The sequence below is a fragment of the Salvia splendens genome, chromosome 3 (assembly GCF_004379255.2).
Source record: "Salvia splendens isolate huo1 chromosome 3, SspV2, whole genome shotgun sequence".
NCBI lineage: Eukaryota > Viridiplantae > Streptophyta > Magnoliopsida > Lamiales > Lamiaceae > Salvia > Salvia splendens.
In genome coordinates, this window is record NC_056034.1 from 3,724,803 (window position 1) to 3,846,698 (window position 121,896).

Consider the following 121,896-nt stretch of genomic DNA (forward strand, 5'->3'; position numbering starts at 1 on the left):
GATGCCGAGCCAGCGGCCGAGGTGCCGAGCAGGCGGCCGAGGTGCCGAGCCAGCGGCCGAGGTGCCGAACAGGTGGCCGAGGTGCCGAGCCACCGGCCGAGACACCGAGCCATGTCGAGACGCCGATCCTTTTTCCGAGTTTTTCTGAACCTTTTCCGAGCCAAGTGAGCCGTTTGCACAGTAAGGGTATGCCAGGACTTGGAGTGCTGTGTTCGTGTGTCGTGTGCGCGTTTTGGGTACGTCGTTTGCATGCGGGGTGTGTTTCGAACGTGTGACTTTGTGTGTTTGTTTTGTAACATGTTGTTAAGTGTATGTACGTGTAACGTGCTAGATATTGAAGTCGTCCACGTAGGAATCATGCATTGTCGTTTAAAGTCTCGTCTCTTCTGACTCTAATCATGATACAATTTATCTTTCAAAAGGGTGATCTTTTACGAGGAAAGTGTGGTTGAAGGGAACCTTTTTAAAAGCTAAGCAATCGAGGTGGGCTTTTCTACCCTACTTTTACGTGGGTTGTTTTTAATACGGACTCTGTTCCGGAATTGTTTATGGAGGTGAACTGTTTGTCTTGCCAAATGTTTTGATTTGAAACCTATCTGAAGTGGTTTACCACATATGTTTAATCGAATTCGGGTCTGTTGGGCTGCGAACCCTCAGGCTAGTGTACACGAGACTGGGTGCCATCTGAGAGCAAGTTGGCCGGTCTAGTGACCTGGGGTGTGGCCACGCCCCTTGTCACCGTTGGGATCAGATAGTGTATGATTGAGGGAATAAGGGTGGCAATATCGGAAAATGACTGCGCAGTCGAATGTATGAAAATATATTTTTGTGTACTTGGGTTATTTTCTTACACTTAAAACCCCAAGGTTACACTGTTATGGCATGACAAACTATGATTTTGGCGTGTGTCCACTGAGTGCAATAAGTACTCAGCCCTGCATGTTGTTTTCTTAATGTGCAGGTTGAGCGGCGATGGGGATGACGGATGTTGAGCAGTGAAAGCCAAATGAGTGTTTTACTTGGTCTTTTGGATGGTGTCGTGTCGTCATACCCGGCATCATCTGTCTTTGGGTCTTTTCCGCTGCTTTGTAATCCGATACAATGTTTTATTTAACTCTGTTTACATTAACTCTAGAAATGTCGCTACAGTACCTGGTTTTAAAATGAATTTCCTTTTATCAAATGTCTTTGGGTCAAATATTCCTGTTTTTCCCCTTTCTTCCCCGCTTCTTTATTCCTCCCCTAGTCGCGGTCCACCGTACTTCCTATCCTTAGGAAATGCGGGCGTGACAGAGTGGTATCAGAGCCTAGGTTTTTTCTTTCTGCTCTGGACCTAAGAGTCTCTTCTGTCTTGATTTAGTTTGTATCCCTGTGTCAAAATAAATAATTGACTAAGTTTTCAAAAGTGTCATTGGCTCAACATCCGACTCATCGCACTCAACCTGAAATGAGGTAATGAAAATTTCGAAATTTTGGAAAGTATATGGAAGTGGAGGAAATTGTGATTTTGGTGTTGAAAATGTTTTATGTAAAGTTTAAGTAAATGTTGAGACATGTGGAAGGGTACAAAGTGATGTGGAAAAGTTGGAAATTATTTGAGTTATGAACTGTTATGGTGTTATGAACTGTTGATGTATGATGAATTTATATGAAAGCATGTGGCTGATGTGTGATGATATGATGACGTGAATGTAGATGTGAGCTTTTATGGGAGAATGTGTTGGCCTTTTGAATGTTTGAACTTAGACGTGATAGGATTTCACTAGTGCTTTTTGGACCTATAGTAGATAAGAACGTTTGGCCTTTGAACACCAGCAGGTTTGGAGTTAGAACATCGATACGTCTGTATACACTTATCTCCCTCTCTTCTTCGGTTATGTACTCTGTTTTTATACGCGAGGCGGTTGTTTCTGTTTTTCTATAGATGGCGCGTATGTTCCGAACCCCGCGACGGAGTGATCGCGATAGACTTAGGGCACAGAGGGTGCTCAGAGATTATAGAGTGTACCGGAAGAAGGATCACGTACCGCTGATCGAGTTCGTGGCACACTTCGACACCCTCTGGAGGGCAGCTCAGGAGTTCGGAGTGACAGAGCATGACGGCATTGAGAAGCTAATAGAATTGCTCCCCGACAGCTGGAAAGAGTGGGCCGAAAGAACGGCGAGGAGGTACACGTGGCATGAGCCCGCTACCGATGACATGGTGGGTGACATGGCTGGCTTTCGGAAGGCCGTGTATTGTGCACTGGTAGACTCTCGAGAGGAACAGCCCCCACAGGATGTGGAAGAGAGGGTCGTGTATCAGGACAAGTATGTGAGCATGTACGAGGGTGAGCAAGGGTTTGAAGATGACTACGGGGAAGAACCCGAGGAGGCTCAGCAAGAGAACCCCGAGGAGGACGATGACGAAGACCCAGAGGAAGGACCTATGGATGAGGATGATAGAGTCGTAGTCTAGAATTAGAATAGTTCGTTGTCTTTTCAGTTTTTGCTTTCAGTACGATCTACTCTCGGGAACAATGTTGGCCTTCTTTCTTTTAATGAGAATTTGATTTTGATTTATATCCTATGTGTTGCATCTTATACTACATGAAGATTTTATAAGAAAATTTTGAGAAAGTGGTAATTTTGGATGAGAATTGTAGTAACACTTTTGGATATTGAATCAGAATGCCGCCAAGACGTGCACGCCAACCACGACAAGGACCCAACGTGGAGGCACCACCTCCACCACCACCGCCACCACCACCTCCACCCCCGCCTCAGCAGGAAAGATTCATAGTTACGTTCTCCAGGCAGAATCCCCCAAAATTCGATGGACAAGGAGATCCATCAAAAGCCGAAGAGTGGATACGCAGCCTCGAACGTATTTTCAGGGTTATGGAGTGCACAGATCAGGAGCGCATTGCTTGCGCCACCTTTCAACTATCGGGTGATGCCGATTATTGGTGGGAGACTCGGCAAAGGACTATGAATCCTGCACGCCTGGAAGCGCTAACATGGGAGGAGTTTAAGGTGGAGATTGACAACAAGTATGTCCCAAAGACGTACAGACGGGCCAAGGTGGTAGAATTCCACACGCTAAGCCAAGGCCGAATGACTGTGACCGAGTATGACCGAGCCCTCGCGCAGATGGCACGATATGCGCCCGAGTTGATGGACACCGATGAGAAATGGGCGGTGAAGTTCCGGGCCGGGCTCAGGGATGAGATAAAGGCCGCGTTGGCCTGTCGAGGAGAACTCTCCTACTCGGAGATCTTGACTTGTGCACTGGACGTGGAAGATGCACTCCCTAAACCAAGAGTTGTGGCGACAACAAACGCGACACCTCTACAAGCTCAGCCAGGTCATCAAGAGAAGAGGAGGTGGGATGGTGATCAAACTCAGTATGGTGGCAAGAGGCCACAACACATGAGGAACGCACCCTACAATGGCGGAAGACAGAATACCTTTCAACCGAGGGCAAATTTCCCGCCGAGGAACCCTCAATGTGGGAGATGCTTCAAGTATCACACCGGGGAGTGTCGAGACCCTAGGTGCTTCAACTGTGGTGGGAGTGGCCACTACATCCGAAATTGCCCAAACAAGCACATGGGAACGGGAACGAGACAGAACCAGCTAGGTTTCCGTCCACAATCCCAGGCACTACCTGCACCTCCACCGCAACAACGCCGCCAAGGATTACCATCGCAAGCAAGGGCCTACGCCTTGAGGGGGAAGCAGCCGGCAAACGGGAAAGAAACCTTTGGGCAAGGAAACTTGGCAGGTATGGGCACACTTCTCAATATGCCTATAGTTGTCTTGTTTGATACGGGTGCGTCGCATTCCTTTATATCAACGTCTTGTGTGGATACTTTGGAATTACCTACTGTTAAGACCGAACCCACTATGAGTGTGACCTCACCGGTAGGCGGGACTATAGATATATCCCGATCTTGTGCATGTGTGAACTTTGGAATAGGTGAACTCAGTTTAGTGGCTTATAATTTGCAAGTAATGACGATGGGTAGCGTAGACATAATCTTGGGTATGGATTGGTTAGCGGAGAACCACGTTACCCTTCATTGTAGAGATAGGGAAATCTCGTTTGAAACCCCCGGAAAAGAGCCGACGAAGTTTCACGGAATCCCAATGAGCCGACGCAAGTCCATTATCTCTGCGCTGCAAGCCACTACAATGATTAGGAAGGGATGTCCAGCGTACCTTGTTTATTTGAATGGGGAGGAGAAGAAAGACAGGAAGATAGAAGATGTGGCGATAGTGAGTGAATATCCCGATGTCTTCCCCGATGCATTGCCGGGACCCCCACCCGACAGGCAGGTAGAATTCACGATCGATCTGGAGCCCGGATCGGCACCAATATCCAAAGCACCTTATAGAATGGCGCCAAAAGAGTTGGAGGAGCTTAAGGTGCAACTGCAAGAGCTACTGGAATTGGGATTCATTAGACCTAGCGTGTCACCATGGGGAGCACCAGTGTTGTTTGTAAAGAAGAAGGATGGAACGATGAGGATGTGCATCGACTATCGGGAGCTAAACAAACTAACGCTAAAGAACAAGTATCCACTACCAAGGATAGACGACTTGTTTGACCAACTTCGAGGGGCAGGAGTCTTCTCTAAGATGGATTTGAGGTCTGGGTACCATCAGTTGAGGGTTCGGCGAGAAGATGTACCCAAGACGGCGTTCCGAACAAGATATGGTCATTATGAGTTCGTTGTAATGCCTTTTGGACTGACGAACGCCCCGGCAGTGTTCATGGACCTTATGAACCGCGTGTTCCATCCATTTCTGGATCGGTTTGTCCTGGTTTTCATCGATGATGTGCTCATTTACTCGAAGAACGAAGAGGAGCACAAAGAGCACTTGAGAACCGTCCTAGCAACTCTAAGGGACGAGAAACTATATGCCAAGTTCAGTAAATGCGAGTTTTGGCTCAAGGAAGTGAATTTTCTGGGACATGTAGTAACTTCAGATGGAATTCGTGTGGACCCGGCCAAGGTGGAAGCGGTGCAGGAGTGGAAGTCACCTTCTACGCAAAACGAAATCCGAAGCTTTTTAGGACTGGCGGGCTATTATCGAAGATTCATCGAGGGATTCTCGAAGATAGCAAGGCCAATGACGCAACAACTGAAAAAGGGAGTCAAGATGATTTGGACGCCAGAATGTGAGGCGAGCTTTCAGTTGTTGAAGGAGAAATTGACCACCGCACCAATCCTAGCTGTGCCGGAGCCAGAGACTGACTATGCGGTATATACGGATGCGTCGAAGGTGGGACTAGGATGTGTGCTTATGCAGAAGGGGAAAGTGATTGCATATGCATCGAGACAATTGAAGCCCCATGAACTGAATTATCCGACGCATGACTTGGAACTGGCAGCTGTGGTGCATGCTTTGAAAATCTGGAGGCACCATCTCTATGGAGTCCGTTGTGAGATATACACGGACCATAAGAGTCTAAAGTACTTCTTTGAGCAAAAGGAGCTGAATATGCGCCAACGTAGGTGGCTCGAGTTGGTGAAGGACTACGATTGTGGTATAAATTACCATCCGGGAAAAGCAAACGTAGTGGCCGACGCTCTTAGTAGGAAGTCTCAATCTCAACTGGCCACCTTTCTTACTATCGAGGAGAGTATAATCCGAGAGTTCAGTAAGATGCGCTTGGAAGTGGTGAGAATGCCCGAGACTGTGGAAGGGATAGTAGCCACGTTGGTGATGGAACCCGACTTAAGAGCCAGAATTGTGGAAGCTCAACGGCGAGATACGCTACTAGAAATGTTTCGCTCAGAAGTGAGGACGGGTGAACCCGGAAGTTTCCGTGAGGCAGCGGATAACGGTCTCACCTACAAGGGAAGGTTGTGTGTGCCCAAGGATGAAGGCTTGAGGATGGAAATCATGAGAGAAGCACATGAAACCCCATACGCTGCCCATCCAGGGAGCACCAAAATGTATCAAGACTTGAAAAGACAGTTTTGGTGGAACGGTATGAAAAAACATGTTGCGGCATTTGTGGAGAGATGCCTGGCATGTCAACAAGTAAAGGCGCTACACCAACGGCCCTATGGGAAATTGCAACCCCTCGAGATTCCGGAATGGAAGTGGGAACATATTGCAATGGACTTTGTGATAGGACTGCCAAAATCCCAGCGAGGGAACACGGTGATTTGGGTGATTATAGATCGTCTCACCAAATCTGCCCATTTTGTGCCGGTTCGTGCCACTTATGGATCCGAGCAGTTGGCTAAGGTATATGTACGGGAAATTATACGCTTGCATGGAGTTCCAGCGACAATCACATCTGATCGTGATGCTAAATTCACTTCTAGATTTTGGACAAGCCTGCAGCGCGAGTTGGGGACTAAGTTGAATTTCAGTACAGCTTTCCACCCACAAACCGACGGGCAGTCGGAGAGAACAATTCAAGCCTTAGAGGATATGCTGCGAGCCGTGGTGCTAGATCGAGGCGTAGGTTGGGAAGAAGTGTTGCCCTTGGTAGAGTTCGCGTACAACAATAGTTACCAGGCGACTATCAAGATGGCCCCATATGAGGCATTGTATGGAAAGAAGTGTAGGTCGCCACTTTATTGGGATGAAGTGGGTGAGAGAAGAATTCTCGGACCAGACTCTGTAGAAGAGATGATAGAGATTGTCCGACAAATCCGTGGGAGGATCAAGGAGGCACAGGATCGACAGAAATCTTATGCGGATGTTCGAAGGACCGATTTACAATTCGAGGTCGGAGAAAAGGTCTTTCTGAAAGTTTCCCCTTCTAAGGGAATAACTCGTTTTGGAGTGAAAGGAAAGCTTAGACCCCGATTCATCGGTCCATACGAGATTTTGGATAGAGTCGGCATGGTGGCATACAGATTGGCCCTACCACCAAGCTTTGGAAATGTGCACAACGTCTTCCATGTGTCACAATTGAGGAAGTACGTGTTTGACCCCACACACATAGTTCACCAAGAAGAGATGATGGTCCTAAATCCCGATCTAAGCTATGAGGAGAAGCCCGAGGCCATTTTGGATCGAAGAGTGCAAGAATTGAGGAATAAGTCAATTGCTTCGGTGAAAGTACGGTGGAGGAATCATGGAACCGAAGAGGCAACATGGGAATCAGAAGATAAGATGAGAGAGAAGTTTCCAGAACTGTTTGAGTAATCTAACAAATTTCGGGACGAAATTTTTGTTAAGGTGGGAGGAATGTAATACCCGAAAATTTGTGGAATTTTATTCTTTTAATTAAGGATGAAATTTTCTTTATGTTTTTGTGTTTAAAATATGGTGTGGAAAATATTTTGTGTTTATTTGATTGTTGTGGATGTGGTATTTTCTACCTAGGCAAATTAAAATGTAATTAAATAATTAATTAAGCCATGTTTTTAAAAATCCTAATTAAAATTAAATCTCTCTCTCTCTCTCTCTCTCGGTTTCTCTCCCCCTCCCCACTACTTTCTCAACCTCCCCACTCCCTCTTAACCGATACATCATCCCCTTTCCAATCTCTCCCCACATCGGTTTTTCTCTTTTCTCTCTTGCAATTGCTCTCAACACCGGTAAGCTCCCTCTCTCCTTCTCCCTCTCGGTTCTCATCTTTTTCATTCACTCCCTCTCATCATCGTCTTGGATTCCTCAAGGTGATACCCCCCTTCGTCGTGAATCGGAGTCGTAAGAGGAAGTAAAGCTTTTTCACTACGTTGAACTATCCGGGAAAGGTAACACAAGGCCTCAACTCTCGTTTAATTCGAAAAACATGCATGTAGGACGTTTTTGGATGGGTTAGATGTTGAATAGGATTTGTGGCTATGTGCTTGTGTTGAACATGTTTTCGGTGATAACTGACAGTGGGTTCCGACCCCTTTTTGACTGAGCAAACGATCTCCTTTTGGTTCGAATTTTTTAGCTGTATAAACTTTGGTGTGTCTTCTGTGTGGTGTGTAAATTTCAGCTTCTTTGGAGGTCGTATGATTTTATTATGATTTCTGCAAGTAAACTGCGCAGTTCTGCGTGTTGTGTGTTTTTGGGAGATGTTTTCATGTGCAATGGTTGGGTTTCTGAGTGTTGTGCTTTTGTGATGTATGTGGGTGTGTTTGGCCAAGAGATGGCTCGGAAAATCAGTGTTTGGTTCGAGGGTTTCGTGTGTGTTGGCCGAGAGTTGTAGGGTTCAGCCTAGGGCAGATTTGTGGAGAGTCTGGAAGGGATGATCCCAGGTGTCTGGGTGTGTTTTGGGACCGAGAATGTGTGGTGTGAATGTTGTATAGGGTTTGAGAATCGGAAGTTGGAGGAAAGTGAGTGTGCACGGAACGAGCAGGCGGCCGAGGTGCCGAGCAGGCGGCCGAGATGCCGAGCCAGCGGCCGAGGTGCCGAGCAGGCGGCCGAGGTGCCGAGCCAGCGGCCGAGGTGCCGAACAGGTGGCCGAGGTGCCGAGCCACCGGCCGAGACACCGAGCCATGTCGAGACGCCGATCCTTTTTCCGAGTTTTTCCGAACCTTTTCCGAGCCAAGTGAGCCGTTTGCACAGTAAGGGTATGCCAGGACTTGGAGTGCTGTGTTCGTGTGTCGTGTGCGCGTTTTGGGTACGTCGTTTGCATGCGGGGTGTGTTTCGAACGTGTGACTTTGTGTGTTTGTTTTGTAACATGTTGTTAAGTGTATGTACGTGTAACGTGCTAGATATTGAAGTCGTCCACGTAGGAATCATGCATTGTCGTTTAAAGTCTCGTCTCTTCTGACTCTAATCATGATACAATTTATCTTTCAAAAGGGTGATCTTTTACGAGGAAAGTGTGGTTGAAGGGAACCTTTTTAAAAGCTAAGCAATCGAGGTGGGCTTTTCTACCCTACTTTTACGTGGGTTGTTTTTAATACGGACTCTGTTCCGGAATTGTTTATGGAGGTGAACTGTTTGTCTTGCCAAATGTTTTGATTTGAAACCTATCTGAAGTGGTTTACCACATATGTTTAATCGAATTCGGGTCTGTTGGGCTGCGAACCCTCAGGCTAGTGTACACGAGACTGGGTGCCATCTGAGAGCAAGTTGGCCGGTCTAGTGACCTGGGGTGTGGCCACGCCCCTTGTCACCGTTGGGATCAGATAGTGTATGATTGAGGGAATAAGGGTGGCAATATCGGAAAATGACTGCGCAGTCGAATGTATGAAAATATATTTTTGTGTACTTGGGTTATTTTCTTACACTTAAAACCCCAAGGTTACACTGTTATGGCATGACAAACTATGATTTTGGCGTGTGTCCACTGAGTGCAATAAGTACTCAGCCCTGCATGTTGTTTTCTTAATGTGCAGGTTGAGCGGCGATGGGGATGACGGATGTTGAGCAGTGAAAGCCAAATGAGTGTTTTACTTGGTCTTTTGGATGGTGTCGTGTCGTCATACCCGGCATCATCTGTCTTTGGGTCTTTTCCGCTGCTTTGTAATCCGATACAATGTTTTATTTAACTCTGTTTACATTAACTCTAGAAATGTCGCTACAGTACCTGGTTTTAAAATGAATTTCCTTTTATCAAATGTCTTTGGGTCAAATATTCCTGTTTTTCCCCTTTCTTCCCCGCTTCTTTATTCCTCCCCTAGTCGCGGTCCACCGTACTTCCTATCCTTAGGAAATGCGGGCGTGACAGAGTGGTATCAGAGCCTAGGTTTTTTCTTTCTGCTCTGGACCTAAGAGTCTCTTCTGTCTTGATTTAGTTTGTATCCCTGTGTCAAAATAAATAATTGACTAAGTTTTCAAAAGTGTCATTGGCTCAACATCCGACTCATCGCACTCAACCTGAAATGAGGTAATGAAAATTTCGAAATTTTGGAAAGTATATGGAAGTGGAGGAAATTGTGATTTTGGTGTTGAAAATGTTTTATGTAAAGTTTAAGTAAATGTTGAGACATGTGGAAGGGTACAAAGTGATGTGGAAAAGTTGGAAATTATTTGAGTTATGAACTGTTATGGTGTTATGAACTGTTGATGTATGATGAATTTATATGAAAGCATGTGGCTGATGTGTGATGATATGATGACGTGAATGTAGATGTGAGCTTTTATGGGAGAATGTGTTGGCCTTTTGAATGTTTGAACTTAGACGTGATAGGATTTCACTAGTGCTTTTTGGACCTATAGTAGATAAGAACGTTTGGCCTTTGAACACCAGCAGGTTTGGAGTTAGAACATCGATACGTCTGTATACACTTATCTCCCTCTCTTCTTCGGTTATGTACTCTGTTTTTATACGCGAGGCGGTTGTTTCTGTTTTTCTATAGATGGCGCGTATGTTCCGAACCCCGCGACGGAGTGATCGCGATAGACTTAGGGCACAGAGGGTGCTCAGAGATTATAGAGTGTACCGGAAGAAGGATCACGTACCGCTGATCGAGTTCGTGGCACACTTCGACACCCTCTGGAGGGCAGCTCAGGAGTTCGGAGTGACAGAGCATGACGGCATTGAGAAGCTAATAGAATTGCTCCCCGACAGCTGGAAAGAGTGGGCCGAAAGAACGGCGAGGAGGTACACGTGGCATGAGCCCGCTACCGATGACATGGTGGGTGACATGGCTGGCTTTCGGAAGGCCGTGTATTGTGCACTGGTAGACTCTCGAGAGGAACAGCCCCCACAGGATGTGGAAGAGAGGGTCGTGTATCAGGACAAGTATGTGAGCATGTACGAGGGTGAGCAAGGGTTTGAAGATGACTACGGGGAAGAACCCGAGGAGGCTCAGCAAGAGAACCCCGAGGAGGACGATGACGAAGACCCAGAGGAAGGACCTATGGATGAGGATGATAGAGTCGTAGTCTAGAATTAGAATAGTTCGTTGTCTTTTCAGTTTTTGCTTTCAGTACGATCTACTCTCGGGAACAATGTTGGCCTTCTTTCTTTTAATGAGAATTTGATTTTGATTTATATCCTATGTGTTGCATCTTATACTACATGAAGATTTTATAAGAAAATTTTGAGAAAGTGGTAATTTTGGATGAGAATTGTAGTAACACTTTTGGATATTGAATCAGAATGCCGCCAAGACGTGCACGCCAACCACGACAAGGACCCAACGTGGAGGCACCACCTCCACCACCACCGCCACCACCACCTCCACCCCCCGCCTCAGCAGGAAAGATTCATAGTTACGTTCTCCAGGCAGAATCCCCCAAAATTCGATGGACAAGGAGATCCATCAAAAGCCGAAGAGTGGATACGCAGCCTCGAACGTATTTTCAGGGTTATGGAGTGCACAGATCAGGAGCGCATTGCTTGCACCACCTTTCAACTATCGGGTGATGCCGATTATTGGTGGGAGACTCGGCAAAGGACTATGAATCCTGCACGCCTGGAAGCGCTAACATGGGAGGAGTTTAAGGTGGAGATTGACAACAAGTATGTCCCAAAGACGTACAGACGGGCCAAGGTGGTAGAATTCCACACGCTAAGCCAAGGCCGAATGACTGTGACCGAGTATGACCAAGCCCTCGCGCAGATGGCACGATATGCGCCCGAGTTGATGGACACCGATGAGAAATGGGCGGTGAAGTTCCGGGCCGGGCTCAGGGATGAGATAAAGGCCGCGTTGGCCTGTCGAGGAGAACTCTCCTACTCGGAGATCTTGACTTGTGCACTTGACGTGGAAGATGCACTCCCTAAACCAAGAGTTGTGGCGACAACAAACGCGACACCTCTACAAGCTCAGCCAGGTCATCAAGAGAAGAGGAGGTGGGATGGTGATCAAACTCAGTATGGTGGCAAGAGGCCACAACACATGAGGAACGCACCCTACAATGGCGGAAGACAGAATACCTTTCAACCGAGGGCAAATTTCCCGCCGAGGAACCCTCAATGTGGGAGATGCTTCAAGTATCACACCGGGGAGTGTCGAGACCCTAGGTGCTTCAACTGTGGTGGGAGTGGCCACTACATCCGAAATTGCCCAAACAAGCACATGGGAACGGGAACGAGACAGAACCAGCTAGGTTTCCGTCCACAATCCCAGGCACTACCTGCACCTCCACCGCAACAACGCCGCCAAGGATTACCATCGCAAGCAAGGGCCTACGCCTTGAGGGGGAAGCAGCCGGCAAACGGGAAAGAAACCTTTGGGCAAGGAAACTTGGCAGGTATGGGCACACTTCTCAATATGCCTATAGTTGTCTTGTTTGATACGGGTGCGTCGCATTCCTTTATATCAACGTCTTGTGTGGATACTTTGGAATTACCTACTGTTAAGACCGAACCCACTATGAGTGTGACCTCACCGGTAGGCGGGACTATAGATATATCCCGATCTTGTGCATGTGTGAACTTTGGAATAGGTGAACTCAGTTTAGTGGCTTATAATTTGCAAGTAATGACGATGGGTAGCGTAGACATAATCTTGGGTATGGATTGGTTAGCGGAGAACCACGTTACCCTTCATTGTAGAGATAGGGAAATCTCGTTTGAAACCCCCGGAAAAGAGCCGACGAAGTTTCACGGAATCCCAATGAGCCGACGCAAGTCCATTATCTCTGCGCTGCAAGCCACTACAATGATTAGGAAGGGATGTCCAGCGTACCTTGTTTATTTGAATGGGGAGGAGAAGAAAGACAGGAAGATAGAAGATGTGGCGATAGTGAGTGAATATCCCGATGTCTTCCCCGATGCATTGCCGGGACCCCCACCCGACAGGCAGGTAGAATTCACGATCGATCTGGAGCCCGGATCGGCACCAATATCCAAAGCACCTTATAGAATGGCGCCAAAAGAGTTGGAGGAGCTTAAGGTGCAACTGCAAGAGCTACTGGAATTGGGATTCATTAGACCTAGCGTGTCACCATGGGGAGCACCAGTGTTGTTTGTAAAGAAGAAGGATGGAACGATGAGGATGTGCATCGACTATCGGGAGCTAAACAAACTAACGCTAAAGAACAAGTATCCACTACCAAGGATAGACGACTTGTTTGACCAACTTCGAGGGGCAGGAGTCTTCTCTAAGATGGATTTGAGGTCTGGGTACCATCAGTTGAGGGTTCGGCGAGAAGATGTACCCAAGACGGCGTTCCGAACAAGATATGGTCATTATGAGTTCGTTGTAATGCCTTTTGGACTGACGAACGCCCCGGCAGTGTTCATGGACCTTATGAACCGCGTGTTCCATCCATTTCTGGATCGGTTTGTCCTGGTTTTCATCGATGATGTGCTCATTTACTCGAAGAACGAAGAGGAGCACAAAGAGCACTTGAGAACCGTCCTAGCAACTCTAAGGGACGAGAAACTATATGCCAAGTTCAGTAAATGCGAGTTTTGGCTCAAGGAAGTGAATTTTCTGGGACATGTAGTAACTTCAGATGGAATTCGTGTGGACCCGGCCAAGGTGGAAGCGGTGCAGGAGTGGAAGTCACCTTCTACGCAAAACGAAATCCGAAGCTTTTTAGGACTGGCGGGCTATTATCGAAGATTCATCGAGGGATTCTTGAAGATAGCAAGGCCAATGACGCAACAACTGAAAAAGGGAGTCAAGATGATTTGGACGCCAGAATGTGAGGCGAGCTTTCAGTTGTTGAAGGAGAAATTGACCACCGCACCAATCCTAGCTGTGCCGGAGCCAGAGACTGACTATGCGGTATATACGGATGCGTCGAAGGTGGGACTAGGATGTGTGCTTATGCAGAAGGGGAAAGTGATTGCATATGCATCGAGACAATTGAAGCCCCATGAACTGAATTATCCGACGCATGACTTGGAACTGGCAGCTGTGGTGCATGCTTTGAAAATCTGGAGGCACCATCTCTATGGAGTCCGTTGTGAGATATACACGGACCATAAGAGTCTAAAGTACTTCTTTGAGCAAAAGGAGCTGAATATGCGCCAACGTAGGTGGCTCGAGTTGGTGAAGGACTACGATTGTGGTATAAATTACCATCCGGGAAAAGCAAACGTAGTGGCCGACGCTCTTAGTAGGAAGTCTCAATCTCAGCTGGCCACCTTTCTTACTATCGAGGAGAGTATAATCCGAGAGTTCAGTAAGATGCGCTTGGAAGTGGTGAGAATGCCCGAGACTGTGGAAGGGATAGTAGCCACGTTGGTGATGGAACCCGACTTAAGAGCCAGAATTGTGGAAGCTCAACGGCGAGATACGCTACTAGAAATGTTTCGCTCAGAAGTGAGGACGGGTGAACCCGGAAGTTTCCGTGAGGCAGCGGATAACGGTCTCACCTACAAGGGAAGGTTGTGTGTGCCCAAGGATGAAGGCTTGAGGATGGAAATCATGAGAGAAGCACATGAAACCCCATACGCTGCCCATCCAGGGAGCACCAAAATGTATCAAGACTTGAAAAGACAGTTTTGGTGGAACGGTATGAAAAAACATGTTGCGGCATTTGTGGAGAGATGCCTGGCATGTCAACAAGTAAAGGCGCTACACCAACGGCCCTATGGGAAATTGCAACCCCTCGAGATTCCGGAATGGAAGTGGGAACATATTGCAATGGACTTTGTGATAGGACTGCCAAAATCCCAGCGAGGGAACACGGTGATTTGGGTGATTATAGATCGTCTCACCAAATCTGCCCATTTTGTGCCGGTTCGTGCCACTTATGGATCCGAGCAGTTGGCTAAGGTATATGTACGGGAAATTATACGCTTGCATGGAGTTCCAGCGACAATCACATCTGATCGTGATGCTAAATTCACTTCTAGATTTTGGACAAGCCTGCAGCGCGAGTTGGGGACTAAGTTGAATTTCAGTACAGCTTTCCACCCACAAACCGACGGGCAGTCGGAGAGAACAATTCAAGCCTTAGAGGATATGCTGCGAGCCGTGGTGCTAGATCGAGGCGTAGGTTGGGAAGAAGTGTTGCCCTTGGTAGAGTTCGCGTACAACAATAGTTACCAGGCGACTATCAAGATGGCCCCATATGAGGCATTGTATGGAAAGAAGTGTAGGTCGCCACTTTATTGGGATGAAGTGGGTGAGAGAAGAATTCTCGGACCAGACTCTGTAGAAGAGATGATAGAGATTGTCCGACAAATCCGTGGGAGGATCAAGGAGGCACAGGATCGACAGAAATCTTATGCGGATGTTCGAAGGACCGATTTACAATTCGAGGTCGGAGAAAAGGTCTTTCTGAAAGTTTCCCCTTCTAAGGGAATAACTCGTTTTGGAGTGAAAGGAAAGCTTAGACCCCGATTCATCGGTCCATACGAGATTTTGGATAGAGTCGGCATGGTGGCATACAGATTGGCCCTACCACCAAGCTTTGGAAATGTGCACAACGTCTTCCATGTGTCACAATTGAGGAAGTACGTGTTTGACCCCACACACATAGTTCACCAAGAAGAGATGATGGTCCTAAATCCCGATCTAAGCTATGAGGAGAAGCCCGAGGCCATTTTGGATCGAAGAGTGCAAGAATTGAGGAATAAGTCAATTGCTTCGGTGAAAGTACGGTGGAGGAATCATGGAACCGAAGAGGCAACATGGGAATCAGAAGATAAGATGAGAGAGAAGTTTCCAGAACTGTTTGAGTAATCTAACAAATTTCGGGACGAAATTTTTGTTAAGGTGGGAGGAATGTAATACCCGAAAATTTGTGGAATTTTATTCTTTTAATTAAGGATGAAATTTTCTTTATGTTTTTGTGTTTAAAATATGGTGTGGAAAATATTTTGTGTTTATTTGATTGTTGTGGATGTGGTATTTTCTACCTAGGCAAATTAAAATGTAATTAAATAATTAATTAAGCCATGTTTTTAAAAATCCTAATTAAAATTAAATCTCTCTCTCTCTCTCTCTCTCTCGGTTTCTCTCCCCCTCCCCACTACTTTCTCAACCTCCCCACTCCCTCTTAACCGATACATCATCCCCTTTCCAATCTCTCCCCACATCGGTTTTTCTCTTTTCTCTCTTGCAATTGCTCTCAACACCGGTAAGCTCCCTCTCTCCTTCTCCCTCTCGGTTCTCATCTTTTTCATTCACTCCCTCTCATCATCGTCTTGGATTCCTCAAGGTGATACCCCCCTTCGTCGTGAATCGGAGTCGTAAGAGGAAGTAAAGCTTTTTCACTACGTTGAACTATCCGGGAAAGGTAACACAAGGCCTCAACTCTCGTTTAATTCGAAAAACATGCATGTAGGACGTTTTTGGATGGGTTAGATGTTGAATAGGATTTGTGGCTATGTGCTTGTGTTGAACATGTTTTCGGTGATAACTGACAGTGGGTTCCGACCCCTTTTTGACTGATCAAACGATCTCCTTTTGGTTCGAATTTTTTAGCTGTATAAACTTTGGTGTGTCTTCTGTGTGGTGTGTAAATTTCAGCTTCTTTGGAGGTCGTATGATTTTATTATGATTTCTGCAAGTAAACTGCGCAGTTCTGCGTGTTGTGTGTTTTTGGGAGATGTTTTCATGTGCAATGGTTGGGTTTCTGAGTGTTGTGCTTTTGTGATGTATGTGGGTGTGTTTGGCCAAGAGATGGCTCGGAAAATCAGTGTTTGGTTCGAGGGTTTCGTGTGTGTTGGCCGAGAGTTGTAGGGTTCAGCCTAGGGCAGATTTGTGGAGAGTCTGGAAGGGATGATCCCAGGTGTCTGGGTGTGTTTTGGGACCGAGAATGTGTGGTGTGAATGTTGTATAGGGTTTGAGAATCGGAAGTTGGAGGAAAGTGAGTGTGCACGGAACGAGCAGGCGGCCGAGGTGCCGAGCAGGCGGCCGAGATGCCGAGCCAGCGGCCGAGGTGCCGAGCCAGCGGCCGAGGTGCCGAGCAGGCGGCCGAGATGCCGAGCCAGCGGCCGAGGTGCCGAGCAGGCGGCTGAGGTGCCGAGCCAGCGGCCGAGCAGGCGGCCGAGATGCCGAGCCAGCGGCCGAGGTGCCGAGCAGGCGGCCGAGGTGCCGAGCCAGCGGCCGAGGTGCCGAACAGGTGGCCGAGGTGCCGAGCCACCGGCCGAGACACCGAGCCATGTCGAGACGCCGATCCTTTTTCCGAGTTTTTCCGAACCTTTTCCGAGCCAAGTGAGCCGTTTGCACAGTAAGGGTATGCCAGGACTTGGAGTGCTGTGTTCGTGTGTCGTGTGCGCGTTTTGGGTACGTCGTTTGCATGCGGGGTGTGTTTCGAACGTGTGACTTTGTGTGTTTGTTTTGTAACATGTTGTTAAGTGTATGTACGTGTAACGTGCTAGATATTGAAGTCGTCCACGTAGGAATCATGCATTGTCGTTTAAAGTCTCGTCTCTTCTGACTCTAATCATGATACAATTTATCTTTCAAAAGGGTGATCTTTTACGAGGAAAGTGTGGTTGAAGGGAACCTTTTTAAAAGCTAAGCAATCGAGGTGGGCTTTTCTACCCTACTTTTACGTGGGTTGTTTTTAATACGGACTCTGTTCCGGAATTGTTTATGGAGGTGAACTGTTTGTCTTGCCAAATGTTTTGATTTGAAACCTATCTGAAGTGGTTTACCACATATGTTTAATCGAATTCGGGTCTGTTGGGCTGCGAACCCTCAGGCTAGTGTACACGAGACTGGGTGCCATCTGAGAGCAAGTTGGCCGGTCTAGTGACCTGGGGTGTGGCCACGCCCCTTGTCACCGTTGGGATCAGATAGTGTATGATTGAGGGAATAAGGGTGGCAATATCGGAAAATGACTGCGCAGTCGAATGTATGAAAATATATTTTTGTGTACTTGGGTTATTTTCTTACACTTAAAACCCCAAGGTTACACTGTTATGGCATGACAAACTATGATTTTGGCATGTGTCCACTGAGTGCAATAAGTACTCAGCCCTGCATGTTGTTTTCTTAATGTGCAGGTTGAGCGGCGATGGGGATGACGGATGTTGAGCAGTGAAAGCCAAATGAGTGTTTTACTTGGTCTTTTGGATGGTGTCGTGTCGTCATACCCGGCATCATCTGTCTTTGGGTCTTTTCCGCTGCTTTGTAATCCGATACAATGTTTTATTTAACTCTGTTTACATTAACTCTAGAAATGTCGCTACAGTACCTGGTTTTAAAATGAATTTCCTTTTATCAAATGTCTTTGGGTCAAATATTCCTGTTTTTCCCCTTTCTTCCCCGCTTCTTTATTCCTCCCCTAGTCGCGGTCCACCGTACTTCCTATCCTTAGGAAATGCGGGCGTGACATGGGATTTTTTAAAACAACTCGAATTATAATCACATAATTATATGGTTTTGTGGCGCATGTGAGAGAGGGACTACGGTGTGGTGTGGGAAAACATAAATTTTAAATTTGATTAAACCACATAGTATGGGGATAGCCTTTTGTGCATAAGTAACACCGAATAATTAAAAGATGAGGCTGAGCAAATCTAAAAGAAGTGGTTCTAATTCGATGGATGTAAGAGGAAAATGAGACATGGTCCCTCCCACTAATCGAACTAATGTACCACATAAACCTCAACTGAATATCTAAATCTGACCTTTTTTATCTTTTATTCTTTGTTCTTTTTAATCTCAGCCCCATGATATATATATAGCACATAAACCTGAACTGAATATCTAAATCTGAAAACCACTAGATTAGTTCCATGTGGTCTACCATCAAATGGTAGTATAGTATATACCATTAGATTCATAAGTTATAACGAATGAATTGTGGGCGACAGAGGGAATGATGAAAACCACTAGAAATTGACACACACACATGTATATAATATTTTTGTAATATATTATTCAATTGAACTTTCGTTTTCCCTCTAAACTCTTAAGTCAGGGTTTTTGCTAAAGGAAAGCTTTCAAATACACAATAGAAAAAAGAAATAGCCGAAATCGACCGTAAATAAGAAAATTATATCAGTGTCATGACTTGATGAAATAGAGATATAGATGCATGGAATTATTATTAATATAATAGGAGGATCATTTTGCCCTAGCAAGTATTTGGTATGGTTGACTATGATGCAATATACTTTATCACCGGCAACTGTTTATGCAACCACATACTTCCAAAAGGGGAAGACACGTTTCGAAATATTTCTAAATATACACTGTTCACTTTATGATTATAATCATATTCATTCAAATTTAATCCAATTTAAGTATCTCTGTATCGAAAAGTTTTAGCAAATGACCAAACCTGAGAAGTTATGCAATCAAGAATATCATCTGAATTGAGTTTTACCTTGATCAATTGAGTTGACATGTAGTATAACTCAATATGCAATTGCAAGTTTTTGCATCTTCACTAATCTTAAGTCATTATTTAATTTACATATTAACGAGGGCAAACAAAAGTAAGTGGTTTTTGTACTATATTTGAAAAGGAAATTAATTTAAGAGCACATGTCAATTTGTTCTGCTCCACAATTAAATGAGAAAATCGTCCAACTGAGATGATGGTAGTGATTCATGTTATCTCTTTTATGGAAATGATGTCTCCATTATTTATTAATATTTATAGCTATGATATAACACATCCAACAAGTCAATGTTTTTCTTTTACTTTTTCGAAATTCCGTAATTGCATAGTTATTACTTCTTCTTATTGTCAATTGAATATTGAAAATAATGTTCAATATGGCCATCAACGTCTTTAGTTTTTATTCCTAAAAATATAAAATAAATACTACCATCTTTATGTATTCTTATTGTTCGACCTCAAGTGTCTCCATCTCGACAACATGTATAATATATTAAAAATATTTCAGGAGTTTTGTCTTTATCAATAGGGTTAATTAATTAAGCCTTCTTTTGAATCGCATTACAATAGCAAACATTAATTTTCACTATAAATGGAATGCATATATAATCACATGGTCATAGATAAAGAGGGTTAATTAATTAAGCCTTTTTTTGAATCGCATTACAATAGCAAACATTAATTTTCACTATAAATGGAATGCATATATAATCACATTAGTATCTAATCCACAACTAACACTAATTCTACGCTATTAAATCATAAAATGAGTGGATGAGATCGAAGTTCATGGATTTCAATAAATAATACTTCCTCCGTCCTCCAAAGTTTGTCCCAATTTACCATTTTTGCCTGTCTCACAAAGTTTGTCCCAATTAGAATCTTTCCAAAAATAGACATTAAATACACCCCTCAATCTCCTAAATGTGAGACCCTTATTCCACTATACACTTGCATTTAATACAAAGTCAAACAATTTCTAAAACCCGTATCAGGTCAAATTGGGACACACTTTGGAGGACCGAGGGAGTAGATAAAATATCAACTAAAGAGTAAAATAGTCAATCTGTTATAACATACAATTTTCACGATTTTTTTATATCAACATAATGTAATACAAATATCAACACAACGACATGAGAATTTCAACACAAGTATGTGGAAATATCAAGAGTTAATGGATATTGTACATGCATTATATTGAGATTTTTTTATGCATTTATTGATATAAAATATGATTATCAACATATACGAAACTTGAAATAAAAATTATAAAATTTCATCATTCGATCATCGTCATAACATATGCAATTGAGATCTCGCTAGAATCCTTATCAAATTACCTTTAATTTGATATATTATTTTACGAATATAGTATAATTTAAATTGAAAGAGTTACGTAAATTTCAAGGTTTGAGATGATTTTGAGGAGAGAGAGTGTGGTTAGTTTTAACTATAAGAATTGACCAATATACTCTTTAAATTTATTTAGTAATTTTTAAAATTTTGAATATAATCCCATGTGACATTATTTCAACCACTAGATATCCTAATCCAATGGCTAAAATTTGGTCTCAATGGAGATTGCTAATTAGTTACCATTACAATAATGATATAACTAAAAGAAAACAAAATAAGGTAACATGAGGATGATAAATTAATGTCTACTATTCCCTCCATCCCAACTAAGTTGAGACAAAATTTTTGGGCACGAGATTAAGAAATTATGTTGACAAGTGGGAGAGAGGATTGAAGTGGAAAAGATAAAGATAAAGTAAAGTAGATAGTGGAATAAAATAAGGGTGATTGAATGTTTTGTTTTTTGTTAAAAAGGGAAATGACTCAACTTAATTGGGACATCCAAAAAAGAATACGACTCAACTTAGTTGAGACGGAGGGAGTACTATTTTTTCTATGAAAATCTAAACTTATCCAAACTCTCAACACTATAATTTACAATAGGAATATATCTATATCCGTTATACCCAAAAGGTTAATTGTGTGCAGATTTTTTCCATATATATTAATCAGGTTTTAAATAATACTCCATTTGTCTCGTAAGAATATGCACTCTTTCTTTTTAGTTCGCCCCACAAGAATATTCACTTTCTAGTTTTTGTAGCTCTTTTCTCTCTAATAAGGTGAGACTCATTCTCCACTAACAATATTTTTATCACTTTTTCTCTCTATCTCTCTTTTACTTTACGAATTTTGTTTTAAAACTCATACAAACCCAATGTGTATATTCTTTTAGGGACGGAGGAAGTATAATTAAACTATTTCAAACAGCACCATATCCAAACAAATAAAATAATTAATATTGCTCAAAACTGAGATTATTACCACCTACAATCTGCGCCACAGTGGACTCAAATTCGTGACCTTTAATCCGAGCATTAACCACTCTACCACTTGGTCAACACACACGCTAATGACTTCTTTTCTCTATAAGAATAAGGAAGACCTTCATTTCCAGTTATAAGGCAGATTTATCGTGACAGACTGACCGATACTGTTTATTTCAACAATTGGGCCTACAAAAAGAATGTTTATAGATAAACAGCCTATTAAGGATTATGTAGTTGGGCTTTAACCGTTAGCCTATAAGGCTATAAAATTAAATTATTGTTATTTTGATAATATAAGAAGAGAAACTCAAGCGGAATGCTACGACGAAGAACAAATTTCGCCTCTCCATGTGCGCAGCCATTAATTAAAGTGCTTACGATATTAATTAGAGTATTAATGACATTAATTACAGTGTTTAAATATTAAATATAATATTAATTTCCTTAGAGCATCCACAGTGGATGCCCGATCTCACGCCCGATCGCCCGAGATCGGGCTCGGGCGTCTTCAAGCATCCAGTGCAAGAGCCGTGCCCGAGCCGCGCAACCGAAAGATAAATCGTCCCGATCTCGAGCCCGATCGGGCCTCCATTGCAGCCTCGCACCTCAGCCCGATCTGTGCATTTTTTTTTGCATTTTTTATTTTTTTTTATTTTTATTTTTTAAATTCTTTAAACCCTAATTAAACACTATATAAATACCCAATCCTCATTCTTCTCAGGCTGCGCCTCCTCCATGGCCTCAGCGATCGAGGAGATCGGAGGTTTTCGCGAGGTGCTTGAGTATAGATTTATACTTGACGCCCAAAACAGCCTTCATCAGGAAATCGATCCGGAAAAACGACAGAGGACTAAAAAGATGATCAAGAATTTGAGCCAGGAGTTAAATTTAGATGACTAGTTTGGTTTATTTTTAATTTAGTTTAATGTAGTTTTTTTAGCTAAGTATGATGTTTTTTTTCTTATTTAAGTAATGTAGTTTTTTTTTTGCATTTGTGGTGTTTAACATAATATATTTTGGTATTGTAGTAATTAAAAACAAAATTAAAACATAATAATATTAAAATTGAAATGAAAATGAAAATGAATAAATAGATAAGGCACCACCTCCACCATTGCAGAAGAAAGGGGCATGCTGACGTGACAACCACTAGGGCTCTACCTAGGGGTGATGGATGCTCTTACTATCCTGTTTGCCCTCCTTTTGCATATAAAATAGAGAAGAGAGTTCTTTAACAAGAAAAAAGTAATCACAAATCTCCAGATCTCTTTATTACTATTTTCATTTCCCATCCAATATTAATGACAAGATTTGATGCTAATGCGACTTTACTTCATTCAAGAAGGTCAAACACTACACCAATCTTTCGTATTTCTGAATTAAAAAAAAAAAAAAAAACTTGACAAGTGCAAATTCACTTAACCAAAACCTAGTCAGGTCTGCAAAATAGAACATATAAATTTGAACAATTTTTTTTACCAGATAATCATATGAAATTGCTGAAAGACATTGAAGGGTAAATTGCATTTTTTCAGCAGTAGGTTAAAGAGAGAAAACTGTGAAGATATCAGCACAAAACTTGCATGGCATCACAGATTCGAACTACAAAAGCGGCACTAAATCAGCATGCCAGCAGCTTCAGCTTTTATGATAAATTGATTCAACCGGGTTTCAATACTGTACCATACTACACCAACGTAAATGATAGACGTGTAAACAAGAAATAAATGAAAAATAACATGTACCACCTTCTACGAATCTGCAGCTCTGAACACTGAGAGTAGAGATAGGAAGAGATTGATGACGTCTAGGTAAAGCGCAATAGAAGCCCAGATATACTCATCATACCCATATCGCTTGATTAGATTGTCGGTGTCATAGACTATGTATCCACAGAATATTATAGCTCCAAGCCCACCGTAGATCATTGTGCTTATTTTGCCCATTGGGAAAAATATCTGCAGCATAAAAGTGGCCAAAATTACATCCCATTGTTTATCCATATGTTAATTATTTTGTAAACAAGATAAGGAACATAATGACATCCACAAACCTGAATTATTCCAAACAGCATAAGTATGATGATAGCTCCGAACAGGAAGGGTCCAAGGAAATTAAAATCGTAACCTCTTCTGGCCGCCCAGAATGTGTAGAGAGTTAGACTGACGACCACGACTGCAGTCAAGACAAAAGCTTCCAGGATAACTTTCCCTGCAAGCATTGGAACGCGCCAAGTTTTCAACGAACAAGTTTATATTTAAAGAGAATACGTGAAAGAACTACATCAGCTAATATGTTCCAAGAACACAAATTTATTACAATCAAGCATTACATTGTTTGTAAAACAAAGCATTATGTTAAAATTTCCTTTACTGGGTACCGTATATTCCATCATTTCCATGTTCTAATTCCTACTTCCTGTAAGATCCCTATCAAAATTCACAGCTAGAGAGATATTATCCTTTCACACTATCATTTGACGAAATCATCAAAGAATCAGCATTTTGAAATCAGGTTCTATCTTATTACTCTACTATGAAATGAGAAAAACCAATGACATATCCTCTTATATAACAAATTAGTACCGTTTTCGGCCGAATTCCACGAATGGACCTCTTGGGAGGTAGTATCCGCCATTTGTACCCGCCAAAAAAAAGTTTCCAGAGAGGGGAAAGACGCGAGAAGCTCTCGCGTGTATTCATAGTAAACACGCGTTTGGCTCATGCGTGTTTCAACTAAACACGCGAGTTGCTCATGCGTGTTTGAATTTATACACGCGAGAGGCTCAAGCGTGTATTAATGTATACACGCGTTTTGCTCAAGCGTGTATACACAATTTTTACCATTTTCCATTTTCATTTTATTTTTACTTTTACTTTTTGCTCAAGCGTGTATAAAATTGCAGAATACTTTTTATTGGATTTCTCAATCAATAATGCAGTATGGTACTATTTATCGTTCAACAAATCTAGGAGGCTATGCCATGTGTAGGCACCACCACCATTAGTAGTAGTATTTTGAAGATATTAAGTAGAGAGCATTTAAGAGGGCCTGCAGCTTTTAATAGAAAATGGGTTGATTCACGGAGGGAGTAATACTTAATTATACTATACAAGTCTACAACTAGTCGTCTTCTTCAAGTTGCGATTTGCAGCAACCATTTTTTTTCTGCAACTCTCCGATTTACAGATTTTTCAGCCCCTTTCACTCATTAAAACTCGACAATATACTCTCCTACGGTAAAATCTTAGGAGGGCTATAGCTAAATTTTGGAAATTTTTAAAAATTTAGAAGAAGAAAAACATCAAAATAAAACATTTGGGAAGGGCTTAAGCTCCTCACTGCTCCTTACTGTGTCTGCCACTGGTGCTGATCTAAAGTGGGAAATAGGAAGAAATAAGTGGCACCATTGATGTTTGAATTAAATAGTTTGCGTCGATTGACAATGAGTTGTTGTTGGAGTTGTCTTCATTTGATTGCAGTAGTCATTCAATTTTGCTTTTCCTTTCTTTTAAATTATCATCATACAAAACCAATCACATTTTCCTTGTTCATGAGGGGATTTCCTTCCTTTCTTGCTGAAACCACTCATTTTCAATATTGTTCGTACTTGAGCAAGGCCCCATCTGGTGTGGAAAATGGCATAAAGTAAGAATAGAATCATTACTTGGATAGCAAGCACTTTTTCCTATATACTACTTATAATATATTGATACACGCTAGAGCAAAACGCGTGTATACATTAATTCACGCTTGACCCTCTCGCGTGTATAAATTCAAACACGCATGAGCAACTCGCGTGTTTAGTTGAAACGCGCATGAGCCAAACGCGTGTTTACTATGAATACACGCGAGAGCTTCTCGCGTCTTTCCCCTCTCTGGAAACTTTTTTTTGGCGGGTACAAATGGCGGATACTACCTCCCAGGAGGTCCATTCGTGGAATTCGCCCTACCGTTTTCCCACATGATCATACCATAACGATCAACTCAAAAGTAACATCAATGTCAATAAAAGCATGATTTGTCTAATCCAGCAATTTAGCAGCTCTTATTTACAGACAACTATAAGAAATCCTAGGATTTTAAAGGTTTCATCTAATCAAACACCAAAAGCATAATAGGTTTATATGGTTAGACTTAAAACAGTCACCCAAGCCTGTATCTGATATCAATCCCAACCTAAATCACATAAGCACGGACCAATAATGCACAAAAACACCTCAAAAAGCTGAATTACAATAACGCACAAACACACCCCAAAAACTGAATCATAATGCAAAACCACAATTAAAGCAATAAAACAAATTGCTCACCATTGGTGTAAGAACAAGAGAGTCCGACTGCGAATGCGAGTGACACCGTGAACAGGGCGAGCAGTATATAGTTCAACGGATGGCTCCGGTAATACGAATATAGCGGGCACAATACTAGGGGAAAAAAACCCCAAAAAAAGGTACCAAACAAAGTCAAAACCCCATCAGTGAAACCACAAGGGATTACCAATTCCACTGAACATACTTAAATTGTTAAATAGAGAAGACGAAATCCTACCAATGAAAGGTGTGATCACAAGCAAAATGTAGAGAACCAGCCCGGTCGTAGTGGTGGTAAAGAAATTCGAAATCGGGTGGACAGTGACGACAACGGCGGCGACGGCGATGGTGAGAAGCAGCTGAATACTGACAATCGAATAGATTTTGCGAATGAACGACCAGCGGAGCTCCGGGCTCTCCAGCATCATCGGGTAGAGAGGCTGGCGGCCTGATTCCACGTCATTCTTATCGTAGCCCCACATCTTCGCAACGAATTAGAGAAATTCTTGTTGATTCAAGAAATTTATCACTGAAATGACCGGGATTGAATTTTAGGTTTTCGAAAGTGTATAAATTCGGGAGAAAGGAAATTTCGTGATGCCTCTGGAGACGACGATTTGCCGCTCGCACGTGCTGCTTTTTTGGAACTTATTAATAGCCCAGCAATAACTCAAGACAAACTAAAAATCCTCCTGCAGATCATCAGGACAAGTAAATAGCCCAGTAATAACTTAGCCACATCACCCCTAATTATATAAAACAAATAATTGACAATCACACAAAATACGGAATTAAAAGTACGACACAGATACGAGAAAATTCAATAATATTATTTAAATTAAAAAAAGTACAATAAAAAAATACATTAATTTAAAAAAAATTACATTATTTAAAAAAAACACGACCTCCGCCTCACTCCTCGTCTCCGTCGCCCCCCTCGCCACCGTCACCGTAGCCGCCGCCTCCGTATCCGCCGGAACCCCTCGGTGCCCCCCGGATCTCAAATCGTCACGCATGCTCACGAGCATTGCGTGAAGAAAACTCTTCTTCTCGGGGTCCGTCGCCGTCCGCTAACGTCTTGGCCATCTGAGCGCGCGTTTGTTGACACGCGAAGAATTTGAGATCCTCTGTCGACTGGCCAAGGGGGGATGCCGACTGTACCTCCTGGGACCCGCCGGCGCCCCCCCTCGCCTCTCGTTGCGCCCGCCTTTGACCAGCCGGGCGAGTGCGGCGAGCAAACGCGGGAGGGGACGGGAACTCCTGTGCATCCTCGGGGAGGTCGTGGGAACCGCCGCTGCTGCCGCTGTAATCACCGGTATAGTTCAGTCGTTGCTTCTTCAGCCAGCCAGCGTCGACACCTGCCCGGAACTTCTCGGAATCGTTCAGCACCTCGTAGCAGTTCCAGTAGGTGAACTCCTTATACAACCCGGGCTGGGGGAAGGCCTTCTCAGCTATCCTACTGCAGTCATCCTCCGTTTGGCCATTGCGGAAGGCGTTGGCGTACAAGCCCGAAAATTGGGAGACCCCAGCCCTAATTCGGTCCCACCCCTTCCGGCACTCCTCCCCGGTGCGCGGCCTCCCCTCCGGGCAAAATCTCATGTTGGCTGCAGTAATTTTGGCCCACATGTTGACGATCCTCTCATTGTTCGAAGTCAGAGGATCATCACAGACACTCACCCACGCCAAAGCGCGACGTTCTCCGCGTCCGTCCACTTCCTCCGCAGCGAGGGGTCGTTCTCGACCGGCTGCGACGACTGGTCGACCCTCTTGTCCTTCCCCTTGCCCTTCTTCTTTGCGGGGCCCCGACCCCGCCCTACCCCCGTTTGAACGGGAGTTTCCGGAACACCGAGAAGATCAATCCCCAACTCCTCTAAGGAGAAAGTCTCATATTGCGTGAACTGTGGCTCCGTTGGGGTCGTTGTGTGCGAAGATTCAGTCGAAAAATAAAAAATGGGGCGATAGACGTTTTCCTCCCCCGGCGTCCACTGCGTCGCCGGTATCCCCCGCGGCGTCCCCTGCGTCGCCGATACCCCTCCCGGCATCATCTGCATCCCGGGACCCCCCGGCATACTCCCCCCGAGTGCCATCCTAGGCATCATCTGCTGCCACGGGTACATGTTGTAGTACCCGGGCATCGGACCTCATCCACCTCCCAAGGGTACCGGGGGGGTTGAGACCCGCTCGTCACTGGAGACTTTCGTTGTTGTTCTCCATTTCGCGTTATTGATCTTGTACAGAATTTAAGATAGAGAGAGTACTCGTTAAAACAAGTGGTGTGAATGAAAATGACGTGCAAATCGCGTATATATAGTGTTTCGAAAATTTAAAAAAAAAAAATAAATTCGCTCGCCAGTCCTGTGCCTGCAATGGCGGCGAGCGCATCGGCGAGCGCTCGCGAATCGGCCAGAGCTAGCCGATTTTTTCGCCGAAATGGCGCTCGCCGGTTCCAATGGTTCAGCGAACGGACCGGCGAGCCGGCCCGCTCGCCGCCATTAGAGATGCTCTTAGAGCATTAGTAGTGCGGAGTCCTAAAGGACGCCCTAAAGCCCGCCCTATGCACCGTCACGTCAGCATTTTATCCTTCTACCCTTCCACCTGCAGTGAAGCGCCCTATAAGCCGCCTTAAAGGCCGCCGTATAGGTTTCACTATTGTTTTGTTAATTAATTTAAATATTTTTAAATATGTCAATGCAAAATAATTTAAAAAATACCACGATTAATTAAAAACAGCAAATCCTACAATGATTAAAAAAAGTTTTACACGCGTTAGAAATGAAAAAAAAGTTGACTACTCTACAAAAGTCCCAACTTGCGGCGCAGCTCATCGATCATCCCCTGGAGGTATTCGGCTTTGGCCGGGTCCTGACATTGCATCAGGGCGTTGTGCGTGTCCAACAACGTCCTCCGGTTGGCGGCCGCTGCCAACTCCGTGTAGGCAAGTGCCGTCGGGGTCGGGGTCGGGATCGGCGATGGGGGGGCGGCCGCCGCTTGCGAGGAGGATGTCGCCTTCGCCTTCCCCTTGTTCTTCGCAGCCTTGACGCCAATGGGACGTCGGGAAGACACCGGTGTGCCGGAACTCTCCTCCTCCTCGTACATCGTTCGGTTGAGGTCCACTGGATATGCGCCGCTTTCATTGCTTGTGTAAGCACCGACTTCGGTGGTCCTCGTCCTCTTTGGAGCAGCCGATGACAGAATCCCGCCCTGGAACTTCTGCTTGTCCTTCAAGAGCGCCCAGATGTTGAAATGCTTGAAGTCGCCGTACATTGACTGGTACGACAACAACGCTCTATCGCGCACATCGCTCAAGCTCTCGCCGCTTCCTTGCTCCCTCGAGCACTTCTCGTACTTCGCCGAGAATAGGTTGACTTGCTTCTTCACCTGATCCCAGTGCTTGCGGAGCTGCTCCCTATTGCGCTTGTACGCGCTCGGCGGCTTCGCCTCATTGTAGCGCTCGGCGATGCGCTCCCAGTATGCAACCTGCTTTTGGTTGTTCGCGAATACTGGGTCCTCTGAAATATCCACCCAACACCTCGCCAAGACGAGGGTTTCATCCGGTTGGTAGTTCGTCCTCCCGGGGGCGTACTCTTCATCCGTTTCCGGAGGTGGTACCTGGTACGCCCGGTGCTGGTTCCGCTTCTTTCTGGCGGAGGCGGCTCGGCGGGAAGGGGTGGAGACGACTCCATGTCAGACAGACCGTACGAATTCGTACTGAATTCGGGATCGTACTGCGTGTTGGAGTCGAACGGCCGATATTCGTCAGGGTCTGTACCTGGCCAACGTGCACCAACCCCCAAACATCGGACTATTTGGAGTTGAGTATTCACCGGAATCTATTTTATAGTGTAATTTGAGTGTGGAAAAGTGAATGGAAAGGTTACAAATGAAGGTAGGGTAGGGGGTATTTATAGTATTCACCTGATCCCAGTGCTTGCGAAGCTGCTCCCTATTGCGCTTGTACGCGCTCGGCGGCTTCGCCTCATTGTAGCGCTCGGCGATGCGCTCCCAGTATGCAACCTGCTTTTGGTTGTTCGCGAATACTGGGTCCTCTGAAATATCCACCCAACACCTCGCCAAGACGAGGGTTTCATCCGGTTGGTAGTTCGTCCTCCCGGGGGCGTACTCTTCATCCGTTTCCGGAGGTGGTACCTGGTACGCCCGGTGCTGGTTCCGCTTCTTTCTGGCGGAGGCGGCTCGGCGGGAAGGGGTGGAGACGACTCCATGTCAGACAGACCGTACGAATTCGTACTGAATTCGGGATCGTACTGCGTGTTGGAGTCGAACGGCCGATATTCGTCAGGGTCTGTACCTGGCCAACGTGCACCAACCCCCAAACATCGGACTATTTGGAGTTGAGTATTCACCGGAATCTATTTTATAGTGTAATTTGAGTGTGAAAAAGTGAATGGAAAGGTTACAAATGAAGGTGGGGTAGGGGGTATTTATATAAATAAATTATTCAGAATTAAAAAAAATAAAAACGCGTTGCATCGTCCGCGCCATCGTCCGCGTCGCCCACAGTAGGCGGACGATGCTCTATCATCCGCAGATGATCTATAGGGTGCGGACGATGCATCGGGTATCGTCCGCGCACCCACAGTAGGCCGTCGATGGCGCGCCCGAGGCATCGGGCGGTGTATCGTTCGCCCCATTGCGGATGCTCTTAGAATTTTGAAAGTAAAACGTTTCCTTTTCTTTCTCAATAAGAAACACACTATAGATAGTTTGAGTCACGGTACTCTAATTTTTCATGATATTTTTATGGAGATTCTAATTATTTTGTTGTGCAAAGTGAATTAAAATATTAATTTTATTTGATTGAGATTAATTACATAATTCACTTGCAAAAGATGATTAGTTTTAAACAATGTGTAAAAATGTAATATTTGTGTAAATAAAAAATAGTCTCATTTTGCATTTTGGGATATCCATAAAATATAGTCTCATTTCTAAAAATTGAAAATTTCTATCTCATACTTTACTCACTTTTTCTCCTCTCTCTCATACTTACTTTTTTCGTATCTCTTACTTACCTATTTTTTCTCCCATCTCTCTTACTTTACCAATTTCTCATTAAAGCTCGTGCCGTCAAAATGAGATTATTTTTTATAGACGGAGGGAGTATTCATTTTGTCTAAACCCTAAACAAATGAGATTATTTTTTATGGACGGAGGGAGTATTCATTTTGTTATAAAAAATTATTTAGTTCCTTTTTATATATAATTAGTAAAATTAACCAAATTAACCTTTTGATACAAATTTATAATTTTGTTTAGTAATCTTTTTTGTTAGTTGTTGGGTGATTTCAACATTTAAATGGGAATTTAAAAGATTACAAGAACCCCTTTTTACAAAGGGTGAGTGGTTTTAATTTAGAGAAACAACTGACCCAATTTGGCCCAATGCTGTTGTGATGGGTCCTGGGCCCATAAGGTGTAATAAAAGTTGGTTTAAAACACAATACATCTTAGTTTTAATTCAGTCAACACATGACTATTGAATATTGATTTTGTTTTATGCAATGGTTGATATATCATACTACATGTTAGTTTTAATTACTTGGAAATTATGACTCGGATTACAAAGGAAATTTTAGGATTATTATCTAACATGTTAAAATTCATAATTCTTGTCTCACATCGACGTGGTAACGATCCTAGCTCACTTATATAAGTGTGGATAACCCTCCCCATTATAAGCCCTTTTAAGGGGTGAGTGACTCATTTCTAATATGGTATCAGAGCGGGCCCAAGTCGATGATGGATTATATCTCTTTATCTCTTCTTTTGCCTACCCACATGATGGAAGTCCGATGTGTCATTCCGGCCCACACGTGAGGGGGCGTGTTAAAATTAATAATTCTTGTCCCACATTGACTGGGTAACTATCCTAGATCACCTATATAAGTGTGGATAACCCTCTCCCTTATAAGGCCTTTTATGGGATGAGTGTCTCATTTCTAATATAACGAGTCTTTGTCATGTTCAATGAAGGATCAGATGGCATCGCAATACAAAAATTTATGGGTGAGTTTCATTTTGCGCATAAACTTGCAATATTCTCAATAAAATGCAGCTATTTTCCACCTCTGTACAACGTAATTAAGTAGAATAAATTGAAATGAATATATTTTATTAAACTTTAATTACATTTGATGTTAATAAACGTTGATTTAGTGAAGACATGAAATGGCGAAGATGTTGTGTTAATTTGAGAAAAAAATAAACGGTGATATTGTGTAGATGATCGTAAAACTAGACCAACCATAGAGAAATTTGAATAAATGTTGGTGTTATTTTGGATGGCGAACTGTTGTTTTTAGTAGCAAATTTGATTTCTTAATTACCCTATTTTAGTGTGCAGATTTGGGTTTTGATATATTATGAGTCACTATTGTAGCCAGCCGGCATTGAGAGATAAACTCATCTAGCATTCTGAGTTTTAGGTAAATTCCAGAACAAAAGCCCATAAACCTTATAGCCCATTTACATGAATGGGCCGCCCTATCTCCGATTTGACTTAAAATCTGCGTCATTTCGCCTTTTGATACACTTACGAATCAGCCTCTCTATTCAAAATTTTAGATCATTCTTTAACTTTTTCATTCTCTTTCTAAATCTAGGGTTTTCTCTCAATCTTTATTATCTCTATGTAGTTGATCGCCTCTTTCTTCGATCATTTTCTTCATCTATCTTCTTCTTGCTGGTATTATGTGTATCTGCAAGTAGGGATGGCAATCAGGTCAGCTCATCGAGTTTCAAGCTAATCCTACTCAGGTTTTCAATTACTAATTCGGTAGGGGCTAGTTGAATTGTAATTTTATCGAGTTAGAAATTTTCAACACTAGCCCTAAACGTTCGGGTTTCGGACTAGCCCCAACCCTTATGAAGCCTTTTAAATCGGAGCGGATCTCTTACTCCACCATTCCTACCCACGTGGTGAGTGGAACATTTCTAATATGGTAAAAGAGCTGCCCAGTCGATGATAGATTTTATCTATTTATCTCTTAAGATTTTATCTATTTATCTCTTAAGATTTTATCTATTTATCTCTTATGTTCCTACTCACGTGATGGGCCTACACGTGCTGGGGCTTGTTAAATATCTTAAATCTAGTCTCACATTAACTTGGTGATTATCATAATCTCATCTATATAAAAGTAGATAATCTTTCTTCTTATGAGATCTTTTAAAGATGTGAGTGGGATGAGTGGCCTATTTCAAATAAGGGAATATGTAATAGTAGTTCATACATTATTAAACCAATAAAATATGTCACTCTTATAAGAAAGACATGCGACAATTTGATTAATTAATATAAATAGTGATTCAATTCCCATCTCAATTGCAGTCCTCTTCTCCATCCCTCTCAAGTCTCAATCCTTTAATAAGTCAATACTCGAATCACTTTTTAACTTTCTAGTAGTAGTATTTTTGGAAACAACAGTTGCCATCGTATATTTTTTTTCATCAAAGTTTAATTTCCGACATTTATTCCAATTAAAACGTGTTTACGTGTTCTTCAATTAATTCCATTGGGAATTCCAATTAATACGTGTTCTTCAATTAATTTCATGGCACCCACAGGTTGTGGGGCATCCATGATTTCTTTCCGTGGTTTGCTACGAACCATGTTTTCATTTTATTAGTACGTAGTAGTCCTACTTTTTAGAGAAATTCACAATTAATTATTCAAATGTTTCATTACCTATTGTCAGCCATTCGATACGATGGGATTATTTCCTCTCACCAGATAACGCCATCGTCTCTGTTTGAATTTTATTTTGGCAAAATTGTCTTATCAATAAAATGTGTGATAGTTACGTGCATCTATTTCATCTATAGCAATAAATGTACAATTATGTGGATTTAATTTAATCATACAACCTTGTGGTCGGTTACATGTATATTCACATCATTTTACAAAAAAATTAGTACTTTTTTTTATCCACCATAACGTTCTAGAATTTTTATAAAAAAAGAAAAAAATTGTCTAATATATATAAGAATAAGTAAAAGAATCAACATATAAAAAAGTAGCTCACTACATAAAAAGGAAACTGCTATAACACAAACAACGTAGACACTCTAAGAAGCACCCTCAGCACAAGTTAGTATCAAGTAAAACATTTAACCAAATACTAATAACAACAACAATAATATGAGACAAAGTTGAAAGCGAAGTACTTGGGATTTCAAGATGCTTTCCTAGATGTGAATATACTACTAACTTTTTGATGAATAGACAAAGGAGAATTTGAACTCAATTTCAGTACTACAACATATTAAATACTTTAAATTGTTAGGAAGAAATAAATCATGGGAAAATGTATTATTGCAAATAAAAGTATGATTTTTACGTAAGAAAGAATGATAATGAATAAAGTATATCTTTCAACTGCAATGGTGGTTGTAATAAGGTAGTTGAAACAATCCATCCTAAGTGTGTCCCCACGTTAATAAATTAATAGTTAGTACTACTTGAATTAGTTCATCTATATTCATGTCTTAAATTCGTTTTTATTTTTTATTTTTAAAAAAAAAGAGATAATAATAATTTCTCAATGATTTCTTAATGATTAATTTGAACCTTTACATGTAGAGTAAAGGAAAAGCTTCTTATCAGCTTAATTATGATTCATCGTCTATTTATACATTAACATTGTAAGGAAGTTGAACTACTATTTCATGTGACATGTAGATAAAGTTTTTGTAAGGTAAAATATTATTCCGATGATTACGAGTATTTTACAAAAAGTCTAAATCTGTAATCTTAAACTTTTTTTCACGCTAATAATTTTGTGTAATTTTTATTTATAAGAAGATAAAAAGTTAATTAAGGGTCACTATCCATTTTTAGTATGAGAATAATCTTGGTGAACAAAAAGAAACGGAAAGATAAAACTTTTTCTTGTAAACAAAAAAAGTAGTAATCTGGACTCCAGTATCAAAATCTTGTATCTGCCACTACATCTACATAAAATTTTTGAAAGGTAAAATATTGTTATGATGTTTACTTGTATTTTATAAGAAGTCTAAATCCACAATCTAAAACTTTTTTTTTAAGAAAAACAGTTTATGGAGTACTTGTCATGCGATAAATATGTATTGATCTAGTGACAGAGTGATTGATGCCCGGACCAGGGGTCACGAATTCGAGTCCATAGTGGTGCGAACTTTGAAATTTATGTTTATTATCCAGGAGCCAATATAGCTTAGAGTTTTTTATTAATGGTTTACTTAGATGGATTAGAGTTTTGAAGTATCTCTAAATACGACAACTCCTATCATTTTCACTAATGTAGCTTTATTTATATTCCATTGAAATATTAAAATGAAAGGAATTGTAGAAATAATTAAAATGCCGATGCATTTATTTTTCATCCAGGTGAACGTTAGACAGAGAAAGTAAGAGCATCCGCAGTGGTGCTATTCCGCAAGAAGAGGTGTCGTGCCGACGGCACGGCAAGAGCCGTGCTCACCGCTGCGCTCTTACCGACGACACGAACGTGCTCTTGCGGAAGAGCAGACGACATGGCGGCTTCTGGTTGGGCGGTGACGCCCAATCGCCCATGCGCGATTGGACTCATATTTCAACCGTTAAATTTAATTTTTTTTTAAAAAATCATAAAATATCGAAAATAATCCGAAAAATAAAAAACAAAAAATATAGCCGTTTTTCAACCTTTTTTTCAATTTTTTAAATTTTTTTTATCAAAAAATCATCTATAAATACCCACATTCATCATCCATTTTTTACATCAAATTATCTCTCACTCATACTTCTCTCATAGTTTTTCATATAACTCACCTTCATTTTCCTCTCTCACTCAAACACTCTCTCTAAATTCAGCCACGAGTAGTGGATTTTTAAAATTTTATGAATTTAATTATGTAATTTTTAATTTTTATAATTTTAATTATGTACTAGTAATTTGTAATAGTATTTCAGGTATTTTGAATGCATTTTAATATTGTAAAAATGTTTTTAGTAATTGAAGTATTTAAATTGAATAATAGAATGGTGGGACCCTTGAATAGTGTAAGAGCATGCTCTTGCAGAAGAGAATGAATATGTGTGTCGTACTCTTGCAAAAGAGCAGAGAATTAAAAATAAATAAAAATGGGTCCGAGCCTATATCTGCTCTCTTGTGTAAGAGCATGAATGTGGATGTTTTAACTGGAGTATATTAAGATCAAACAGTTGCAATAATCTATCATTGAGAGCAAGATAGTTGGATAATTCAAACGATATATGTTGTCATCATTTTCTTGTTTTTAATTTTAGAATATCGGGTGCTATCAAAATTAAATGAAGTAGTTGAATCCAACGTGGATAATATACAACTTGATAGACAAGATAAGTTTAAATCATTGACGGATAATAAAGATGCATCCTTACAGAATTTGACTAGGAAAGTACAATCTGACACCCCTTAATATCTCTTTATAATGTGGAGTATAGTTTTCTGCTAAAAGCATCCATAATGGCGGTGAGCGAACCGGTCAGCACCGGTTTTCTGCTAAGAGCATCCATAATGGCGGCGAGCGGACCGGCTAGCCGATTCCCGGCGCTGGCCGGTTCGCTCGCCGAACCACAGCAGGCGGCGAGCGGCAATTCGGCGAGCGCACGCCAATTTTCGGGCGCTGGTCGATCCGCTCGCCGGTCGGCTGGCCGCCATTGCAAGCTCCCGATCGGCGAGCGATCGGCCAGCCCATATTTTTTTATTTATTTAATTTTCGAATCACTATATATACGCGATTTGCACGTCATTTTCATTCGCACCACTTGTTTTAACGAGTTTTCTCTCTATCTTAATTTCTGTACAAGATCAACAACGCGAAATGAGTAACGCGGGTGGCAGTAGTGGTGGGGATGCTGAGGAGTACGAACGGCAAATGAACGAAGAGTTGGAGGCCTATACGTCCAGTGAGATAAACCGGCTGATACAAAGGGCCATGCAGCCGGCGGTACCTTGACCCGTTGTCCACCACCGAGCAGTGATTGAACGGGATCATGTAGCTGCACATCAGTGGCTATATGAAGACTACTTCCCACAGGAGCCGCGGTTTAGGATGAGCAGGGGCCTGTTTATGCGTATTGTTGACGCTTTTGAGCATCGATATCTGTGTTTCCGCTTCAGGCACGATGCGGCTGGCAGACCCGGCCACACACCTATTCAAAAGTGCACTGCGCAATCAGGCAGTTGGCCTACGGAGGCGCGACAGACATGTGGGGCGAGTACCTCCACATCGGTGAGACGACTGCCCTTGAATGTATGAAGTATTTCTGTTAGGGCGTGGTTGAAATATTCCGTGATCAGTACCTTTGAAGCCCTACCCCCGAAGACTGCCAGGAGCTGATGCAGATGCACAGAGAGAAGCATGGGTTCCCGGGTATGTTAGGCAGCATAGATTGTATGCATTGGGAGTGAAAGAACTGCCCCGCTGCCTGGAAGGGATTCTACACGACCGGCTATAAGGGAAAGAATCCCACGATGATCCTCGAGGCCGTAGCTGATTACCGGCTGTGGATTTGGCATGCGTATTTTGGGGTTGTCGGGTAGAACAACGATGTCAGCGTCCTCAACTCGTCGCCACTTTTCAACGAGCAGTGCCAGGGCATCGGTCCGGCCATCAGTTTTGTCGCCAACGGCAACCGGCATGATATGGGCTACTACTTGGCGGATGGGATATACCCTAGGTGGCTCGTCTTTGTGAAGACGATCAGATGCGCATCAGATGAGAGGAAGGCCTAATTTGCGGAACGACGGGAGTCGGCGCGCAAGGACGTGGAACGCGCATTTGGTGTGCTCCAGTCTCGATGGGCGGCAATTAGGGGTCCAACGCGTTTGTGGCATGTCGACTGCATTGCTGATATAATGTACGCATGTATTATCATGCACAACATGATTGTCGAAGATGAAGGTGTATAACTGACTAGTTGGGCCAACGACGATAATGAAGTCGGTCCAAGCCACGGCGTGGCCGCCCCCAACGTACGAAGCGGGGTACCTCACGATGAAGCCGGCCGCCTCCAAGCACATGCCGACATGCGCCAAGTTGATGCTCATATTCGACTCTAAAGGAATTTAATTGAAGAGTTGTGGGCGCGGAGGACTGTACGACGTTAGTTTTTTTATTATGTAATTTTTTTAATCTACCTTTTTTTTAATTATGTAATTTTTTAATTAATGTACTTTTTTTAAAATTAAATATTATTATTGAATTTTTCCGTATTTGTGTCGTAAATTTAATTCCGTATTTTGTGTGAGTGTTAATTATTTGTTTTTTATAATTTTGTTTATTGTGGCTAGCCTATTGCTTGTCCAGTTGCTTTTCCTGATGATGTGGCAGGAGGAGTTTTTAGTACTGATGATGTAGCAGAAAGAGTTTGTGGCTGGGTTATGGCTGGCCTATTGCTATTGGAGATGCTCTAATAAAGTAGAATTACGAATAAAGCATTAATTACAGCAGCAGTCTATTTCAGGTCACTAAAAAAGTCTAATTCTTTTAATTTTGAATCGTCAATTAAAAATAGTCTTTTTGTAAGTTTCTCCCTTTAATGTGTTGCGTCTCATTTTTAATCAATAATATTTCATCAAATTTTGTTTTTTAATTTCTTTTATACTTTACTAAATTAGTATAGTAATTATTAAATTAGCATTGTCCACTACTAAAAATTTGAAAATATCATTAGGCCACCCACAACGCGTTACGCGGGTGGCTCGAATCCCGTCCATCCGTGACGAAACGGGTGTGGGACGCGTTGCAGCGTCCCGTCTCGTCCCCAGCCCGCCGAGACACCCGTCACTCTGAGACAGCGCGCGAGCTGTCTCGCCACGCGCTCAGGCGCGATGCGTGGCGCCCACTCGCCGGCTCGCGAGTGGGTTTCGTCATGCTGACGCAATAAATCATTTTTTTAAAAAAATCGAATTTTAAAAAAATTAAAATTCAAAAACGGTAATATTACCGTTTTTCGACCGTTTTCCATTTTTTTTTAAATTACTCTATAAATACTCATATTTCATCCTCATTTCACACACAAATACACATCTATTCTTCTCAAATCATCTCTCTTTCCACTCCAATTTTCATCTCAAATCAACTCTTTTATTCTTACCCCAAAATTAATCGATCTAATGGATCCATTTTAGCAAATGCGTCGAATAATGGAAGAATCACTTGAAGAAGATCGACGCCGGGAGGCGGAGGAAACCGCGCCGCCCCAAAGACGCTCCCGGACTTACATCCATCGTACCCGGGAGGAAGTCGCCGCAAGGTTATTACGCGACTACTTTTGCGATAACCCGATTTGGGGAGATACCTACTTCTGTCGCCGTTTCCGCATGCGGAAACCGCTATTTCTCCACATCGCAAATACATTGGCAGCCCGAGAAGAGTTCTTCCAAGAAAGGTTCAACGCCATCGGCCGTCCCAGCCACACGACGCTGCAGAAATGTACTGCAGCAATCCTTCAGCTTGCGACTGGACAAACGACGTATGTGTTCGACGAATACCTCCACATTGGAGAAAGCACTGGGAGAATGTGCTTGATCCAATTCTGCAAAGGCGTCCGGGCAGCCTTCACCGACGAATTTCTCCGGAGGCCAAGTACGACAGATTGCCAAGCACCGACGAATTAATTCCCCGGGATGCTTGGCAGCATCGATTGCATGCACTGGCAATGGAAGAATTTCCCTGTGGCGTGGAGGGGGTCGTACACGAGCGGCCACAAAGGCACCCACCCCACCGTTATACTCGAGGTCGTTGCCGACTACCGGCTATGAATCTGGCATGCGTACTTCGGGGTCCCCGGATCGAACAACGACGTAAACGTGCTCCACCAATCCGACCTATTCGCCGAAGTTTTGGATGGTAAAGCGCCGGCCATCAACTTCATCGCTAACAACCGGCGGTATAAAATGGGGTATTATCTTGCCGACGACATCTACCCGAAGTGGCCAACCTTCGTGAAGACGTGCAACAGGCATGTGAACGCAAATCAGGCTCTTTTTGCGCAGAAGCAGGAGGCTGCTCTCAAGGATGTGGAGAGTGCGTTCGGGGTTCTCCAAGCGCGCTTCAACATTATCAAAGCCCCGGCTCGTACGTGGTTTATGGAGAGTATGATCTACATCATGTATACGTGCATAATCTTGTACAACATGATTGTACAAGACGAAGGGCCTGAGGCGGGAAATTGGTTCGACCCTAAAGCCCCCGGAAGCTCTACCGCAAGTAGTCCGCCTCGCAGTGGAGTGCATCCGTCTATACAAGAACGGTTGTCTATTCGGACAAGGACACGTGACTCTACCTCCCACGCCCAACTCCAAGATGATCTAATTGAGCACATTTGGGAAAAATTTGGCAACCGGTAGACACACATCATCGCCGTTCTTCTGCTTCTTTGAGCTTTAAGATTTTGAATTTAGTGAGAGTGAGCGGAAGAAATTAAATTATGTATTTTTCATTTTTTAGGATTTTTAATTATTTTTTTTTATTTTTAAAGAATTTTATGTTGTAATTTTATTTAGTGAAATGTGTTTTTATTAATTGAATTTGTTGGAAATAAAAAAAATGAAAATGAATGAATAGTAATTTAAGAGATGCTTAAGAGACGGATAAGAGATGGAGGGTTGCATGTTCTGTCCCTTAGTTAAGAGATGAAGTAAAAAGTACAGTGGGGCCCAAGAATAATAATTTAAGAGACGGTTAAGGGACGGATAAGGGACAGCGTTTCAGATGGCATTATACTATTTTTTAGTTCTTTTGTTTATTAATTATTGGTCGAGCCGCCGAGCCATAATAGAAACTTTGATCCATATGTACCTCAAAAGTTTTGAAATTTGTCAGAAATATTTTCATTATATATTTTAATTATAAATTAGAAATTTATTATTATTAAATTAGCTTTATTTGAGAATCTAAAAAATTATTGAATAAAGGTTAATAAACAAACATCAATAGGAAACAAAAGTTACCAATATGCATGGAAAGCACATTAATACGAACTCTATGTTAACCACAAACAATCAAACCAAACGAGCTCTAAAACGGCAATTAATAAAATAATGTTTGTGATGTAGTTTTGTGTATGATGATGGAAATAAAATAGTAATTGAAAGAGAAAAATATGCAATACACATTTTAGGTTAACTGTGAAATTAATTTGAGATATATATCAATATATCGTAGGTCGAAGGACGGCAGGCGCTAGGTAGCAAATCCAAATCTAAGAGCCCAAAATCCATTTGTTGCCCTTTGGACTTACTCTGAGCATCTTTAGTATCATATCTTTGATCACACATTCTGATAGATCATTTTAATAGATTGTTTGAATTTTAGATCGATTTGAAATATCACAATCTTCAATATATACAAATGCAAAACTAAACATGGACAAATTTTCAAAATGTGACATGGACAAAATATGACATGCAACTTTTTTGTCTCATATCAATATTTATTTACAAGTTTTAGAAAAAACATGATAATAATATGGTCCAACTCATCATATTATAAGTTTGATCTTGTATTGTAGTAGTAGTATATATATTTGCATGTGAGGTTGAAATAAGGGATTATTAATAAGTGAAACTAATTTTATGGAGTAGTATATTTTATGAGGCAATTTCGGAACAGACACATTAAGTTAAAAATAATTAATTAGCCACGAATTTGAAGAAAACTATACTTTTAGATTTTTTGGACAAAAATGTCCTTTTGTTTATCTCTTTATTTATCTTGCCTCTTTCTTAACTCTATTTCTTTCTTTAATTTTCTTCTCTCTCTCAACAATCTCCTGCTCACTCCGTTATATGGTAGTGGAGACGTTTCTTTTCGGCATGCAATTTAAGAAAAATTGTGTTAAGTGAATTAAGTAAATGAAGAAGAAAGTAGGGAATGAAAAATGTTGACAAATAAAGAGGGGGCAAAGTAAGTGAGAATAAATGTATTGAATTTTATTAAAAAAATGAAATGACTAAAATTACTATGGAACATACCAAAATGACAAAATGACTCAACTACTATGGAACGGATGGAGTACTGATTACACTGTTGCCTCCTCGCCCTACCACTCCCACTGCGCATTGCTAAAGCTTTAAACTCATGATACATAGTGTGGCTAAAATGGCCAATTCATATCCTTGCATATCAAACTTGCACATACAAGACATGAATTGGGCGAATTTATAACTCAAATTTATAGCATTCAAGTTTAGTAAGTTTAGTATGAATTCCGGTAATATGCACTAGTTTTCCTAGCCCCCTACGTGACCAACCTAGGCACCGTGCGCGTAATTGGTCTAGTTATACGAGACTTGCCAAACTTGTGGGCATACAATGCCGACACTAGATATGCTCGCAGTTCTAGTGGATGCTTACCAAATTTGATGTGAATTCAATCATTTTATAACATGTTCTCAAACTATTGTGTGCAGTATTTACTGCACACAACTCTGGTATGAATTCGGCCAAGTCATACCATACATGTGCTTGCAGTCCAGTCCAGAGACTTGATGTGCGCAAGTAAATAAACTTGGTATGAATTAGGTCAATCACACTTACCAAATAAAAGGTGAGAAAAAAAAATATTTTTTAGGAGAAATAACTTTTATTACCATACATGAATTCACATGTTATGCTTCACCATCCAATTTCGATTTCTTGGAACCAAACTTTGCGACCTAACAATCACATAAATTAAAGAAGAAAAACCTTTTAGGTATAGGGAAAAAAGAAATCCATGAAAAAAAAACTCAGCTAATTTAAATTCGTCTTCGCTTTTAGTTTTCCCATGTTCCCTTGTGCAAACTGGTTGGTGACAAATAAATAGAAAAAAAAAACAATTGCTCAGTATTCAAAATAAAAACAAACAGTATTTAAATATATGTATGTATACTCCCTCTCCACCATTTTAAAGAACTATTTAGACTCAACATGGATTTTAAGAAATTACTGACTTTTGTGAAGAAAAGTAAATGGAGAAAGTAAGTGGATAGTATAACTGATCAATTTTAATGTTAATTTTATAATGGATTGTAATTGTAAAAAAATAGTGGAATATGAGTCCGCATGCCAAAAGTGAAAATAAGTAAATGGTTCTTTAAATTGTAGACAACTCAAAATGATAAAACGGCTATTTAAATGGTGGACGAAGCATTAGTATTTTGCCTTTATGGGTTTTACGAAGATGCATTGTAGTAACCCTACACAAAGTTCAAAGCTAAAAAAAAGCAGATAATGAAAATTTTCCAATGTTGAAAGATTTAAACAATTTTGTGGACCGATAGGCGGTGGAGGCGTCGTCACTGTGGATAGGCGGTAGCCACCAGAAGAGATGAAAAAAGGGTGGTGGCTAGGGTTTGAAAAAGAATAGAGAGACAGAGACAACGCTGTAAAAATGTTTGAAAATGAGAGAGAAATTATTATTGTATTTTTGTTCGAAAATTCAGATCTATTTTCCTCCAAAAATTTAAAAGAAAATACTATCCACACTTTAATGATTATAACAATTATCTAATTAATAAAAATCTCAAACTAAAGACCTTGAAATAAATAAGTATTTCGGTGCATCAAATTTTCCATTTAAACTATATACCTCAAAAATTAAACAAATTTCTTTACAAATAAAATTGAATCAGTAATTAGGTAGTAGTATTAAATAATTGAATATATTTTCTGATCAAGAGACGTTAGAACCGACCACTGTGACTTTTAAAATTAAATCATAATGAACCAGGCAAGTCTTCGAAAACACTCATTGACCTAATTTAATATTGGTTTTAATATTCATATAATATTATAATCATACCATATCATATAAATATATGTTTACTAACGTGCATTAATGAATATTTGATGTTCTCATCAATTTAATATGGGTTGCAGTCCAGCACAACATGGCCGTCATAGAAAAGCAACATTCTTTTTATTTACAGTATATTTTTCTTAAAGAAGGCACGTTTTCTACCAAACAATCCAGCTTATTTGTTAATAATTAATTTATGGCTTAATTGGGTGGCATGTACGAAGTGTATGGGAGGCCACAAAGTGGGGTCTTTATTATTTCTCGTCTTAAAATTATAATATTTACAATTAAGAACTTTTAGAATGGCAGCAAACATATTAGACAAGTACTTGCATCCCATAATTGAGACCAAAACCGAGTCTATTATGAGCAGTGGATGATTCATCTCAAGATTCATAATTGAGACCAAAACCGAGTCTATTATGAGTAGTGGATGATTCATCTCAAGATTAATAATTAGTGACTCATTTAGAGGGTTAGAGAACTATAATTTAATCATTTTCCCCTAAACTAGTAGTATTAGTCACAGTTGTCAACCTGCAGTTTAGCTCAGTACGTGATTATATTAATTATATAAATCACTAGAACATAAAGTGAAAATTTTTGAGATCTCAGCACACAGTTAATAGTTCTATTTTGTTTTATTTTTAATGAAAAGAAGAAATTTGAAGGCATGCTTAATTTCTGATGTATTAATTGGTTGAAACTAGAGCTACCAAACGAGCATGGCATCCGCCGGTCCGATTTAAAAAAGAATAAAAAAGTAAATAATAGTTCTACGTCTACCTTGATATTTTGCCAAATTGTATTGCAATATCAAAACTTTTTAAATCCATGAGGAATTTACTTCTAATTATAATTATTGTACATGATCAAAGGATAAAGTATGAAAAGGGTCAGAATTAGGAATTCATGGAATTGAGAGGGTCTAATCAATTTAACATTGTGTTTGCTCATCCAAACATTTTGAGAAATGTTATTCTTACATATCTTATGTCCTCATCATTCGTGAGGATCTTTCTCCTTTAGTCCATATATAATACTAATATTATTTATTTTGTTTTATGCATTTAATTTGGTTCTATCGCCTCACAAATTTATTCTACAAATTACATAAAAATCAAAGCTTAGTTTATGTATTTTTGCTATTACTTAAATAAATAAAATAATAAGTCTGAGTTTAATTTTATTATTGTAATTTATAAAGGTAAATTAAAATATACTTACTAAATAAAATAAAGAACATGAAAAATGTACTAAATCGGAAAAGTGCTTACATAACATATACAGTATAATACTATAGTTAGTATAACAATTCTGTTTTTATACTATAATCAATTTATTACCTACCTAACCACCACTAATAGACTGAAACATACAGCGAAAAATGTAGAACCTAGAGACATCAAAGCTTTAAATTTGTATATATACTAATTATTAATGATAAAGTGGCCCAATTTATTTCATGTGAGTATAATTTTAAATATACACAAAACTAAAGCTTTGATTATTTTATTAATGGCCATATCATGTCACTCCTAACTTACTTCATCAACTACATCATTTAAAAGGACAGTTCATTATTATATATTTATTGAAAGTGGTCACCTACACAATCTAATCTTTCGAATGCATAATATATTACGCATAGATGATAGCTAAATATGGACTGATATTCATAGTATATATTATATATATATTGATCATTATTTGAAATTATCAATGATCCGTAATTTTAATTGAAAGAAAAAGACCAATGGTCCAAAATGTCGATCAAGGACCAATTAAATAGTGGTCACTTATAGTCGACACCTAGACATCATGCATGTGTGACCATATTACAATTTATATGCTCGAATAGCAAATTGTATTCCATACAATAAATATGACATTGAAATTGAAGCATCTTCATACAAAGATGTTGATTCAAGTAATTTATTTGCAACAATCCTATTGGTCTACGCATGACCTAGGGCAGTCACTCTTAGCTAACAAGACCCTTTAATCCTACTGTGTTTTGCTTTTTCTTGAATGAAGTGTTCCCAAAGCTCAAAAGGAGGCACAATTCATAATTCAAGTCAATGTTGCAAATGGAATCATTTCAAACACAACTCCTTAAATTAGGACTATTGCAATAGGACCCTAGACAGTTACATTACATTTGCTTTTACTTCAAATAAATACTCTAGTAACCAACATGTTTTTATTTAGATTCATATAGAAGGTAGAAAATAAAAGAATGTCCATACTAACTTTCAGAAACCAATTTTAAAATTAAAAAAGCCATTTAATCTAGCTTTCTCAATCCCTAATATTCTTACCAGAAATCCCTTCTCTTTTGAGAAAAAAAGTATCACTATTTATTCCTTTGTTTAATTACCGCAAAAAAATATATTCCTACTATTTGTTTTATGATTTTGTAAGAACAGTGTCTTTATTTTCCAAAAATCTCAACAATTCGTTTCTAACAACTTAACAAAACGATGCTCCATTAATTAAACATATGAACATACGTAGACATCCAATAATACTACTCCATAATACCTTATGTACATGTATTAGATTCCTAAAATCATAAACTTTGGTAGAAATTTGGTCCCACTAACTTAAAATTTGATCACAAAATTCATGAATTTAGGGTTTGTAGTGAATTTCCCACTAATTCATATTTCTCAAATTCATGAGAAATTCACTACAGACCTAATAAATTAGTTCATGATTTTTGGAGTCAAATTTTAAATTTGTGGAACATAACAAATTCAGTCAAAGTTTATGGTTTTATGAATCAATAGTCGTATTTCAAATTCATTTTTTGTTATTCCCACACCAAGTTTTCTGTTTTAAACGATATTCATTTAATATTATTCTTATATTATGTCAAGTGTGTACTGTAATCAAACTTTTTATGTTTTTTAACACGAGATTTCAAATCCAAATAATCTCATATTTTCATATAAGCAATATTCAGTGAGTCTATCAAATATATTTCAAATAGGATACTAGTAACATTAATTTGCAATAGAAAAATACCATCAACTTTACCAAATAATAGTACTATCCATTTTCATGACCAAAGCTTGTCATAACATGGATACGAGTCTTCTCACAATTCTAGTAAGATTTGTCAGATATGTGAATATAATGAAAATAATATATAAATTCTGTGTATTTATATGGAGTAATATTTTTAAAAATAATTTTATAGGATGTACACAAATAAAAATAATAAAATATAATGAACTACTATATTAATACTTTAACAAAGACAATCGACTATTTGGTCCATAAAATCACAAAGTTCAGACAAATTTATTATATTTAATGGTGAATACCTCAATTACAGCATAAATAACATAATTAATAAGTGCGCTCACCCAAGTTTTGGCTTTAGTTGATAGTATATCATGTGCCACTAAATGCACCCTTAAATATTTCTCAACTTGACTGCGCTATGTTTGAGCAAATTAGGACACGAAATATTTGGAGAATGTCGATAATAATGTTATAGCAGCATACAGGTATATGCTGTTTGTATAATAATTGCTCATGATTCCAATAGCAAATTAGTAGAACAAATAAATACGTCCTCTCAAACACATGTAGATTGAAGTGTACAATTCATTTCTATTAGATACAAATGGAACAAGATACTTGAAAATTAGATTTGGCTAATTATTTTTCCAACAAACATAGTAGTAGTACTACTACATTTTTCATAGAATGAATTAGAGTCAGAGAGTTGATTATTAAAGAAAAAGGCCGAAATATGACCGCGGCCAAGAAGAGAAAGCGAGAGGGGATGGGGCCGGGGCGAGCGGGCAGGTGAGGATTGGGGTGTCCTGTTCCAATAGTGAGCAAATTTACAGTGCAATGCCACCCATTTATTTGGGTCGGCCCCCCACCCTCGTTTTGAACCAAACCAGACCTCGAAACTCACACACTCTCTCTGTGTTTGTGTATATTTTTTTTTTCCTTTCCCTTTTCTTTTCTCGCCTTCCGCTCCAAAATCCCATCTTTTTCAGTCTCTGCTCTGAACTGGCTGTTGTTTAAGATTTAGTATAGCCTATCCATCCCGACCCACAAAACAAGCGCCCATGTTTCTACAATGTATCTCATTCATCTTTCTGTTCTTCCTCGCCCCTTTTCCGTAATGCAGGATCCTATAACTGAATCTTGATTTTTTTTCTTCTTGTTTTTATATACTACTGAATTTCTCAAGTAATGATATTTGGCTGATAGAATTTGTTGACATTACTAGAATATGGGATTTCGTTTTCTCTTTTTCTCTTTGAATTACTTTAATTAAAGAAAAGAGCGTAGCTGGCTTTCATCCCATTTGAGTTGCATCGTTTTCTCGTGTCCTCCATTCTCGAACTCTTTTTTTTAGAGAAAAGTTGAGTTCGGGATTTTTTGTTGTGAGAAAAAGTTTTGATCTTGGCTTTCTTTCGAAGGGTTGCTGTTTGATTGTATGAAGTGGTGAAACGATGAGAGAAGATGGGAGCTCAAAGAAGAGCAAGGTTTGAATTTGATTCTCTCTGTGTTGAAGAATTTGTTTTCTGGAAAAAAAGAAGGCATGAAAGAGCATTTGTTTGTGGTGATTTTGTTGAATGGAGTGTTTCTGATTTGTCGAGTTTGTTAATGAAGCTTTCATGGCCTAAGACGTTAGTCAAGAAATGGTTCAATCTCCAGAGCAAAGATGGGGATTTTCATGCTGATGAAATCATTTATGGAGGTAATTTTGTCTCTGTAAAAACTTGTTTGAATTTCGTTGATGATTAAATCGGATCACCTCCATTTCATGAAAGATTAATTTTTGTTCCGAATTTTCTGGGATTACTTGCATTTATGTCATTTGAAAGGGGTTTGATGAATTTCTGTTTACATCATTATGACAAATTAATTTAGAGCTGTTTTGATGTGAGAGTGTGGGAGTTACTGCCGTAGTGAAGCAGCTTTATTAAATAGTTGTAAATCTACTTTTCCAGGCGTTGATGAAGAATGGAGGAACAATTTACCTGAGAGGGAGCAGCCATACACAGTCAAGAAAAGCAACACGGGTTCACTTCTTCTGGATTATTCTTTTCAACCACAATTATACTGCCAGTTCTAATAATAATTTCTCTTGTTATAGTGAGCAATTATTTGCAGTACTCTGTATAGCTTAATTTGACTAATTGGATTCACAGAAAAATTGACTGCTCGAAATCCAGAGTGTATGAGAAGAAACGAGTTTGAGTTTGATTCCACTCAAATTACAGATGTTCAAGATTATAGGTTTGTGCTTCTTTTAATCCATACACTCAGTTTATCACTTTAGCAAAGCCACCAAGGGAAAAAGCAAGTCTTTACTTTTTGTGTATTCCACTATGTTGTGATGCAACAGGATCTTTGTGGCAACATGGAATGTGGGTGGAAAGTCACCCCCGAGTTACTTGAATCTTGAAGACTGGCTGCATACGTCGCCTCCTTCTGATATTTATGTTCTTGGGTCAGTTCACTAGTCGAGAACTGTCTCTGTCTGTGGCTTTTGTTGATTCTTGGCTAGCAAATTATTAATGGATGGATTTTGTATTGTCATTTTTAGGTTTCAAGAGATTGTTCCGTTGAATGCTGGAAATGTGTTGGGCACGGAGGATAATGGCCCTGCTAGGAAATGGCAAGCCCTTATTAGGAAAACTCTCAACAGCCTTCCTGCCTCTGGTGGTGGTGGAGATGGTGGAGGTGGTGGTGTTGTTTTCAATACACGATCCACGAGTCCTTATGAACTATATGATGACCTTAAAGGGCCAAACAGAGAACAAGATCCTTCTTTCTTTCCCCGTCACTCTGTGCAGTCTGTGAGCCAAAGCATGAGAATGATGGGAAGTGGGATTTCAGTGGCACAACCTAAACTTGATCCTAGATTCAGCATGTGCGATCGGGTTATGTATGGTCATAGGCCAAGCGATTATTATGATCAAAATGCAAGGTGGGATGCTTCCTCTGATGATGAAGATGGGCCAAGTGATTCGTTTTGTGCACAGTACTACAATGCCTCTGTCTCCATTGAGGACAAAGACAAGAATCCGGGCCAGTCAAGATATTGTCTTGTGGCTAGCAAACAGATGGTTGGGATACTTGTCACGGTATGGATAAAGACGGAACTGAGAGATGCTGTGCGCAATCTGAAGGTGTCTTGTGTTGGGAGAGGGCTGATGGGTTATCTTGGTAACAAGGTACGCCTTTTCTGAACTTGGTTGTTCTCCAAATGACCAACAATGGCATAATCTTACATTATTGTGTTTTTGCAGGGCTCGATCTCAATAAGCATGTCTTTGCACCAGACAAGCTTCTGCTTCATCTGTAGTCACTTGACCTCTGGGGAGAAGGATGGAGACGAGCTACGAAGGAACTCTGATGTCATGGAAATATTGAGGAAAACCAGATTCCCAGAAGTCCATGCCACGACAGATGAGAGCAAATCCCCTCAAACAATCCTTGATCATGAGTATGTTTCTCATTCATAGCCATCTACTCTTTTGGAGCATTTGGCTTTGCTTTAGTTTGTGCTACATTTTCTACTTGGATAATAAATGTGGAATACTCTAGCAATGTTCCTTTCAGCAAAATCCTAAAACAGAAAAGAAATGTATTTGCTTCATATGCTAAGTTCTCATTTAAAATATTGCTCATGTTTTCTTCCAGTCGAGTGATATGGCTTGGGGACTTGAACTATAGAATTGCACTTTCGTACCGATATGCAAAGGCTCTTGTAGAGATGCGCAATTGGAGAGCGTTGTTAGAAAACGATCAGGCAAGAATTTCTAATTTGATAACAATTCAAAACTTTTCACTGATTTGCTTTATCTATGCTGATCTCTTTTCTTTTTCTTGAACAGCTTAGGATAGAACAGAGATATGGGCGTGTTTTTGCAGGATGGAACGAGGGGAAGATCTACTTCCCTCCTACGTACAAGTATTCAAACAATTCAGACAGATACGCAGGAGAAAATATGCGTCAAAAGAAGAAACGAAGAACACCTGCATGGTGACTCTCTTATCAAAAATACATGTTAATAAACCATGCTTACACGATTCTAATTCTTTGTGTGTGAATGAAGGTGTGATCGTATATTATGGCACGGCCATGGTCTCAGACAACTCTCATATGTTCGTGGGGAGTCGAGGTTTTCAGATCACAGACCAGTCTGCAGTATGTTTTTGGCAGAAGTCGAGTCCACCAATTGTGGCCGTTTCAAGAAAAGCACGAGCTATTCTAGCGCTCGGGTTGAGATAGAGGAGCTCCTCCCTTACTCACATGGATACGATCAACTATATTTATTCTGAAAACCATATCAAATCCAAGTTCCTGCAAGAAATCCTCACCTTTTACTGCATAAATGAGCAGCAAACCATAAAGGTTCATTCATCATCCTAGAACTCATCCTCTTACATAACCATATTTATTCTATAACTCGGTATTCTTGCAGATGAACCCTATAAAACATGGATAGAGATCATTCTTCAACATATTTGGGGTTTATGGTAATCAGCATTCTGTTGCTTTACCTAATGTTTATTGTTTGCGACAATGTATTAGTCTTGTTACTTATAATATCCATTATATATTTGCAGGCTCAAAGTATGAAAAAAATTAAAAGTGGCCAAAAGTTCTAAAAATCACAACCAATAACGAGGTAAATATAGAAATATATGCACAAATCATTCATTTGAGCAATCAAGTGTTTTTATGTTGAAATTAAGATTATTTGTCAAATTTGGATTATTTTGCAGGATGGAGCGAATCAGTATATATGATTGAGAAGTCTGTGTAAATGCCGCCCGCAGGGGCGCAGCGCAGTTGGCAATGGAGGGGCAGATCTTGCTGCAATGAGTCTGGGTTCGAATCTCACTCTTAGGCACAAGTGTGAGGCCTTGGAGATGGGCTTCTGGCAGCCAGTGGGTTAAGGCCTCCCCCTTAACGGGCTACTGCGTACCCTGATTGAACCCCCTCACATGATGTCGGGCCGGAATCGCCTTTTTTGCCTGGGAGATGGGCTTCTGGCAGCCAGTGGGTTAAGGCCTCCCCTTAACGGGTTACTGCGTACCCTGATTGAATCCCCTCACATGATGTCGGGCAGGAATGTGGGGGCCGCCAAGGCGACGGAGTCGCCTGTTTTGCTGCAACGAGAAGTCTGTGTAAATGCAAGAATTTTTTGTAGCTTAGTTCATAAATGTTGCATCCCTTTTACTTTTTATTGGAACCAAGAAATGGTGATGGCCATTTTCACAGTGAAGGAAAAAAGAGAATTTTGAGCTTTATAAAGTGTAGAATTAAAGTGGAAACGTTAACTGAAAAGGAAATATTGCTGTCCTTGTTCTGCAATTCCATTGCTCTCCTTGGAAATTGAGCTCAAACTGCAATTTGTCATATCCCACAGTCAAAATTTATTTATTAATTTATTTTTGCCGCTAAAGATTTCAATAGAGATTGAAACAAGTCGTTTTCATCGATGAAAAAGTATAAATACTGTGATCTATTGTTGTAATTTTATGGCCAGAGATAGGAAAATCATTTAATTATAAATCTCTCATTTTTTCAGATTTTTTCAAAAAAAATTATTTCTCATTTTCACTCATATTGAGTATAGTATTGTCACGAGCAATGATGTGAAAATATTGTCTTGGAATGAAAATGTAAAATAAGAAAAGGTGATTTAGTTTTTTTTCATATAAATGGAAAAGAAATAAGAGAATCTAGACTTTTCCTACTAAATATCTCATTTCTATAATTTTATTTCTAAATTTATCAAATATATATAATAGGAGTATATAAAATCAATATTAAGTACTCCATCCATCCCATCTCACAATAGGAGTCACTCTTAGAGCATCCACTACGCGGCGCGTCAGCGTCCCGCGTCCCGTCCCGGAGAGATGGGTTCGTCGCGCGCCGCGTTGCAGCAAACGTCCCGTGCCGTCTCGTCCCTTGTCCCGTCCCGCGTCCCGTGTCGCCGAGCTACGCGACGGGCGGGCTCGCCACGCGCCTATGCGACGTGGTGCGACCCGGCGTCGTGCGTAACGCCCACTCGCCGGCCCGCGAGTGGGCGTCGTCACGTGCTGACGCAATAAATATTTTTTTAAAAAATAAAAAAAATCTAACGGTAATAACCGTTTTTTTTGTTTTTTTTTTAAAATTTTTTATTTTTAAATTAGTTTTTTTACTCTATAAATACTCCTACACTCATCCTCATTTCACACACAACTACACATCTATTCTTCTATCATCTCAATTTCCTCTCAAATTTCCTCTCATCACAAGATGTCCGGCGAAGGCAACTACGACGGTTCCGGCTCCGGCGGGTGGGATCTCAACGCCTTCGGCGATTGGGAGACCATGATCAACACACTGGGCGGTTCCAGTGCGTCGACGCCGGGGACCCAGGGTTCGGAGACGCCGGGGGGTATCAACCACCCAACTTTGACGTTGATGCATATGCCCGTCCCTCTGCCCTGCGGTATTCGCAGGGATTATCCCAGATCCGGGAGGATTTTCCCATTGATCCAACGCCGGGAGTAGGCCGAGGCGGTGGAGGTGGGCGAGGCGGTGTACAACCCCAGGCGGTCGAGGACGAGGACGAGGACGAGGAGGAGGAAAAAGAGGAAGAGGATCTAGGCCGGCATCCGTACAGCAACCAGGAAACGCTGGCGGTGTACAACGCCTGGATCACCGTCTCGTACGATCCCATCGTCGGGAATCAACAACCCCGGAAGTGTTTCTGGGAAAAGGTCTGCGAGGTCTACCACCAGATAAAGCCGAAAGGCTCCCGCAAGTGCAAATAAAAAATGCTCCGCTCTCACTTTGACCGAGTCTACCAACAGGTCAAAAAATTCTGCGGCCTCTACTCGGCCGAAGCGGCGCGCTACCAAAGTGGCGTCACTGCAACCGACATTTTAACGTCCGCTTTGCGCGCCTACTACCAGGACACCCGTCAACAATTCAGATATGTTGACGTTTGGCAGGCCGTGAAGGACGAGGAACGGTGGGCCGGCGGTTTCCGCTCCAGCTCGGGCTCAAACTCGAAGCGCACGAAGCATACGACGAGTGGTCAATACTTGTCTAGTGGTGACACCGCTGAGGGCATCGCCCACATGAGGCTGAATCGCAGGAGTTTGCGGGTACGGTCGGCGATGCTGGAGGATCCAGCCGTGGGCGCCGTCGGCCGCAAGGGACGAAGCCGGCGAAAGCGGCTAGAGCGAGGAAGGACCGAGGTGAATCAAGCCAGGCGGCCTCGGGATCGGGCTCGCGGGGAGGCTCGGACACACTTATGGTGGCGTACATGAGCGCCACAATGGCGGACACTTCTCACTTCTCGCACGCCCAATTCGCGGCCTGGTGGAACGGAATTGTGCATATGGGAGCACAACTTGGCCTTCCGACTCCCCCTCAACCTCGACCGTCTCCGGAGGATGATTAGCCGGCGGAGTAGTTTTTTTATTTTCTTTAAATTTGTATTTTAAATTATGTTGTGTGTTTTTTTATGTTGTGTTTTTTTAATAAAGTGTGTTTTTTAATAAAAATGTGTTTGTTTTAATTGAATTGGGTTGAAAAAATAAAAATAAAAATGAAATTGAATGAATAGTAATTTAAGGGACGGAATAAGGGACTGTTAAGGGACGGAGCGTTGCAGGTTCCGTCCCTTAGTTAAGGGATGGAGGAATAAAGTACAGTGGGACCCTCAAATAGTAGTCAAATAGTAGTTAATGGACGGAATAAGGGACGTTATAGAGACAGCGTAGTGGATGGCCTTATTGTGGCCACGACTTTTAAGAAATGTAAATAATTGTGTGTTGGAAAAATTAGTGGAATAGATGATCCACTTTTTTATACTTGGTTTTATAATAAAATGTGAATGAAGTGAGTTAGTATATGTGGGACCTACATACCCTTTAGAGCATCCACTATAGATGCCCGATCTCGCGCCCGATGGATCTTAAAATTGAATTCCATTTTCCCTTTTTTTAGCTAAATAAATGCTCAATGGATTTCCAATACTAATTGATCTTGTTGTGACTTTTTGGTTTATAACGGAACAGTTAAAAAATCATTGACAAACAGGTTAAAATCGTATGTTAAATAAATTGTTATTTCTCCCGTCCCAACTAAGTTGAGTCGTATTCCACTTTGGGATGTCCCAACTATATTGAGTCATTTCCTTTTTTAACAAAAAACTAAACATCCAATCACTCTTACTTTATTCCACCATTTATTTTACTCTCTCTTTATCTTTCTCACTTTATTCCTCGCTCCTACTCCTTTTCAATGCAATTTCTTAATCTCCGTGCCCAAAAGTTTTGTCTCAACTTAGTTGGGACGGAGGGAGTACATAAATTTGTTATAAAGTTAAATTTCTATCATATGAAATGATATTGTATTTGTATAAGTTCTTTTGGAATTAAAAACAAACATATGATGTCCTACTCATTGTAGTTAGTTCATAAAAAATGGATTGGGAAAATAATTGTAGATTCAATGTATCACGGTTTAAACATTTTAAATACTTCAGAAAACAGAGCTCGCAAATCTAACACTTTTTAAATCTAAAAATCACTCAATGTTTCAAATTATTTTACTTTAATTCAAAATTAATTTAATTAAATTAGATTTATTAGTATATTAAATTATAAAAAGTAAAATTGAATTATAATCCGGTTCCTGGTTAGGAACCGGTCAATTGCGGTTCCGAATCGGAACCGATTTTATTTAAAAAATTGGAACCGGTACCGGAACTGATTTTTTCGGTTCCGATTCCTCAATTAACCGGTCTGTTCCGGTTCTGGTTCAGATAACCGAGAACCGGAGAACCGTTTAAGCACCCCTAGGTGTGGGTAGAGACGTGGCGTGAGGCGTCCCACTATAGAAGTGATAGTCCAACACAAAAAATGAGGGAAATGTTGCAAATACTCTTACAAATTGTACCATAAATTTCAAGTAAATTAATGCACATCTGATTTCCAAATAAGAAACTTCCCGTTTTTCACTACTAATTTCTTCGTCCGTAAAAAATGTCTCATTTTGTCATTTTGAGGTGTTCATCTACTTTTTATCATTTTAGGTGAGTGACCTCATCATTCAACTAAATCATTATACTCATATTTTATTATAAAAATAATATATAAATGTGGGTCCATATACCATTAACTTATTTCTCAATTTTTAAAATTTGTGTTGAATCGAAATGAGGTTATAAATAGCAATTTGTCGAGTTAAAACGAGATTATAAATATCGAACGGAGGAAATACCTTCCTTTTACATGTTTGACCATTCAACCCTAAAACATAGGCATATTGAGCATGGAGGAAAAGTAAAAAAATCAAGGAAATATAGTTAAGAAAACATATGTGGCAAAGTTAATTAGAAAAAGTCCAAATTATATAGTATTGTATTTTTTAAAATATACTACGTACCTCTGTCCCATAATAAAAATCCATTTTTATCATTTTAGTTCTTCTTACAATAAGAGTCCACCTTCACTTTTATCATAAATGATAAGTCGGTCTCACACTTCACTAACTCATTTCACTCACATTTTATTATAAAACTAATACTCCACCAACTTCTCGTTTATCCATTTTCATCCATTAATCCCTTAATTTTTCATTTATCCTTATTCATCCATCCCTTAATTTTTTTTTCTCGTTTTTCAATTATGTAGTTGCTTAATATATTTGCTATTAATATTCTACGACTAATTTATATTTTCTCACATTACAATAAATGTGAGTTCATTTTTTTACTTTTCCATACACTACCTGATATTCATTCGTGTAAAATTATGTAAACAGTTTTATGTAGTTCAACCAGATGATGCCGAAAATAATACTAAGGGCATGTTTGGTAAGTTAGTAATGCCTAGATATAGTTACTTATATGACTATTTCTAAATGTTCGGTATCATAGTTAACCTAACATGTGAGTCTGTGTTTTTTCTCAATGGCTCATCCGAGCCCATAGATTTTTCCTAAAATTATACATGTATCTCACACATTTGCTAAGATACAAATATGCCTCAATTTATTTACATAGAAAAGAAAAGGAATTCTCCTTCATGCCCTTGCTTCAATCTCTTCCAGACGTCCACTGCATACTCTTCCTTCAAATCTCATGAATAAGTAAATCAAAAGTTCACTACCAAAATTTCCATTCGGTAGGTGCTTATTTATTATCAATCTCTCTTTTTTTATTTTAATTATGAAATTTTTTGTAAGTAATTCAATTTGTTGCCTACTTGTGATGATATCCCCAATTCAATTCCACTGATGATTTATGTTGATTAATATTGATTTGGAACAATTTTTTTTTCTCATGGGTTTTTGAAAAGCTCCGTTTGTAGCTTTAATCAACCTTAGGTTTAAAGAGCTTTGTTTATGAACAATTAATAATGGCTTGCTTTTCTACGTAAATATAATGGTTTTTTTACCATTCAAAGAAGAATAGAGTAGTATTTTACTGCTTTAAGTTTAGAACCGCCAAGAAATAAAGATGGAAAAATGGAGAGGGAATCGTAATGTTTGTTTTCTTTGAAGCATATTCAACTAAGGTATAGCTAAAGACAATTTAGCAAACAACTAGATTTGTATAAGGTCAAATAAGTCACTGCATATTTAATTTTGATTTCATAACATTTATATCAAACAAAGTTGGCTTATAAAAAGATACAACCTCTGTCCCCCAAAATTCGTCCCAGTTTGACCGGGCACGGGTTTTAAGAAATATAATGGAAAGTGAGTTGAAAATGTTAGTGGATTGTGGGACCTACTTTATATATTAGTTTTATAATAAAATGTGAGTAGGAATGAGTTGGTGGAATATGAGACCCACTACCAAAAATGGTAAAAGTGAAATGGGACAAATTTTGAGGGACGGACGAAAATGAAAAACTGGGACGAATTTTCAGGGACGGAGGTAGTAATTAACTAGGGTATCAAACACGTGATATTAAAATCAAATCGTATCATAACTTGGTCCTAAATCTTGGTCATTTACTAATCTATGCATATCCCACGTCACTAATCTATGCAACAGTTTAAATCCATAATTTTCATCTATTTTTCTTTTGAGTTTATGTTTCCACACTAATTGCTTTATAGCCAATTTTAATATTATAAATAAAGTTCAAATTTCAAGAAACTATGATTACTCTTTTTCTTCTATCGGTTTGGTCATTCTTGTGGTACGTTTCGATTATAGTTTTAAGCAATGTTTTAAAAATCGGACCGGTCGGCCAACCGGTAAAGCTACTGGTTCTTGGTTCAACCGGTCCAACCGTTTCAATCACTGGTCGAACCGTTTTACTGTTGCAAATACATATAATTAAGTATACAATATACAAAATATATTAAATTTACATATAATTAATAATATATAAAAAATATTAACTTTATATTTTAGTTGTAATATAAATATTAAAATTTAGTAGTAAATGAATAAATTTCATAAATATTTTTGTTGGTAAATAAAAATAAATATATGATTCATTAGTTATTGTAGATAAAAAAAATTAATATTTTATATATAAATAGATAAATTTCATTATAACTAAAAAAAGTGTATTAACAAAATAATATTATAGTATTAAGTAATAATTAAACATGAACAATTAGTTATTTTATGCAAAAATATTAATATCAATGGTTAGTGTATATAAATTAAATATATAGTACAAGAAAAATATTAATATTAAGTAATAATAAATTATATTTACATATAAAACATATTAAATTTATGTGTAATTACAAACTCATATATTGTAAAAATCTAGTGATTATTAAAATATAATTAAAAAATATATTATAATTAATAATTTCTTAAAATAATATTAAAATGAATTATTATTTTATGTGGATTAAAAATATCATTTTTAGTGTATAAAAATAATTAATATTCATATTATTTCAAAATGGTCATATGGTAGAGTGGTAAAAGTGTTGGTATATAGAGAAGAGGTCATGGGTTCAAGTCTTGCCATCAACAAATTTTGAAAAGGTATTTTGTAAAGTAAAAACCGGTTCACGGTTGAACCGGTTTGACCGGCCGGTCAGTAGCGATTTAATATGTTGGCGGTTTCTAGGAGTGAACCGGACCGAATTGTTTGCCGGTTCGCGATTGGACCAGTCGAACAGGCCGGTCCGGTCCGAAAGTAAAAAATCGGTTCACGGTTAAACCGGGTTGACCGGCCGGTCAGTAGCGGTTTAACATGTTGGCGATTTCTAGGGGTGAACCGGACCGGATTCCTTGCCGGTTCGCGATTGGACCGGTCGAACCGGCCGGTCCGGTTTTTAAAACACTGGTTTTAAGAGACTAGCTAGGGATCAATATATGAATTGAGATAGTTTAAACCAATATATATGGAGTATATATTTGAATATTAGATAACAGGACTTAAAATTTTATAAGCCAATAAAAAGTAGAGTATGTAGCACAGCACACAATAGCAAACAAGCTCACAGAAAACGAAATACATTCAACTCCAAATCAGCTAAAACTAAGAGCGGAGAGTAGATCTGTAATATATGTAATGTAGCTACTTCCTTCCTTCCTTCCACACACAACACAACAACTCATCACTGTTTGGAATTTGATGACTTTCCCTTTCCCTTTCCCTTTCTCTTTGCAGCTGCTTCATCCGCAGCAATCTGGTTATCGCGGCATTCAGGTGAGCAGAATGCACGATAGTCTCTGCATTGCATACATTCACGTTCAAGGCTTAATTACCACTAATTAAATACTAATTTCCAATCATAAACATTTGCAAACTAAACCATTTATTTCAAATATTGACTCGTTTAATTTTGCATATTCATTTACTTTCCGTTACTATTCAAATTAGTATGGAACATGCATAACAACATCAAAACCAAAACACTGCAGATAAAACTTAATTAATAGGGTTTCATACATAATTATCATTGACAATCAGAAAATTAGTCAATAAACCATTAATTAGGATATCATAATTCATAACCAACCAGGAATTAATAAAGTCAATGAAATTGAACCGTGAAAAAAGATATTCATAAAGTACACAAATAATGCGAAGAAAAACTAGGAAATCAACCGCATTTTATTTACTCAAATCACTCAGGAAACTTACTGTAAAACAAAAAAAAAGTGATTAACAAAACAAAAACAAATTGAAAAAAAATGAAGCAGAGATTGAATTCATACCCGCCCATAAAGATGTCGGATTTGGGGTCGATATTACTATTGCAGCGGATACACTTCTTCAAAAAACCACCTATTTCGGTGTTATTCGACCGCGACGAACCGGATTGCTGCGAAGCCATGAGCTGAATTGAAGGTTTAGTACAATGAGTGAAAAACAGACAAGTGAGGGATACAAGTTGAAGAGGAGGTGCTGGAAATATATATATAGGCACATCTCATTAGCATTCAACAAAGTTTTTTTTTACATTAATTCACCAAATAATTTCTGTAATATAATTTACTACACGCACTTGGATGTCATTTATTACTTCAATTCTATTTGATTGTGGTATTAATTTTTTAAATTATATTTCACGGTTCAGGATTACGATATCATCAATTTCGTACTTTATTAAGTTCCATTCATAAACATTCTAGTAATCAGTCCATATTGACATCGTTTACTTTATAGATGTATATAATTTTATTTTAACACTTTAAATATAGCTACTGATATTATCACAGAAAAGGCAAAAATCAATTTGTTATTTTATTAATTTATTTGAAATTATACAAAAAAAAATGGACGAATAGTTGTTATGTAATTTATAAAATCAATAATATCGTTATCAATAATTTTTTAGGCACTAACATGACATCACATCACATGGATAAAAATGTCACACTGATATGTAAACACATTTTTTAGAATTATATACACTGAATTTAAATTATTATAAACATTAGATTTTGGGTCATTATATTATTACAACCGACTTTATTAGTATGTAAGTTGTTGATATATGATTAATATCATTTTCGTCAGTACAAATTTGAAAAATATACTTCGATTTTTTCACCTTTGTATTGTATGTCGGCCTAAATAGACACAAACTAAATTTTTTTTTCGTGCAAATTTCTTTGTGTACACACATGCAATTGAGATTTCATTAATAAGTACTTGATATGTGAAAAATAATTATATCTAGATTACACTCTATAGAATTAAAGTTTTTGAGATATTTTTGGATTATCGTCCGCAATTGAAAGTGACATGTGACGTTAAATTTTCAAAGTATCACAAAATTATAACAATGAATCTACAACATGGTAGATTCTTCCATAACTATAAAAAACAGTATTAGAATTTCCACCCTTCTTGCATAAAAAGCACACATTAAGATCTGATAGACGGTTGATCGCACTGATAAATAAATTTTTTTTGTTATCAAAATCTATACATAGTAGTTATTTTTAGTTTGTTTTTATTAAGTTTTGGCATCATTATTGGTTAAATCAATATTTAGCAATTTTGTTGATGTTAAAATCAGATTTTTGTGTTACACTTAATTTGTAGTTTGAAGAATTTGGGACCTGTCCTTTGTGACAATTGATTTAAATAAAATGGGACATGTTTTTAACTCAGAAAACACTATTTACTGCAATTGGAGTCTATATTAATTGGTATATATTGGACTCAGATGTAAATTGATGTGTATATGACCTGGTTGTTACATCTTTAATTTGTCATATTGCTGATATTGCAGACCTTGGGTTTAAAGCTTTACGAAACATTTTGAATAAACAATAAATATTACATTCCCTATACTCATCCGATAAAATTCGATTCTTTTCTAAAAAGTGAAATGGTTGCCGGTATTTATAAGTCCAATTTAACATTAAATATTACTTTCCCCTTAAGTCGTTCAAATTATAAATATTTTTTTAATTGTTTCGGCTTTTATTCCTTAAGTCCTTTCCAAAACAAAAAAACCTACACAATTCATTTTTTTATTTATAATTTTGCATTATTATTGTCTAACCTACCTCATCGGCTTATTATTTAGAATGAATTTCAACATTTATCCCTAAAAATTAGGCTTTTCACTTTTTAAGTTCTTTGAAACAACATCATCATAAATTTCTAAAAATAATTAATCACTTTTCGAATTTTTCTCTACTTATTTATTTTCATTTTACCCCTAAACTCCTAAAAAGCATTCTTAATCAAAATTTATTACTTTTAGAAATTAAATCTAACATTACATCATAATAATCTATGTAAAACTCAATCTTAATACGAAACATAGGACCAAACATATGGATGTCATTTTTTTGTGACTTTAGTAAGGATGCCATAAAATGATCTAAAAATAACCCCAAACCCGAATTTTATAAAATGACCTAAAATTTATTAATAATAACCTTTCATGTTTTTAGTTAATTACTAAATATCATATTGGCAAATCTCTCAGATCAGGATTTGAAATACGTTTGTTTTGTATTGATATCAATTTTTATTTTGATCAATTTCTCCACTCTCTCTCTCCCTCTAATATAAAAATAATATAATATATAAATAATAGTGTTAAAATGCATATTTTATTTTTAAAAATTATTGCTATAAATATTTATATATTTTTAGATGTATACACATCATATTTATTAATAATAATATTATTATTAATAAATGTTAATATGTAAATATCTATAGTAATAATCTGAAAATATACTCCCTCGTCCACTAAAAATTATTTATGTATATTATATAACTAAAACTTTAAAATATAAGTGATGTACAGATATTTTATTTAATTCTTAAAATATCAAAGATTTAAAACCTTCTAACGTCATTTTCTAAAGTTAATCATGAAGTTCAGTCTACAATATAAGCGTCAATCGTCCTTTCTTAAACCAAATAAACTATTAACCATTACTACTTCCATAGCCCCAAAAAGTTAAATTATTCGAAAAATGTGGGACAGGAGTAAATCATAGTACTTACTACTTTCTATCTCCCCCCTTTCGACCGTTCCCAGTTGAGACAACAAACTTCTCGGCATGAAATTTAATAAATGAATATTTAGTAGAAAAAAAATGAGTAAAACTTTTTTTTATTATTACTATGTATCAAAATATCTCAACTATAAAGAAATTTTCTAAAATAATTAAAAAAAAGAACTTTCTAAAATTAAAAAATAACTCAAACACGAGAAAGTAAGTAACAAGAAACATAGGAGTAATAAAGAAAAGAGATGCCGGAGCTCAGAGTTTTTATTCATGCGGATCTTACATATACAGAGTAGTTGTTCCCACACTAAAATTTACACACCACACATCAACTTCCAAGCTCAAAATTCCGGCAGCCTCTAGCGGCTTTATGCGTCGGCTCTCCGCCCTGGTCCCTCTAAGAAGAACTCCTCCTTCTGGCTACGGAGCACCTCCTCCACCTCTCTCGCCGGCATCCCGAACGCCAGCTCCTTCGCCTCCCTCTCCAGCTGGTTCATCACATTCCTCCTCCCTGCTAGAGTGAATTGCTCGTTGTTGTCTGCATTCACTTTGAAGGACACGATCTGTAGATTCTGGTTGTTGGAAGCAACAGCCACGAACGGATGACCCGCCGGCACGACCACCACGGTTCCGGTACTCAACCGGGACCGGACCGTCTTGTAGCTGGTGGTTTCACCACGCGGCCTGTAAGACTCCTCCTCCTCCTCCTCCTCGCTGCGGCGGCTCTGCCTCTGCGACTGAGATTGGGAGAGGTGGGGGCATGCCATTTCAAAGTAGCCTTCTCCCTCCACCACGACGGCGATCTTGGCGGCTTTGGAGTTGTAGAAGGGAACAGTCATGGCACCCTGGGACATGTTGGAGAATGAAATGGCGATGTCGAGGTCGCGTAGCTGACGGAATTGGGAGGACTCGACCTCGTAGTACTGCCCGTATTTGTTGTTGTAGATGGGGCGTTTGTCGTAGATGTTGTGAGTGCCCTTTGACTCCCCGCCGAACGGCCAGATGCCGCCTTCTTGGTGCTGGCTCATCGACCGGATCTGCTCCGACGACGCCTTGATGATCGCTCCTTGTCTCTGTTGCCCGAATAGCCTCTTCACTCTCTCTCCATCCACATTGAAAGCAGCTTCAAGAATTTCATCGCTGAAGGCCTTGAAGTATGATTCGGGATTTTGCCCTCCAGCTCCGTAGAATTGCTACGGATAAAAACCAAAAATATAAATATATGAATCAAAATCCAAGCTAATAAATAAGGACATTTGGAAGTTGTCGACACCTCAAACTGGCCGGGAGTATTAACAGGCTGGATGAGTTTGATTAGGACAAGTCTCTCATTGTTGTCCCTGTTGACCAAATACGACGTCGTTCCAGCGTGGATTCTGAATATATCTCCCTCCTTGATGTTGAAGCTCTCTCTCCTCTCTTCGCGCACCATGTTCACTGCGCCCCTTCCTGCTCATAACCACACAAAATTAGCAACATCTAAATCATGAAACTATAAAACCACTATTATACCTCTGGCAACAAACGCAAGGATATCGGCATCCAAGTGCGAAGGCAAGATGAACGTCTGCGGCTGCGCTTCAAGGACAGCGACGCGGTAGTTCTCGATCCCGCGGAGCAGATCAGACCTCTCCGTGAACTTCTGGAGAATGCGGAGGCGGCCGTGCTGCGTCTGCATTCCGGTGAAGAAATGGCGATCCTCGAACACGTAGGGGTTGTTGGTCTGCTTCTGATATTCCTGGTAGCTGTCTCTGCCGTGCCTTCCTCTCTCCTCGTAGCTTTGGGTCTCCTTCTCGTACCTCTCCTGGCAGCGCCTCTGGCAGTCCTCACGCTGGCGGTCGCCGTGCTCCTGCTCCTGCTCCTGCTCCTGGTGGCGGCGCTCGCAGTCTCTGTTACACTCGCGCAGCTTCTGGATGGGGCTCCTGTCGTTGTCATGGTGCTTCTGGCGGTAGTAATCCTCGCAGCGGTCTTCGCATTGCCGAATCTGCTTGTCGTCGGCGTGGCGCTGGGAGTGGCACTGGTGCTTGCACTGCTGCAGCTTAGGATCCTGGGATGCCAGGGCCACTGTGGCCGAGGCAAGCAGCAGTACTAAACAGATCGCTTTATAACTCATCTTGTGTGTTTCAGTGGGAGAGTGTTACTGTTGGTGTGAGTGATATATAGAGCGGAGATATGCTTCGGAGTTTAGACGCGCCATGCATGAGTACACGTATCAGGGTTACGTGGCGGAGGGAGGATGAAGATGATCGCCGCGTCTTTCTCACCAGTCACCACAAAATACAAACAGTACAGAAAAGAACTAGACGACAAAATGGTAGTATTTTACTATATTGTAGTAGTAGCATTTTAAGATGTTACTTACTTATAGAGAGGAAGCATCATCTAGTATACCTAGATTATTATCAATAGTATGAAATGTAATACAAGCACAACGAGACTATGAGTCTTGAGATATGGACAGTGACGAAGCCAAACTGGGGCCTGGGGTCACTAGACCCTCCAGATATCGTAACCATTATTATATATTATGCTTTAACAAACACTAAAAAGTGTTACAGCGCAGTTGGTTAATATACTCCCCTTTCATCTGTGAGGAATTGAGTTTGACTCCCATAAACCATAGTGATGTTTTCTTTTTGCAAAACACTAGATATACTTTCTTCACTTAGTTTTTTTTATAGACACACTTAAGCTAATCCTATTGACTTTTTCACTTTATATTCTGTTTATTTCAAATTTTTCCATTTATATATTCTGTTCATTTTATAAATATTCATGTTGGCCACTTTGAAAAATCTTTTTACTTATAATTTTTATCATTCATAAGATTCTTACTTTTTACCCATCCACATCTACTAATTTATTTAATTTTAATGTTTATTATTTGTGTCACTTTGCAACATTTGATTATTTTAAACAGTAATTGCATAGTTGATAAATTAAATATTTTTAGACTTCAATATACTCTTTAAATATGAAAATATTTTACTCCATATAATATTAATAAATTTTAGTCTAAGAATATACTCCATAATCTTTATTCATTTCTTTATAATCATCATTCAATTTCATCCCAAACTTCTCTTATTAAAGATTAATAGAAAATGAATCAAAATTCTATTATTAAAGATTCATAGAAAATTAACAAGTAAATATCGTAACATTTAATCATTAAATAAATGAAAAAAAATTATATTTTTTTCTTATGATATTTAGTCATCAATAAAAGTATTTGGACCCCCAATAAAAAATTTCCGGCTTTCGTCACTGGATATGGATAAGAGGGCTGGGAAATAGTAAAAGGATCTCAGGCTTGATCAGCTTTAAAAATATCAATGTGTACCAGTAGTATTTATCATCTTCTTTCTTCTTTTCATTTCTTTTCTTTTCTTTTCTTTTCTTTTAGATGCGGACAAATTTGCTATTTATATACAGTATTGTATTGTCTCTTCCTATCCAAGTTCATCTTTTATATGATAACTAGCTAGAGTTTTATATATTAATATTTTCACATATATTCTTATCCGAACAAGCCTTTTATGTTAGTAGTTCTTACTTAAAAAATTTAATTGGTGAAGGAAAATTAATTACAATTGATGGTTTGGCGAATTTTTGATGGTGATGAATGCTGGAAAATACAGATCACGACACAGAGATTTACGTGGTTCGATTTACTGAGGTAAATCTACGTCCACGGGAAGAAAAGAGGGCAGAGTTGTATTGCTTGATCTGTTTTCTACAGCTTACAATACAGACTTGCTATTTGATATTTGATCTCTAGAGAACTTAACCCCAGTCTATCTGATCTAAGTTCTATTTATACATTGAACTAAGATCGTGGCTTGCATCACCACTAATGATGGTTGTGGATGTCGTGGAGGTCATGGAGATCCTGCATGGGTCCACTACCTCTTTGTTTGGTCCGCTTATCCCGCATGAGATCCTGCATGATTTGACACCACTAAATAGATCGTGTAGTGGTCATGAGATCCTGCATGGGTCCACTATCTCCCAGTTCGGTCGAATACTGAGACCGAACTGCTGAACTATTGCCGAGCAGCTTTTGCCGATCTGAGAGTAGGGCTTGATTGGTCGGCTTTTACCGAGCTGTAGGCTGGGGCCGAACTCTTTGGTAATGCCGAACTGATTGGTCGGCTTTTACCGAGCTGTAGGCTGGGGCCGAACTCTTTGGTAATGCCGAACTGATACTCTTCCTTGGGCTTTGGGCTGATGGGCCGTCACTGCTATTGGGCTTGTTTAGTACGTACCCCATCACTACCCCCCCGAAAAGCGAAGTGAATCACTTCGGCGAAGCGAGTCACTTCGGCATTCTGGATAAAGGTACGGGGGAGGCTGACGTCAGGGGACGTGCCTTGCGCGTGACTGCATTAAATGCGACAGTAAAATCCGGCCGTTGAATCCTGAAAAGGTGGGATTCGAAACGGTGCGATGATTTTGAAATCTTCTCCGAATCTGATAAATACGTCCTTTCTTCATCATTTGAATACTTTTGCTATTGCTTCTTCTGCATCCTCTCTCTTTTGCGTAAAAATTTCCTTCCGCTTTCAAGAGTTTCTTCAGAATTTCTTCAAACTTTCAAAGAGTAAGAACTATGTCTTCTTCTTCTTCTGAGTCAGGTAGCGGTAGGAAAGGGGATAAGGGGTCTTCTAGCCGGAAAGAATCCGGGGAGAAGACCGTAGAGTATTTTCACAGCATCTTGAGTAAGGATACTGTGATATCCATATACGAAAAATATCTTCTTCCCAGGGGGAAGGCGGTGGTTCCCGACGACGATCATAGGGCTAACGAGCCGCCGAAGGGTTATGCCACCGTTTACGAAGCCGGCTTGGAATGCGGGCTTCGTTTCCCTCTTCCCCCTGCCTTTGTAGAGCTGCTAGATTTTTTTCAACTCCCTTTAGGTCAGGTGACTCCGAACTCTTGGAGGCACTTATCGGCCTTTGCTGCCGAACTGCGTAGGCTAGATAAGGATCTGTCTCTGAGGGCAATCCTTAATTTTTTCCAGTTTAAAAGGAAGGGATCTTGGTTTTACTTGATCCCTTTACAGCCTTTTAGGGCCTTCTGCAAAACCAAATGGCCGAAATGGCAAAACCGCTTCTTTTTTTATAATAGGACAGCGGCTCCGGGCTTTCCCTGGAGAGGGCCGAAGTCCGTGATTCCTCATCCTCGGTTAGAACCGTTGGCCGAGCTCGAGGGCGAGCTCAATAAGATTCCTATGATTAGGAAACAGTACTCGGAAACTGAGCTCGTCAAGGGCGACTTCGTGTTCGACTCCTCGTCTTCGGACGAAGAGGCTGAGGGTGAGGATTTCTTTTTTATGCATTACTGCTTTGACGACGAAAACTAACCTTGTTTTCTTGCTTTTTGGCAGTGAACTTGCTAAACAAGTTCGGTCGCAAATCCTCCGAATCTAAGGAACCGGAGAGGCCGAAAACCAGCAGCTCGGCGTCTGATGCCGAGAAGAATCCGAAGAGGCAAAAGACCTCTTCGGATCCAAAGAAGCCGGAGTCGACTTCGGCAAGTAGGAAGGGGAAGACCCAGAAGCCCCCAAGAGCGCCGGAGAAAGACGTGGTCTTGGCGCCTCCTTCGGAACATATCTGTGAGCCCTTTTTATGGCCCACGGACTTCGCCGAGGTGAACTTTCTTCTTGATTTTCTGGCCTTGCCTTTTTTTTTCTGTATTTTTTGTAGCCCCTCTGTTGACTTTTTGCTTTTTCCATTTTCAGAGGAACGATATGCTCTCCAAGCTCGTCGCCGTCGAACTCTCCAAAGCGTCCAACGACTATGCTGAGATGCAGAGGAAGTTGGCGGCTGCTTGTCATCGGGCCGAGCAGGCTGAGGCAAACTTTGAGAAAGCCAGAGCTGCTAGGATTTCGGCCCAAGATGAAGCTCAGTTTGCCAAAAACCAGCTCGTCATCCAGCGAGAGCAGACGAAACGGAGGGATGCTGCCGCCGTGGTTGCCCAAGGAGAGGTTCTCCGTGCTTTCGCGGAGAAACTCTTTCTGAGCAACCAATTTTCGGCCTTTGTCGGTGATCTGCTGAAACTGATGACCGATAATGCCGAGCAGGGTCCCGAAGTCATCCTGCCGCTGTACGGCCGAGAGATAGCAGCTCGGCTTCAGAGTCTGCCGGTGCTTGAGGAGCTTGCTTCGTCCTCGGTCCTGCTTTCTGCAGACCAAGTTCGTAGTTGCCGAGCTGACCGCGATGAGAATATGGAGGCTATCTTTGCCTCCATAGGGTCAGTTTCACCCGCTCCAATTTTCCACGGAGAGGGTGAGACCGAGCAGCATGAGCGGCAGACCGGCGATGAGCAGGCCGAGCAAGAGGCGCAGCAGATCGGCTATGGTGGCGCCGAGCAGGCTGGGGAGAGCAGGGAGGCCGAGGCTGAAGCTGAAGCAGACAAGGAGAAGGAAGCTGAACCTCACCGAGAAGGCGGAGACGAAGCTGGCGGAGTATGATTTCGTCTCCCTTCTCTTAGTTTAGTTTCTTCCTTCTTGTAAAACGGCTTTGAAGCCCTTGTGTAGAAAAATTTTTTCTTATGAATGAAAAAATTCTTCTTTCTGCTCTTGTGTCTTCGTATAGCCTTTCGTACTCTCTTTTACTCCTGTTGTGGTTTACTACCTGCTCAGTAATCTGAAATGCGAACTGACATAGCTGCTCTATATTCTGAACTCTTTTAAGGAGCTGGAGGTACTTCACTGGAAGCGGCTGTACTCTTCGGCTTTAGACGAAGCTGAGAAAAGAGCCATAGCTGACCAGGTGAAGAATGACGAACTCTTGGCTTGTTTAGTGAAGCTGGAGGCCGACAATAAGGACTTAGAGTCCGAAAAGAAAGATCTGGAGGCCGAGCTGAACACTGCCGTCGCTGAGAGGACTGCGTATGAGGATTTCATCTGCAGGCGCGGGGGAATGACCATCTCTGAAGTTCAGGAACGAGTTGACGAACTGTGGGAGGAATATCATGTACTCCGGAGGAACAATGCGCTGGAGAGCTCGGCTTGCCAACAAGTCGTGAAATCATTGCGGCGCTGGGCTTCTCGGTACGACATCATTCTTTCCCGGCGTCCCTCAATCGAGAGATTCCTTAGGCATTTCCCGCCAACAGATGGCCACACTCTAGCTCAAACCCCTGATTCACTTGCTCAAAACCCTACTCCAAGTCAGCAACGAACTCAGGAACAGCCGGAAACGTCAAGACGAGAACGGACTGAAGTTCGTAGAGGAGCTGTGATTATGAGTGAGCAAGATCAACAAATGCTTCGTGAAGAGACTCTTCGCCGCCGAGGTGCTAGAGCTTCCCGGGCTCAGGGAAGAGGCGGTAGGTCGATTAGAGCATCTCGTCGACCTGCTTATTCTTCGGCTGCCGAGAACGCCCGAACTCGGCTTCACGAGGATTTTGTGAATAGATGGCTCAACTTTAGCAACCAGGGACAGTAGAATAGTCCTTTGTAATAGCGTAACGCCATTTTGTAGGGTAGCGGAGTTGTATGCCGAACAAGATTTAATAAATGAAATTTTCATTTCGCTTCTAACACTGCGTATTAACAGCTCAGCGAAATAATTTCATCGTACTTGTCCTCGGTCTTATGAAGTAAACTTCTTTGACCGGACTTGGTCCTCGGTCTTATGAAATAAACTTCTTTGACCGGACTCGTCTTTGGTCTTATGAAGTAAATTTCTTTGACCGGACTAAGCTTGTGTCCTAATTTGGCGAGTTTTATCGCTTGGATCGGACTTTCCCTTGTCCTAATTCGGCGAGTTTTATCGCGTGGATCGGACTTTCCCTTGTCCTAATTCGGCGAGTTTTATCGCGTGGATCGGACTTTCCCTTTGTTGCAGTTCGTTTCAGACGAACTGCTTGTTTCTTAAGCCGAATTGTGGTCTTGTATCCTCCTTAGAAGCTTGGACTCACAATCGTTGGCTTATTGTTGCAGTTCGTTTCAGACGAACTGCTTGTTTTTTAAGCTGAATTGTGGTCTTGTATCCTCCTTAGAAGCTTGGACTCACAATCGTTGGCTTATTGTTGCAGTTCGTTTCAGACGAACTGCTTGTTTTTTAAGCTGAATTGTGGTCTTGTATCCTCCTTAGAAGCTTGGACTCACAATCGTTGGCTTATTGTTGCAGTTCGTTTCAGACGAACTGCTTGTTTTTTAAGCTGAATTGTGGTCTTGTATCCTCCTTAGAAGCTTGGACTCACAATCGTTGGCTTATTGTTGCAGTTCGTTTCAGACGAACTGCTTGTTTTTTAAGCTGAATTGTGGTCTTGTATCCTCCTTAGAAGCTTGGACTCACAATCGTTGGCTTATATATGTTCTAAAAAGGGGATCAGCCTTTGAAGAACAAGATACCTCAGTAACATTTGTAAGAGACGACACACACACAGACAGACAAAACGCACATAGACAAACAAAACGCATATAGACAAACAAAACGCAAGTAAAAAACAAAGAAAGCACATACCCCTAGGACCGAACTAGACACAAGACTGACTGACCGGACTGTCTCTTACAAATGGAACTTCATGAGGTTGGAAATGTACCATGTTCGGGGTGCTTGTTCTCCTGACATGTGAGTCAATTTGTAAGACCCTTTGCCGAGGACTTCTGACACCCGATATGGACCTTCCCATGTGGGTTCGAGTTTGCCCAGCTTTTCTGCTCGGCTTACTTCGTTGTTTCTCAAGACGAGATCTCCCACTTGAAATTGCAGCTTTTTCACCCTTTGGTTATAATACCGGGCTACTTGCTCCTTGTACTTGGCTGCTTTTATGCAGGCCAATTCTCTTCTTTCTTCGGCAAGATCTAGTTCGGCTCTCAGTCCGTCATCATTCATTTCTGAGGAGAAATTTAGAGTTCGGGGACTGGGTACGCCGATCTCAACCGGAATCACGGCTTCAGTGCCGTACACCATCGAGTTCGGCTCCGGTGTGACTTCGGTCATTTCGCCTGCCTCTGACTCCGGCTGCTGTGATTGCTATGCTTGATGGTGCCGATCTGATTGCTCGGCACTTTTAAGCGCAATCTGCAAACACTCGCTCTTTTTTGATCACCTCGGATGACCGCTATCCCTCCTTTAGTGGGGAAGGAGTTCGGCGAGGAAGCCTCTGATCGCCAAAAGGAGTTCGGCGAGGATGTCCCTGATCGCCAAAAGGAGTTCGGCGAGGATGTCCCTGATCGCTATGATCGGGCTTCCTCCTGTCTCCTCGGGATGAGCTGTCTAAAGACCGTTTGCGACGGTCTGCCTCATCGGCACGGGAGAACTGGTCCGCAATGTCCCACATCTCTTGAGCTGTTTACGGACTGCATTCCACGAGCTTTCTGTAGAGAGCTCCGGGCAGGATTCCATTTTGGAATGCCGAAATGACAAGTAGATCATTGAGATCATCTACTTGTAGGCATTCCTTGTGGAACCTCGTCATAAAGTCGCTGATCTTTTCGTCGCGACCTTGACGTGTAGAAAGCAGCTGAGCCGAAGTGATTCGGGCTTCCGCTTTCTGAAAGAACCTCCCGTCATAAGTCATTGACGGAGTTCGGTAGTTCTGTGGCAAGGGAGTTCGGGTGATATCGTCCGAGAACGGAGTCTTCAATGCTCCGTACATGGCGAACCCGACATCTCTTCGGTATGGAGGAGATAGAGTTCTCCTGTGATTCCGGTACCGAGGAGGAACAGAAACATGTCGGGGTTGAGGATTCTTCTTCTTGGAAGACACGGCACTACTGCGGTAGTGACTTTCACGTCTGGATGAGGAGGGAGAATCCACCGTTTTCGTCTCCGGCTTTTGGCTCTTTTGCAGGAAAATTAAGAACTCTTCCTGCTTCTCGGCCAAAAACAATTTGATAGCCTCGTTCAAATCGGGCTGCTGGGAAGACTCGGTGCGATGAGTCTTTGAGCGGCTTGTTCCTTCACCGTGAGGACTGGAGACAGATTTCTCACGAGGCTGCTTTCCAGGCCTACGGGCTGCTGGACTAGCTTCCTCACATTCCTCACGGACGGAAGTATGGGTATTACGCGATCTGGTATGCATTTTTTTGGGGTGGAAAAAGGGTCAAAAATTCGCTTTATCACAAATTTGGTTCTCTGGTTCCCACAGACTGCGCCAGTGATGGTTTGGCGAATTTTTGATGGTGATGAATGCTGGAAAATACAGATCACGACACAGAGATTTACGTGGTTCGATTTACTGAGGTAAATCTACGTCCACGGGAAGAAAAGAGGGCAGAGTTGTATTGCTTGATCTGTTTTCTACAGCTTACAATACAGACTTGCTATTTGATATTTGATCTCTAGAGAACTTAACCCCAGTCTATCTGATCTAAGTTCTATTTATACATTGAACTAAGATCGTGGCTTGCATCACCACTAATGATGGTTGTGGATGTCGTGGAGGTCATGGAGATCCTGCATGGGTCCACTACCTCTTTGTTTGGTCCGCTTATCCCGCATGAGATCCTGCATGATTTGACACCACTAAATAGATCGTGTAGTGGTCATGAGATCCTGCATGGGTCCACTATCTCCCAGTTCGGTCGAATACTGAGACCGAACTGCTGAACTATTGCCGAGCAGCTTTTGCCGATCTGAGAGTAGGGCTTGATTGGTCGGCTTTTACCGAGCTGTAGGCTGGGGCCGAACTCTTTGGTAATGCCGAACTGATTGGTCGGCTTTTACCGAGCTGTAGGCTGGGGCCGAACTCTTTGGTAATGCCGAACTGATACTCTTCCTTGGGCTTTGGGCTGATGGGCCGTCACTGCTATTGGGCTTGTTTAGTACGTACCCCATCAACAATCATATCGTTAGTTAAATGTGGTGATGTATTAGTATTAGTCTGAGAGTTACTACTGATATGTTTTCGAATTTGTCGTCAAATATAATAAAATCAATTTTTTATATATATAGTAGATACTAAACCAAAAAAAATGAGGTTATATTTATTACTCCAACTTTTATATTTTCCAGATCATATATAGCTGGATTTAGTAGCACTGGCACATGTGCAATCTTCACAGTGCAAAATTAAATACTATTGGTTTGGTTGATCGAATTCTTTCAAGGTGCATTACATTCCAATGAATTCAGCTTGGCATCAAGCTCTAAATAGTTATTTTTTGAGTTGGGTTTGATAATTTATTGGATATACTACTTTTTGGTGCTTGGCATCAAGCACATAACTCTAAAATAGAGAGATTGAATAATTTTTTTACAGAAAAATGATACTACTATCTCACTAGAAATTTGAAATTACAACAAGACTCCGTGATGGTTGATACTAGTGTTTATCCAACTTCTCATCATCTTTGAATTGATAAAACTGAAGTGGATCAGTTCTCATAGAGTTGTAAACATTTAGATTATAGATCCTTTAGAATATATAAAACGTTGTGTATATTTAAGAATATTTTTTTAAGTAGAGCTTACATCAAAATAGGCTCAAGTACATTTAAAAAATTATTCGATTAAGGTGAATATGTTAAAGAGTTTTATTTTCTTTTTGATTTGACGTGTTTAAAGTTTAAACCCCCTAAGTCAAGTGTACTACACGCCCTTTGGTAAGTTTAATTAATATAAACTATATTGTCGCATAAAAGATAAAAGATGAACTGTATCTACAAGCGAAGTCCCAAAATTTTATGAGTGATTAAATTTCGGATATATCATAGTATCAGTGCCCCAACGGCTTTATCCTGATGGCTTGTTCATATCTCACTAGGGCGTTTGTTTGTGTACATTGTCAGTTTCCTTTTAAGAATACCCAGTCTTCTTGAATCAATTAATTAAGCTACTAAAAGGAATTTGGTTTTATATAATGAGTTTGAAATATACATTACAAAGAAAAAATCCAAAAATTTATTTGTTTGATTATTTTTTTATATACTAATATTTATATATAAATTCTTAAACTATTGTTAAATTTTGTTTTACGTAATAGTTTTAAACTATTCATTTATTCAAATTTTACAACTAATTAAGATTTTAGTGTTCAAATACTTTTCTAATTTTTTCTTTCCTTTAGTTTTTAATTCTATTATAGGAAAAAATTCCTTTCATTCTTTATGGAAAATTGAGAATAAGACTAAATATTTGTTAAATTAGTTTTTTGCAAAAAAATGGTTTTTGATTTTTGTGATTGTGATTTTTTATATACTATTACTCCATTTGTATTTTATTATGTGTCTTGACTTAATTTGTGTTTTAAAAATGTAAAAGAAGTTGGAGAATTTTCTTTGGATTGAGAGTCCTAGAATATTAATTTTATAATAAAATATGAGTAAAATGAGTTAATGGAATTTATGGTCCATATACCAAAATAGTAAAAATGAAATGAAAATAATATTTTTATATATTGTGTGTTGTATAATGTATGAATATATCCAACTTTACAAATAGTTATTTGGAATTCTAAATATCTATTTCGAATATAATATTCAAATTGTAAATTGAGAAATTTGAAAGTACTAACTTATTTTCAGATTGTTATAATACCAAAAATTGAATTTGATATTAAGTGATCTAATTTCAATCCGACACCCTAATTAATTAATAGTACCAAAAAGTGCCTGATAAAAAAAATTAGCTTGATGATTAAATTCAAGAAAATTTGAAGTTTCATTGGTCGATGATGCTCGAAATACTCCTCCATTAATTTGACGAACAACAACATTACTTCGCAAATAGTATATTATTGATTAGAAGAACTAAATAGCAATAATGCCTGCAAACACTAAAACAAGATATGTCATTGAAACGGCAAATTGCTTCGAGGCTGATGAGTTGTTGTTCACCACTGGTCTAACCCCCGGATTTGCACCTGGAGGAGACGGAGGAGGAGGAGGAGACGCCACCGCCGGTACAATATCCAAGCCTCCGTCTGGCGGCGGAGCAGCCGCACTCGCCGCTTTAGAACCTGAAGAAATATCTACCAACTCTTAAAATTTGACCAATGCTATACACGATTTCAAACTTCCTCCGTCCAAGCGAAGTTGAGTCGCATTTCTCTTTCGGATATCACAACTAAGTTGAGTCATTTTCTTTTTTAACAAAAAACAACATAATTTCTTAATCTTCGTTCCCAAGAGTTAAGTCTCAACTTAGTTGGGACGAAGGGAGTACTAACTAGTAACTCTTTTCCAACAGAAGATAATTCAAAATCGCAATCCTTGTAGCCGAATTACCTTTTGGAGAATGAGCATGTCGAGGAGCAGAAGCAGGTACATGAACACGAGGAAGGGCCGGTTCCGGAGCAGGTGGTGCAGGCGGCGTAAATAATACCGGACCTGGAGCTGGTAAGGGAACACCGGAGGCTGCAAAACATATGATCAAAATAAAAAATCAGAAATTAAACCTCAAATTCGGTAATGAAAAAATGGAGGTAGTAAATTAAATAAAAAAGGTACATTTGCACTGCATAGGGATGGAGGTTTTGCAAGCCCGTGGCAGAGTACTTCCTAAGTTGGCGTTGATGAAGGGGATGGAGACGGGCACGTTTCCGGTGATTACGAGGCAAGCGCAGTCCATGTTGTTTTCGACTAGCGCTTTCAAAGCGTTGCAGCAACCCCGGCTGGGAGAGGAGCCGGCGACGATACTCAAGCATGGTGTGAAGCTGCTTATCATGGAATTGCTGCATGCTGTGTTGATCTGCGCGTTTGTCTTTAAAATCGATGATAAGATTAACACAATTGGGAGGATTAATGAAGCCATCTTCAAACAAGGATTGGTGTTGATGGCTGGGATTTGGAGCTTATAAATTGGTTTGGGTTTTTGAGGGTAGATTTGAAATTGGATTTTTGGAGCTCAACTGCCTTGACTCATTTTTATACAGGTTTAAGTCACGTTTATTCCATCTGCCATTTCAGGTGGGGATAGGTAGGAAATATTCTAATCTGGTTTAGTGGGTACTTTTACTCATTAAATTTAGCAATGTACTAATATAATTTCAATGCATATTTAGTAAAAGTACGAGACAGATATAATAAACATAAAATAATTAAAATGTTTTTAGCAGAGAATTATAAGGTCAACTTCATCAGAGAAAAACATACCTAAAAGGAAAGGAGGCTAGTATTTGTGAACAAATCGTAATGGAAAAATATGACTATTATTATGAACGGAGAGATTATATGAAAGTTTGGATTTCAAAGAAAGTAGGATCATCGTCTACATATGGCTGTAATGTGTCAAGGGAAACCGGAAAATCTAGCTAGCAAAATATTATCAAAACTCAGAAAAAAAAATTTGTATGAATTTCTGTAGATGATATTTTTCTACAAGTACTATATAATAGAGGTTATGAATTATTTATTCCTTGATAGAACATATTAACTGGTTTCAAAAGTAGGCCAACGAATTAGCGGAAATGTTTATTATTGTCAATCCATCATGAAATAGATGATTCATGAATTTCTCAACTGTGACAAATTTTGTCGAGTATATTTAGAAGGGAAAGTCCTATATATATCTTCCAAACTTCCACATTTCTTGCCCAGTTGGTCTTGAAGAATTTTGCAAAACTGCTGCCCTTTCAAATCTAAAGGTAAAACGTAAAGGAAATTTTGATAATGAGAACTCCAGCCAATTAACGAGACCATTATAATTTATTATATCAAGTTTTTTGAGAAAAATGCGAAATAGAAAAGGAGTATTCTGCTAGAAATAAAATTTGACTACATCAAGAATCTGTCTCCTTTATGCATCGCTGTATCCTTCAATTTTGGTTTCTGTATATATGATGAGTCACAGTTTTGGTGCATCTATGAACAGTTTCGTTTTTGGTGTTGGTGGAATTTTGTCCTTAATATACGATGCACATTTCTTTTGATGAACTATCCATTTTTAAAATATCATGTGATAGATGCAACTCTTCCGTTGCAATTTCATCTCTGCATTCTTGAACACAAAAGTTCAACTCCATCTATATAGTGATTAAGTACTATTGGGTGGCAAACCGTGTGTGTTGGGTCGTTATCGTGTCGACACGATAACGACACGACACGACACGACACGATAACAACGAACACGAACACGACCTGTTAAGAAAACTCTAAACACGAACACGAACACGACCTGCTACCCTCAGACACGAACACGACACGAACCCATTAACGACACGAATCATTTCGTATTAACACGGTACGATAACAACATATATGACGCGACACGATAACAACACTATAATAATAATATTATAATATATTAATATTATTTCTAATATTAAATTTTAATTTTTAATTTTAAAATTTTAAAATTTTAAAATAAATAAATAATATTATTATTATTATAATATATTAATATTATTTCTTAACATGTAACACGAACACGACACGAAGTTTTTGTGTTGATACGATAAGGACACGAACCCAATAAGCCTTAACACATACCCATTAATTTCATGCGGATTAGTGTCGTGCCAAAAATTGTCAACCCTCGGTACTAAGGTTTATTAATTACTCATTTCAATGGGTTAATTAAAAGATATATACTGTATATGAATTCATGTCCGGCCTCGCACCACTGTCTTCGTCAGCAATGCATAAAATATTGTTTCAAATTGTAGTAGTATTTTTTTGGCAAAAAATAAAGTTATTAAGAGAGAGAATGAGATGATAAGATGGAGAAATAAGAGAAGAGAAGAGAAATGAAGTGAAAAAAATAGTCAATTTGCCTTTGAGATTAAAAATAATAAAATAGAAAAAAAATAGTTTCAAAAAATGAGTACCTCAAGTAAATCAAATTTTTTAATTAAAAACCTCTATGAAATTTATTTTTATGAAATAGTGCAAATATGAATTATACATTACCATATACTCAAAATAAATTGTCAGCTTCATTATCATTTATTATCATAATTCAGTGAAATTATGAAGAAGCCTACAATGTACACACACAAGTTAAGCGTTAACTTTTACCCTCATCCTCTTATTCATCCATTTAATAAATTGTGTGCTAAAAATCACTACCTTTCAGTCTTTCACAAACCTTTTACAAATACCAATTTCGCAAAATATTTTGTTACATCCTACAATATGGCTAGGAGGGTCAAATTTGGTCAGATGGCATGGGATTTATGTTACATGCATCCTATAATATGGCATGGGATTCCTAAAATGATATGGAGGGAATTTTTTTTTCCTTTATTTGGTCAGAATTTGGATTTATGTACGTACTCCAACAATAAATACAAATTTCACATTGTATTCTGAAGATTAAGCCATTCGACAATGGGATTTGAACGAAGGAGAAATAAAAAAAATGATTAAAGTTAATGTATTTTTATATATAAAAAAATTTGAATGGGTTAAAAACCAAAATTTGGGTATATTTCGTGTATCAATAGGTAACTAATTTAATAAAATTTATAAAAGAAATTATATTTACATATGAATAAATGAAATATGAGTTTAACTTATATTTCCTCGTCCCAAGGAAGATGATTTATTCCTTGAATCATAAGATTTTAGATTTCGTGTAGTTTTATTTTATGTTAAATGAAGAGAATTGTAATAGAAATAGAATAAAATAAGTTAAAGATAAATGTCATTCTATATTTAATATTGAGTATCTTGGTTGATATAAGATACTAAAATGAAAGTAAATCATTTTTATGCGACGTATGCAAGGGGTATGATTTAATTTGTTTGAAGAAACAATTCTGATTTAACTACACCCCAAACAAAAATCGATCGATTCCTAAATCATAAACTTATACTAGTACTACACATTAATCTCAACTGAGTTGGAATACGTACTAAATTTAACCAAAATAAATAACTGAAAAATTGGGTGTGTTTATCCAAAAGAATCAAAAAAAAGAAAAAGGGGAAAGAAAAAAAAAAGAGGAGATTAAAGGTGTGAAAGATCACCAGGTGTAAGTTGTTACGTCGCCGACGTGTACCCTTAATGCCAACGGAGCAGCCACCGCTTAACCACCGCCCGCCACACTACAAACTCCATAATTACCTAATAAACCTATGTATAGTATATTTGTGATCTTATTGAGTGTGTGAAAGCCTTGTGTGTGCCAATCATAACAAGTGGCGCTGTCTGTGGGAAAGGGATATTGAAACTGATTTGCAGAGGATCAAACGGTTTCAGAGATGGCAGCAAGGCTTGATGCAGAAAAGTTCACAGGCAAGAATGATTATGGCATGTGGAAGATGAAGATGAAGGCGGTTTTAATTCAACAAGGCTTGGCGGCAGTTCTTGCAAAACCAGAGGAGAAAGGAAAGGCTCCAGTGCTTGATGAAAAAGCTCAGGCAAAGATGGAGGAGATGCAGCTCAAGGCACATTCTGCAGTGATTCTGTGCCTTGGAGATAAGGTCTTGAGGGAAGTTCAAGAAGCCAAGACTGCGGTGGAGATCTTGGACAAGTTAGATGAAGTTTACTTGGCCAAATCCTTGGCTAACCGGCTGTATCTCAAGAATAGGCTGTATGCCTATAGTTTTTCTGGAGATAGGTCCATCATTGAGCAGCTAGAGGAGTTCAACAAGATCATTGATGACCTGGGATCTGTTGATGTCAAGATCTCAGATGAGGATAAGGCCATTCTCACATTGAATGCCTTGCCTAGCTCGTATGACCAGCTAAGTGATGCAATTATCTATGGAAGAGATAAACCTATCACCTATGCAGAAGTCTATTCAGCCTTGATGGCCAAAGAACTCCAGAAGACAGCCAACAGAGGCTCTGCAAGCTCCAATGTTCAAGCTGCAGAGGCCTTGAATGTGAAGAAGTTCAAGAAGCAGAACTTCAAGAAGAAGTTTGAGGGCCCTAAACCCTCAAGTTCAGATGCTCAGAAGGAAACCAGAGCTTGCTATTGGTGCAAGAAACCTGGACATTTGAAGAAAGATTGTCATGCATGGAAGAGAAAGATGGCCTCTGAGGGACACAATCAATCTGATTGTGTGGAGAGTGCTGATCCCCCGGCTCAACTCATGAATATCAGTGATAGTGGGGTCAGCCATAGGTGGATAATGGACTCGGGGTGCAGCTTCCATATGTGCCCCAATAGAAGCTGGTTTCATGATCTTCAAGAAGCATCGGGTACGGTTGTTCTTGGTAATAACCACATTTGTCAGATCAAAGGAATAGGGAAGGTAAAGCTAAGCCTACAAGATGGCTCTATAAAGATCCTAACTGGGGTGAGGTATATTCCAGAAGTGAAGAGGAACCTCATTTCATTGGGAATGCTGGAACAGAAAGGGTTCACCATATTGATGAGTCAAGGAAAATTGTTTGTGAAATCTGGAGATGCAGTGATGATGGAGGCTGACAGAGAGCATATTCTCTATTATCTGAAGGCTAAGGCTGTTGATGGAGAAAGCAATGCAGTGTCAGATGATTCCATAATGCTATGGCACAAGAGATTGGGCCACCCAGCCGAAGGAAGCTTGAAAGAACTCATCAAGAAGGGTCTGATCTCTGGAGATTTCAACAAGATGGACCCCTGTGAGCAATGTATACTTGGAAAGGCTAAGAAAGCACCCTATCCTACAGGTATTCACTCTTCTACAGCCCCTTTAGACTACATACATAGTGATCTTTGGGGGCCTTCACCGGTGTGTTCAATTGGTGGAGGAAAGTATTATCTAGCTATCATTGATGATTATACAAGGAAGTTGTGGGTATATATTCTTAAAGAAAAATCTGAAACACTCACAAAGTTCAAGATATGGTGTAAGGAGGTTGAGCTAGAGAAGGGTAGAAGTGTTAAATGCTTAAGGACAGACAATGGCCTAGAGTTCTTGTCTGCTGAGTTTGATCTGTTTTGTAAAGAGAAGGGTATGAAGAGGCACCGGACTGTTCCTGGTAATCCTCAGCAAAATGGTGTTGTGGAGAGGATGAATAGGACAATCCTAGAGAGGGTGAGGTGCCTACTTCTTGGGTCTGGTTTGAGCAGCAGATTCTGGGGTGAGGCTGTGTATACAGCAGCCTATCTCATCAATAAATGCCCATCTACTGCCCTGAAATCTGAAACTCCTGATTACATGTGGTATGGAGCTCACAGTGACTACTCAAAATACAAGGTGTTTGGGTGTGCAGCCTATGCTCATGCTAGGCAAAGTAAGCTTGAAGCTAGGGCTCTGAAATGTATCTTGCTGGGGTATCAGAGGGGTGTTAAGGGGTATAGGCTCTGGTGTATTGAGCCCGGTAAGCAGAAGGTCTTGGTGAGTAGGGATGTGGTGTTCTTGGAGGATCAGATGCCATTCCTGAAAGATAAGCCGGACTCCAATGAAGATGAGGGTGATTTCTTCAAGGTGGAGCCTGTGGGGGTTGGCCTAGGAGCAGGTGGAGTTATTGACTCAGGGAGTGAGTCTGATTCAGATAAAGAAGAGGCTCCAACTCAGGGCAACCAGGCTGGTGAGTCTATATCAGACTCAATCAGAGACTATCAGCTTGCAAGGGACAGAGTTAGAAGAGAAACAAGGCCACCAACAAAGTTCTCTGATGTTGTGTATTATGCTCTGTGTGCAGCTGAAGGTATTGATGGTGCAGATCCACTCACATATAAAGAAGCTATGCAGAGTAAAGATAGAGAAAGATGGATTGAAGCCATGAATGAGGAAATAGAGTCTTTACTCAAGAACAAAACATGGATTTTGGTGGACAAATCCAAGCTGAATACAGATGGAAAGGAGAGGAAGCTGATCAGTTGCAAGTGGTTGTTTAAAAATAAGGTAGAAACCACTGATAAAGACAGAATCAGGTTCAAGGCAAGGCTGGTGGCTAGAGGCTTTACACAGCAGGAGGGAATCGATTTCAATGAAGTGTTTGCACCTGTTGTGAAGCACACTTCGATTAGGATTCTATTGGCTGTGGTGAATCAGCTTGACTGGGAGCTACAACAGCTTGATGTGAAGACAGCCTTCCTCAATGGAGATCTAGAGGAAACTATCTTCATGGAACAGCCAGAGGGCTATGTGAAGATTGGAGAAGAAGGCAAGGTGTGCCTGTTACAGAAAAGTCTTTATGGACTTAAGCAAAGTCCTAGACAGTGGAATAAGAAGTTTGATGCACAGATGAAGAAGATTGGCTTCTCCAAGTCAGAATATGATGATTGCATCTACATCAAGAAGGCAGGCAGGACTCCCGTTGCCTACCTATTACTCTATGTGGATGATATGCTACTTGCAGGGCCTTCTATGACAGAAATTCAGAAAGTTAAACAAAGTCAAGCTTTGAAATGAAGGATCTAGGAGAGTCAAGGAAGATCCTAGGCATACATATTCAGAGAGATAGAGGCTGCAAGAAGCTGTGGATGCTGCAAACTGACTATATTGAAAAGGTTTTGCAGAGATTCAAAATGGAAAATGCAAAAGCTGCATCAACTCCTCTGTCCCAGAGTTTTAAGCTATCAAAGGAACAAGCCCCTAAAACTAAGCAAGAGGATGATGAGATGGAGGCTATCCCTTATGCTAGTGTGATTGGAAGTGTTATGTACACTATGATTTGTACAAGACCAGATTTGGCTCATGCTATCTCAGTGACTAGCAGATACATGGCAGACCCGGGGAAGGGGCATTGGAATGCTCTTAAGTGGATATTGAGGTACATGAAGTCAACTAAGGACTGGGGGATTGTGTTCAATGGCTGGGAAGGTGAATCTGAGGAGGTTGTGCAGGGCTATTGTGATGCAGACTATGCTGCAAACCTGGACAACAGAAAGTCCCAAACAGGTTATCTTTTCACCATGTTTGGAACTGTAATCAGCTGGAAGTCAGGGTTGCAAAGTGTTGTTGCTCTCTCAACAACAGAATCAGAGTATATAGCTCTCACTGCAGCCGTACAGGAGAGTTTTTGGATTCAGGGAGTGATTTCTGATTTTGGTTTTGACCAAAAGACAATGATGATTCATTGTGACAGCAGCTCAGCTATGTGCTTGGCTAAACATCCGGGTTTTCATGAAAGGAGCAAGCACATAGACATAAAGTTGCATTTCATTAGAGATGAGATTGAAAAGGGGAGAGTGAAGGTGATTAAGATTAACACCTTGCACAATCCGGCTGACATGCTAACAAAGTCTCTAGGTAGAGACAAGTTTGATCATTGCAAGAAATTGATCAATGTTTGTGCAAGAACTGAGATGAGCCCTCAGGTGGAGAATTGTAATAAAGGAGTGCTCATTTCAGTTGGAAGAAGCTCGGCTAGAAAGGAGTTCGGTAAGCTCGGCTTACCGAGCTGGAACTAGCCTGGAACTAGCCGAGAAGAAGAAGAAGGCAGAAGTCGGGAAGCTCGGTATGGAAGCTCGGTATGGAAGCTCGGTAAGGAAGCTCGGCGTTGAGCTGGAATGGGCCGAGAAGGAAGAGTTCGGTTGTAAGCCGAGAAGGAGTTCGGTCTTGAACCGAGGAAGGAGTTCGGTCTTGAACCGAGAAGGTAGAAGCAACCTAGCCGAACTAGCCGTTGGAGCAGCAGTTAGTTAGCTGAGATGTAGCAGTTATTCTTCTTGCTTTCTTGATTCTTCTTGTAGTTAGTTAGTAGCAGTTGCTACTTGATTATAGAGCTTAAATAGCTCACCGTGTATGTAGTTTAGAGTAGAGTTTAATCAATAAAGAGTTTTCCAGTTTTCTCTCCAAGATTATCATCTTCAATACTCAAAGTGTGAGTGTGTGTGTTTTCTGCATTGTGTGATCTCATACAACAGTGAGTGTGTGTGTGATCTTATTGAGTGTGTGAAAGCCTTGTGTGTGCCAATCATAACAATATTAGTTTGTCAAAAATTCAACTTGCAAACACAAATTAATTACTGAATTTCAACCAATCTACTTTCAATGAGTCAAGAACAGCCGCAGAGATCGCCGGAGCCCGTCAAGTACGGCGACGTCTTCAACGTCTCCGGCCAACTCGCTTCGCAGCCCATCGCCCCACAGGATGCCGCCGCGCTGCAGGCGGCGGAGACTGCCGTCTACGGCCAGACCATCAAGGGTGGTCCCGCCTCGGTCCTCCAATCAGCCGCCGACTTCAACGAACAGCACGGCGTGGTTGGCCACGACGACATGACCGGCGCCGTAAGAGACGGTGGCGCAACCATCGACGAAGCCAATATCGGAGGCTACCGTGTTGTCACCGAAGCTGTTGGTGGTCAAGTGAGTCTTTGTAATTATCTACAACTTTAAATACTATATGTAGCCCATAATTCTTGAGATTATTGATAAACTTTATGTGGATAATTTGTTTTAGTGTTTGTATATAATGTAGGTGGTGGGGCAATACGGTCTGCCGGTGGAAATGCAAATTGATGAGTCTAAATCGACATCGGCGGGTGATGCTGTGACAATCGGAGAGGCACTGGAGGCAACAGCTCTCTCCGCCGGAAACAAGCCGGTCGACAAGAGTGATGTTGCTGCGATACAAGCGGCCGAGGTTCGCGCCACCGGGCTCGGCCACATTGTGCCTGGGGGCGTTGGGGCTGAGGCCCAATCCGCGGCAGCACGCAACATGCAGACCACCAGGGATGAGGAGAAGACCACGCTGGCAGATGTTTTAACTGTAAATTTGAATTTGAAAATCAGATTAATTTGGTTTGATTGTATTTATGCCGTGATTAGTGATTGATATTTTTGCAGGATGCGAGTGAGAAACTGGTGGGTGATAAGCCGGTGACAAGGGAGGATGCGGAGGGGGTCACATATGCTGAGGTCAGGAACAAGGATGATCTATCCACCAACCCCGGGGGCGTCGCTGCGGTTGTTGCCGCTGCGGCAAGGCTTAATCAGAAGTGACCTCGTTTTAGAAGCTTGTTTTGGCTACATATGTAAATATGGTGCAACCTTTGCTGCTGGTGTTGCACGCCCTTTCCTGTTCTACTAAATTACTGTACAACTGCCTTCCTAATATAAAAGGACTTGCGCATGAAATGATCCATGACTACAGAACTTGAATCACATAAGGACCATCTCCATTCATGCTCATCCAAAGAGCACGTGGGTCCGGACCGACTTTTATTCATTTCGTACTCTGTACGATGTCTTTCCATAAGGACATGCTCAGGATCTCACTGTTCTATTATTTAATTTAAATAAAAATATTTTCACAATATTAAAATGTATTAAAATTATACAAAATATTATTATTAATTATTAAAAAATTATATAATTAAAATTTTAAAAATTAAAAATTTAATAATTAAAGTCTTTAAAATTATATAATTAAATTTATAAAATTAAAAAAATTATTACTCGTGGCTGAATTTCGCCCAAATGGATGAATGTGTATTTATAAATGATTTTTGGATTAAATTTTTTTTAAAAAAATTTAAAAAAAAATAAAAAAGGTAATAAAATGATTATATTTTTTGGAATCTGAAAATATATATTTTTAATTTTTGGTATTGTTTTCAATTTAGAAAAAAGAAAATGTCAACAACCAATAGAAATGCACCAAGTCGCCCTGCTCAGCGGCACGGACGTGCTCGATATTCGATGTATCGAGCAGAGCCGTGCCGTTGGCAAGAGTACAACAGCTTACATAGGCGTGCCGTGCCAGCGGAGCACGGCGTGACGCCGTCCTCCGCATCGAGCACCGATGCGGATGCTCTAAGCCTCAGTTAAAGTAGGTTCTGTACTCCATTCAAATAAGACAAGAGCCTCGTTACCTGAACAACCTATTTTCTGGACTCAATAAAGTATCAATAACAAAGAAAGATACTAGTAAAGACTTGAGAGACTGTTAAAAATTTACAAGTGGAAAAAATTGTTTACACCATAATAGCTTTTTGGGCAAAAGAATTTATGGACACATAATAGAGTGACTGTTTATTGGTCCTGCAAAACAAAATAACCGTATGGAAGTCGCTCTAACTGGCTGTTGAGGTTAAATCAATACCGTTTCCCACATGAATAGCGGCAAAGGAGATGCTACAATTCAAAGGTTAATCGTCGTTGTCGTGCCACATACAAACAAAAAATATTGAAAGAATTATGAAACCCATGCCAAATGTAATCCAAACAAATTAAAGCAGAAGGAAATAGACTTTAAAAAATGCAATTTTAATGAAAGCTTATTAACATTAACGATCACAAACATAGCAAGTATCTCAGTCAATCAAATTATAAATTCTATTGGCTCGTCGTGTCCTACATGACAAAACTAAAGCAGTATCAAAAACTCAAATCCTGAACAATACCAATCTCAGCAATATATATGTGATGGAAAAAAGCCAAGAAATACATAATAATGACAAAAATTGAAGATTCTCATCGCTTCTTTGAGACACCAACAGTCTTTCCCCTGCGACCAGTAGTCTTAGTGTGCTGCCCACGCACACGAAGGCCCCAGTAGTGACGCAGACCACGGTGGTTCCTGCAGGGATCAAACAGGAGATGCAAGCATAAGACGAAGAACCACTTGTAAATACCAAAGAAAGTGCATATTTGTAGAATCTGACCTGATCTTCTTCAAACGTTCAAGGTCATCCCTGAGCTTCATGTCCAAGGCATTGGAAGTCACTTGAGAGAACTTCCCGTCCTTGTAATCCTTCTTCCTATTCAGAAACCAGTCAGGGATCTTGAATTGGCGGGGATTTGCCACGATCACCATCAAGCTATCTATCTCAGCAGCAGAAAGCTCACCAGCTCTGTTCAAGTTATAAATCAAACAACTTTTACACAAATTCAGAAAGGTAAACAAGGTACTTAAATAAGGAGGGCAAAACTTCCTTCAAACAGACAATCAAATCCAATGAATTACTCAAAATGAAAACATAATCAATGTGAATGAGGTATAAAATTCACAGGAATAAATATGAATCCAACTAAAGACGATATATATAAAATCATATTCATTCGCTGTTGTTCACCAATAAATCAATATTTTGATACCTAAAGCATATAGCAACTGCAATAATTCAATGAAATAATGGTTGCGGAATTTCTTATCAGGAAGTTCGTTGTTACACTATATCAAATTTCCATCTATTACGAATTTCAGATTTTACAATTATTCTTCCCCTCTACTACGAAAAGAGGCAAAAAAACGAAACTAGCTATTTCAATTTGCAGATAGACATCACAAATTCCAAGTATAATTATATCGAAAAGAAAGTGACCTATGAAGAGAAAGTATTGAAAACTAAGACATTCAATTCGGAGTGTAACCTCTTGTTCATGTCGATATCAGCTTTTTTACAGACAATGTTGGCGAAACGGCGCCCAATACCCTTGATCGAGGTCATGGCGAACATGATCTTCTGCTTGCCATCGACATTTGTGTTCTGCACACGCAGAATGTGCTGGAAATCCTCGTTTGCAACAAGCGACTGCAAAAAATGAAGAGTTGGCGAAAATAAAATACAGAAGAATCTGTAATCGGAGAAGAATATAGCGACTAATCAAACGGAATCCTGGTGTGAATTTTACAGACGAACCATTGCTCTGGACTAGGGTTCTCTGAGCCGGCGAAACTCCGATTGAGAAATTCAAAAACCCTAATCTGATGCTTACATTGCACACTCCTATTTATACGAACCCTAAGTCCATAAGTTTGGGCTGGTAATAAATTGGGCCGAAACATCGGCAGAAAATAAGGCGATAATTAAAATTTAACCAATTACTTAAATTTCCAATTATAAATTTTAAATTGAATGATTACAAATTACAACCAAGCGTCCAAGCCCATTTAACAAATTTAATTAAATAAAATCTCAGGCTGGTAATAAAATCTCAGTATACGACTATAAAATAAAAGCCTAACGTTGGCACAATTTATAACTATAGTTTTTCTCATTGGCTAATAAAATGTCGATTGATCGGTATACAACATCGTTCTTGTTTATGTAATACTATAATTTTTATATCATTTGAAGGTTTATTTTAATTTATTATTTATTTTATAATAAATGACATATAAATACCATGTAACCAATTTTGATTAAGTTAACTTTATTTAAATATTTGAAGATGTTACATTATAAACAATTTACAATACAAAATATTATGTCATCATCATTGTGCGAATAGATAGGAATGGCAAATCCTGCGGGATGGGTTGATATCGGGTCAACCTGATAATAATCCAACTGTGAAAAAAAATGGGTGATGAATGGAGTATTTATAGATGATTATAGGATGAATTAGAGGAAAAAAAATAATTAAAAAAATTAAAAAGAGAACAAACAGTAATTAAACGGCAATATTTGAGGAAGTTAAAAATTTTATTCATTTAATTTTTTTTCAATTTAAAAAAATTATAATAAAACGGCCAAAATGATCATCCCTTAACCATTCCGTCCTGCGAGAAAGGCCCACGCTGATTAAGGGGCACTATTGTTGATGCTCTCTCATAGGCACTCGAACTCCGTCTGCCACCTGCCTTTTATATATTGATTGATATGGATCTAAGCCCGTGCAAATTTGTATTGTTTCATAAAATGGTCATAGCCTCTCAGAGAAATAGAGAATTAAATTTTACCTAATTTTAAGAGTAATCCGAGTAAGATTTTCAATGCAAAGTATAGTAATGAAACAATTTTGCAAAATGACTACTAGTTATAAATAAATTGAATGTGTGCATGAGTTGGCCAAGCATAGGGATATCAATCGGGTTAGTCCAGCGGATTTTGGACCAACCCTACTAAGGCGGCAGGTGTAATAGTGACCAATTCAAAAACAACAAATACTTAAATAAAGTTGTGAATCAATTCCGAAAAAATAATTATCTAAGATAGATGGTAAATTTGATTCAACACAGCTTTCAAACATGAAAAGTAACCACCACAAAATTTCTGCGCCACTTTAACTAAACATCATAAAAACTAACTCTCTTATGATAATCTTCAAGAATGCAAAAAAACGAAATACATAAAATCATAAAATCCTAAAGTATTTATTTCTTCTTTCCAGTCTTGGCAGCATCTCCAGCCTTAGTCTACACAATGATGTAAAACCAATGTTAGCATTGCAATCGGATCGTATCAATATGAGGTCCAACAGAAGAGAATAAAGACAGGAGTTTTTCATGTTTTGAAGGTGAGTACAAAATTTTAGAGAAAGGACACTCATACCTTCTTGACACCATGTTAAGGATCTAAATCCCTAACGTTCGGTAGAACGGGGAACAACTACGAAGAGATAAATCCGGCGCCCGTGAGGGTCGGTGGAGGACGAATCTGGGCGGCTGTGCGCGAGTTCCAACCCGTCGGGCAACGGCTACAGATCAGATATACGTTTCCGGCTGTGCGCGGAGAGATTCCGTCGGGCAGCAGGTAGCGTAAGGAATTAGGGATTCAAAGAATCACACGTGGACTTGGCCAAAATAATATTGTATTTCATTGAATGATTAAAATGATAACATCATCTCCTATTTATAATACTAGAATACTACTACCCTAACTTATTGAATAAGAAAACAAAGATATGAAAAAGATACTATGAATAAAAAAGATAACTAAATACTAAGATATAGGGATCATATCAACTCCCCCACGGTTGAAATCCACCTTGTCCTCAAGGTGGAAACCACGAACCAACGAAGAGTTGAATGAAGAAGCTTTGGCGATTTATCTCCTCCCGGATCAAAAGTAAATGTGCACGGTCGCTGTATTCGAGTAAACGCAGATCCATTTCGTACCTCATCCTCTATCTCCAACTCTCATTGTGTTGGATCAAGAAGATCACCACTCTTGTCATCAAACACAACACCCAGTGAGTCCTTGGAAAATTTTCTCAACGTTGCACCTCCATTTTCACCCAAACAATTCTCAACAACATCTTGTGATGTCACTCGAGCAGCATCGAGAGATACTACGACCTTCTTCACTTCCTCAATGGAACCAACCTCCTCGTCGTCATCTAAAAATGTTTCTTCCTCTCCACTGATATAGGGGCTGCACGGCGGAGCAGTTGGGGCTGCGCTCTCCTCCCTGCTGTCATCGTCGGGGCTGCAAGACGGAGCAGTTGGGGGCAGATTCGTAGATGGGACAACAGCTACAACGGGCAGTAGCGCTGCTGAACGGCAGTAGCTCGTCATGCTCAAGCAAGATGACGAGCGTTGTGGTGGTGGTGACGGGACAACACCGACAGTAGGTAGTGAGTTGATAGATGGGTCGTGTCGAGGATCAGCGACGTGAGGTGGACAGTGACTCGACTGTCGCAACATCCGGTCGGGCATCATAATTGGTCGGTCTGACTGCCAAAGGTGAGAACTCGGTGCAGTGTGTGGAATACGCTCACTGACTACACCCTTCTCAATGTCACTTGGGTAATCAAATTCATTAGCCATAAAACAGTCCGCTTCATCAATAGTTTGGCTTATATAGTCAACACCAAAGTCCTCGTCATAACCATCAGAGTCACAATCATAATCAGAGTAGTATATGGATGCGCTCTCTTCATAATCCAGGCTATCCATCGACACCCGAGCACCCGGCGGGTCCCAACAAGTAGGCTTGCGGGTCTGTACAAGCGGCGGTTGATGAAATGGTGTAGGTGTGTACTGTGGCGGTGGCTCCGGCAGCGGAGGAGCGCGAATCTCTTCAACACGGCGACCGTGTGTTCGAAATGGTGGATCCCAGCATGTCACACGGCGACCGTGTGTTCGAAATGGTGGATCCCAGCATGTTGGACGACGCCTAGGTGGTCTCGAAACCATCTCCGCATAGGGCAGCTGTCTATATGCTGCTTTTGACGCCTGCAATTTTCTCAAACGACGATCGATTTCTTCAAATTGTGATTCCAGCCTAGAGGTAGCAGCGTCCAATAGATCGATCAGTTGTTCATAACGCCCCACTCTAGAGTAGTGCTGCTGTGGCATCTCGAGTCGAGAGGGCGTCACTTGGAGATGTGGTGGTTGTTGTGGGACATAGGGCTGGACTCCCCTTGATTGTCTCTGTCGTGGCAGGTCCCAGGGCTGTCTCTGTTGCCCCAATTGCTGGTGGTGGGATCGATATGGCGGGTCCCAACACGTCCGGGGAGCGGCCATGAATCGAATTGATGTATGACGGAAGATGTAGAGAAATTGTGCCGCTGATCAGAGGTGTAGGCTGAAAAAGTTTTTTTTTTTTTTGGTAATGGAGATATATGTGGGGGATACGGATGAACAAAGACGGAGGATGAGTACGGGATGAAAACACCAGTTGTTAAGGATCTAAATCCCTAACGTTCGGTAGAACGGGGAACAACTACGAAGAGATAAATCCGGCGCCCGTGAGGGTCGGCGGAGGACGAATCTGGGCGGCTGTGCGCGGGTTCCAACCCGTCGGGCAACGGCTACAAATCAGATATACGTTTCCGGCTGTGCGCGGAGAGATTCCGTCGGGCAGCAGGTAGCATAAGGAATTAGGGATTCAAAGAATCACACGTGGACTTGGCCAAAATAATATTGTATTTCATTGAATGATTAAAATGATAACATCATCTCCTATTTATAATACTAGAATACTACTACCCTAACTTATTGAATAAGAAAACAAAGATATGGAAAAGATACTATGAATCAAAAAGATAACTAAATACTAAGATATAGGGATCATATCACACCACGGATCTTCTTCGCTCTGTTCTTGCGTTCTTTCATTTGCTTCCTTGACTTCTCAATCTTGGTGTCAAGGCCATTCTGAATTCCAAAAACAATGACTTATTTCCAACATAGATAGAGAAACAAACAGCCTGTTAAACATGACTTATGCTCTGATTTTGGATGGATTTTACATGTTTAAAAATGAGAAAAAAAAATCTTAGAACATATTTAGTCTGTACATTTTTGAAGCAATATAAAGTAATTGCATCATAAAATACTCAGACCAAAATAACTAAAATATGTTAATCCTGGTAGCAAAAACAGGTTTAAAATTCAAAGAATGAAAATAACATAAAATCTACACACCCATCAGATAATACACAAAATTACACCACCTGATAAGAAAATGCTTATTAGTTTAGCTGACAGTGCTAAAGCTATTACCAAAACATTTTCCCAAAATGCTATAAGCACAGATAATAAAATTTAAGTTAAATAAAACAGACAAATTACCCTGATTAGTCTGTATTTTGGCTCAAATTTCTTAGCATTTTCTACAGAATCATAAATCAAGCCAAAGCCAGTGGATTTGCCACCACCAAAGTGTGTTCTGAACTTGAACACAAAGATGACATTTGTATCCTTAACCTCGTACATCCTAGCCAACTTCTCCTTCAGCTCAGCCTTCAACAAAACAGAGACAAAAAAAACATACTTCCTGCATACATTCTTGTTTTCAAATAGCTGTGTTGTTAAAAAATCCTACTACTTCACATGCTCCATTAACATACTCTTTAACATAAGAAGATAAATAAAACACTATTGCAAATCAATTGAACTGTTATCGTCTCACCAAACAAACATTAGTCAAAAATATTTATTCTCTCCTTATCCAAATCGAGCTATTTTTGTATTACATCTTAAACACTAAAAGAATTGCTAGCATACAAATATATAGGTGGTGTTCGGTTTGCTAGATAAAATAGTACCAAGATACAATCTAGGATTGAGTCTTGAGATTATTTTAGTCATAGGGGTTAGCTAAGACTAATTATCCCATGATTATCCATCTAGGATTGAATTGTGAGATTGAATCTCATGAACCAAACCCATTACATATTTAATCTGTGATACAATCTTGCCAACCGAACACCCCATAATATTTATAATACTTTTAACCTTAAAACTGGGGTTTTCAGAGAAGAGGAGCTTCATGGGCTTTAATTGGGCCCAATTCTACTGTCAATGTATACTGAAACAGATGGCATGGCCAACCAGCCCAAATGTAGTAATAATACCACTTTTTAGGATTGATTTGTATTCATATTCAATAATTTCTCTCGTCTTCGTCCTCAGATTAGCGCGGGATTATCTGAACCCATGAATAATTAAATTCATATTATACACTAATCGCTACACTATAAACATTTGTAGGCATATAATAAATTTTTAATATTTTTATAAACTAGTAACCTTTAATTAACAAAATTTCAATAAATTTTCATTTTCAAAGTCGCTCATGAATCACAAATTACAACACAAATTTCTTAGTAGTATTTAATTCCAAATCTATAATAAATCAAATTATAATTCATTGAAAAACAACTAAAATGAAAATTAAATAAAGTAGCGAGCTCTAAATTCACTATTCCTAAACAAATGGTCATCTAATTACTTAAAAACCAACACTTATTTAATTAAAATTGAATAAAACTTGAAGAGGCAAATAAAAGCACTTTCTTTTAATTCAAATAGAAGGTAGAGGGGAAAAAGATGAATTACTGAGCATTTAAATTGGGACAGAAACATAAAAAAAAAACTAGCTGAACTCGAGAAATGGGAAAGCGTAGTTTATCTATAGCCTCTCCCTTTTACCTCCTAACTTTGCTTTTGTAATTTTTTGAGTCTTCGCATTCCCTTAAAACTTCCTCCCCTCTCTCATAACATTTCTATCTCACAGACACGCTCACTGCCATTACGGGACTGATCAGTGTTGGCCAAGTCCCCACTGGAGCAACGGCTTCCGTCCCTGGGTGCATCCACATATGTAGTTTAAACCCTTCATTGAATCAAACCACTTTCTTTCTAGTTTCTATCACAAAGATCCACCTTTACACTTGTTTTAAACATGCTAAACTTAGTCATCCTTGGGAGCAGCCATCAGTAGAAGCCTCTCCTCAGCTTGTTTCCCTTCCGACATCATCTCTCCCGCTAACAGCGACTGCAGATCACTACCGTTGGCTAGGCTGTTCAACTCCACAGCTTTGGAATGCATTGTTGGATAGCGTCGTTGGGCGAATGTCATCAGCTTTTTTATAGATTGTAAATACTTACGAGTAGTCTCGTCGTTCATGACGTGTGCCACACTGTTGGTGTAAATCTTCTCACGCGCAGAACGTTCATGGATACCAACCATAGTCACTCCAATGGGCCAGGGTGCATTCCCGATGGCCATTTTGATGTAGTGATCCATTGCAGCTAGGTAGTCACGTTTCATACGAGGGAAAAAAAGGCAAACGAAAGTCATTGATTTCCACTCCGTGTTTATACTGAAACAATCAAGCCTAGGCATCAATGAAAAACTCAAATGCATAAAATGAAAGAAGCGGTGCAATCCTATCCTTAAGTCCTAACCTAACCAGTTTCTCCTCTGTTCATCACCATTGCACATATGATGACAATACAATTTGAAATTTTGATGCATCAATTGAAGCCTAGATAAATCATTCACTCAACACTCCAACAAATCATCAAATTCAATTCAAAATGTATATAAACAGGTTCATTTAAATATGAAATTGAAATCAGAAGAGTAAAAAACATTACTGAATTTCCACAACAACTCACCTTCTTTCTGCAGAACTTGAACAATGGACTCAAATAGCGAGCACATTGCTTAAACGTCGCCACCATCTACTTCCCTTTGGCACTCCTCTTCTCTGTCTCGGTCATCTCATGAAGCTCCTGATTCCACTCATTCAACAACTTCTTGAAAAACACCAGAATCTTATCCTCACCGCACAACTCCTCAAAATTCGCCTTCATTCTCTTAATATCCTTGTCGTGATCAGCCCCGGACGATGCCCCGTCTCCGCTGAGATCCTTATCTCCATCCCCACCGTCCTCATCATCGCCAGCATCCTCCCTCGACTTCCTCTTTCGATCACTCACAATCCCCGATTTCTGCCGCTTCTTCAGCTCCACAATATCCCGCAGGAAGTCATTCGTCTGCCCTTCCGTGATATCATCGTCGACCTCGAAAAGCCCTGTCTTCAGCACGTACTTCAGCGGTCGAGCCTCGCCTCATCGTCTTCGCCGAAGAGTAACATTTTGTCAAGAATGGGACAAAAATATGGTGGGTAGTTTTACCAAACTATGAGACCAGAATCAAGCAAATATAAATATAAATTAGTTTAGAGGTGAAGGAATGTAACATTATGTGATGTGTTAACTAATCAATACATTATCCACTTTGATTAATACTATTATTTGTCATTTAATTTGCAATATTCTTTAACCAATAAATTTATAGTTATATTTGATTAGACAGATAAGAATTAATGTATACTGAGTACAATTATTAAAAGTGTCAGTTTTTAGTATACTAATGTTACTTATGATAATAGCATAACATGAAATTTTTTATTTTTTTTTAAATGATTAAAGTACTGAGTATGATTGCACATGGACTGAAGATCTGAACCTGGTAATTATTTGCGTAGTTTGATGCTAAATATTAGCCCAATGTACGCAATGAATTGAAGTTTCAATAAATAGTCAAAAAGAGTCATCAATCTAAATGATTTGTTGCAACGTTTACGTAACAGTTATTGCATGATTTGGAAAGCTCGAAGATTTGTGCTTCAAGCCTTGTCATGACCTTGACACAAACAGCCTCTTGTAATTATTTTCTGCTGCAATCATGCTAAAAAATAATGCTGCAATATAACCTTACAAACTCACAAAACCCATACATTTCCTTTTTGTAGAAACATTCAACATTTTATGAGTTATGGTTGAATTTTGAATTAACATATTACTCCACGTTCTTGTGTATTAATAGAACATGGAATACCCTTGGTAATTATCAAAAATAAATAAATAAAATAGAACATGGAATAAAATACTGTTTGCAAGGATAATAGTAATTAATTATATTCTGCAATATTCTGTAACTGTTTTTTTAATCGCATAATTAAAGTAGTTACCTTTTGATAATACCAATTACTCGATTACTGTTGACAAATCCAAATGGCTCCTGGAGATTGTTATTCATGGATTATGAGTGCAATTTACATAGTTCCATTTATACCATGCTGATGTGATTCATATTGATGTCTCTTAAACTACTACTTATTTACCAGATTAATTAGGCCCCACGCCAAGGTATAATTCATAAGTGTATTTGTCTTGCTACTTATTTAATTTTCAATGTTCATTTGGGATAAATAAATGAATTGATATTCTCGCTCACCCTTTACGAATTGGAGGAATACCATTATTGTACAATTAATACTCATGATTTTTCGAATAATGATTGTAATTTTTGTGTAAAACCTTGAGTTATGACTTATGAACATCAACAGTATTAAATTGTGTTTAATATCCTCCCATTTTTGGTATAGAAAAAAAAAGTTCATTAGTAGTATTAAATTATTGCAAAAGTATCACACACTGTATTTTTTTTTTCGTTACCAAATTCGATTAACGTTTGGAAATGGCCAATATAAGCCATTGATTAAAGCACAAATAACTTACCAAGGTGTTTTTCAAACAAATAATATACCCAATTGAGCAATAAATAACTAATGCTTATTATTCCGTACATCCGCAAATAAGAGTCTCGTTTTTTTATTTTAGTCCGTCAACGAATAGGAAACTCGGTTCACTTTTACCATAAATGGTAATAGGGTCTCACATTCTATTAACGCATTTCACTCACATTTTATTTAAGACTAATATATACAAGTGTGACTTTTATTCTATTAACTTTTTTCACCGGCTTTTTTTTTATATTTCTTAAAATCCGTAACGCCAAAAAATGAGACCCGTACACGTGCATTATTATTTTTTAACGTACTCTTGCTAACTTACCCCAAACAGGCATCGTAAATTCCTGAAATCTTTCACTCAATAAATAAAGAATCGATCTATATATATCCACACACGAAACCTCCGCTTCTTCCTCCCACCAAAAAATGACCACTCTCACACTCTTCTTTGTAACTGCATAAAATTAAAATCTCTCCATTTCTGCTCTTCACCTCTCTACCCTTCTTCCATGGAGTTGAGCCAGATGACGTTGGAGATTTTCTCCAAGTTGGAGCAAAAGTGGCTCTACCAATGCGACGGCAAAAAAACGCGCCTATTGAGCATCGACGGCGGCGGAAACACCGCCATTGTCGCCGGCGCCGCATTGGTTCACCTCGAAGACCAGATCCAAGCCCGAACCGGCGATTCCGCTGCTCGGATCGCTGATTTCTTCGACATTGCTGTCGGTACTGGAATCGGGGCTCTCCTCGCCGCGATGCTCTTCGCCGACGCTGGCTCCGGCCGCCCGCTCTTCACCGCGAGAGAAGCCGTCGATTTCATCACCGAGAATCAGAGGGAGATGTTCAGAGTGACGCGCGGCGGTGCCTTCCGGCGGAAGATTAAGTACTCCGGCAAGAGCATGGACGCGGTCCTGCGGGCGGCGTTCCGGCGGAGGAGCGACGGGAAGGATTTGACGCTCAAGGACACGTGCAAGCCTCTCCTCGTGCCGTGCTTCGACTTGAACAGCTCGGCGCCTTTCGTGTTCTCCCGCGCCGACGCCGCCGAGTCGCCGAGCTTCGACTTCGAGCTGTGGAAGGTCATCCGTGCCACGTCAGCGACGCCGTCGATGTTCAAGCCGTTCAGGCTGACCTCGAGCGACGGCAAGACCTCCTGCCTAGCGGTGGACGGCGGATTAGTCATGAACAACCCCACCGCCGCCGCCGTCACTCACGTCCTGCACAACAAGCGAGATTTCTCGTCGGTAAACGGCGTCGATGATCTGCTGGTGCTCTCGATCGGCAACGGCCACTCGAGCAGCCCGCAGAAGACTAAGCTCCGCCGCGACGGCGACTGCTCCACGGCGGCGCTCGTCGGCATCGTCCGCGACGGCGTCTCCGAGACGATCGATCAATTGCTCGGCAACGCATTCTGCTGGAACCCGAATGATTACGTCAGAGTTCAGGTAAAATATCTCTCGAAATCACAAATTCATTGACCGCTGATGATGACAACAGCCTAACGGTCTAGACTTTCAGACTAACGCCGAGGTTTCAAGCGCGGCGGAGGTGCTGGCGGAGAGAGGGGTGGAATCGCTGCCGTTTGGCGGGAAGCGGTTGCTGACGGAGACTAACGGAGAGAGGATCGTGGGGTTTGTGCAGCGGCTCGTTGCAACGGGGAAGAGTAGCTTGCCGTCGAGCCCGAGCAAAGAAACTCCGCTAGTTGACGGCCGTTAGTTTTTTGTTTAAAAATTAATTTCGTCGTGTGTTTGTCTTTTTCTTAATTTCAGTTTTTAATTAGTGGGGCTAGTGTTAACCTGTAGCCAATATAATTAATAATAAAAGGCTAGTGCTATAACTGATTGTTTAGCATCTAATTAGATCCTAATCTCGAATTTTCTTGCTATCGTTAATTATTTACTACCATTATGCAGTAGTATAGGTATCTTTCTTTGAGGTAGACTGCTTAATAATAATCGAACGGATAAATTCATGATTAAAATTGTGTACTGACACTTATAAAACCGAGTTCATCAAATGAAGTTTTATTGTACAATTTCCAATTAATGTGACGAGTGTGTATATTTAACACTCCCGAATTACAAAGAGTCGTAATTAATAACAACTCCAGAAATGATGTAGTAGTACTATTTTAATTTTATCACGTCATGTGCTACTTTTTTTGGGTTAAAGTTGAATACATAATTTATAGGGAATGTACAAACAATTACTGCTGAACATAATGAAAGTAAATTAATTAATTATAATTTTTAAACTAATTATCCTGTTTTGGATATCATTAAATGCTGCACATTTAAGCATTTATCTACTTCTGTACCTTTTTTCTTTTCCCTGAAGGCAATATACCTCTAAACTAGTTGATTGGTCAAAACTTTGGCGCATATTAATTACCCATTCAATTAAATATAATCAAATCCGAGATATCATTATATACATATGTTCGGATTTTTTTATTATAGGTAAATAAATAGTACTCCGTATAAATTTAAAAGCTCTATAACAATGTATTCAAAATCAAACCTCAGATCTTTGTCCCCATGCATTACAAGTTTACCACTCTACTACATCTACAAGATCAACTCACACACACACACACACACACGTATCTTCAGATCTCTTTACAGCAATTGTTTGTCACAATTTTAAATTTATTAATATGAATAATATCTTGAAGCGTCTCAACATTTGTCTAAAAATTTTGGAAAATCTTAACGTATTAATTAAGTGTGTATCCTTTGTAACCAACATTTCTAAAGTTTGAAATAATTAATCTTGAAGCTTTTAGGGGGAAGTTCCTGTGGTAAATAGTTGAAACAATTCAAATCAAATTAAACACAACAATATATACTAGTATATACTATTTCTATGCATTTTTGAGGTTTTGATTTATATGCATAGACTATTAAGAAAGAGCAAACAATTCAGTAACTCAAAGTACAATAATAATACACAAAAGACACAAATATTTCATGAATTTCAGTAGTAAATACATACATCTTTATGTTAATTTTTTTATACATTTTGGCTAGCAATATTAGTTATATTTACATATCAGCATATATTTACATTACCCAAAACAATTCTTACTTCAATTCTGAACTATTGCATGCAGGTTCGAACTTCCAGCATATTTGTTGGATGAGATCTCACCATTCAAATTTTCAATATATTGATCGAAGATTCGCCTCACCAACTAAAGTGAAATTTGTCATATATAATCGACCATAGTTGATAGTATATGATTATAAATTAAAATTGAAACTTAAAGAAATTGATTTGAAGTAAAAAAAAATTAAAAGAATCGAAATTGAGAAACATGAATAGTAAAAAACGTGCTAAAGAGAATCTCTAAGTGCATGCATATGCCACACCAAGAAAATCACTTATTACCATGCATACAAATTCATTACAACAATTCCCATGAGAAGTACTCCATATATTACAATATTTTAATTACTTATCAAGTAGATCATAATATAAAAGAGAAATAAACAATGACCTAATTAAAGTTGAAACGTTAATGAGACTAACTTAAATTAAATATATTCAAAACTTGTTGAGATCATATTACTCTTTCAGTTTAAGCTTGTAGAATTGTTATGCATAAAATACCTTAAATCTCTGAATAATAGTGGTTTTATAGTACATAAAAATGCACTGTAAATAAAAACACAAATAAATACAAATGAGACATGGCAGTTAACAATGAACATATTGAAGAGGATAGACTGTAAAAAGCTGTCGAGCTGATCAGAAGAATCAAATCTAAAATCTTACATAACCATTTACTATTTCTATTCTTACTACTTTTGCTCTCCCCTCCAATTGTAAGTGAGTGGGTAGCGATCCTTCTCGTACGAGCATCCACATTTGGATAATTACGAACAAATTCACGATTTTTATATATTTTTAATTAACATCATGGTTTAAAAAAAATGTACACAAATTACTATCTTTGTAATACTACTGTGCTATCTACATCACCCAATTGGTGTTGCAATAAAAATACGTGCAAAATTCATTGTTCTATTTGAGATTTAAATTTGTCTTTATAAAAAAATATGTCAGATTTCACAGTTTACTCTTACTTTTGTACATGGTGTTTGTTGAGTTGTACAGTTAGTTTTTTCACTAGAGCTCGTAACTGATAGGTCCACTGATTGTCCATGCTACACCCTCTATCCCAAATAATTGATCACCATTTAATCTTAAGAAATATACCGTAATAGAAAATGGGTTTAAAAAATTAGTGGTACATCTGTACTACTTTTATGTTACTCTCTTCATTCCCTCATAGTTGAGATAAAACTTTTCAGCACGGAATTTAAGAAATGAATGTTTAGTGTGTAAGTAAATAGAGAGAATAGAGTAGAAAGTGAATAAAGAAGAGAGAATAAAGTAAGAGTTAGAAAAATGTTACCATAAATAGAAATGACTCAACTATGAGGGAGCTTCCAAAAATGGAAAAATGACCCAACTATGAGGGAGCTTCCAAAAATGAAAAAATGACTCAACTATGACTCTATGAGGGAACGAAGAAAGTATTAGATTTACGATAAAATGTGAGTGAGAATGAGTTAATGAAATATGGAGTTCACTATAAAAAATGGTAAAAGTGAAAAGTGACAAATTTTTAGAGACTAACAAAAATAAGACTAAATGATAAATTTTGAGGGAGGTAATTGTTACACTATTTCAGTCTTGGATTTGTTGTGTTCTGGCTTTTAATCCATGCTCCACTTTGACTCATGCTAATTTTGCATTAAAAAGCTCACTCACAAGTGTACGGGCTAAGTAGCATGTGGCAAGCTAAAATTATCGATCCTCGAAGACTAAAAGCCGGTTTGAGTATTACGATGCAACTTTGAACAATATTAACTACTAAAATGGGATTTTGGTTTTCTATAACTAAGATCAAAGAATAATTTATCAAGTAAAGACAAATAACTAAACAAGACAAACGAAGGATGGTTTTTCACACAAATTTGAAAAAGGTATGGATATGGATCCGTTAGTATGGATCACGGGTTTCACCTAGGGGTCATGCTCATCTATTAGTTCTCATGTGTGGCTAGGTAGGTCGGGTTAATTGGTTAGACCCCCCTCTCGGGTGCATCTAACTCGTGGATTAATCCCTAGTGTAGGAGTCTCCTTCATACAATTCAAGATTAACTCCCTATAACAACGGACCTAAGTCCTCTCTCTAGCTCATGCATCTCTCGCTTACATGTAACACACGTAGTTGTTGATTACCTAACCACTCTAATCATGCATCTCTCAATGTCATTAATTAGAACAACATATATCAAATTGTTAGCTAGGCAATTGGATAATAAGAGCTCAATAACCAACAAAAACCAACACAAGAGATAGATAGCATAAATCAAGGATCAACCCATGGATTCCATACAAACATCACCACATCCCTAAGGAAAATCTAGCTACTCATGTTCAAAAATGAAACAAAAAGGAAAACAAAGCAAATGGAAAAAGACATGGATAGAAAATAGAATCTAGAACTCCCTATGGTAGTAATGATAGTGGGGAGTCTTCTCCTTCAATCTCTTGAGAGGGGGAGCTCCTAAAGCCTTCAAATCCTCTTCAAAACCTTGTTGTCTTGCTCAAAATCGCCGTGTGGGAGCTAGGGCTCAAATGTGTGAAGTCCCCTTTTATATTCACAAATAACAAAATGTCCAACCGGGCGTTCTCTCTGGAACCCGTAATCTTTGCAAAATGCCCGGACGGGCGTTTCTTCGAATGAAAAACGCCCGACCAGGCGAACTCTCTAGAATCACCCCGTTCGCTCCGTTTTGCCCGTTTTAACCTGTTTTTACTTCAAAACTCCAACAAACTCATTACTTCATCTAATTGATGACTAAATGGGTGAAAACCTACAATAAACACCTTAATTCAACAAAAACATGGATTAATCACCTCTGAAATCATCCTAAACTATGAGTTTGTCACACTTATTATATCAATAACTTTTACAATATGTGAGCACTTATTAATTTAGCACTAAAATAGGTATTTATATGGAGTAATATATTTTATTTAATTAAGTCTCTTTATTACTACCTCCGTCTCAAGGAAGATAACCCCTTCATTGGACAACACAGGATTTTATGCAGTTTTATTTTATGTGATAAGTGGAGATAATAAAGTAACAGAGATGGAATATTAAAGTATAGATAAAATTGTTTTCATTTTTGGTGATGAGTCATTTTGATTGAGACAAATTTAAAAGGAAAATAGGTCATCTTCAGTGGAACAAAAGTAATAGTTTTTGTACTAATGCATTTTTATTTTATTATGTCATTTAATAATTTATCTTATTTTATTAATTAGGTCTTATTACAAATTTTTGGTTTATTAAGTTGTTAAACTAATGCATTTTAATTTAAGAGGTTATTTGGTTGGATTTGTTAATGGACTTCATAATATTTTAACTTTTCTTTTTTTATTTATTTTAAAATTAATTTAGTTGCAATATCAACTCAAGAATTATTTAAAAAAATAAAATTTTATAAGTTAATAACACACAATATGAATAAAATTTTCATTTTTCTAATAATCTTTAAGTCGAATTGCAACTGAATAATTTCAAAATAAATAGGAGCAAAAAGAAAATATGTTACAGCTTTGTGGATAGTTTTAAAATAAACGCTCGTATTCTTGAATCAATATTTCAACCTCGTTTTCTTTCCGAGGTATTTAATCAAAATTTAATAATTGGATAAGCATGAAAATAGTTAATCCTGGTTGGTTGATGGCGGCAGATATGATCAGTTGCTAGCTAGTACTATGTCAACTGCTTACGTTATACTACCTTCATTCCATGTTACTTGAGACGTTTCTTTTCGGCACGGAATTTAAGAAAGTTGTGTTTAGTAAGTTAAATAAAGTAGAAGAGTGAATAAAGTAAGAGAGAGATGAGAGAATAAAGTAAAAGAAAGAATGATTAGATGTTTTGTTTTTAGCTAAAAAGATAAATGACTCAAGTAATTTGGGACAACCCAAAATGGAATACGACTCAAGTAACATGGGACGGAGAGAGTAAATGTCAACATAAAGGCATTTGTATGTCTAACTAAATTTTGTTGATATGCAAATCTCTTTCATGTTTCCATCTATTTTACATGTCAACAAAAGATATTTTATGTCAATAAAATTAGTTAATATATACAAATATCTTCGTATTGACATGTTTAGCATATGCTATTGACATAATTAACAATTAGCTATTTTAAGATAGTTACAAATCACAAATCAAAATTTTATTGAAGTTTTTAGACATATCAACGAAAAGTGTAAAACTGATTAGGCAGATCAGTATATTCAATGATCTTATAATCAGTTTGCTCATACTCAATTATTAAATTTATCAATTTTTATTATAAACTAGTAGTACTACGTAATATATTTAGGATGATGCTTCAATCAATAAAATGAGTACTTCAATTTCATTTAAACAAAAATATATGTTAAATTCATGACATGACATGACATGGTCTTACCGAGTAGTATATTTTAGGCCATCCAGACCACCGTTCCTTAAACTACTATTTGCGGGACCCACTGTACTTTTTTACTCCATTCATTAACTAAGGAACGGAACTTGCAACCCTCCGTTCCTTAACCGTTCCTTAAATTACTATTCATTCAATTTCATTTTTTTTTATTTCCAACTCAATTCAATTAAAAAAACACACTTTAATAAAAAACAAACACACTTTATTAAAAAACACACAACATTAAAAAAAATTACAACTTAAACTTAAAAAAATAAAAAACACACAATTAAAATCCTAAAAAAATAAAAAACGCACAATAAAAAACACACAATTAAACGTGGGAAAATAAAAAAAACTACTCCGCCGGCGAATCATCCTCCGGAGGCGGTCGAGGTTTAGGGGGAGTCGGAAGGCCAAGTTGTGCTGCCATAGCAACAATTCCGTTCCACCAGGCCGTGAATTGGGCGTACGAGAAGTGGGAAGTGTCCGCCATTGTGGCGGTTATGTACGCCACCATAAGTGTGTCCGAGCCTCCCCGCGAGCCCGATCCCGAGGCCGGCTGGCTTGATTCGCCTCGGCCCTTCCTCGCTCTAGCCGCCTTCGCCGCCTTCGTCCCTTGCGGCCGACGGCGCCCACGGCTGGATACCCCGTACCTCCAAACACCTAGGTTCACCCTCGCTGGCCTCACCGGTGTCACCAGACGAGTAGTTGCCGGTCGCCGTGTGCTTCGTGCGCTTTGAGGTTGAGCCCGAGCTCGAGCGGACACCGCCGGCCCACCTTTCCTCGTCCTTGACGAGCTGCCAAATATCAACAAATTTGAACTGTAGACCGGTGTCCTGGTGGAAGGCGCGCAAAGCCGTCCTCAGAATGTCGGCGCCCGAAGCTCCGCTTTGGTATTGAGCCGCTTCGGCCGAGTAGATGCCGCAGAATTTTTTGACCTGTACGTCGACTCGGCGAAAGTGAGCACGGAGCATTGTATATTTCCGCTTCCTGGCCCCTTTCGGCTTAGTCTGGTAGTAGACATCACAGACATTTTCCCAGAAGCACTTGGCGGCTTGTTGATTCCCGACGATGGGATCGTACGAGACGGTGAGCCAGGCGTTGTACACCACCTTTGTTTCTTCGTTGCTGTACCGATGCCGGCCCAGATTCTCCGGTTCATCCTCCTGTTCCTTCTCCTCCTCCTCCTCGGCCGCCTCAGACGCATCCCTGGAGCTTCCACCGCCTCGGCCACCTCCCTGGGTGGGTGCAACGGGGATATCCTCCTGAATCTGGGACAATCCCTGAGAAGGCCACGAGGCGGCGGGTCGAGCGTATGCATCCACATCGAAAGTGGGTGGTTGGTACCCACCCGGCGTCGCCGACCCCTGGGTGCCCGGCGTCGACGAACTGGAACCACCAAGTGTGTTGTACATGGTCTCCCAATCGCCGAACGCGTTGAGATCCCACCCACCGGAGCTGCCACCGCCGTAGTTGCCGTCGCCGGACATTTTGTGAAGAGATTGAATATGAAAATTGGAGAGGAAATGAAGTTGATTTAGGATGAATAGATGTGTAGTTGTGTGTGAAATGAGGATGAATTAGGAGTATTTATAGAATAAAAAAATTAAAATTAAAATAAAAAAAATAAAAAACGGTATAAAAAACGGTAATATTACCGTTAAAAAAAATTTATAAAATCGATTTTTTTTTTAAAAAAAATAATTATTGCATCAGCACGTGACGTCGTCACGCACGACGCGGGGAGAGCCACGTCGCCGAAGCGCTTGGCGGCACGGACCGTGCCGCGGGTCGTGCCGTCGGCACCCGGCACGGCTTGGGAACGGCTCATCGACGACACCATGCACCGCAACGCGTTCCGCTACGAAGTCATTCCGGCGGAACGGCCCGCGGAATGCCGGCGGCCCGCGTGGCGGGTGCTCTTACAATGTGTGGAAATGTCTTCCAAATTTTTATACTGTATTAAAAATAAAGGAAAAATAATTGTGAGTATGACGTATCAGAAAACACCCGACAGCCGATTCGAATTCGATTACCTAGCAATATGTAGATATGAAATAATTTTTGAAGTTATGTTTCACAACCATATGAAGGGACATGAATAAATAACTGCCGAGTATAATAATGAGATATCTGTGTGGTTTAGTTTGGGGGAATCCAAGAAGTAGACAAGTAGTAGCAAGTTTAAAATATATCCGAAATTGAAATTTTGGACCACAAACAAAATGAACAATGGAACCGAACAATTCGTACATATACCCAATTCTACTAAAAATAAAAACGGCCACCTTCAAAAATTTTGTTTAATTTATTAAAATTGCTCTATTATTATCATCCGTTTGCTACCTTGTTTGAAAATTAATTAACCATGTAAAAAACTGAAGACTATATACCAGTAGAATTTAATACTAGAAAGTAAAATTAACTAAAGTAAACATTTTAATAGATACATTATGTTATGCTAACGTTCAATTTTTGTCCTGAATATATGTTCAATTTATAGTTTTTGTAAAAAATATTATAGTATTTAATAGCTTAAGATCCTAAACCTTATAATTTAATTCATTTTTCGTCGATTGCCCCGACAAACACCACGATGAGATAAGTCGCTTGATGTTATCAATTGCATGTGTATTATCGCATACATGAATTAGGACTCTAGCCACGCCTCCAAAATTTACCGTCGATGTGTGAATTCTTTGCGGACAGCAGAAGGATTTTGAATATTACTACCTTCGTCCCACATTAAGTGTCACATTTAGTGTGGACATGGATTTTAAGAAATGTAAAGAAAAATGGGTTAAATAAGTTAGTGGATTATGAGTTTTACTTATATATATATATATATTAATTTTATAATAAAATGTGAGTAGAATTGGTTGGTGGAATGTGGGGTCTACTTACCATTTATGATAAAAGTGAAATGTGACTCTTATTAAGGAATAGACTAAAATGGCAAAGTGTGACAATTATTGTAGGACGAAGGTAGTAAATGCTAGACTAAAAGGATCTCCTACTTCATTCCTACTCCAACACTCATAACACAATAAAATAATGTTATAAAATCCCACCATCAATTACATGTTTATAACATTATTTTATTTTGTTGTGAGTGTTGGAGTAGGAATGTAGTAGAGGTGTTGGAGTAGGAGATCCACTACTCACAATTTAATTTTGATTATTATAGTGCCCAAAGAAACTCATAATAATGATATACAACAAAGAAATGAATAGAAAAGGATAGAAGAAAAGAATTTAAAGTTAAAAACCCACTTGTTTTATGTGCTTGTAGTGAATACAAGAATATATCTAGAGTCTTCTGGTAGAACAGTGGGTTACGGTCCTCCCCCTTAGCAGGCCAATGCGTATTATGATTGAACCCTCCTCACAACTGTTGGGCCGGGATGTGGGGTTCCTTGGGGTTGGGGTTTCAACCTTTACAAGAAGAATATATCGAGAGCCCAGTCTTATAAGCATAAATTTAAAATATTTTGTGCTTGAAAAATCCATAAATATGCGTAGGTAACATACATGAAATCTATTTTCTTTTTTCTGTTTTTAGGGGTTTTCAATATATTTACTGTGTGTCAGGTCTTCAAGTTACATATTTAAGCTCTATAAATTTACTATAGTACATCACAGTCAAATCTTTATATCCTCTAATGTTTCCAACCTTCATTATCAGATAGTATTTGATCGTACTATGTATTAATGGAGGAGAAAATGTCAGTCCAATTCATCTTTTTGGCTGTTTTTTTTTCTCGTGCCAAACAATATATTTGAAAGGCTATAATTTTTTTAGATATTTTAGTAATCATTTTATATGTGCAGCTAGTCATAAAGATCAGACCTTAAATATATATTTAACCACATACATTAATAATGTATATGGAGTAGTACTACACCTTACGAAATAGTAAAAAAAAATCCTGAAATAAAGAGTCTATGAAGATGATGTACTGTAATTTGGCAAAAGTCAAGAGAGTAGGACAAAGGTGAGAATTATTTAATTGGGTTAATGAATCCAAACCATTGAAATAGCACCTGCATCAACTTCAAAAGTAAGATTGTAATTAGGTTGGTTTCTTGAAGTAGTGAATGTACAGACTGCTTATCAAATATAACTGAATATAACGTTTACCTCTTGGATTTATACTTTCAATATTTTTTGTGTTTTTATTTATGGGTTACTGTTGCTTTGTTGTTGGACCGGTGTGGATGTTTTTCCATTTTTTTTTAATTTAGTGTTAGAACCATTTACTTCTATCAAACTTAATGGGTACATGGAGTACTAAGGAATAATCAACAGTAATAGCTTCGGTCATAATGATAATTGATAAGCTTAGTACATTATGGAACACTTATTCTTGTTACGAACTCAATGTCCAACATCGGTTGTGAAGAAACTAGAATCGGTAATTTGGTGAATTGGTTTCTTGATTTCAGAGTGTGCTAGGGTTACAACCTTATAGATACAATCAATCCTTCATATGGTAAGGAGATAATTTAGGGATCCTATTCTAGCTATGGTAACAATTAATTTGTGATCAATTAGCTTAATTACATGATTTCTTTCCAACACCCCCCTCAAGTTAAGTAACGGGATTTCCGATCCTTAACTTGCTCAGTACTCCTTTGAATGACGTGGAGTTCACCGCCTTGGTTAGAATGTCTGCTAACTGATCCTCTGACTTCACATATGGAAACTCGACAATCCGGGCTTCAATTTTCTCCTTGATGAAGTGTCTGTCCACTTCCACATGCTTAGTTCTGTCATGCTGGACTGGATTTTCGGAGATGCTGATCGCAGCTTTGTTATCGCAGAACAGTCGACACGGTTTTGGCACGTACAAATCAAGCTCTATCATGAGCTTCCTTAGCCACAAAATCTCAGTGAGGCCACTTTTAATTCCACGAAACTCAGCTTCTGCGCTTGAGAGAGCAACCACTTTTTGCTTCTTACTCCTCCAAGTAATGAGGTTTCCTCCAACCAGCGTAAAGTACCCTGCCGTGGATTTTCGGTCATTCGGATTCCCGGCCCAATCTGCATCAGTGAAACCACTAATGTCCAAGTGTCCATGTTTCTCGAACAGGACCCCATGCTCCGCTGTACTCTTCAAATAACGTACAATTCTGAGAGCTGATTCCCAATGATCTTCTTGTGGTGAGTGCATGAACTGGCTTACTACTCCCACAGCATATGCTATGTCGGGTCTAGTATGAGCTAGGTAGATGAGCTTACCTACTAGCCTTTGATATCTCCCCTTGTCTGTGAGTTTGGCTCCTTCTACTATCTGTAATCCGTGATTCTGTATCATTGGCGTGTCTGCTGGCCTGCAATCTATCATTCCCACTTCTGCTAGCAAATCAAGGATGTATTTCCTCTGATTGATGAAGATCCCCCTTTTTGATCTTAGGACTTCAATTCCTAGAAAGTATTTGAGAAGACCCAGATCCTTCATCTCAAACTCTTTGAACAGGTTCTTTCTCAATTCCTGGATTTCTTCTTCATCATCTCCAGTGATAATCATGTCGTCCACATATACGATAAGACACGTGATTTTGCCGTTCTTCTTCTTGATGAACAACGTGTGATCTGAGTTACTCTGCCGATAATCATACTTCTTCATCACTTCGGTGAATTGACTGAACCAGGCCCTCGGGGATTGCTTAAGTCCGTACAATGTCTTTCGTAGTTTGCACACTTCTCCAGGCTGAAAGTTATCTCCGAATCCTGGGGGAGGAACCATGAAGATCGGTTTGGGTAGTTCCCCATGTAGGAAGGCATTCGTCACGTCAAACTGATGAAGTGGCCAATCTTTGTTGGCTGCAATCGAGAATAGCACCCTAACTGTGTTGATCTTTGCTACTGGTGAAAAAGTCTCAGCATTATCAACTCCGTAAGTCTGAGTGTATCCCTTTGCTACCAGTCGTGCCTTATATCGTTCGATCGAGCCATCAGGTCTCCGTTTGATAGTGAACACCCATCTACATCCCACGGCTTTGACTCCTTCTGGCAGTTTTCCCTTCACCCATGTCTCGTTCTTCATCAATGCTTTCATTTCTGTATCCATGGCCTCTCTCCAGTGCTTGTGCCTCATTGCTTCTTCCGCAGTTTGCGGAATTTCTTCTTCCTCATACAGCGCTGCCTCAAATGCGCGCGCCATCTTGCTCAAATTCCCTTGCACAAAGTTTGCAACCCCATATCTGCTTTTGACACCAATCTTCCCGGGAGAGTACCGTTTCGGAGGGATGCCCCGAGTACTTCGATTTGGGAGGACATATCTCCCAGTATCACTATCAATGGTACTATCTTCTTCTTCTTCTGCAGGGTTAGTATTAGCCACAGTATTCTCTTCAGATGGTGGTATAAGAGATACCTGGGATATCGGTTGAGGTTGATCTTGAGGTGGTTGAGGAGACTCTGGTGGTGAGGCTTGTTCGGCGGCAATGACCGCTACAGTCTCTGGTGGATCCTCAATTGAAGGACTTGGAGGTGACACAAACCAACTTAGACAGTCCCTATGATTAATTTCAGGATTTTGCTCCCCCTGACTGCTAAGGTGGTGGGTGTAAAAGAACTCGGTTTCTGAGAAGGTGCAGTTTATGGTGGTGATAATCTTCCCGGTACTTGGATCAAAGCAACGATATCCCTTCTGGTTGATTCCATACCCCACAAAAACACATTTGGTAGCACACGGAGAAAATTTTGTTCTTTCATGTTTGGGAATATGGGTATAAACTGTGCATCCGAAAATTTTTGGTGACAAACTCTGGGATTCAGGTATGTTGGCTTGTTGGGAAAGGACATCAAGGGGTGTTTTTTTGTTGAGGATTTTTGTGGGTAATCGGTTTATGAGGTAGATGGAAGTTGCCACGGCTTCTGGCCAAAGAAAGGCTGGGACTTTGGAGTCAATCATGATAGCTCGGTACTTCTAGGATTGTTCTGTTTTTTCTCTCGGCTACCCCATTTTGTTCGGGCGTATACGCACACGAAGTTTGGTGAATAAGGCCCTTTTTCGGAAAAAATCAGACATATTACTATTGACAAATTCCCTCCCATTATCGGACCTAAGGATTTTTATGGTGGTTTGAAATTGAGTTTGAATCATATGGAAGAAAAGAACAAATTTTTCAACCACTTCAGATTTGTGTTTCAAGAAATAAACCCATGTCATCCTAGTGCAATCATCAATAAAAGTCACAAAGTATCTAAATCCCTTTCCCCCAACAACTGGCGCAGGGCCCCAAACATCAGCATGCACAAGTTCAAACATAGATTTCATACGAGAATTCGAAGGTTTAAAAGATTGTCTGTGGCTCTTGGCCAAAACACATGTCTCACAGGAGAAGTCTTTAGGAATTTTAAAATTAGGAAACAAAAGTTGAAAATAACCATAAGAAGGATGTCCTAGTCTTCTGTGCCACAGCCAAGCCTCTTCTCTTGTAGATCCGTGAGCTAGCATTGCACTGCCATGTTGGACTACCCCATCCACGTAGTAGAGTCCATTGTTCTCAGTGCCACGCCCAATGATCTTCCTCGTCCGAATATCCTGCAAAACGCAACAATTTGGGTGCATCAGAAGAGTGCACTGTAGTTCCCGTGTGACATGACTAACCGACATCAATCTTTGAGACAAGCTTGGCACAAATAAACAATTTGACAATCGAAGACTTGGAGAAATTTTTATGGTTCCTGCCCTTGCTACTTTAATTAACTCCCCATTCGCAGTTCTAATAAAGGTTTTAGTGACTTCACTAAAATCGCTAAAGTCCGTTCTTTCAGGGGTCATGGTGTCTGTGGCTCCACAATAAAAAATCCAACCTCTTTTATCAATCCTATCTCTATTTTGCACGTTGAATGCAGCGGAAATATTTAACAAGGGTGCAAAACGGTTTTGGATATTAAATTGGTCAACTTTTGGGGTCAATTTCGGATTTTTAGCAAGTGTGGGGGGTTTTTCGGAATAATAGGAATCTGGGGGCTCTTTTTCAATGTAGTGGGGTTCATTTTGTAATATTTGAGAGTGTTGGGGATAATAACATAATTGAAGGGATTTACTAGGGTTTGATCGAAGATCAAACCCTTTACCTCCTATTCCTCCGCCGCTACCCTAATTTTGATTCTCTGTCGCTGCTCCGGTCCGTTCCACGAAATTTCCGATCCGGATGCCGCTCCCGCCGCCGCTGCTTCCACCGCCACCGCTGATTTCTGATTGGGATGGATTACCGATTGAATTTCCTCCACCAATCGCCTCTTCCCTGTTCTGATTTGGGGGCTGTCGTTGGGTGTTTTCTGTAACTCCGACGGCGGCGAGCCTCCCTTGGGCTCGTGCTCTCTGTTTTTCGTCCCACCATTCCGGGTAACCTACCCGGAGAAAACAGGTCTCCCTCGTGTGCTTGTTTTTTCCGCAATGGGAGCACCACAGTTTGTTCTTGTCCGGTCTCCCTCCGGTGCCTGCGGCGGTCTGGTGGTGGTTTCCGGCTGGTGGCGGACGCTGCTGGCTCCCTCGATTGTTCGGTCGATCTCTCTGTGCCCCGAATCCGTAGCCTATCTCCCCCGATGATGCATCGGCACTTCCAATGCCAGAGGGGTCTCCGGTGGGTGGAGTTGACGCTGGTGGCATGATCCTTTGTCGAGCCGCCTCCTTCTTCACCCATCCGTAGGCCTCTTCGACTGAGGGGTACGGGCGTACGGCTGTTCCTTGAGGATCTCCTGTCGGATGTGGTCGTACTCTTGATTCAGGCCAGTGAGGAATTTGATGAGCCTCTTGTCATTTGCGTGTTGTCGATACTGTCCGATCCCCTTATCACAGCATGTGACCGGTTGTTTCTGGGTTCGATCAATGCTAATCCACAATCCGTGGAGGCGACGGTAATATGTCTCTACGTCGAGATTTCCCTGTCTCATATATGTTATCTTGTCCTCTAGGTCATATATCTGATATGGATCCGCCTTTCCTTCGAACGTAATTGCGAGATTATCCCACAACGCCTTGGCCGTTTGGTGGTGGGCGAAGTCGGCAATGATATCGTGCTCGACGTTGTCGATGATCCACGAGAAGACCACAAGGTTTGTCTCTTCCCACTCGCGGTACCCCTTACTTCCGGGTTCCAGCGGTTTGTCTTGGATATGCGTATATCCTCTCCTGCTTCCTATCGCGACTTTCATTAGGCGCGACCATAACGGGTAATTCTTCCCGTTTAATTTGAACGCCACGGTAACGTTCTTGTTCGTCCTCAATGTTGAGGATTCTGTTGTTGGTTTCTCTTCTGCTCCGTCTGACATTTTTGGTGAGGTTGATTGTGTTTGATTTTAGGTAAAGGCCGAGATGGGTATTACACGGCAGTGATGAGATTTCTCTGAGCCAGAGATCTTTTTCCTGCTCTTGATGCCATGAAGAAACTAGAATCGGTAATTTGGTGAATTGGTTTCTTGATTTCAGTGTGTGCTAGGGTTACAACCTTATAGATACAATCAATCCTTCATATGGTAAGGAGATAATTTAGGGATCCTATTCTAGCTATGGTAACAATTAATTTGTGATCAATTAGCTTAATTACATGATTTCTTTCCAACAGGTTGTGAAAGCAAATGATGTGATGTTTATAGATAAAATAAGATCTCTTTCATAGCATAGTGGTCTTTTAGAATGAGTTATCTTATTTGGTCTATAACATTGGTGCTTTCATTGAGACTCCAAACTGCTTGGAACGATAGCCAAACACTCGTCGTGACCAACAAGTATGTTTGGGGCCGACTCGGTGTGGTGGCCCACGGAGTCGTCACTGAGCAAAGAACTCGCCATGACCAACGAGAACTCGGAGTATATAGTGGCCCACAGAGTGGTGGCCTAGTAAAGAACCGGCCTTGACCAACAAGGACGTTGGTCCTTAAGGGTTGTCGATTGTTACATACTCAATGTCCACATTAGTTGTGAAAGCAATAGACTTGGTCTTTATGGGCTAAAGTGTGCTGCAAGACAATTTAAGAAAACAAAACTCGTATGGACAGAACTCATCGGTTGAAGAAGATTGTTATAAACTCGCCAACGTCGTCTGACATTGTTTGCGCTTAGCAAGTGTTCTTTTTATTTTTATTTTTATTGTTGTGTCTCCTCCCTCTCTATATCTCTCCAGTGAAATAACTCCCTTCAAGAGCTAATATGCAATAATATGTAGAAATAGAAAAAAGTATAAGTAATAAAATAACAAAAGGTTTTTGCTCATACTAACAATAAATTCTACTCCATTTTCTTACATGTAAAATTCTATTGTTATCTCCATATAGCAAATAATTTTATAAAAAACTCAATTTAAAATCTACTACTATTTCTCTTTGCATATCATATTATATAAAATAATGATATTGTTTCATTCGTCTCATTCCTTCTGGTCAACAAAGAAAATGAATATAGATGATAGAAATCCATGGATTCCATCCTAAAACCAATTGGTGATAGGAGGAGGGGCCCATGAGACTTATATACTAGTTTCAGTTTTCTCTTGACACCGATGTGGGACAGTTATATGTTATATTTTTACTTTCAATTGCCAACACCCTCCCTCAAACCCTTCAAGGTGAACCTTGGAGGGGTTGGACTTTTTTCTAATCGATTGGACAATCGGCCCAATTTTTTTCGATCGGTTGGACCACTTGGCCCAAATTTTTAAGTCCAGATATACTGCTGGGTCAGTCATTTTTTCGGTTTCGGCCCAGATATACTGCTGGGTCAGTTAAATTTGACCCACAGTCGGCGACCCGCTCTGATACCATGATAGAAATCCATGGATTCCATCCTAAAACCAATTGGTGATATGAGGAGGGGCCCATGAGACTTATATATTAGTTTCAGTTTTCTCTTGACACCGATGTGGGACAGTTATATGTTATATTTTTACTTTCAATTGCCAACAATAGAGTTATTATAAATTCAATATGAGTCTTGTTTTGAATGAGAGAAAGTTATCCAAATAATACGAGTTAATAAAAAAACTAAAATAAAACTTTCAATGATGAGTTTCTCTATCGTCAAGAGGAATAAAAAAAGAGAGAGTATGGCGAGCTCAAAAAGTTAAGTGAATGTTGTAGAAGATGATTAATATAAAAAAAAACTTGAATATTCGACATAGAATATTAAAGATATAACCTTAATTATGAATTTATATTTGAATTCCAACATACCTAATTAAGTTTAATATCTCAGGTTAATAGAATTTGACTTGTCACCTTGATGCGGAGCTAATTATTTCTAAAATAGAAGGATATTAGCACAAACAAACCTTATTCTTTTGTGCTTATACCAAACAAGATTACAATATAACCGACAGATTAGCAAAAAACATTCTCTAGGACATGGGACAATAAACAAACAAACAAACAAAATGAACAACTTGATTAAGACCAAATTAAAGTAATTGATTATATCAAGAATTCATCATTCCTACCAAACAAACTAAAGCGTTTCGCATAGCCTTTTTGGTTTGCAAATCATTAGTCCCATTTAATACTAATATTGCCTTAACAATAACCAACAATATAACAAACAAAGGAGTCTCAGGATATATATAATTAATCCTCCATAAACCAGATTAGTATTTTGTTTCTATGACGTAGGTTGGTTCAGATTTGAGAACGCATGTTTTTTGCTAGTGGGACGACTGTATGGTTCACAAATTAGTACTCCTAGCTAGTAAATATTTTTAATTTGTTTGGTTGAGACGTGTAAAAGTAAATAGTAATATACTACTAAGTTTTTTTAATTATTTAATCTGTCTGGCCACTCCATAGTTATCATATTTGGCGTTTCTAGTATCGTTATGTTAATTTGTGCATGTTTGGAAACAAATGATAAAACGTAATGTTAATAATATTTTATATTATCAGACAGAAGTGCGGATTAAAAAATTCATGTTTAAGCTTTTCAAACAACACATTGCACCACCACTTTTAAAAATAAAATAATTAGTATTACAAAAGAAGTTCGTATGCATATGATCATGATGTCATTTCTTTTTCTTTAGCGTTAATAGCAATTATTCTCCGACATTCGTTATCATAAGCGTGATTATATATATTTAGAATAAAGATAAATATAAAAAAATTGTACATGTACATAATATCATTAATTTTTAGATTTAACTAAGTTAAATTAAATATTAATTTTATTGTTTATTATATTATTATCCAGCAGTAAGAAAGAAATGATTTGAAAATTTTATGTCAAATTTAAACTTTATTTTTATATTAAGGCATATTTATTGTTGACGAGAAAGTTGAACAATAAGTAATAAGTTGGATAAAAATACCTAACTCCAGTGTTTCCAAATGCACGGCTTAGTTTAGTTAATATCATTGGTATGTATCCTCTAACTGCAGGTAAAACATACTATAATACGGAGTATTTTTTTCGGGAGGGACAAGATAAAATGCATCTTAAATTAATTTAATATATATCAGCAATTATTTCATCTTTCTGCAATTAAATTAATTTGGAATTAGCTATACCAATATGAACAATAGTGATAGGGTGATTAATATGCAAGCCAAAAAGTCTCGGATTCGTGTTCATTGTGATGCAACTATTTAAAAAGAAATTATTTATCCTCCAACTTTACGAATCCGAGAAATTTAACATTTTATACCAATGTTAGAGTATGAAAACACTAACTCTTCAATTATTTTTAACGTAGAACTGATAGAAATCCGTGGGTTCCATCCTAAAAACAATTGGTGATAGGAGGAGAGGCCCATGAGATTTATATAGTGGATTAAGCTCTTTGTGTACACCGATGTGGGATATTTTTTATGTTCATTTTATGTTTCAATTGCCAACGCCCTCCCTCAAACCCTTCAGTCATTTTTTTTTCGGTTTCAGCCCATATATACTGCTGGGTCAGTTAAATATGACCCACAGTCGGCGACCCGCTCTGATACCATGATAGAAATCCGTGGGTTCCATCCTAAAACCAATTGGTGATAGGAGGAGAGGCCCATGAGACTTATATAATGGATTAAGTTCTTTGTGTACACCGATGTGGGATATTTTTTATGTTCATTTTATGTTTCAATTGCCAACAAGAACAAAATGTTCAAATAAAAAAAATAGCGAGCAACATATAAAAGTAGTTCAAAGTATAAACAACAGTTAAAATTCTCGGGCTTAGTACAATCCCAAAACAACACAAAAGGAAAAGGATGAACATAAAAATGGAACTGTGAAACTGAGATTGCAAATAAACTAAAATAGAAACAAAATAATAGTCAAGTTTAGAGAGAAGTGGAATTCTTATGGACTACTCCTCCTATCACCAATTGGTTTTAGTAGAGAAACTTATGAATTTCTAACATGGTACGTAGTATTAGAGTTCAGCGGGTCCGCAATTGTGGGTCAAATTTAACTGACTCAACAATATATCTTGATTAAAACTGAAAAAAATAAATATTTCACATCAGTGCACATAAAGAACTTGAATTCTCATGGGCTGCTCCCAGAAAAACCTATATTTTGTGTTGATTTTTCCTTAAAGAATAAATCATACTTGTGCTATTGTTTTGGCAATGATGAGCTTCTCATCCTCCATAATTTGTTGACATGCAAACCAAAATTAGACATCGAGAAAAAGTTTGATACATCACTCGACCACACCCTTTTTCATTCATATTTTCACAGAACTTTGTAAGATTCACGACATGTATTTAGTTACAGTATGTGTGCATTGTATTCATTGTCGCACCGTATAAATACGGAAATGCGACATGAATTTAAGTAATTAATGTTTATTATTGGGTGATAGATTGTGATAAGATCTTGTCCCTATAATAACGACGAATCAGTCGATCCTATCAGCTCAGTCTTTTAACAAAATATATTGATCAAAAATTAAATCACGACATACCAAATCTAGTCAATTATGCCCATGAATTTGTGTGTGTTTTCTGTCTCAGGTACATCAATTATTGGCAACTCCAGCTTTTTATTGATTTTTATTATTATTTTTATTTAGATATGCCGATCTGAATTGTTTAATCAAATATTTTATTAGGACTTTGACAGGTGAGGACAAAAACAGCTCTATTTGCATGCAGGGATAATTATTTAATGTACTAACAACGATTTTGATTTGATTTGATATCTTACCCATTTGTTGTACGCCAATTTGCAGGGAATATTATTTCAATTTGATGGTATACGAGGACATTGCCCACAATGAATACTTACTCCGTCCCATAACAAGAGTCACAATTTATCATTTTGGTTCGTCCTATAATAAGAGTCACATTTTATTTTACTATAAATGGTAAGTAGGTTCTGCATTCCACTCACTCATTTCATTTACATTTTATTATAAAATTAATATAAAAAAATAAGTCTCATATTTCACTAATTTTTCCAATCCACTATTATTTACATTTCTTAGCACTCGTGCTCACAATAAAAGTGACTCCTATTATGGAATATTTTTAACTTACAAGTACCATTTACTTGTACCGTGCATATGTGTTAATTGTTACAGTACTTAGTATACTAAGTTCTAACAATTAATAGTGGATTAATAAGGGCATCAGCAGTGGGGCGCCCTAAGGCGCGCCCTAAAGCCCGCCCTATGCACTGTCACGTCAGCATTTTATCCTCCCACCTTTTCACCTGCAGTAGGGCTCCCTATAGGTTTTACTATTGTTTTGTTAATTAGTTTCAATGTTTTCAAATATATAAATGCAAATTAATTAAAAAACACAACGATTAACTAAAAAACGGCAAATACTACATTGATTAAAAAAATTTACACGAGTTAGAAATAAAAAAAAAAAGTTGACTACTCTACAAAAGCGCCAACTTCCGGCGCAGCTCATCGATCAACCTCTGGAGGTATTGGGACTTATTGGGATGACCGATAGTCGTCAGGTTGTGTACCCGGCCAACGTGCACCACCTCCAAACATCGGACTATTGGGACTTGAGTAATCACCGGAATCCATTTTCTAGTGTAAATTGAGAGTGAAAATGCGAATGAAAATGTTACAAATGAAGGTGGGGTAGGGGGTATTTATATAGATGAATTTTTCGAATTTTAAAAATAAAACAAAAAATAAAAACGCGTTGCATCGTCCGCGTCGCCCACAGTGGGAGAACGATGGCGCGGACGTTGCCCTATCGTCCGCGCTTCCTCCGCGGACTATCTGTCGGGAGAGGACGACGCATCGTCCATCGTCCGCGCACCCACAGTGGCGGACGATGGCGCGCCCGAGGCATCGGGCGGCCTATCGTCCGCCCCATTGTGGGTGCCCTAAAGTGTATATAAAGAAAGTATTATGTGGGCTACTCTCAACTAGTAATTCTTTCGTTACAACTTCTCCACTTGACTATTTATTAATGTTTTAAATTTGAATAATCATATATATCAACTTTAACTTAGACAGAAAATAGACCATTATTATAAACCACAGTAGTCATAATTATCATAATTTTGTGTCAATATTCCAAATAGTGCTGTAATTCGAAATATCAGTAAATGTGATAGTATTGTTATAGTACTCATCATTGCATAGGTTTTGCATTATAAGTTCTCATTCACCCTTTTGTCACCCTCGTACAAGTCAATATAAAATATATTCAGTGATATCATAGATATGAGATATCGATAGGGCATGAATACAATATGGAACACTGCATTTATCATGCCTCGATAATTTTCTGAATAATTGAATGTGCTCCAAATTTAATTACTTTCGAAAATATTTTAAATATAATCACTTGTATGAAAATATATCACAATCGCATGTGAAATATTTCCATGACGTTAATACATTCCCCAATTGTTATATATAATGGAGCTCAGTGTAATAAACACTTACCGAAACACCTAACCATATTAACCTAGATAAGATGTCAAAAAACACTCTTAATGTTTTTATCAAGTATCAAACAATTTCTTGATGTATATTTTTAGGTAAAGCTCTATTTTTATTTCGAATTCTCTTATATATATTCGACACACACAGAGAGAGTATCGATTGGATTTTGAAGCTTCAAGTCGATAAATATCAATTGGATTTTGAAGCTTCAAGTCGATAAAATTATTTGTCGCATCCCCTAACGGAACATCCTAGATACACCATTGATGGGTTTAACGATTGAACAAAGGAGGGGAGACAAATTGGTTTGAAACATAGATAAAAAAAAATAGAAACTCAATCAAAAATTATTTGGTGCTTACTAGACGTATAAAAAACGATACTCTCGATAATTTTCTCAAATTAATTTTGAGGTCATCAAATCCATTTTACCAATTATATATTCTAATTTTTAACATTTAATCAATGTTTTTTCATCCAAACAACTAAATGTATAAACTATTTTGAAATATAACAGGCAACTATTTATTATGGCATTATCACTATCAATATTTTCACATAAAATATTTCTTTTATGACATTTTGAAGACTCTTAAATATAAAATCAAACTTCAATCTATCAATAAATAATATTAAGTGAAAATAAGGAGGGGTACTGGGATAGGATCGCATTAACATATACTCCATTGATTACAACACTAATTCATTGAAGATATCCGGACATTAATTTTATTATCCACCCACCCAATTTATAATAAAAATTAATGATCACATATTTATTTGTTTTTACTATTACTAGGCAGACACACACACAACTACGACATTAATTCATTGATTGCAGTATCTAAAATATTGTCTGAAATTTCACACTAATGTGGTAGTCCAAATGTATAATGTTTCTTTATTATTGACGTACCTAGGTACCAGAAATGTTAGGTCTGGAATTAACAGACATCCAATAAATCTACACCCTCCTCCTCAAATTGATATTCGACCATACCTAACGTTAACGTCTGCCAATTAAATACAATAGTACTATTATATTAATGTGCAGATATATAATTACTTCTGATGTAAATGCAAGTATATGTTTTAATTATATCAACATATGTACGAGGATTAAGGTTTTTTTTGGGGTAACTTGACACTTGGATTAGAGGCTACTATCCAATATTTCCTTTATTTCGGAGCAAATTGATGACAAGTGGAATGGCATTAGAACTTGATGGACACATGAACTAAAACAAAGCAGTTGAACTACTAAGTTTGCCGGATTCATCAGCCTCACTAATCATTCTATTGGATTGAGTGACGATGGTATGTAGGAAAAAAAATGGCATGCATCTCTTTTGGCGGTGTTGGCAAATAAAATTAAAATTTTTATAATATTACGTATAAGTGTAAAGAGAGAATCGAAACGATTATATAAAAAATTCACACTCGAGAGAATGTGTAAAGATTTATAGAAAAATAATTTCATAATAGAGCATTTGTACTGGTATGGGTCGGAATACGAGTGGATCACGATAACAATGGATTCAACAATCTGATCAACACCCGACAATCATAAATGATAAATTGAATAAAAGATTGCTTTAGAGCAGCAATGGGCATTGTTTCTCAATTTTACTTCTCAAAGAAAATATGTAAGTATATTATCCAAAAAAAACAACAATATTTTGATTGGGGTTTGTGCCTCCACAACGAAGGTGATTGTCAACTACCCATCCACTAATGGTTG

The 121,896-nt window shown here is 39.3% G+C and overlaps 8 protein-coding genes and 1 pseudogene across 9 annotated transcripts; 3 read left to right on the forward strand and 6 right to left on the reverse strand.

Annotated features, from left to right (window-relative positions):
- Positions 1-23,027: 23,027 nt before the first annotated feature.
- LOC121794432 (protein LIFEGUARD 2-like) lies at positions 23,028-26,391 on the reverse strand. Its single transcript, XM_042192589.1, has 4 exons — positions 26,014-26,391; positions 25,776-25,889; positions 23,516-23,673; positions 23,028-23,420 (listed from the first exon to the last, which is right to left on the reverse strand). Exons 1-4 carry the CDS (start codon positions 26,255-26,257, stop codon positions 23,214-23,216), a joined length of 723 nt encoding a protein of 240 aa, XP_042048523.1. The 5' UTR covers positions 26,258-26,391; the 3' UTR covers positions 23,028-23,213.
- Positions 26,392-47,487: 21,096 nt separating this feature from the next.
- On the forward strand, positions 47,488-51,604 carry LOC121794433 (type I inositol polyphosphate 5-phosphatase 4-like). Of its 2 annotated transcripts, none has more exons than XM_042192590.1 (14): positions 47,488-47,731; positions 48,036-48,101; positions 48,229-48,316; positions 48,570-48,641; positions 48,771-48,858; positions 48,968-49,072; positions 49,169-49,799; positions 49,875-50,071; positions 50,269-50,377; positions 50,463-50,611; positions 50,685-50,983; positions 51,054-51,108; positions 51,199-51,260; positions 51,358-51,604. In XM_042192590.1, exons 2-11 carry the CDS (start codon positions 48,069-48,071, stop codon positions 50,908-50,910), a joined length of 1,698 nt encoding a protein of 565 aa, XP_042048524.1. In that variant the 5' UTR covers positions 47,488-47,731; positions 48,036-48,068; the 3' UTR covers positions 50,911-50,983; positions 51,054-51,108; positions 51,199-51,260; positions 51,358-51,604. The 2 variants fall into 2 exon arrangements, with proteins under 2 accessions (XP_042048524.1, XP_042048525.1); XM_042192591.1 differs by having other exon boundaries at positions 47,488-47,691.
- Positions 51,605-62,791: 11,187 nt separating this feature from the next.
- On the reverse strand, positions 62,792-64,813 carry LOC121793982 (vicilin Cor a 11.0101-like). Its single transcript, XM_042191997.1, has 3 exons — positions 64,074-64,813; positions 63,835-64,010; positions 62,792-63,754 (listed from the first exon to the last, which is right to left on the reverse strand). The coding sequence occupies exons 1-3, from the start codon at positions 64,672-64,674 to the stop codon at positions 62,930-62,932; spliced, it is 1,602 nt and encodes a 533-aa protein (XP_042047931.1). The 5' UTR covers positions 64,675-64,813; the 3' UTR covers positions 62,792-62,929.
- Positions 64,814-75,195: 10,382 nt separating this feature from the next.
- On the reverse strand, positions 75,196-76,311 carry LOC121794731 (non-specific lipid transfer protein GPI-anchored 16-like). Its single transcript, XM_042193035.1, has 3 exons — positions 75,970-76,311; positions 75,748-75,876; positions 75,196-75,479 (listed from the first exon to the last, which is right to left on the reverse strand). The coding sequence occupies exons 1-3, from the start codon at positions 76,271-76,273 to the stop codon at positions 75,271-75,273; spliced, it is 642 nt and encodes a 213-aa protein (XP_042048969.1). The 5' UTR covers positions 76,274-76,311; the 3' UTR covers positions 75,196-75,270.
- Positions 76,312-84,336: 8,025 nt separating this feature from the next.
- LOC121794864 (late embryogenesis abundant protein D-34-like) lies at positions 84,337-85,287 on the forward strand. Its single transcript, XM_042193226.1, has 3 exons — positions 84,337-84,651; positions 84,764-85,054; positions 85,132-85,287. The coding sequence occupies exons 1-3, from the start codon at positions 84,337-84,339 to the stop codon at positions 85,285-85,287; spliced, it is 762 nt and encodes a 253-aa protein (XP_042049160.1).
- Positions 85,288-86,551: 1,264 nt separating this feature from the next.
- LOC121793592 (40S ribosomal protein S18-like) lies at positions 86,552-88,040 on the reverse strand. Its single transcript, XM_042191625.1, has 4 exons — positions 87,930-88,040; positions 87,661-87,821; positions 86,952-87,140; positions 86,552-86,866 (listed from the first exon to the last, which is right to left on the reverse strand). The coding sequence occupies exons 1-4, from the start codon at positions 87,930-87,932 to the stop codon at positions 86,761-86,763; spliced, it is 459 nt and encodes a 152-aa protein (XP_042047559.1). The 5' UTR covers positions 87,933-88,040; the 3' UTR covers positions 86,552-86,760.
- A 1,346-nt stretch (positions 88,041-89,386) lies between these two features.
- On the reverse strand, positions 89,387-92,674 carry LOC121794745 (40S ribosomal protein S24-1-like). The gene is made up of 3 exons (XM_042193072.1): positions 92,531-92,674; positions 92,031-92,113; positions 89,387-89,426 (listed from the first exon to the last, which is right to left on the reverse strand). The coding sequence occupies exons 1-3, from the start codon at positions 92,672-92,674 to the stop codon at positions 89,387-89,389; spliced, it is 267 nt and encodes an 88-aa protein (XP_042049006.1).
- Positions 92,675-94,154: 1,480 nt separating this feature from the next.
- On the reverse strand, positions 94,155-95,346 carry LOC121795601 (annotated as a pseudogene).
- Positions 95,347-97,183: 1,837 nt separating this feature from the next.
- LOC121793515 (probable inactive patatin-like protein 9) lies at positions 97,184-98,653 on the forward strand. The gene is made up of 2 exons (XM_042191534.1): positions 97,184-98,231; positions 98,305-98,653. Exons 1-2 carry the CDS (start codon positions 97,299-97,301, stop codon positions 98,500-98,502), a joined length of 1,131 nt encoding a protein of 376 aa, XP_042047468.1. The 5' UTR covers positions 97,184-97,298; the 3' UTR covers positions 98,503-98,653.
- The last annotated feature ends 23,243 nt before the right edge of the window (positions 98,654-121,896 follow it).

Excerpts from the sequence above, each read along its gene's own strand:
- LOC121794745 (XM_042193072.1), bottom strand. The coding sequence starts at position 92,674 with ATGTACGAGGTTAAGGATACAAATGTCATCTTTGTGTTCAAGTTCAGA. Across the intron at positions 92,114-92,530 it reads CAAAATACAGACTAATCAGG|AATGGCCTTGACACCAAGAT; the intron begins GTAATTTGTCTG and ends TTTGGAATTCAG. Across the intron at positions 89,427-92,030 it reads AAGAAGATCCGTGGTGTGAT|TAAGGCTGGAGATGCTGCCA; the intron begins ATGATCCCTATA and ends CATTGTGTAGAC.
- LOC121793982 (XM_042191997.1), bottom strand. The coding sequence starts at position 64,674 with ATGAGTTATAAAGCGATCTGTTTAGTACTGCTGCTTGCCTCGGCCACA. Across the intron at positions 64,011-64,073 it reads CCTTGCGTTTGTTGCCAGAG|GAAGGGGCGCAGTGAACATG; the intron begins GTATAATAGTGG and ends GGTTATGAGCAG. Across the intron at positions 63,755-63,834 it reads ATACTCCCGGCCAGTTTGAG|CAATTCTACGGAGCTGGAGG; the intron begins GTGTCGACAACT and ends TTTTATCCGTAG.
- LOC121793515 (XM_042191534.1), top strand. The coding sequence starts at position 97,299 with ATGGAGTTGAGCCAGATGACGTTGGAGATTTTCTCCAAGTTGGAGCAA. Across the intron at positions 98,232-98,304 it reads ATGATTACGTCAGAGTTCAG|ACTAACGCCGAGGTTTCAAG; the intron begins GTAAAATATCTC and ends CTAGACTTTCAG.
- LOC121793592 (XM_042191625.1), bottom strand. Across the intron at positions 87,141-87,660 it reads GATATCGACATGAACAAGAG|AGCTGGTGAGCTTTCTGCTG; the intron begins GTTACACTCCGA and ends TAACTTGAACAG. Across the intron at positions 86,867-86,951 it reads GAACGTTTGAAGAAGATCAG|GAACCACCGTGGTCTGCGTC; the intron begins GTCAGATTCTAC and ends TGATCCCTGCAG.
- LOC121794731 (XM_042193035.1), bottom strand. The coding sequence starts at position 76,273 with ATGGCTTCATTAATCCTCCCAATTGTGTTAATCTTATCATCGATTTTA. Across the intron at positions 75,877-75,969 it reads CATCCCTATGCAGTGCAAAT|CCTCCGGTGTTCCCTTACCA; the intron begins GTACCTTTTTTA and ends TATGTTTTGCAG. Across the intron at positions 75,480-75,747 it reads ACATGCTCATTCTCCAAAAG|GTTCTAAAGCGGCGAGTGCG; the intron begins GTAATTCGGCTA and ends ATATTTCTTCAG.
- LOC121794433 (XM_042192590.1), top strand. The coding sequence starts at position 48,069 with ATGAGAGAAGATGGGAGCTCAAAGAAGAGCAAG. Across the intron at positions 48,317-48,569 it reads TGATGAAATCATTTATGGAG|GCGTTGATGAAGAATGGAGG; the intron begins GTAATTTTGTCT and ends CTACTTTTCCAG. Across the intron at positions 50,378-50,462 it reads CGTTGTTAGAAAACGATCAG|CTTAGGATAGAACAGAGATA; the intron begins GCAAGAATTTCT and ends TTTCTTGAACAG.
- LOC121794864 (XM_042193226.1), top strand. The coding sequence starts at position 84,337 with ATGAGTCAAGAACAGCCGCAGAGATCGCCGGAGCCCGTCAAGTACGGC. Across the intron at positions 84,652-84,763 it reads CCGAAGCTGTTGGTGGTCAA|GTGGTGGGGCAATACGGTCT; the intron begins GTGAGTCTTTGT and ends TATATAATGTAG. Across the intron at positions 85,055-85,131 it reads CGCTGGCAGATGTTTTAACT|GATGCGAGTGAGAAACTGGT; the intron begins GTAAATTTGAAT and ends ATATTTTTGCAG.
- LOC121794432 (XM_042192589.1), bottom strand. The coding sequence starts at position 26,257 with ATGTGGGGCTACGATAAGAATGACGTGGAATCAGGCCGCCAGCCTCTC. Across the intron at positions 23,674-25,775 it reads CTCTTGTTCTTACACCAATG|GGAAAGTTATCCTGGAAGCT; the intron begins GTGAGCAATTTG and ends CAATGCTTGCAG. Across the intron at positions 23,421-23,515 it reads TGCTGTTTGGAATAATTCAG|ATATTTTTCCCAATGGGCAA; the intron begins GTTTGTGGATGT and ends TTTATGCTGCAG.